Source organism: Schistocerca cancellata, chromosome 8 (assembly GCF_023864275.1).
Source record: "Schistocerca cancellata isolate TAMUIC-IGC-003103 chromosome 8, iqSchCanc2.1, whole genome shotgun sequence".
Taxonomy (NCBI): domain Eukaryota; kingdom Metazoa; phylum Arthropoda; class Insecta; order Orthoptera; family Acrididae; genus Schistocerca; species Schistocerca cancellata.
This window is the reverse complement of record NC_064633.1, coordinates 248367414-248511592: the sequence shown is the minus strand read 5'-3', so window position 1 is coordinate 248511592 and position 144179 is coordinate 248367414.

Genomic DNA, 144179 nt, shown 5'->3' with positions numbered 1-144179 from the left:
AAACTCGAGACAGGGGTAGATGACAGTGTTTTTATTGTTCAAGTAAAGTCAGGATCAGTTAACCTACGTAAGCTGAATTTGAAAAGGGAACCTGAAACATCTGAAACAGAGAACGGAGTACTACATCAGAACGCAGTAGAGGTGCAACATCTTTTCTATAGCGAAGTATAGCAAATGTTTCAGAATCTAACATTTAATACGAAAACGTTGAATAGAAATTTTGGTATCCTGCAAATCAGTTGAGAGAGACAAACAAGAAAATAGGAGAACTGAAAACTGACAATAAGAAGTTGCAGACTAAACTGAGTAAAAATGCAGTTTTAAACTGGTCTGTTTTGAGTAAGTAGAACAGTAGAATAACTGGCCTTCACAAATCTATGGATTCTGCGAAAACAGTAATCAATGCTGCATCATACTGGCAACAACACTAGATTCGATTGCGTAATACAGCGAATCGAATAGTGTTTTACCAATTGTACATGGATACAGACAGGCGTTATTTCCAGCAATAAAAACTGATATTCCAGCAGAAGAAAATGCAAAGACCATTAAGAATCAAAGTTTTCAATGTTCAGAATACAGAAGGTACTTGTGTACTGCAAGAAAAAATGTGTGTGAAATTTTATGGGACTTAACTGCTAAGGTCATCAGTCTCTAAGCTTACACACTACTTAACCTAAATTATCCTAAGGACAAACACACACATCCATGCCCAAGGGAGGACTCGAACCTCCGCCGGGAGCAAAAAATGGTTCAAATGGCTCTGAGCATTTTGGACTTAACTTCTGAGGTCACCAGTCCCCTAGAACTGAGAACGACCTAAACGTAACTAACCTACAGTCTAACTAAAGCGCCCGAGACCGCTTGGCTAATCCCGCGCGGCTGTACTGCAAGAAACGTTACCTAATACCGCTACCGGAATTCCCAATCAAGTAGAGTCGTTACATTGCCAGGTACAGAGTAGTACTAGCAGTGTTCCACTAGGTGTACAAAAATCTCAGCTGTTGAATGAAGAAGGGAAATATAATCCGTTAAAGAAACTTGGGGGATGGCAACCTTCCGATTTTCTAAAGAATTGTGATTGATGCCCTAGCAGGCAATGCCAATAAGTGCGGTCTGAATCTAGACATAACCAATCTAACAGTTGCAGAATCAAAGGGTAACATTTTTGGAAGAATTGTGATACATATAAAGACAGAACTATTTGTGAAGTGGCTTTACTGTAACGCAAGTGCCAGACAATCATGGAAGGAATTCCATGGAACATTACTATGCATCACGGCTGCGAAAAATCGAATACCTGAAAGACAGAAGATATGAATCTGAAATAGTATAGAAACTCTGAAAAATATTTTCAAATGATTCAAAACTGTATGTCAGGAGTAACAATAAAAATGTGACGAATATCTGGAAAAAAAAGGGAATGAAGATCGTTGGTGCAAAACTCTTAAACAAATTAATTTTAGACAAATGAATGTGTCTGAAAGGGACGGCTGAAACAAACAACAGATAAACATGATGAGGGGATAAAGTAGAGAGCATTTTACTGACGATGGGCGAAGTAACTTCCACACTAACATAACGCAGAATGATGAGAAGAATTAGTTTCCACACACAAGTCGAGGGCCTGGCAGGTGCGAACAAAAGCAGTACGCCCAGAAGCAACAGGAAATACGAGTATGTGTATACTCAAGATGAAGTTAGGGGCCGGAAATCAAAGCTTTGTCGCAATGGAAAATGGTCTCGAACATGGAATTATTACAGGAATACAATAAGAGTGAAAAAGGTGGATAAGAATATAGAACTGTTCGCATGAAAACCAGTTGAAAGTAAGAATTTGGAATTTGCGGCAAACTGAAACGTAGTGAACTGAAGAAAGGGCTCGGTGTGAGGGGAAATCGGAAGTGCCAATAGGAAGGGCTGCTTTATTACGCATGACAATTACTGGCGACAAACAAATGAGTTAGAAGAGGAGGAGGGTGATGAGGAGGAGGGGGAAGAGGAGGAGGTAGTTTTGAAGAAACTCGATGAAACCTTTGAAGCGTTTCGAGAGTGGGAAAATGAAGAAGGTAGTGAGCTGAAGGAGGCTGTACCAAGATTAAAAGGAAATACAGGTGAAAAGCGGCACAGCGCAAAGATACATGCACATGATAATGTAGCTCAAATCATCCGATTCTCAGATAAGTACAAAAACTCGATCCAACTAAGACGGTAACTTCCGAAGGAGACGAACACAATTCATATATTATGTTAGCGGAATGTCATGCTGATAACGATGTTTATGACGTGAAAGTAGAAAACAGAGTTAATGAGTGTGACTCAGTTATCAGCAGTAATGATGAATTTATATTCCCTTTGTAAGGTACGCATAAGAAAGCACGTAAGGACGACCCTGACTGAGTAAGCACTGGCGATGAGGATTTTGTGTATCCTGGGCGTTGGAAGACTCTAAAAGAGAAAGAAGAAACTTGTAATGGGAGTGTAGGGGGAGCATAGAGAAAGCGAAGAAAAAGGGATATTTGAAGACAGAGAAACCTCTGTAACCCACAATACATATGCAGAAGTTAATGTAATCAAAAAAAAAAAAAAATAGTAATGATGTGGATGAACGATGACGCCGATGTTTATGATTCAGATGGTTATGCGATAGAAGAGAATCAGTTTGAGAAAGAGGCATATAGATTTACAGAAAATCTTGTGTTACCATGTCTGAATACAAATGTTGAAGCCTACTAAGTGAGAGCGAAACATATTTTGGTGAGAGTGAAGGGAAAAGGCACTTGCAACAGGAATCGTGTACAGCGGTTACCATAGCTTTTGAAGGCCCAGTAGTGACATAAAGTGAAGTTGACGAAAGCGAGACGGAAGCGTTCAACAAAGAGAAAAAGCTGAGAGAAATGTTATTAATAGGAGGGGGAAGAAACACTCGGACAAGGAACAAACAGTAACTGTAAGTAGGCTGTTTAGATTTTTATATGGGTAATGCCGCGTAGCGCTCTGTATGAAAATCACTGGCTGTGCTGTGTGCAGTCTGTGGCTAGTTTGCATTGTTGCCTGCCATTGTTGTCATGAACTGCTATAGCTGGATGTGAACAGCGCGTAGCGTTGCGCAGTTGGAGGTGAGCCGCCAGCAGTGGTGGATGTGGGGAGAGAGATGGCGGAGTTTTGAAAAATGTCATGAACTGCTGTATATATTATGAATATTGAGGTAAATACAGTGTTTGTTCTCTATTAATATCTTTCATTTGCTAACTATCCCTATCAGTAGTTAGTGCCTTCAGTAGTTTGAATCTTTTATTTAGCTGGCAGTAGTGGCGCTCGCTGTATTGCAGTAGTTCCAGTAACGAAGGTTTTTGTGAGGTAAGTGATTTGTGAAAGGTATAGGTTAAAGTTAGTCAGGGCCATTGTTTTGTAGGGATTATTGAAAGTCAGATTGCGTTGCGCTAAAAAACATTGTGTGTCAGGTTAAGCACAGTCGTGTATAAATTGTTCTAAGGGGACGTTTCATATTAGCCCCCATGCTCCCCACAAAAAATTTTACAAATTTTTTTGGCCAGTGGCCAATAATGATTTGAGAAAATTTTTTATAATTACACTAACAAAGATATCCAATGCACACACTTATTGAAACAATGTTGGTCAAAAGCTAAAATTTTCTCACAGTCCATAAAGACAGTCCTGATCGTTCATCACAATAGTAATTACAGTTTTTTTTTTTTGCAGATTGTCTCATTAGTAAAAAAAAATTGCACACAGAAGTAGTGGATTTCCATGCAGTCTTGAAGAAGTAGTGTGGTCCTTCCAACGGAAAGACAGTGCTGACTCTTGACATGCAGACAGGTAATGGGCCACAACAGAGCAAACCCACAGCAGAGTCATTCGACGTTTTGGAGAAGATTGGTAGATAGGTCACCACAGAGTAGACCTACTGTAGTCCTGGTAGAGATTGTGGTATTGGTGGGCCACCAGAGGTGCAGACCCACTGCAGTCCTTGTAGGAAGTGTGGACAGGCCCACTGTAGTCCTGGTAGAGATTGTGGTATTGGTGGGCCACCAGAGATGCAGACCCACTGTAGTCCTTGTAGAGATGGCCAGCAGCCATCTGTTGCGACTGTGTGGGTGCACAATCACCAGTGAAGAGTCTTGCAGTTAATATAACAAGACCATAACCACCACTTGTGCACTCACAAAGTTTTTGGAATTGTCCTTAGAACCAGCAGTGCTGTTATCCAGTCCCTTGCTGAATTATTAACACACGTGCAAACACTATCAGTCCCTACTTCTCACATATTGTCCATATACTATGACCAACAGAAATGTATGCAGTGAGATGGAACTTACAAGTTACTTAATTTGATCAACTGCTGTCAATTACAATTTTATAACATAAGAATACAATGACAAAGGTACAAAATACATAATTAAAAACATAACAATACAGATAACATTTGTAGTACAGGCTTTACAAAAGAATAGAAATAAACATATACATCAGTGTTACAGGAATGATGACATGAGTACAAAAATAAAAGATCAGAATCACTTTTGAAACGTCAACTTCACACATGAGCATTAAAACAACACAGAATAAATAATGTCTAAGCATCTTTACAAAGAAAATAACAGAGTATTAGAAAAATTCTACAACATAGCTCTCATCAGCTCATAAACATATCGACAAATAAAGACAGGAAAAACACAAATACACAAGGGTACACAAACATATAGAGGGATGACACAAAAGGAAAGGACAGGGTTTGTTTTACTGCAGTATTTTGCAAACAAAACTTTCTTTACTTCTCGGAGATCGCCCTTCATTCATCATTATTCCCAAAAGTCCTATCTATACCTCCTTCCTGTATTCTATTCATATTTCTTTCAAAATAATTATTTCTGATTGTACAATACTCATTTGGGCCCAAATCTTTTTCATATAACTTCGCAATGCATTCTTTACCTATTCTCCATAGTCAGTTTTTTTATATAGTCTAACCCCTCTTAAGCTAACTTAAATCTACTGAGCTCAGATATATATACCAAGGGACGAGGCAATGCAGCATCACATAACACAGTTAATATAAACAGCAATGAAAAAAAAACGCAGATTTGCGAAGCAAGCAGCATTAAGAAATTAGCAAAAGTCAAATTCAATAACACTATGCCTGGCAAACAGCAGCAACTTATACCTAGACGTGACATAGCTCAAGCAGAAAAAATATTACAGTAAAAACAACAATGCAGACAAGGGAAATGTCTATTCACATCTTAATGTCTATGTAATTAAAGTGGTGCACCATAACAACTGATTGTAAAAAAAATATTACCATGTACTTGAAAAGAAACTTATGTGTTACTGTTACTAGTTCCTTCTTATTGTTCTTTCCTTTCCAAGTGCTCCTTTTTTAAAGAATGTGGATCATAAAATAATTATCTAATAGATCTGTTGACAGAAAGAGTTCACATTAGCAAATGCATCTAAGTTTATTTTATAAAACTAATGCTGCAACACAGCTGGAAACCAGATATTAAATGAAATAAGCAACTATGAAAAGCAAAGCATAAAAATATCATTCAATAGTCATGTGGCATTTCGTAAGTCAGTAGCACTCAACTCTCGGAGAAAGACACTTGTCATAATCAGCTGTACAGGTGTACGAATATTTCCCATCAATTCATAAGCATTTCAATAATTAGCACGAAGTGCGAGTAATCATATGTTTTTAAGTAACGAGGGTGTCGCATTAGTGATGAAAGGCACACCCTAATGGCTTGTTCTCCAGGTGTTTGACACAGCTGTGTGCCCACAACGCATTACAAAAATCATATGTTTTCAAGTAACGAGCGTGTCGCATTAGCGATGCCCTCTACAAAGGAATGTCATTAGCGGCGGTGTAGGCTTCCGGAAAGGCACACCCTAATGGCTTGTTCTCCAGGTGTCTGACACAGCTATGTGACGGCGACGCACGTGCAGGTGGTCACTTTCTTATGGAAATATTTACGACAGCAGTTTCCGCTACAGTGACAGTCTCATATGAAAATTTCACAGGTCGAAAATTTACGTCACAAGTCTGTAGAAACAAAATCCTATGAATATAACAGTGTCCAAAAAATTTTCGCCGGCATTGTGATACATTCACGCATTTACACACATTTCATAACTCTTAAAGTACGATTCTCGGTTTCCAACATCCTTTTTCACAAGTCAAGAGTCCCTAACTTCTATTCATTATTCATATACATATAAACACGTTATCACATTCCTCATATATGGTAGCATCATCTTATTGACATAAACATACCTCAACAGCATAATACACATCGTCATCGTAATAATAACATCATAACACCTCAGTCAAACCTCAAAATCGTCGTAGCTTCCTCCAATAATTTCAAAACCTAAAAAAATTCTCTGCTCATGTCAAAAGTGTCATCTGCCTCAAACGTACTTTAAAATCATACTCCCTTACCAAATACATCATTCAAAGCTCTCATAGTATCACAATGGTTCCGAAAAAATATGAACAGTTCACAAAGTACAGACAAAATACAATTTCTTAAGTGTGAAGTAATCCAACTCTGTAATTGCGTAAACATGTGTCACTGACGTAGTAAAAAAGATGTTTGTTTCTCTGTTAAATGATCAGATAGCTGTGTAATTTATGTGTTAGAGAAATATGGTACCGATGTGTTAAATTGTATAAGCAAATACCATATTAGCTAGGGCTCCTTGTGCTTACCAGACACATGGTACACAAAGTAAGCGTGTACCCCCTGAGGATTATTGTAATTATACCCTCAGGTGTTACAGATTACAGCAATGGAATGAAATGTATTACGAAAAACTTTCTTTGTAATTCAAAAATCTTTAAAAATAAATATTTTAAGTACAAAATTAATCACTCAAATACGTGTCCTGTAGCGCTAAATATGCGTCTTGCTGTAAGATAATCTCTGGGAAGTGTCGTAGTTATTGACCTCCGAAAGCTAAGTTCTGCAGAAGTCAATGTACTTACCTCATGATAAACGAAGTGAAATGCTTTGCGTATAGATATCATACTTATTACGCTTATTGCCGCGATGAGGAAAGTACTGTGCTGTAACGTATTGTTGTGCTACAGAAAAGGCTGTTTCCTTGTAGCTATACCACAAAAGTCACCACTAAAACATGTCTCACTTTATAGAAGAATTCAGAAAAAACTGTGCAGATATAAAACAGATACACCGCAAAAGCAACATTGTAAATTGTCACGCATTAGCAGCGTCGTGATAAAATCGTGTAGCTGTCACATAAACTAACCACTGTGTCATCTGGCATTTCACAGAAAGCACCTCAAATCCAGAATCCACTCTCAAGCAAACCAAAATGTTGCATGAAAATTTCATTAGCAGTGCTGGTATATGTTCTAAGTATGTAAGCCGTATATTCGTTACGTAATCGTGCAACTAACAAGGAGGAATGTATAAATAACCACACTGTGTCGTCTGTTCGCAATAACAATGCATTCGCAATTACTTGTCTAAGTTACCTATGTTCTTGACTGGATGGTTAGTTAGCTTTAAAACATAGTTGCATGTTAACAGTTTCTCAGTGTGACAAATTGTACAAGTAGCGTGAAGTGAAAATTGCAAAGACTAAGTTAAAAAGCAGATTATCTGTCAATAAATGGTTTTACATGAGAAATGTGGTGTAAACCTTTACTCTTCCTAGTGCGCAGAGTTTCAACTTCAACGCAATTATCATGTGGTATACGTCGGATTCTGTAAGGTCCATTGTAAACTAGAAAGAATTTGTGACTCAAGTGTTTCTTCTTATGTGACAATGAATGAGCTTTAATGAGAACTTTCTGACCAATATATAATTTCTTTGCATTTGCTTTACCGTGTAGTTTTCTCCTTTTGTCTGCTGCAGATTTTATATTTTTAAGAGCCAAATCAATTATGTCTTTGTGTCGAAGTTTACGTGTATTCGGGAAAGGTACAAGCTCTCTGATTCTGTTCGGAGGTTCTACATTCTTCAGTACAAGAGTAGGTGGTAAAGCAGTGGAACCATGAGGCATTTCATTCAGCAGATTTTGAAATAAGTGTAAATATCTGTCCCAATGCTGATGCTTTCTGTGACAATAAAGTCTGCAAAGCTTATTGATTTCTTTCATAATCCGTTCAGACGGGTTACAATGTGGTGAATACAATGAAATAAAAACAGGTTTGATTTTATGGTTCCGAAGCATGCGTGACCAAACAGCAGATTTGAATTGCGGTCCGTTATCTGAAATGACTTTACTAACGTGTCCAACTTCATGTAAGAAATTTTTAACAAAGGCGTCCAGTGGCTTTACGTAACGTAGTGAAAGAAACAAATTTTGAAGTAAGTTCAACAGCGACTAGAACGTACGAAAATCCATTCGATGTTCTGACAAGGGGTCCCAAAAGATCAACAGCAGCAAATTCTTTTAATTTAGAAGGAATAATTGGAAACAACGGAGCACAATGTGAGATAGTAGAGGGTTTCGCCTTTTGACAAAGTTTACAAATAGACAAGACTCTTCGAATTCGCTTTTCCATATTGTTAAAATAACAAGTGGTTCGAAGAATATGATAACATTTTCGTGGGCCAAAATGTGCGTAGCTGAAATGAATGTACCAAATGAGCTTATTAACAAAATCGTCTGGAATACAAAGTACCCATAGCTTGTCATCAACAGTGCAGCGTTTGAACAGTATGTTGTTTCTAACCAGGTAATAATGCCGAATCTGAGTGTGTGTCTTTTCATGCCATTTACTTTTGATGTCTTTCCAAATCGGATCTTTATCTTGTTCATGAGCAATGTCCTTTAAAGATGTGGTGATGAAGTTTTCAAAGGCGACTTTCTGAATGTAAAGAATACTGAAATTTTTCTCGAGGTTGCCTTCTGTGTTACTTTTCTCAAGCCCAGCCGGTGCGCATGACAGCGCGTCCGCAACAATGTTCTCCTTGCCGGGAATGTAGACCATTGTGAAGCGGAATTCTTGCAGAAACAATGCCCAACGTTTTAGCCTGTCATGATTTAATTTTGAAGACATAAGAAATTGTAATGCACGATGATCACTGTATACTTTTACGTGCTTACCAGAAAGAAAGAAACGGAATTTGTTAAATGCCCAAACGATAGCTAAAGCTTCTAATTCAGTAACGGAATAATTTTTTTCAGATTTTGTTAGCACTCGGCTAGCAAAAGCAATGGTTTTCTGAATGGTAGTGTCATTTTCTATGGCTTCTTGAAATAAATGGGCACCAAGACCGACTTTAGAAGAATCCGTGCTAAGGCAGAAATCTTGTGACAGATCTGGATGAGCTAGTATTGGCGCGTGAAGTAACGCTTCTTTCAAAGAATTGAATTCCAACTGTGCTTGTTCGTCCCAGTTCCAAATAGTATTTTTTCCAGTGAGAGAACAAAGTTTTGGTGTAACAAGAATTTGCATATTCAGAAAACGACGGTAAAAATTTACGAGACCTAGAAAACTGCGGACTTGTTTTTTTTGTGGATGGAACTGGAATGGCTCTGATTGCTTCTAACTTTTCAGGATCCGGCTGAATGCCTTCAGAAGAAATAATATGTCCCAAAAACTTCACCTTTGTCCTACCGAATTCAGACTTTTCCAAGTTAACTGTAATTCCAGATTCTGCAAAAATACGTAACAAACTGTCCAGGATGCGGTTATGTTGTTCCCATGAAGCTTCTGCTATTAGGATATCGTCCACATATAAGGTGATGTGACGTTTTAAGAACTCAGGTAATATGGAATTTAACCCGCGAATGAATGCTGCCAAAGAAATGTTCAAACCAAAAGGAAGTTTCCGAAACTGATAACAAACGCCGAAACAAAGGAAAGCTGTGTATTTTCTGCATTCTGGATGAAGTTCGATCTGATAAAAGCTGGATCTGAGATCAATGGAAGACAACACTTTTACACCATTAAAATTTTGAAGAAGTTCTTCCATCGTCTGCGGCCTGTCTGTTTCAGGAATGATGATAGTGTTGATTTGTCTCGAATCTAAGACAAGTCTGATCGATCCATTTTTCTTCTCAACAACATGTAACGGATTATTGTATGAGCTTACTGCAGGCTCAATAATGCCCTCGTCAAGCATAGATTGTATTTCTGTTCTAACACGGTCCCTATAATGCGCCGGAATTACGTATGGTCTAACACAAAATTTAGTATGCTCACGAACACGAAATTGGTATTGAAATCCCTTGATTCTTCCTGTTTTGTGAGTAAACACTGTGGAATGTGCTTGTAAAATCTCAAAAAGGTCCTGCCTATCAGTGTCATTACAATTCTCAATTGTTTGAATTTTATTCTGAATTAACTCAATTTCAAATATGCCGTCGATGTCATCCCTGTCAGTACTTGCAGAGTGATTGTTAGTGTCTAGTTCCGTAGAAAATTCCGAACTGTTATCTAACAGAAGGTAAAGCCGATTAATTTCCTCATCATGGTTTGAGAGCCAGTCTTCAAATTTCAAAGCTATTGACCTACCTCCTTTCTCTAAACTTATTTCAGCATCGTGAAAGCTTAAAATTGCTTTGTATTCATTCAAAAAGTCTACTCCCAGTATAATTTCCGTCGACAATAATGGAACAATAAGAAAGTTCATAGAGAAGCTGTGGCTTTGGCAAAAGAATTCTAAATTGGTTTGTTGGCGTACATCTACACTTCTTCCAAAGATTGCACCTTGTAATTTAATCTTACGTAACGGAAGTGTGGGGCAATCGTTCGATTTGTTGCATTTGCTAAAAGCTGTTTCACTAATTACTGAAATGGGACTGCCAGAGTCAAGTACTGCCGTAAATTTTACGTCATTTACAGTAATGTGAATCACAGGATATGCAATGTTGTTATGTTTTACATCGTGTTCCTGGAGTAAGATATCCCTAATGTCTTCCATTTTTACGTAATTACTAGCTACGGCAGCTGCGTCGTCAGTTTCATAAGTACGTATTGTGGCTGCCAGTGGAGTGAGTCATTGCCTATTTCCTCTTTGTTGGTGCGCGTCGTTATTAGGATTTGGAGACCTAACTTCTACAAATTCATCATGACGAGAGTGCTCTGCTCTGTTTAAATTTCGCCAGTTCTGATGCAATTCAGGTCTGTCGTTACGATCATATCGTCTGTCGTCATGTTGGTAGATTCGATAGTTTCTTTCTTGTCGGTCATGTGGTGGAGAATTTCTCCCTGAATTGTAACTGCGCGCTGGACCGTTGCATCTAAAGTTATTCTGTCTCCCTTGATAATAATTATTTTGGTTCCCATATTGTCTGTTTCTCTGATTGTCTCTGTGATAGTCATTATTGCGGAGAGGTGATCTTTCCCTGTAATTATTACTACTCTGCCAACGGTTGTCATACGGGTGGTGTCTATTTTGGTCACGATTTATGTGGTGAGAATAGCCTTGTCGCGTCCAGTTATCGTTTCTGTCGTCACGGAATTGTGACGGATGTGACCTGTAGTGATTGTTTTCCTGTTTTCGCATCCCGCGAATGTCTGTGTCAATTTCTAATTCTTGTAACAGTCCCTGAAAAGCTTCAATGTCGTCTTTGCAACGTCCTGCTAAAATAATATGTCTCAAATGTTCGGGCAGTTTGATTAAGCAAATGCGGATGAGTTCTGAGGGGCTGTATGGGTTTGACAGGTATTGATTCTTGTGCAACATGTCTTCAAAATATTTCACAAGACTGGAAAATTCAGATTGTTCGAAGTGTTTCATCATTATGAAGCTATGTTTTACGCGGTCTTGTGTGGCTTGAGACCAATATGCTGAGAGGAAGGCATGGTAAAATTCTCCTTCACTGTGGCAATCGTGAATGACCGATCGCATTCTCACAGCTGGTTCATTCTCCAAGTAGCCACACATAAATTCTAATCTGTGTTCTAATGACCAGTTGGGAGGAAAACAATGAGAGAATTGATGGAGCCACGCTTGTGGATGAATGTCATTGGCAGAATTCTTAAATGTTTTGAATTTACGTGTAGTAATGACCAGCTTATGGTCAAAGTCATCGTGTCGGCGAGTAGCATATCGGTCATTGTTACGTCGTGTCGGCGGTTCCATCTCAAAATTCGGTGTACCTTGCCAATTTCTTTCATAATTACCGAAATGCCCTGTGTTATTATTTTGTGGCTTTTCCGTATTTCTAAGTTCCTCTTCCCGTGTTGGAGCGCGAATGTCCTCTGAAATATGTAATTCTTGTATCACCTGCGTCAGCTGATCTTGTACTTCCAGCATTTCTCTTTTGTATTGCGTATTAATTTGATTCTGATTTTGTTGGAATTTTCTTATTTGTTCATACTCTTCTGTGTCAGTGAAGGCTACGGGTCTTGTGTCATTCAGATCATCATCTACCTTTGTAGATAAGTTAGTGACCTGATCCGAAAGTTCGGCTACTTTCTCTGATAATGAACTAATTTCCTCCATGTGTCTTTCTACTGTGTCCTTTAAGTTTTCCTGAGTTTTTGCAAGTTGCGTAACCGAATCGGTAGATGCAACTGAGTCCATTTTAGCTTGCAAGGTCTCATGATTTTCATGAACAATAGTTTGCAGTTCTTTTATGGCTGCTTCGTGATTCTGTAATGCATTTTCATGCCGCGAAAAAATAGGTTGAAAATGTTCACAAATTTGTGTTTTTACGTCATTACAGACTTTTTGACATTTCGATTCAATGTTATGTAACTCAGTAGTTAAATCTTCACGTGTTTGTTCAAGTGTGGGGTCTAACTTTTGAAGCTTTTGCTGTGTTTGTCTCTGATTTTTTCCATTGTGTCTAACTTTTGTAGCTTTTGCTGTGTTTGTCTCTGATTTTGTTCCATTGTGTCTAACTTTTGAAGATTTTGTCCCATTGTGTCTAACTGTTGCTGTGTTTGTCTCTGATTTTGTTCCATTTGTTGCATTAGTTGTAATAACAATGCATTAGTGTCTGGAATCTGTTCCTCTACTCTTTTCGGCAGTGCATTTGCACCGGCAACATTCACATTTTGACAAGCTGAAAATGTGTCTTGACTTATTTGAGAAAACGGTGAGGACGCAAAACCTGAATCTACAGTATTTGCAAAATTGTGTCCTATCATTTCGGATTCCTGAGGCGAGCTGTTGCCGACCGATCGATCGATAATGCTTCCCTGTTCACTACCTGTTTGACTGTCTACACCATTATTTGCCGCCCGCTCCATCTCCCTATGCACAGTTACGAAATTACTACTTCGAATGTCTGTTAATTCACTACCCAGTGGTGCTGATAAGCTACGCTCGTCGTCACTATTATTTCTCAGTTTACTTTGGAGCCGAGTGTTACGTTTTTCACACGCCATTATTGTCACAATATTTCACACGATAACACAGAAAAGCACAATTTGAATAGCAAAAATAAGAGAACACATTAACACAGCACTGAAAATAATATGTAGTTAATTGCAAGTGCAGCTGCGAAATACTTGGTGCAAATCTACATGCATGCCACAACTGTTTTACAGTACAACAATGAAAAACCACAACTACCAAGGAAATTCTCTCTACAATTATGCAATAGCAATAAACAAAATCTACACTAAATACACAAACTACAAGAAAAAATCAGAAGATTCCAGTGAGGTATCCTAGGCTAAGGGTCGCCATATGAAACGTCCCCTTAGAATAACTTATACACGACTGTGCTTAACCTGACACACAATGTTTTTTAGCGCAACGCAATCTGACTTTCAATAATCCCTACAAAACAATGGCCCTGACTAACTTTAACCTATACCTTTCACAAATCACTTACCTCACAAAAATCTTCGTTACTGGAACTACTGCAATACAGCGAGCGCCACTACTGCCAGCTAAATAAAAGATTCAAACTACTGAAGGCACTAACTACTGATAGGGATAGTTAGCAAATGAAAGATATTAATAGAGAACAAACACTGTATTTACCTCAATATTCATAATATATACAGCAGTTCATGACATTTTTCAAAACTCCGCCATCTCTCTCCCCACATCCACCACTGCTGGCGGCTCACCTCCAACTGCGCAACGCTACGCGCTGTTCACATCCAGCTATAGCAGTTCATGACAACAATGGCAGGCAACAATGCAAACTAGCCACAGACTGCACACAGCACAGCCAGTGATTTTCATACAGAGCGCTACGTGGCATTACCCATATAAAAATCTAAACAGCCTACTTACATAACAGTCGAGGAGATTTCATGGAAAGACTTTGCAATAATTCATGAGTTTCATCTAGGTTCAGGTTCAAGTTTTTGTGGATTTTTCTCCTAATGATTAACTCTGCGTTGAAAAACATCGCTGTGAAGTTTTTAGAAAAGGCATATATTCATAATGTTTTGCGAATTTCTTCCACTGTGGGTGTGAAAACAGAACTCCATTACTACATCTTTTGTTTTGTTGTTTAAGAGCGTTAGACTTGTGAGAGTGTTTTAGTAGAATGTTACCACATCCAATATTTTGTGTCAGATTCCTTCAAGGAGGTACGCAGCCGGAATTGTATCAGTTGAAGGGGAACTCACGGGAAACAAAGAACTTGCTCTACTGAATGCAGCCAGTGCGGTACGACTAGATACATGGCGCCGTGCAATCAATCGAGAAAAGAGGTCTGTACAATGTGCATGGAGTACACATATTCGGAACAAGAATGGAGAGCCATGCATGGTTATGCATATGATGAAAGGAGTAAGGAGAGCAGTGAGCGAGGCACACACGCTCATGGCTGGAGTAACAATAATATTTTACTAGGAAGACTCAAATAGTATTTATGTGGTCTTTGTAGGGCGAACGTTGTCGTCAGATTCACAGATGTGTATGGAAACAGGACCTCTATAAGAAGAGGTTGCTGCTGACTTATGAGTCTCAACATAAAACGGTTGGGTAATTACAGATCTGTGATCGGTCAGTGACGGAGGCGAAACAAGCCTGTTCGTCAGCATGACATTCCACTGTCGGAGGATAGAGGAATTCGATAGTGAAGCAGTGTTAAAATTAGAGAGGAGCATCGAGAATTTGGAGGAGTGACGAAAAGAGCTGGAGAGACTAGCACGTAAGTTTGAAGAGCATGTGGACCATTTCGAAGGATCTTTGAGGGCAAAATTAGAAGAGGACACGCACCAAATAGAAGACATTAATTGCGAGATGATAGTAGAAGAGATCAGAAAGGCACAGGTCGGACCAAAGGGCACGCACTCTGACACCATAATAATATCCATGGACCTACTGCTGCTCCTGAGAATCGAAGTACCGGGGGAGAATGTCGTTGGTGTCACATGCAAAGAAGGAAAGATTTGACAAAGGGGTACAGGAAATGTGGAATAGAAGAGATCTGCGAAAGGAGAACGGAATAAACAAAATCAGTTGAAGAGGTCGATAATACAACTGAGAATGAAAGCGAGTACTAAGTTGAGATTACAGATTCAATTTGAAGTAAAGAAAATGTCAATTTTAGATAATGTATGAACGAGATATGTACGGAAAGATACTATGAAGCACGTACCGCTTTTATGTCAAGTCAGGGAGAAATGCAAGTTTCTGGGTTACATTATTCGTTCAAGGAATTTAAAGATAATGTTTCGTCGATCCATCCAGTGGCTGGGTGCGAAAATTTTATAACTATTTCCGTCTGCTATGGTCAAGACTACGTCACCTCTATTACGTAACGACGCACCTAGACCCAGTGGCTCTGAACAGGCTGTGACTTATGATAAAGAAATCCTAGTCATTTGTGGGTTTCAGAGAAATATTTCTGAAGATTTACTGGCCACACATGGAACAAAATGATATTATAGAAGGAATGTTAAATATATTGGCGCTGAGAGAAAGGAGATGTGAGAACTCTGTACAATTAGTCAATAAAACTGGAAGGAAAAAAATTATATCTGGACCAACCCTTCCCCATTACTGAAATCCTTTGGCCGTCTGAGGACAAGCTACAAACGAAATTTCGATGGGTCTTGATTGGACATAGAAAGTAGAACATTTACGAATTTAGGTGATGGTTAGAAGATGTGTGGCAGGCAGATTACAATAAAATGTAGGGATAGGGTTGAGACAAGTAAACATTGTCTCTGTGGACAGTGATAAGGACCACCTGCATGGAGAAATAACCAACGCGGTTATGCTAATAATGACCATTGTGACTGGCAGTTTAGTAGATATTGTATTGGCGACATGGTATCGTCAGTAACAAATACAGAAGTTGCGTGAATGCGAGAGCTCAGATATGGATTGTATATGAGCCTGCGCAAGATGTGTCTGACGTAGCCAGTGGTAGGGCAGGGATAGATGAGAGTATTTATCGACGTGAGAGGATACTGAGATATAGATTGTGTGATAGAGTTAATTCTGATACATAGATATCTGATTTGGTGTTGATAGCACACAGGAAGAAGAAAGTGCAATGAATAATCGGAGAACTAAGGGGTCTCAAAGGTTGTTACGAAATACAAAGATTTGAAAATGAAAATTCTGAATGCAGGTAATCCCATGTAAGTTTTTTTCTGATGAAGACCGCCTTATAGCTGTCGAAACCAAGGTCAATTTGACAACAATTTTATGCAGCCGAGATGGCTATACGTATATTCCGTAATTAAAGAATAATAAATTATATTGAGGTCGCTGAGAGTATTATAAAGGAGAATAAGGTATAATACATTACTGACATTTTGGGACGTTACTCTGGTCGAACATGATGAGAATCTCAGCTTGCCTTTTTAAAAGGTAGTTTTAGTGTGAGGGAACATATGTTTGTACAAATACTGCAGTAGGATGTAGTTGTGTGTGTTTAAGATTCTCGTGTGCAAGAAACTACAACTGCACACAATAACAGCGAAGTAGCTAACTTGTAGAGAACCGGCCGGGGTGGCTGGGCGGTTCTAGGCGATACAGTCTGGAACCATGCGACCGATACGGTCGCAGGTTCGAATCCTGCCTCGGGCATGGATGTGTGTGATGTCCTTAGGTTAGTTAGGTTTAATTAGTTCTAGGTTCTAGGGGACTGATGACCTCAGAAGTTAAGCTCCATGGTGCTCAGACTCATTTGAACTTGTATAGAAATAAGATGTGTCATCCAGTGTTGGGAACCGCTGTTTGAAACAGACATCTTGGTTGTTTACTAATTATTCTGTCATAGTTATCTGCACACTTAGAAAGAGTTATCAGGCTTATGACTACTATGCACGCAAATACGAAGCTTCTGAGCTAAAGTTAGTAGGTTTGTTGATTCACGGTAGTGTCCCATTGATTTAGGCAAGGAAGGGGAAGGAAGTCGGCCGTACCCTTTCAAAGGAACCATCCCGGCATTTGGCTGAAGTGATTTAGGGAAATCAAGGGAAACCTAAATCAACATGGTGGGACGCAGGTTTGAACCGTCGCCCTCTCAAATGCGAGTCCAGTGTGCTAACCACTGCGCTGCACCACCTCGCTCGGTGTCAGCCTAGTGTCCGGTTGTAGACTCACATGAAGGAATGCGCATTAGCGACCGTCACAAGCTATTTCCTCCATTTTCTACAGTTTTGTCACAGTGTATATAGTTTGTGGTTTGAATTCTGATAGTGATAACATTTGGCCCTCATTTGACATTAGAGGATTCTGGTTTTATGGGCTTGTCTATATAGAATTATAAATTGATAAAAGGCCCTGTGTCATTTTATAACTGTTGGTGGCACCCAAACTGTTGTTACATTTGTGACTTAACTGGTCATAATCCATTTTCCCTTGCGTTTAATGTATATGCCGCTGATCGCAGAAATTGCTTCCCTTAGTATATAAAATACTTTTTAAACGCTAATAAAGTTTATCAAATGTTGAATAATGTGTAGTTACAACCTTGGCCCAGTCCTTTCAAGTGTTTGATTTTGGTGGCAATGCCGGAAATGTATAACTAAAAAAAAAAAAGGATGAAAAGTTAGGAGTAGGCGCTGCCTCTATATCTCCAGCAGCGAGAAGCAAAATCCAGCGCAGTAGCTAGCTTCATAATCAAGGAGTTGAAAAACGAATTTCGTATTTTGTGCTGCAGCCTTTCCTTTCCCTCTTTTACAACAACAACAACAACAACAACAAAAAAGGATTTAAATGTCAGAGAACTCTAACCCTCCAAAGACCGATCAGAGTTAACAATGTTGTTGTTGTTGTGGTCTTCAGTCCTGGGACTGGTTTGATGAAGCTCTCCATGCTACTCTATCCTGTGCAAGCTTCTTCATCTCCCAGTACCTACTGCAACCTACATCCTTCTCTATCTGTTTAGTGTATTCATCTCTTGGTCTCCCTCTGCGACTTTTACCCTCTGCGCTGCCCTCCCATACCAAATTGGTGATCCCTTGATGCCTCAGAACATGTGCTACCAACCGATCCCTTCTTCTAATCAAGTTGTTCCACAAACTTCTCTTCTCCCCAATCCTATTCAATACCTCCTGGTTCACTTCCTGTCAGTCTCATTTTTGAGACGTTTGTATTTCTTTTTGCCTGCTTCACTTACTGCATTTTTATAGTTTCTCCTTTCATCAAATAAATTCAATATATCTTCTATTACCCAAGGATTTCTACTATCTCTCGTCTTCTTGATCCTCTGCTGCCTTCACTACTTCATCTCTCAAAGCTACCCATTCTTCTTCTACTGTATTTCTTTCCCCCATTCATGTCAATTGTTCCCTTATGCTCTCCCTGAAAATCTGTACAACCACTGGTTTAATCAGTTTATCCAGTTCCCATCTCCTTAAATTCCCACCTTCTTGCAGTTTCTTCAGTTTTAATCTGCAGTTCATAACCAATAGATTGTGGTCAGAGTCCATATCTGCCCCTGGAAATGTCTTGCAATTTAAAACTTGGTTCCTAAATCTCTGTCTTACTATTATATAATCTATTTGAAATCTATCAGTACCTCCAGGCTTCTTCCATGTATACAACCTTCTTTTATGATTCTTGAACCAAGTGTTAGCTATGATTTAGTTTTGCTCTGTGCAAAATTCTACCAGACGACTTCCTCTTTCATTTCTTAGCCCCAATCCATATTCACCTACTATGTTTTCTTCTCTACCTTTGCCTACTACCGAATTCCACTCACCCATGACTATTAAATTTTCGTCTCCCTTCACTATCTGAATAATTGCTTTTATTTCATCATACATTGCTTCAATTTCTTCGTCTTCTGCAGAGCTAATTGGCATATAAACTTGTACTACTGTAGCAGGCGTGGGGTTTGTGTCTATCTTGGCCACAATAAGGCTTTCACTATGCTGTTTGTATTAGTTTACCCGCACTCCTATTTTTTTATTCATTATTAAACCGACTCCTGCATTACCCCTATTTGATTTTGTGTTTATATCCCTGTATTCGCCTGACCAAAATTCTTGTTCCTCCTGCTACCGAACTTCACTAATTCCTACTATATCTAACTTTAACCTATCCATTTCCTTTTTTAGATTTTCTAACCTACCTGCTCGATTAAGGGATCTGACATTCCATGCTCCGACCCGTCGAACGCCAGTTTTCTTTCTCCTGATAACGACGTCCTCCTGAGTAGTCCCCGCCCGGAGATCCGAATGGGGGACTATTTTACCTCCGGAATATTTTACCCAAGAGGACGACGTCATCATGATACAGTAGAGCTGCATGCCCTCGGGAAAAATTACGGCTGTAGTTTCCCCTTGCGTTCAGCCGTTCGCAGTACCAGAACAGCAAGGCCGTTTTGGTTAGTGTTACAAGGCCAGATCAGTCAATCATTCACACTGTTGCCCCTGCAGCTAATGAGAAGGCTGCTGCCCCTCTTCAAGAACCACACGTTTGTCTGGCCACTCAATAGACACCCCTCCGTTGGGGTTGCACCTACGGTACGGCTACCTGTATCGCTGAGGCACGCAAGCTACCCCACCAACGGCAAGGAGTTGGGGGGGGGAGGGGGGGAGTAGTTAATGGGCGGGGGAGTAGTTAACAATATACAGCCAGAATGTTCAGCAGAGATAAATCCCTCAAACACAAGGTTTAAGCCGCACAATGCGGATTATATGCTTTTCATCCCACCACATTTGACTGGAAACGCCAAACACAATAAAAACAACGTAACAGGGCGACGATTAGACAAAATCAAGGCTAACTACAAACAATCCTTTTCGGTGTCGTCTCTATACCTACCAACTGTGACCAAACCAAGCACAAGGCGCACCAAAGCCACTAACGTTACAGCCCCCGACATTAAAAGAAAGGAGAGACGGTCTGCCACAGTAAGAAAAATACTAAAACAAAAGAATTAGCAGTTCACAACAGCAGTAGCTTCCCAACTAGATTTAAAAAAAACTTAAACAAGTTTAACAAAATACACTCCTGGAAATGGAAAAAAGAACACCGTGAATTCATTGTCCCAGGAAGGGGACCATACTTGCTCCGGACACTGCGAGAGGGCTGTACAAGCAATGATCACACGCACGGCACAGCGGACACACCAGGAACCGCGGTGTTGGCCGTCGAATGGCGCTAGCTGCGCAGTATTTGTGCACCGCCGCCGTCAGTGTCAGTCAGTTTGCCGTGGCATACGGAGCTCCATCGCAGTCTTTAACACTGGTAGCATGCCGCTACAGCGTGGACGTGAACCGTATGTGCAGTTGACGGACTTTGAGCGAGGGCGTATAGTGGGCATGCGGGAGGCCGGGTGGACGTACCGCCGAATTGCTCAACACGTGGGGCGTGAGGTCTCCACAGTACATCGATGTTGTCGCCAGTGGTCGGCGGAAGGTGCACGTGCCCGTCGACCTGGGACCGGACCGCAGCGACGCACGGATGCACGCCAAGACCGTAGGATCCTACGCAGTGCCGTAGGGGACCGCACCGCCACTTCCCAGCAAATTAGGGACACTGTTGCTCCTGGGGTATCGGCGAGGACCATTCGCAACCGTCTCCATGAAGCTGGGCTACGGTCCCGCACACCGTTAGGCCGTCTTCCGCTCACGCCCCAACATCGTGCAGCCCGCCTCCAGTGGTGTCGCGACAGGCGTGAATGGAGGGACGAATGGAGACGTGTCGTCTTCAGCGATGAGAGTCGCTTCTGCCTTGGTGCCAATGATGGTCGTATGCGTGTTTGGCGCCGTGCAGGTGAGCGCCACAATCAGGACTGCATACGACCGAGGCACACAGGGCCAACACCCGGCATCATGGTGTGGGGAGCGATCTCCTACACTGGCCGTACACCACTGGTGATCGTCGAGGGGACACTGAATAGTGCACGGTACATCCAAACCGTCATAGAACCCATCGTCCTACCATTCCTAGACCGGCAAGGGAACTTGCTGTTCCAACAGGACAATGCACGTCCGCATGTATCCCGTGCCACCCAACGTGCTCTAGAAGGTGTAAGTCAACTACCCTGGCCAGCAAGATCTCCGGATCTGTCCCCCATTGAGCATGTTTGGGACTGGATGAAGCGTCGTCTCACGCGGTCTGCACGTCCAGCACGAACGCTGGTCCAACTGAGGCGCCAGGTGGAAATGGCATGGCAAGCCGTTCCACAGGACTACATCCAGCATCTCTACGATCGTCTCCATGGGAGAATAGCAGCCCGCATTGCTGCGAAAGGTGGATATACACTGTACTAGTGCCGACATTGTGCATGCTCTGTTGCCTGTGTCTATGTGCCTGTGGTTCTGTCAGTGTGATCATGTGATGTATCTGACCCCAGGAATGTGTCAATAAAGTTTCCCCTTCCTGGGACAATGAATTCACGGTGTTCTTATTTCAATTTCCAGAAGTGTATTACAGTGATAAAACCAGGGTTACCAAAGTGCCATAAAATAACTGTGTGCTTAGGTCCTTAGAATGAGAAAAACAGCATTTGAATGAAAGACTTAGTCGATTACAATTACGTACGTTAGTGAGCAGCGACCTCCACTGACCGCTTAGGTCCTTAGAACGAGGATAAAGGCAGTTTTATGGAACAGTTAATAGATTGCAATTATATAACTTGGCGAGCGTCGACCTCCTCGGCAAAGATGGTTCAGGCTCACGTAGGGTGTAGCAAAGCAGCTGCAAAGGCGCTACGGTCCAAGAGTCTCATGAGGCGGCAGACCACACCGTCTGTAACGCTGCAACTGACAAGTCCGGGCCACCATTCCATACATATCACTGCTGCTGTTACACCTCTCAGTGAGATGGCTAAAACTGAGTATTCATATCATATTACATATGCACTTGGGTGTCACAAAACAAGATGACAGAACAGAAAATTAATTCCAGAAGTACTGCCAAGCATGGACAAAGAAACCGAAACACCCAGAACTTTACCGTTGAACTTGGTTCCTCCTTGGTATAAAGGGATACCAGCAAGGAGAAGTGTGGGGAAGTGATACACTTAAATGGACGGAACAATCACGCTCACTTGCTAATGTTCTATCTATGCTTTCAGATAAGAAGTGGGTTTCTCAGAGCATAAACTCACACTAGGTGAACAAGCAACAACGGGATTAATTCTATGGCCATGAATCAGCTTCCATGCATTTTTTTAAAGTCATCACGCTTCTGACGTCTGAATCAGCCCGCCAAGAACTCCTCGCCTGTGGCAACTTAGTCATCTCAGAGTGGCACTTACAACCTACATCAATTATTATTTGCTGGATGTATTCCAATCTTAGTCTTCCTCTGCTCCATGGAAGTAATACCCTCATGTCTTAACAGCTCTTCTATCATCGTGCCCCTTCTCCTTGTCAGTGTTTTCCACATATTCTCTTCATGTCCACTTCTGCACAGAATCTCCTCATTCCTTACCTTATCAGTCGACTTAGTTTTCAACTTTCGACTGTAGCATCACATCTGAGATGCTCCGATTGTGTTCTCTTCCGGTTTTCCCACATTCCATGTCCCAGTACCATACAATGCTGTTCTCAAAACGTACATTCCCAGAAATTTCTTCCCCAAATTAAAGCCTATGTTTCAAACTAGTTGACTTCTCTTGGCCAGGAATTCCCTTTTCGCCAGTGCTAATCTTTTCATGTCCTCCTTGCTCTGTTAGTCATTGGTTACTTTACTGCCTAGGTAGCAGAACTCCCTAATTTATCTACTTCGCGACCATTAATCCTGATGCTAAGTTTCTTGCTGTACTCATTTCTGCTACTTCTCATTACTGTCGTCTTTCTTCGATTTACTCTCAGTCCCTTACTGTACTCATCAGACTGTTCGTTCCATGCAACAGATTTCATTATTCTACATCTGTTTCAGTCAGGATAGCAATCGGTGAATCGTCTCATTGGTATCCTTTCACCTTGAACTTCGATACCACTCCTAAATCTTTCTTTTATTTCCATCATTACTTCCTCAAAGTACAGATTGGACAGTAATGACGTAAGACTACACCTCTGTCTTATACCCTTTTTCATCTGAGCACTTCGATCTTGGTCGTCCACCGTAGTAGCAAGGGTTGGGGTTGTGAGGACAAATTTAATATCAAATTTATGTGCAAATTAATTAAATTGATCAATTAATCACCCCCGCGCTACCTCCACCACTGCCCATGACCATGCCCACACCCTCCTCTGACCTCCGACCACGCCAGCCCCCATCCCCGGATGATCTCACGTGTTTCTCTCAGCCTGCATGTGAATCCCTGCCCCCTCCCCTCCTCCCCACCCCCCTCCCATCGGTCCTAATTATGTAGTTAATCACAAAGATTGGGCCTAATTACGCAACCATATGCAAATCGCTACATCAGCATGGCCAAAAATCGCAATTCTGTTCAAAAACTGATGATACCATACCACTGGTGATGTCCTGCTGGGAAAAATTCCACAGTACCACTCGAAACTAGTGACAGACACCCTCAAACCTTACCTTACACCTACAAGCTGGCAGGAAAAAGGCAGGGGTGTAAGGTACTACCTTTATTCTCTTTGGTGGGAAATACGTTCCACTGATGAGATGCTATTGTTGGACAGAATCGTGAGAGCCTGTCTCGCCTGTTTAGGTGGAAGACTGAAATTTCGTTATAAGGTATCGATGCAACGGAAAAAGCGGAATGCCTCTCAAGAATCATTCTATGGAGCCTTAGCCATCTCCTTCGCCCACCACGTAGCCGGACATCGATATCAATTTGATAGGGTAAGTAATTAAATTGTTTATGAGAGTCAGTTTGCACGGCGAGTAATTTTTTTTTCAGTAGTCCGATTAGACTCAGCAGGTAGGAAAATATGGGATTCGTGGAGGGAGACGATGTTCTTTTTGAGGAACACTGTTGAAAACCTACATTAGAAGCTGACCGCAGAGGGATTCTACTGCCCACACCATACATTTTGTGTGAGAACTGCGCTATTAGAAACACGATCGTAGCTACTATGTTACTGTCACCCTGCATAAAAAGCGGTCCTGAGTGTACAGGCACACACATGAGTTGCTCATAGTGTTACGCTTTCGGGTTGAAATGCTGTCTGCGATTTGCATTCAAGTCTATCCATTCTACCACGTTCTTGCGTTGGATCCTGTAGATTTTTTTTTTTTTGTGGTTTTAGGGCGCATAACTTCTATGGTCATTAGCGCCCAGCCCGTGACTTAAGACAGTAAAAATCCGAAATTGAAAACCAGCAGCAATGGGAACAAAGTCATAAAATTGGAGAAACTAAAAGTAGAAATAATGCTTAAAAATCCACTACAGAAAGGGGGTGGTTGTCCCCAAAAAAAGCTTCATGTGACTGACGTCATTTCACTGTCACTAATAAACTGGAGAACGCGGTCGGCTGAGCGCGTGTCATCTGCTAAAATCGACGATAGATCAGGCGATAGCTGTAGACGGGAGCGTAACGGATTAAAATAGGGGCATTCAATTAAAAGGTGTCTTACCGTCCACAGCTGAGAGCAGTGGGGGCAGAGTGGGGGAGGATCACCGCTTAAAAGATGTTGATGGCTAAAAAGACAGTGCCCTATCCGGCGTCTAGCTAAAATTACCTCCTCCCGACGACGCGTTCGGGAGGAAGAGGTCCAAGCGCAAGGAAGGGCTTTCACTTCCCGCAATTTATTACGGGGAAGTGTTGACCAATGCGCATGCCATAAATGAGCAACTTTGCGACATAAACCGCTCCGTAGATCGGTGAAGGGAAGCAACTGAATAGCTGGCCGAGGAAGAGAGACTGCAGCCTTGGCCGCTATATCGGCCGCCTCATTCCCACAGATACCAGCGTGTCCCGGGAGCCAGAGGAACGCCACCGAGACGCCCCCCAGGTGGAGCAAGCGCAAACAGTCCTGAATCCGGTGGACCAGAGGGTGCACAGGGTAAAGAGCTTGGAGACTGAGGAGAGAGCTGAGAGAATCTGAGCAGATAACGTACTGTATCCGCTGATGGCGGCGGATGTAGTGGACAGCCTCGAGAACAGCGTAAAGCTCCGCAGTATAAACCGAACACTGGTCGGGAAGCCGAAAGCGGTTTGGGGTGTCGCCAACAATATAGGCACTCCCTACACCTAACGATGTTTTCGAGCCGTCGGTGTAAATAAATGTGGCGTCCGTCATTTGTGCACATAGAGCAACAAATGCCCGACGATAAACAAGTGTAGGGGTACCATCCTTGGGAAATTGACAAAGGTCACGGAGCAGGCAGATCCGGGGACGGAGCCAAGGCGGTGCTGTAGCCCAAGTTGTCAAGAAGGTTTTAGGAAAGCGTCAGGAAAGAGAATGGAGCAGTTGACGGAAGAGGACTCCCGGGGGTAGTAGGGAGGAGGAGCGGCCTGCATACCCTACATCAAAGGAGGCGTCGAAAAAAAGGTCATGGGCTGGATTAGCAGGCATGGAAGACAGATGGCTAGCATAACGACTCAGGAGGACTGCTCGCTGATTGGACAGCGGAGGTTCAGCAGTCTCAGCATAAAGGCTTTCCACAGGGCTAGTGTAAAAAGCTCCAGACACTAAACGTAATCCACGGTGGTGGATAGAGTCGAGACGCCGAAGAATAGACGGCCGAGCAGAGGAGTAGACTATGCTTCCATAATCCAATTTCGAGCGCACTAAGGCGCGATAGAGGCGGAGAAGGACCACTCGGTCCGCTCCCCAGGAGGTACCATTCAGGACACGGAGGGTGTTAAGCGACCGCAGACAGCGAGCCGAAAGATAGGAAACGTGGGAGGACCAGCACAGTTTTCTGTCAAACATAAGACCCAAGAAATTAGCGACGTCTGAAAACGGAAGGTTGACAGGACCTAGATGTAAGGAGGGCGGAAGAAACTCCTTACATCGCCAAAAATTGACACAAACGGTCTTACTGGGTGAGAAACGGAAGCCGGTTTCGATGCTCCGCGAGTGGAGGCGATCGAGACATCCTTGAAGACGTCGTTCAAGAAGGCTGGTCCGTTGAGAGCTGTAGTAGATCGCAAAATCGTCCACAAAGAGGGAGCCCGAGACATCAGGAAGGAGACAATCCATAATTGGATTTATGGCGATGGCAAACAGTACAACACTCAGCACGGATCCCTGGGGTACCCCGTTTTCTTGGGAGAAAGTACGGGAGAGAGTAGTGTTCACCCGCACCCTAAAAGTGCGCTCTGCCATAAATTCGCGAAGAAAAAGGGGCAGCCGGCCTCGAAAGCCCCAAGAGATCAGTCTGCGGAGGATGCCTGTCCTCCAACAGGTATTGTAAGCTCTCTCCAGATCAAAAAATATTGCTACCGTTTGGCGTTTCCGGAGAAAATTGTTCATGATATGAGTGGAGAGAGCAACAAGATGGTCAACTGCAGAACGATGCTTCCGAAATCCGCATTGGGCTGGAGTTGAAAGACTGCGGGATTCCAGCCACCAAGCTAAACGGTAATTCACCATACGCTCCTAAACCTTACAGATACTACTCGTGAGAGAAATGGGGCGATAGCTAGAGGGGAGATGTTTGTCCTTTCCAGGTTTCGGAACGGGAACGACAATAGCTTCCCGCCACCGTCTGGGAAAGGTATTGTCGGTCCAAATTCGATTATAAAGGCGAAGGAGGTAACGCAGACTATGGGTTGATAAATGCAGCAACATTTGGACATGGATACCATCCGGTCCTGGGGCGGAGGAGCGAGAAGAAGAGAGGGCATGTTGGAGTTCCCGCATGGAGAAAACAGTATTGTAGCTTTCGTGATTTTGAGAGGAGAAAGCAAGATGTCGCACTTCTGCTGCACGTTTCTTCGGGAGAAACGCTGGCGGGTAATTTGAAGAGCTCGAAATCTCAGCTAAGTGCTGACCCAACGAGTTAGAAATTGCGACGGGGTCCACTAAGGTATCATGCGCGACAGTGAGCCCAGAGACCGGGGAGAAACTAGGCGCGCCTCAGAACCGTCGAAGCCGACTCCAAACTTCCGAGGAGGGAGTGAAGGTGTTAAATGAGCTAATAAAGAATTTCCAGCTTGCCTTCTTGCTATCGCGGATGACGCGACGGCATCGCGCACGGAGCTGCTTATAGCGGATACAGTTGGCCAAAGTAGGATGGTGAAGGAAAATGCGAAGAGCACGTCGCCGCTCACGTATTGCGTCACGGCATGCCTCGTTCCACCAAGCAACTGGGGGGCGCCGGGGCAATTCGGAGGTGCGTGGTATTGAACGTTCCGCAGCTGTAAGAATAACGTCGGTAATATGTGTGACCTCATCGTCGACGCTGTGAAAGCGACGGGCCTCGAATGTCGCTAGAGACGAAAAAAGTGTCCAGTCGGCTTGGGCAAATTTCCAGCGTCGCGAGCGCATATATGGCAGTGGAGGCTGCAGTCTAAGGACACATGGAAAGTGGTCACTCGTGTGTGTATCATCAAGAGCGAACCATTCGAAGCGCCGAGCTAGCGGAACAGTACCGACCGCAAGGTCCAAATGAGATAAATTTGTCGTGGAGGTAGACAAAAATGTGGGGACCCCAGTGCTGAGGCAAACTAGATCCGCTTGGTGGAAGATGTCTAGCAATAGAGAGCCACGTGGACAAGGATGTGGTGATCCCCAAAGCGGGTGGTTGGGATTGAAGTCCCCAACCAGCAAATAGAGGGGTGGAAGCTGACCAAGAAGATGAAGGAGATCAGCTCGTGCCATTGGTGTGGATGTATACAGTACAAAGAGAGAACGTGTATCCAGAAAGGGAAAGACGGACGGCGACAGCTTGGAAGGAACTGTTTAAGGGGATTGGGTGATAATGGAGAGTATCATGGAGAAGAATCATGAGTCCTCCATGGGCCGGAGAGCCTTCAACAGAGGGGAGGTCATATCGGATGGACTGAAAATGAGGGAGAACAAAGCGGTCATGGGGACGCAGCTTTGTTTCCTGAAGACAGAAGATGACCGGCGAGTAGGATCGTAAGAGGACCGACATTTCATCCCGATTGGCTCGAATGCCGCGGATATTCCAGTGGATAATGGACATAGGGTGAACAGAAAATGGAGGAATGTGACCAAGAGTGCTGTCAACTCAACGACTGCTCAGAGCTTGCGACCGACAGCATGGAATGGCATTCAGCCGAAGGCAGAAGATCCTGATCCATAGGTTGGTCAGGAGCAGCCCCTGCCACCAGCGATCGGCCGGTTGACCGGCCACCAGCAGTGCGCCTCGGCGACACAGAAGACGGCCGAGGGCGATTTCCGCCAGGTGGTGCTGTAGATGGGACACGCCTTGGCGGAGAAGGAGAGGAACTGGGTTTCTTTGTAGCCTTCTTGGAAGTATGCTGTTTTGATGAAGGAGGAACCGATGGTTGTGAAGTTGCGGTACGTAAAATCTCTTCACGAGTATGCTCTTTTTTCGAAGACTTGGCGTCTGACTTTTGGGCTCGAGATTTAGCAGAACCCGACGAAGGGTGAGCCATAGAGTGGGCAGGCGAAAGTGGTGAGGTTGAACTAGCGATCTTTGCGCTGGCCGATCTGACGACCGTGGCACTAAAGGTGAGGTCGCAAGTCTGCGTGGCCGCCTCCTTTGTTGGCCGAGGAGAAGCAAGGACAGTGCTGTACTTTCCTGTCTGAGGCACAGTGGGCTTGCGACTGGCGAATAATTTTCGAGCAGCAAAGGTCGACACCTTTTCCTTCACTCTTATTTCCTGGATGAGCTTTTCGTCCTTAAAAACGGGGCAATCTCGAGAGGAAGCAGCGTGGTCACCCATACAGTAGATGCAGCGAGGGGATGGAGGTGGACAAGCACCCTCATGGGCATCCTTGCCACACGTAACACATTTGGCTGGATTGGAACAGGACTGGCTGGTGTGATTGAACCGCTGACACCGATAGCAACGCGTAGGGTTTGGGACATAAGGACGAACGGAAATTATCTCATAGCCTGCTTTGATTTTCGATGGGAGTTGAACTTTGTCAAATGTCAAGAAGACAGTGCGGGTTGGAATGATGTTCGTGTCAATCCTTTTCATAACTCTATGAACAGCCGTTACGCCCTGGTCAGACAGGCAGTGCTGAATTTCTTCGTCAGACAAACCATCGAGGGAGCGTGTATAAACGACTCCACGTGAGGAATTTAAGGTACGGTGCGGTTCCACCCGGACAGGGAAGGTGTGGAGCAGAGAAGTACGCAGAAATTTTTGTGCCTGGAGGGCACTGTGTGTTTCTAACAACAGGGTGCCATTCCGTAATCTGGAACAAGACTTTACAGGACCTGCAATTGCGTCGACACCTTTCTGAACACCGAGCGAGGTGGCGCAGTGGTTAGGCACTGGACTCGCATTCGGGAGGACGACGGTTCAATCCCGCGTCCGGCCATCCTGATTTAGGTTTTCCGTGATTTCCCTAAATCGCTCCAGGCAAATGCCGGGATGGTTCCTTTCAAAGGGCACGGCCGACTTCCTTCCCCGTCCTTCCCTAATCCGATGAGACCGATGACCTCGCTGTTTGGTCTCCTTCCCCGAAACAACCAACCAACCAACCAACCAACAATGAAAGGGTTGACCGTGGAGAAGTCGTGACTTTCGTCAGACCGAGAAACAACAAGGAACTGTGGCAACGATGGAAGAACTGTCTGTGGCTGAGACTCAGTATACTTACGTTTGTGAGCAGACATAGTGGAAGGTGAGGAAACCATTGCGGAAGAATCCCCCATGATTACCGGCGTCTCCGATGGCGCGCTCCTCACTTGTGGGGGCCCTCTCTGAGGGCACTCCCGTCTTAGGTGATTGTTCACACCTCAGGTCACACCTCCCGACAAACGGACGGAGGGACCAATCGGCACTTTCGGAAGGTATCAGCTCGGGTAATCACCCCTCCCTGGGCCTGGCCGTTACCAGGGGGTACGTACGTGTCCTACCTGTCTACCCGGGGGGATCCTGTAGAGTCGTCTTTTAATGATTACAGCGACTGGTAATTCGTATTCGTACCACTCTCATATCTCCAAACGAGTCACCTTCTTCGAACCTATCTGATAAGGATCCCATACAGCAAAGCTTCAGCGCTGTTTACTGTAGAGTCCCTCTGCATCTTGGTCGTGATCGAAGTCGCTTCCACAGGCTGGTATAAAGTTTCATCACCTGAACTGTAGGATGACCATATCCAACACTCTATCTTTCACATGAGAGGGTTCGTATATTGTTCCGTCATAAGCAGTTTAATACTTTGTTCTTTAGGTTGTAACACACCCATTCAATGAGCACAGCCCCATTAACACATTTCGATCCTTCATCTCTCACAGACAGCTGAACACCACATGGCATAAATTGTACGGCTACAACAACACAGGCTGGTAGAAATAAAACACAGAGGAGATGTTTCTCATTGACAAAAATGTGGAAGACATCGCAGTATACTGAAACTGGAAGAGTTTGTGGTATTGTATTGCGCTTCCAACAGTTATTGAAGGTGATGGCCTGTACAGTTAATCTCATCTTCCCCATCGACAGGGTATCGGATGTCTCGGTGGTCCATTTCGAAAAGAATTGCTCCTTCACTTTGCAGTCATGTACATGATTACTGTTCCGGAAAGTGCTGTTCACAACATGTGTAGGATAGTAAAAATAAAATGAGGTACTGTCACCTTATCGGTGAAAACAAAAGAACATGTGGAGGGCACCGCAGCTTATTGAAACAGGACCAGTCTGTAGCACTGAGGAACGCTACCAACAACTGTATGGAGGTGATGACCTCTCCATTTAATCCCATGCTCCACAGTGCGATTCAGATATCCAGTGTTCCAAAAAGGCTCCCTTCTTCTCAACCGAGTGGTGTCGGTGATTATGCACTAATCATCAGCATAGCCAGTGGACGGTCGTGATGGGAAAGACACTGTTGATATGGAACAACGTACCGTAATACACATCGCAGTTGACAGTGAGTCCAATTTTACACAGAAGTCGGTGGGAGCTTTATCTACCTCATTCAGCAACCTGTGTAGAATCAGAGTGAGCTGAGTTAATGTTATAGGGCCGTATTTTGACCGCTTTCTGGAAATGAGAACATGTTGTAATAGCTACGCCACCCATTTACAATGTGTAAGCGTGCTCCTGCAACACGACGTAGTATAAAAGACAGTACGAAGAGTAACGGTGATGTTTCTATCTGGAAAATTAGGAAGCGTCAGTATCATACAGGTACTGCAGTCCGAAGCAGAGCAGCATCCCTCAGGGTCCAATCAAGTCTGTCGCTCAAACATTATATCATCCTTATTCTCTACCATCCAACAGAAAAATTACGAACTATAAAAGTCTCCGCTAACTTCATCCTGTTGAACTTTACCGCATATCTCTGTTTTGATGTATCGAAACCATATCCTGTCTATGTGCCAGCATCCAGCACATGCGGTGGTCCTGTTAAATATGCAGGTATTGATCCAGTGAATCAGGCAGCCAGTGATCGAAGTCACATGCACAGACAGGTGTAAAATTTCATCACCTGCACTGTATGAGAACCATCTCCCACAGATTATCGGTCGTGGAGAGAGCCCTGTTTCGTTGTTTGCCGCTTTTTCTGATGTATCTCGCTGTGTACAGTACCATACATTTTGTTTTTGCTGCCACGAACTCAACGTATGTGTCAGGTTCTAAACTGACATTAACAGGTTTTGTCCATTGGCTCCCCCAGAAAACTAGACATCGGACAGTATAAATCGTGTTGTTCCTGCCGATCCAACAACAAACCGACACACTGAGTGATTCAAATAAAAGACAGTCACAACATAAGGAAACTGGAAGAGTTTTGAGGCATTTTGGGGCGTTTCCAAACTGCAGTCCTAATTCATCATTCACAGTGATGGGATATCTGACTGCACTGTGTTCCAATTGGTTGATTCCTCATATTGCTGCCATGCACGCGATCACTGTTTCGGGCTTAGCCATCTCCAGAAGGCGTTACCCCCTTCACTAAGACTCATTCCCCATTTCAAACAAGTGACGTTAGTCAATCATTATGTGGTATCAGCAGCATACCGGGGGACGGTTGGAGTGGAAAAGACATTATCGATTTGCTGTAATGATAAGCATCAATTTTGAATTTCATCGTAATTACAACACCTATCATTGATGCGGCAGCATGCTTACCAATTTCTGTATCATCGCTAAACAGCCCCTCCAGTACTTTGCGAGTACCATCGTGGATGTAAATAGATGATTGTGTAGTACGTTCATTCATTGTTAATTTCCGAACATATGCACCAAATTATACCAGACAGCAACATACATATCTCTACCATTTCGATCATAGTGTGTAATTTACAATGTTTCTTTATGTGGATGAGAGTCACCGGGCATTCTCGTAGGCATAGGATGAAGTTAGAGACCGAAAGATTTCCTCGCATTCCACATTTTGTGTAGGTACAGTACGAACCGAGGCTGTAACTGCTGTCCTGCACTCATCCAAGAGCGCAAGATTTTTCCAGATGCGCGAATGGCGAGGAGGTTAGCAACCCATATCGGTGTATAGTAGATATGAACCTGTTGATCAGATATAACAGATGGTTGAGAACAAGGAACGGGTAGTTTTTATGCATGATGGAGCTCCAGACAGACAGAGTTTGCTGCATCTTACGTAAATCAACCGCACTATCAAATCTAATGCATTGTTCTAGTGTCTGGGGTCGTTACCAAGAAGGTAGGAGCGAACATAAACACATGCATCCTAAGGCTACAAAGTTCTGCTCTTAAAACAAGCTGTAATGTTAGATCGTTGTGGTGTCTGACCTATTAGTCATATATAATGCAACGCTGTTGCTATCCCAATGTAATAAATTCATTTCCAGAGCGTGACATGCATTCTCCTTGCAGCTTTCTATACGATAAACTGTGGTGACAAACTGTAAAATGACAAATTACTTCCTTAAAACATCGATTCCTTGGGATACATGTACAATATAGCTTTCCAGAGGTGTGTAGCCCTCACTGTTCACATCCGCTCACTGTTCAGAAATTATACTATGATTGCATCAGTTCAAAAACGTGTGTGAAATCTTATGGGACTTAACTGCTAAGGTCATCAGTCCCTAAGCTTACACACTACTTAACCTAAATTATCCTAAGGACAAACACACACACCCATGCCCGAGGGAGGTCTCGAACCTCCGCCAGGAGCGGCCGCACAGTTCATGACGGCAGCACCTTAGACCGATTGCAGCAGTCCTATATAAAATGATCGTTAGTAACGGAGACTGCCTCTCACAAAGAAAGAGACAAATGCGTAGCAGCTCTGTTGACATGTGAAATTACATGTCATGCCGCCACTAACTCCGCAAACCGGACATCTGTGAAGCAGATGTGCATACGGGCGTTGTAGTGCCCCACAAACACCTGTCGCTAGGATTGTAGTGACCCACAAACACCTTTCGCTAACTTAGAATCACCGTAGTTATGAAACTGTAGACTCGAATTTATGCCAAAGATGCGGCAGGGGGAATGCAATACGTCGCATAAAACATCGTTTGTCTAGAGGAATGTGACGAAATAGAATGGAGGCCCTGCAATGACCAAGAGCTTTTCTGTTAACGATTGCAAGTAGACAGTGCTCTAAGTCAGACATAGAACATGAAGTTATATACGAGTCGAATGCAGGTTAGGTCACACAACTGATACATCCCAACAGAACAACGGAAATGACCTGCAGTAACATGCCCCTCTCTCTCTCTCTCTCTAGAAGGTATCATCAGTGTACCATTAAATCCTAACTTGCTAGAGCTCCACCTCAACCAACCACTCCATCTACCCTATGTCATCCTTTAATGCATATGTAAGTACGTTTAGAGGCAGATGGTTCTCTTTTTTCCAGGAAAGCATTAAAGACCCGGTCAACTAACGTGTATCGCTATTACCTCAATAGAGACACAATGTACCAATGAAACAAGATCGAGAACTGCTGAAGGGAGGTTATGGGGGACTGCTTTCCCGCTCCCCGCCTCATTTGTCCCCCAGCGCAGGGTGCTGTGCTACTAGCACAACACCAAGCGACCGGTCGCAGGCGCTAGGCGCGTCACAATCGTGTCTCGTCCCAATTTTCGCGGACGCCCTTGAGCCTCTTAAAGGGCGACCAGTTGGGTTTTAGGAAAATGTAAAGGCAGCAAACAGCCTGTTCTGTTGTTGCGCTTAATGGAAGTAAGACCGCAGAAAATGCAAGACACGTTCATAGGATCTGTCGACCTGGGAAAAGCTTTCGACTATGTAAAAAAATAGGGGTAAGCTACAGGGAAAGATAAGTAGTATACAATATGCTCATCGCCCCTTCTGTTCATTTTGTACGATGAAGAAGCAACGACAGAATTACAAGAAAGTTTCGAGAGTGACATTAAAATTCCAAGTGAAAAGATATCGATCTTAGGATTCGTAGACGACATTGCTATCCTCAACCAGAGGGAAATAAACTTCCAGGATCTGTTGAATGGAATGAACAGAGTAATGAGTACAGAATATAGATTCCGAGTAAATCGAAGAAAGATGAAAAGAGAACTCGCAGAACTGAGAACAGAGAGAAACTTAACTTCATAATGGGTGGTCACGAAGTAGATTAATTAAGGAATTCTGCTAACTGGACAGGAAAATAGCCCATGACCGATGGGGCAAGAAGGTCGTAAAACGGAGACTTTCACTTAATTTGAAGAAGAACTTTCTGAGAATGTACATTTGGAGAAGGGAACAGAAGCATTTGAAATACAGTGCTACAGAAGAATGTTGAAAGTCAGGTAAGGAATGAGGAGATTATCCTCAGAATCGGGAGGAAAGGAAATACAGAAAATACTCACAAAATACTGACATCATAATGGACGTAAATTAAGACATCTGGAAGTGATGTTTCTATAGGGAGTTGTAGAAGGTAAAACCTGTATAGGAAGATAGAGATTGGGATACCTACAGGAAATAATGAAGGAGACGGATTGCAAGTGGTACGCTGAGATGAGAAGGTAGGCACGGGAGTAATTAGTGGCGGGCCGCATCTAACAGTTCAGAAGACTGATGCTTCAAAGAGAAAAAAATTGTTACGAATATGCGCGCTGCCCTGCTTCACGCCACATGCGCTATACGCGTCGCAGTGTGCGAGTTAGTGTAAGAGTTCGATCGAACGTGCGAGCAATTGTTTTTTTTTTTGTTTTCCATTGAGTTTTGTATACTATTCTCGTTGCTTCTGGTGTCTTTTATATCGTGTATGTCTAGTTACTTGATTCGTAGTAGTGTTTCCAGCTGCGCATGAACTTCTGTGTTTGTTAAATTGTGTATCTAAGTGACTGGGGCCTTCGTACAAGTGAATGGCCGGTTTTCGAACGTGTAAATTCTTTTCTCGCTTGCCGCTCTTGGCTGAAGTTAGTGTTTCGCTTCACTTGTCGTTTGTCTATCTATGCCTACTAGTAAGTGTTCAAGGTGCTGCAAACGACAGCCATTTTATATTGAGAGGTCCGCTCCCGGTAACTGAGTGGTCAGCGCGACAGACTGTCAATCCTAAGCGCCCGAGTTCGATTCCCGGCTGGGTCAGATACTTTCTCTGCTCAGGTACTGGGTGATGTGTTGTCCTAATCATCATCATCATTTCATCCCCATCGACGCGCAAGTCGCCGAAGTGGCGTCAAATCGAAAGACTTGCACCAGGCGAGCGGTCTACCCGACGGGTGGCCCTCGTCACACGACATTTCATTTCTATTGAGAAATCAAATTGTGACACTTCCCGCCATTCCAATGCCATTAAAAATTTATCGCACTAGTAGCGCTGACGCTGTCTATAAGAAGATCCCGAGTATATGAAGGCTACTGATCTCATAGTTTCTCCTGGGGCATACAATACTAAAATAACCTACGGGAATGCAGCTTGGTGACGTCGTGAACAACCGACTGCATTTCGACAGGTAACACAAAACTGCAACATTCAAGCGCTGCACAGGTGAATATAAAAAATAGTTTTGCAGATCGTCTCGGAAAGGTAGTGCGCACACACACGCACACACACACACACACACACACACACACACACACATTTTATACCCTTGTGCCATCACATAAACAAAAGATGACCGACATCATTAGTTTTTGATAGTGAAAAGTACTAAACAATGGGTGAGGTGGCTTTAACTCTATCTGTTCGTTTTTGACAAGGGAGAGAGCAGGATTCCACGGAGTAAAATTGGAAGTATAGCAAGTGTAATGGATATCAGTAGAGTGACATAAAAAAGTGGAAGCCGATCGAGAGCGGTTGCCAGCCATCCCGCCCGGCGGAGCTAACCAGTTCCTGAAAACAATGGTAGCGACAACGTCGCTGGCCAGCTCTGCAAATAGAGCCACCGAGTTACAGCTTGCGATAACACCAGACGAGCGTTGTCGATGACCTTATTTCCGCGCTGGTGGGCTACGAGTTCTATCGCCCGCAGAGGGGAGTGAGGCTGGGCTGACGGAGAGGGGTGGGGGAGGAAGGAAAAAAAAAAGACTCCCACTCCACAGTGAAGCGAGTCCATCCAGGATTCAGCGGTCGTAAATTTTCTCGCCGGCCGACGAGAAGTAGCGAAGAGTCGGACAGGAGCGGCGCGTCGCTGTGTGCCCGCCCAGTAGCGAGAGCGGTTGCGGGGTTACGACGGTCACCCCCGGCAGCCCCCGCTGTTCAGCTGCACGCCGATGGGGCTGAACGGGTGATGGCAGTGCGGGGGTTGACCATTGCGTGCGAAGCTGCGACCGCGAACGGTTCTCCAGCTGTCGCAAAAACGCGGCCTACCATTGGGGAAGTGTGGTGGCGTTGCGTTTAGCTGAAGGGGCTACTTTCGCCACCACCCTCCCCTTCCCACGCTAACCTGCTCACCATCGAGCCTGAGCTATTTCCGGGGGAGAGAGGCCGCTCGGAACCGGGCGTTCCGCAGCCCATGTATAATTCAGGCGGCCTTAAGGGCGCATCCGTGCGCACACACGCCCATTCGCGCTAACTACCGCACATCCAGACCCGGTTCCTGGCGCCGTCCTGCGCTACCCACCCCCATCCCCCTACCGCCCAGCCCACAAACCCACCCACCCACCCACCCACACACACACACACACACACACACACACACACATGCAAGCAGAGGAAACGGCAGGGCCAAACGGCAGAGACAAAGAGAGGAAGCCGATTCGTCCGTTTAATTGAAAGCTTATTTGCCCGATGCGGTTTTCGGGAGAGAGGGAGGGAGGGTGTGTGCCATCTGAAATTAAAATCCAGGCCACTGCTCGTACGATCGGCTGTCAAACGCGCAACTAGACCGCCATCTGGGTGAACGATCCGTTATCAGGGACAAAAAAATTTCTACCGCCGCCTGAGAGGAAATTAAACAATGATTGATTGTAAAATGTTTGGATGTGTGACATATGTCCGCTTTCTACCGTCACGTACAGCGTCACTATTAACCTCATTCATTACTTAATTGATTTGGATTAAAATGAAATAAAACTGGAGACCGTTGGTGGAAAAAAGGACACATTTGTTCAGACTTAAAAAGTGTGGACACTCTCGGAGTGGAAAATACTGACAAGCTCGTGTGTTCTGTCGGGGTAATGAGGAAATTTTCAGAAGCGGCATACATCTGTGAGGTCTGATGTGTATAAAATCACGTGTAACGATTGCGACGTATGTTTAAAAAGGACAGATTAGACGCATGTTCGAAACTAAAGAGCACAGTTATAAACAGAACACTACGGCTTCAGTGAACTTGTTACAGAAGATCATTCACTTGCGGGAAAGGGGAATCAATACGAGCATGTTATGCACTGCATCTAAAGGAAGACTTACCAACGTGATAGATGAAATGGAGAAGATAGGAAGAGAGAACCCCATGACTTCGTTTTGACGAAAAAGGTGAATATAGTCAATATAATTATTTCGACATCTTCGAGTTGATTTCTTGACTAAGTGAGAGGGGGCAAAGTGCTTGGTCTGTAGAACGCGGAAGAGGCGTGCTGGCTGCTTCTTGCTGGCCTGCTGATATTGATCGTAGGACCGTGGAAAATAATAATTACTATGATATACAGCATGCCTAATGAATGTCTAATTTTTGCATGTGCATGGTTCTTTCAAACCTGCTTTACATCCATAAGCGCTCATTTCACAATTTCGTGGCGTATCTCACTTACCTGTTGTTAGAATTACTGTACATGGGAATGAAAAAGGAAAAGAAAAGAAAAGAAAAGAGATAGGAAATACACTAATGGCCATTAAAATTGCTACACCACGTAGATGACGTGCTACAGACGCGAAATTTAACCGACAGGAAGTAGATGCTGTGATATGCAAATGATTAGCTTTTCAGAGCATTCACACAAGGTTGGTGCCGGTGGCGACACCTACAATATGCTGACATGAGGAAAATTTCCAACCGATTTGTCACACACAAACTGCAGTTGACCAGCGTTGCCAGGTGAAACGTTGTCGTGATGCCTCTTGTAAGGAAGAGAAATACGTACCATCACGTTTCAGACTTTGATAAAGGTCGGATAGTAGCCTATCGAAATTGCGGTTTACCGTATCGCGACATTGTTGCTCGCGTTGGTCGAGATCCAATGACTGTTAGCAGAATATGGGATCGGTGGGTTCAGGAGGGTAAAACTGAACGCGGTGCTGATTCCCAAAGGCCTCGTATCACTAGTAGTCGAGATGACAGGCATCTTATCCGCATGGCTGTAGGCACGTGTCGATCCCTGAATCAACAGATGGGGACATTTGCAAGACAACAACCATCTGCACGAACAGTTCGACAGTTTTGCAGAAGCATGGACTATCAGTTCGGAGGCCATGGCTGCGGTTATCCTGCATCACAGACAGGAGCCCCTGCGATGGTGTACTCAACGACGAACCTGGGTGCACGAATGGCAAAACGTCCTTTTTTTCGAATGAATGCAGGTTCCGTTTACAGCATCATGATGGTCGCATCCGTGTTTGGCGACATCGCGGTGAACGCATATTGGAAACATATTCGTCATCGCCATACTGGTGTATCACCTGGCGTGATGATCGTGATGATATGGGGTGCCATTGGTTACACGTCTCGGTCACCTCTTGTTCGCATTGACGGCACTTTGATCGGTGGACGTTACATTTGAGATACGTTACGACCCGTGGCTCTACCCTTCATTCGATCCCTGCGAAGCCCTACATTTCAGCATGATAATACACGACCGCATGTTGCAGGTCTTGTACGGGCCTTTCTGGATACAGAAAATGTTCGACTGCTGCCCTGGCCAGCACATTCTCCAGATATCTCACCAACTGAAAACGTCTGGTCAATGGTGGCCGAGAAACTGGATCGTCACAATACGCCAGTCACTAATCTTGATGAACTGTGGTATCGTGTTGAAGCTGCATGGACAGCTGTATCTGTACATGCCATCCAAGGTGTGTTTGACTCAATGCCCCGGCGTATCAAAGCCGTTATTACGGCCAGAGGTGAGTGTTCTGGGTACTGATTTCTCAGGATATATTCACCCAGATTGAGTGAAAATGTAATCACATGTCAGTTCTAGAGTAATATATCTGTTCAATGAATACCCGTTTATCATATGCATTTCTTCTTGGTGTAGCAGTTTTAATGGCCAGTAGTGTAGTTACAGAGAGATTCGGTCCCCAGACCTTGCTCTTAGGAAACTAAGCCCTTACTCGCTCAACTGCGGACGTCTTGATTACTTAACGACAGTACGAAGTGTGCAGTCCTAAAGTACCGGCCGTACACCGACCATTGCAGCGCCGCGAAACGGCATCAAGAAGGCACTGACCTGCGCGTCCATGGGAAGAGCGGGAAGCGCTACACCTCCAGCGACGCAGAGTTCAGTGCCCCCTGTCAACGCTGACTTAACCAGCCGCCCATCGCTCGTTGGGCCCAGTTCGCTCAAAGACTTCGAGGGCATCATTCCTGAACATTTGGAAGACGATACTTAGCCTGCATTTAGTAATTAGAGAATGAAATACTTGTATGTGGGGTGAGACAGGAAGCACAGAAGCATTGGAATCAAGAGAATTTGTGTTCCATTTGTTTATAGAAATAAAGTTTTCCATTTATTAAAACGTATTTTGTACAAATGATTTTGGATTCCTGCTATTGGCCATCGCAACTTCTGTCATTCCTTGTTTGTGTCGGGGCTTTCTCCCACAGCAGACGGCACAATATAAGTATATAAGCACGCCTAAAATATTCAAACTTGATTTTCTCGAAAACGGTTGAGAGTTGCGTCTTACGCTTTGTAAGTGTTGAAGTTTCCTCCATACCCAGTCAGTATGGATCAAAAAGGTGAGTGGATGTTCGTACAGTCTCATTGTAAATACGGTGGGGGGGGAGGGGGAGGGGTTACCAGCAGGCAGTGGCGTAGATATTCTTGGAATGCTAGCAAATACACATGAAATTATTACGGATTCTCATGCATAAGTGTCTCAACACTACACGTACTACCTACGTGTCTGATGTGGGCGCTGCCATGAATGATCTGTGAAGATAGAACTTTCACTGGGACACCCGTTACGACACCTCTCATCCCTTTGACTATCTTTAAGAGATCTCTGAGATAGCCACGAAAACTTTTGCTCCTTATTTTCCCGCACATTAAGTCGGCTATTCCCATGACCATGACACTATTACTCCTGTTGGTTAATTCTGTATTTCAATTTCTGCTACGTGACAAATGTAAATACGGAATTAACAATCCTAAGTTGCTCGTCCTTCGCCACCAGAATCCTGGAACTGCATAAACTCCTGTTGATGTGTGTAGAAACTCTACTACTCATAACACCAACAGGTAAGGTGACTTCTTGTACGAAGTTTTTGACCGATATCATCTTTGCCTTGTTATGAAAATCTGAAAGTAATAGCGATACTCTCACTTCCTTTCCCAAAAGAAGTATATTGTGGACTACTGTCTCCTCATGCAACTAGTGTAACGTGTCGTCCAAAATGCGCAATGATCTGCTGCTCGGTTGCACGACGCTTTTCCACTCGTTCCTGTCAACTACCTTGATTGTCTTATAGAATGTATTAAAACGATGGGCAATACACAATAAATTAAAATCTAATTTGCAATGCTGCCACGTCAGATTCCTACAGGAACATCTTGCAAAGTAATGAGCAGTGATTTTGACTCTTATTGCGTTGCGCCACAGTTCAGCACAAAAGTTACATTTAGATCTTGTTGTGTATCTCAAAGTAGTTAATTTTCCATAGTGATGGGTAACAGGGAATGCTGGGAGTTAACAATGGAATACAACCATTTTCGTTTTAATGCAAGGCATCTGACATGACAGTAAGGAGAACTCGTGTAGCAATTCTCAAACATTCAAGGAAAATGCAATAGTTATGATCCAAATGCTCATCGCCCACGGGGGTTTTAACCAACGCCGCTAAAGGCGGGCAGCGCTGCTGACCTATCTGGTGCGTTCTGGCGGGCGTTTCCTCGGAGCTGTTCAGGGCCCTGCGTCATATGCATCAAGCAAAGTCGGCCACGTTGTTTTCTAATGTCACATGTAGTGTTAACATCTTGCTGTTTGTTGTCCTTCAAGGGTTCATCGTTAGTGAGTGCAAGCTGCCTGCCACACTTGTGGGCTCAAGTCACGATTAAGGTGCCTACTGTTTTCTTACTTTTACCAAGTGCTTCCGAGACTGCTTCGATGATGCAGGTCTTTTATTCCAACAATCGGGAATAGATTATTCCATTATCTCTCGATGTTATTTTGAATGAAGACGAAGCAAACTATTTTTGAGTCTGTACTGATAAAGTTTCCTAATGCTGTGTTCCCTTAGCAGATATGCTACGAACAGCTCACGCTGCGACTTCTTTTCAAATTTCTTTGTTTTCTTCAATTTTGATGGAGGCCATATCGCACTGCCTAAAAGGAAACGGTCGCTACCTTATTCGACTTCTCTATAAATAGACATATGTATCTTACATGAGATTCGTCATTTATTCAATAACTGTATATAATCAATCATAGACTTTGATCCTTACATTGATTAAGTTAACAGGGGGCGGTCAGTTCGAGATAGCAAAGATTACACATTGTTTGGCAATATGTTGCCAATGCAAAGCGAGAAAGGGAGGGTAAATAAACTGGGGAGCAACGTCCTGCGGAGTGTTCAAATGGTTCAAATGGCTCTGAGCACTATGGAACTTAACATCTGTGGTCATCAGTCCCCTAGAAATTAGAACTACTTAAACCTAACTAACCGAAGGACATCACAAACATCCATGCACAAGGCAGGATTCGAACCTGCGACCGTGGCAGTCACGTGGTTCCAGAATGAAGCGCCTTGAACCGCACGGCCACACCGGCCGGCTCTGCGGAGTGTCTCTGGTGACGTAGCATTACATCATCCACGTAAGGAGAAGGCCATTGCTTGACCACGGAAGGAAACACACATACGTGCAATAAATCGAAGGGGCTCTGTTTGACCCAGAACTCAAGGAAGCACTTTCCTACCTCATATCAAGGTAACAAAGCAGCAGTCGGGAAGGGAAGGCGGAGGTGGCTGGTTGCATGTCGGACGTAGATCTTCCTGATCACGGTATAATATACCTCATCAGTTAGGTTGTGGCACTTTTAGGGTTTGTTAGATTTAACTATCATCGTTCTGGCGCGATACGGGAGGGGAAGACCATTGCAATTTGCATACGGCGCTGATGGATGATAAGTTATTGTGCAAACGCGTTTTGTAAATCAGCAGAAAGGAAATTTCTAGACTTGAAAATGTTGTTTCTTCAAGAAACGTGCCTGCTGTTATTTGACCTCTAACTCCTAAGACTTCACATCATTTTACACCGTTACAGGCGTTCATCCAGATCCTGAGGCAGGCAGATCCACGACCAGCGCTTCAACTGTACACGGGGTATATCATTATCTGAAACACTCAGATCATTGTAATTCAGATGTTTACAGCGAGATACGACGGACGTGCGTGCCTCCACCAGCAACCTCGCCGAGTTCAGGCGATCCATCAACAACAGGTTTTGTGAATGGTCTTGATAACGCAATTGCCTTAGCAATTTTAAAAATCTTAAAAGCGCTAAATTAGCGTAACTCCTGTCCATTTCTGTTAATAGGCCTTTCTCAAAATAACACTTCTGCTCCTGGAATGGACAGGGTTCCAACTCGCGCACTAGAATCAACAGCTATGAAAATATTGTCTGTTCTGGTAATTTATTAATTTCTTTCTGAATTTCATCATAAATAGTGCGTAAGCTCCAAAAAATGGTTCAAATGGCTCTGAGCACTATGGGACTCAACATCTTAGGTCATAAGTCCCCTAGAACTACTTAAACCTAACTAACCTAAGGACATCAAACACACCCATGCCCGAGGCAGGATTCGAACCTGCGACCGTAGCAGTCCCGCGGTTCCGGACTGCAGCGCCAGAACCGCACGGCCACCGCGGCCGGCCGTAAGCTCCCCATGAAATATTGTTTCTGTATGGAATTGAGCCTAACTTAACCTCCCACTCTACAAAATCTACGTAACAAACTGTTATCCAACATAGACTCGTAGCTAAACTTTGACTAAATAGAGCTTAATATGAACTGAGCTGTAACTGATCTGAATGCTTGACTTTACGTTAAATGAAGTAAAACAATTATCTGGCCCTAATCAAAATTCCATTTACCTCGCGCCTTGATAACATTTTTGCAGATTTCTCGAAAGCACAACAACAAAACAGCTTGCTGAAACTGGCTAAGCTAAATTTCAGTTTCTAAATACATATTCACTCTATTGCAAGTGGTAATGCGTAATGACAGTCAATGAGGTTGGGAGAGTAGCCACTCCTATGAAATATTGCAAGACAACGATTTCAGAATGAGCTATTTATCCAAAAAAGATAAAAACTCCGAGTGATCTTCATACATAACATCAGTCTTAAGATTACTATGCTTAACAAAGTGAACAATGATTTGTTGTTGTTGTTTTAGTCTTCAGTCCAGAGACTGATTTGATGCAGCTCTCCATGCTACTCTATCTCGTGCAAGCTTCTTCATCTCCCAGTACCTACTGCAACCTACATCCTTCTGAATCTCCTTAGTGTATTCATCTCTTGCTCTCTCTCTACGATTTTTACCCTCCACGCTGCCTTCCAATACTAAATTGGTGATCCTTTGATGCCTCAAAACATGTCCTACCAACCGATCCCTTCTTCTAGTCAAGTTGTGCCACAAATTTCCCTTCTCTCCATTTCTATTCAATACCTCCTCATTAGTTATGTGATCTACCCACCTAATCTTCAGCATTCTTCTGTACCGCCATTTTTTCGAAAGCTACTATTCTCTTCTTGTCTAAACTATTTATCGTCCATGTTTCACTTCCATACATGGCTACACTCCATACAAATACTTTCAGAAACGACTTTCTGGCACTTAAATCTACACTAGATGTTAACAAATTTCTTCTCTTCAGAAATGCTTTCCTTGCCACTGCCAGTCTACATTTTATATCCTCTCTACTTCGGCCTTCATCAGTTATTTTGCTCCCCAAATAGCAAAACTCATTTATTACTTTAAGTGTCTCATTTCCTAATCTAATTCCCTCAGCATCACCCGACTTAATTCGACTACATTCCATTATCCTCGTTTTTGCTTTTGTAGATGTTCATCTTATATCATCCTTTCAAGACACTATCCATTTCGTTCAACTGCTCTTCTAAGTCCTTTGCTGTCTCTGACAGAATTAAAATGTCATCGGCGAACCTCAAAGGTTTCATTTCTTCTCCATGGATTTTAATACCTACTTCGAATTTTTCTTTTGTTTCCTTCACTGCGTGCTCAATATGCAGATTGAATAACATCGGGGAGAGGCTACAAGCTTGTCTCACTCCCTTCCCAACCACTACTTCCCTCCCGTGCCACTCGACTCTTATAACTGCCATCTGGTTTCTGTACAAATTGTAAATAGCCTTTCGCTCCTTGTATTTTTCCCCTGCCACCTTCAGAATTTGAAAGAGAGTATTCCAGTCAACATTGTCAAAAGCTTTCCCTAAGCCTACAAATGCTAGAAACGAAGTTTTGCCTTTCCTTAATCTATCTCCTAATATACACTCCTGGAAATTGAAATAAGAACACCGTGAATTCATTGTCCCAGGAAGGGGAAACTTTATTGACACATTCCTGGGGTCAGATACATCACATGATCACACTGACAGAACCACAGGCACATAGACACAGGCAACAGAGCATGCACAATGTCGGCACTAGTACAGTGTATATCCACCTTTCGCAGCAATGCAGGCTGCTATTCTCCCATGGAGACGATCGTAGAGATGCTGGATGTAGTCCTGTGGAACGGCTTGCCATGCCATTTCCACCTGGCGCCTCAGTTGGACCAGCGTTCGTGCTGGACGTGCAGACCGCGTGAGACGACGCTTCATCCAGTCCCAAACATGCTCAATGGGGGACAGATCCGGAGATCTTGCTGGCCAGGGTAGTTGACTTACACCTTCTAGAGCACGTTGGGTGGCACGGGATACATGCGGACGTGCATTGTCCTGTTGGAAATGCAAGTTCCCTTGCCGGTCTAGGAATGGTAGAACGATGGGTTCGATGACGGTTTGGATGTACCGTGCACTATTCAGTGTCACCTCGACGATCACCAGTGGTGTACGGCCAGTGTAGGAGATCGCTCCCCACACCATGATGCCGGGTGTTGGCCCTGTGTGCCTCGGTCGTATGCAGTCCTGATTGTGGCGCTCACCTGCACGGCGCCAAACACGCATACAACCATCATTGGCACCAAGGCAGAAGCGACTCTCATCGCTGAAGACGACACGTCTCCATTCGTCCCTCCATTCACGCCTGTCGCGACACCACTGGAGGCGGGCTGCACGATGTTGGGGCGTGAGCGGTAGACGGCCTAACGGTGTGCGGGACCGTAGCCCAGCTTCATGGAGACGGTTGCGAATGGTCCTCGCCGATACCCCAGGAGCAACAGTGTCCCTAATTTGCTGGGAAGTGGCGGTGCGGTCCCCTACGGCACTGCGTAGGATACTACGGTCTTGGCGTGCATCCGTGCGTCGCTGCGGTCCGGTCCCAGGTCGACGGGCACGTGCACCTTCCGCCGACCACTGGCGACAACATCGATGTACTGTGGAGACCTCACGCCCCACGTGTTGAGCAATTCGGCGGTACGTCCACCCGGCCTCCCGCATGCCCACTATACGCCCTCGCTCAAAGTCCGTCAACTGCACATACGGTTCACGTCCACGCTGTCGCGGCATGCTACCCGTGTTAAAGACTGCGATGGAGCTCCGTATGCCACGGCAAACTGGCTGACACTGACGGCGGCGGTGCACAAATGCTGCGCAGCTAGCGCCATTCGACGGCCAACACCGCGGTTCCTGGTGTGTCCGCTGTGCCGTGCGTGTGATCGTTGCTTGTACAGCCCTCTCGCAGTGTCCGGAGCAAGTATGGTGGGTCTGACACACCGGTGTCGATGTGTTCTTTTTTCCATTTCCAGGAGTGTAAGTCGTAGGGTCAGTGTTGTCTCACGTGTTCCAATATTTCTACGGAATCCAAACCGATCTTCCCCGAGGTCGGCTTCTACCAGTTTTTCTATTCGTCTGTAAAGAATGGGTATTTTGTTACAGGATACTCTGGTGAATACCACAAAGTGTCTACTGCCAACGCGAATTTGCAGTTCACTGCAACGAGTCCGCAAGCCATCTGGCTGTGTAGGGAACTACGTCTCCGCGAGCTATTCTCCTGCCGATCACAACAGTGTTAGACTGAAGATAAGGACCAGGCTGACCATCCGTGAATGAAGAACCAATCTGACCTTCTACGAGCTGTTCTGTGCGATTGTGGGTAGTGCGAGTATAGTCTTGCCGGCTGTATGTCGGGATAGCCTCTCGGGCTGTCCTCCATGTCGAGTGGCGCGTCGAACCATGTTCGAAAAACTGAAATGTGTTTTGGTATCGAGTCCTGCGTTGGTATTTTGTAACTTTGAACGAGAGTTCATTCTGTCCAGCGATGCTGGCGATACGTCAGTCAGTTGTGTTCTGAGCCAAACCGTGAATAATAAGATCTCCCAGCTGCTTATGAACCACGACAATAGAACAAGGCAAAACATAACTATTCAACAATAGAAAAAGTAATGCTAGCTCTTGATATTACCTACTTTCGCTTTAACTTGTACGGGGTATAATCAAAAGCAGTTGCTCCCCTTTAGTCGCTGTTAGGACTGAAAGACCTTCCAGTAGATTAACATGGTAGTCACTGAAGACAAGAGAGTTTCATTATGAAGTGCTGCATAATCCTGGGTAGACGCACGCTAAAGCAGACAAGCAAAGAAGGAAAACTGAAGCTCAGAAAACACTACGCAAAAACTTGTCAGCGTGGCAGAAGGCACAACTGTCTTGACTGTCTGGCTTTTACGTCGCATCTATAGTTTGTGACACACGACGGCTTGGTGTGCGGAAGTACGAACTGTGAACCATGCACGGTGGCTCCCACACTGTACAGAAACGAAGTACAGCAACAAGCACAAGATCACGTTTTGCAAGTCAGCGGGAGATGTGAACGACAGACTTAATTGGAGATGAAACGTTTTGGTGGAGAAGTGAAGAGCAAGCTGTTGAGCAGTACGTGAAAGACTGTGTGCCATATGTGCAAAGAGCAGATCTTAGTCACTGGTGTATGCCATTACGAAGACCAAACCCCGTATATTCTAGTACCATTTAATAGGACAACGGCTGGAAATAAGTATATTCCAATGATAACGGATTATTTTTCCCAGTTTGTAGCAATGATAACAATTCCAGACCAGCGACGGATAATAATGAGATGAACGTGGTGTTTATGATACTATGAGTACAGATCGCGGTACGAATATTACGTCGGACCTCTGAAAACAGTTTTGTCGCCTGCTTTGTAGCTGATTACGTTATACTAGTTCTTTACATCCAGCCGGCAGGAGTGGTCGTGCGGTTCTATGCGCTGCAGTCTGGAACCGAGCGACCGCTACGGTCGCAGGTTCGAATCCTGCATCGGGCATGGATGTGTGTGATGTCCTTAGGTTAGTTAGGTTTAATTAGTTCTAAGTTCTAGGCGACTGATGACCTCAGAAGTTAAGTCACATAGTGCTCAGAGCCATTTGAACCATCTTTCCATCCATAAGTAAATAATCGCGTCACATACTATCCAGCAAATCAACATGGAGAAGGCTGACTGAATAACAGAAGACTGGTACGGGAACTGGTGTTAGAAATGGTGTAATATATGCAAAACACCAAGCGGACTATAATTATGATCTAAAATGGGTAAATATTCAACTGGGTGAAGTTGATGGGCAGACAAGCGTAACTGTGTGACAGTACATCACATAAATGGACATTTGGAGAAATAGGAAAGAAGTTTTTGCTATGAGTCACGTGAAACTCAATTCATCAAAAGACTAAGTACGTCTGCGCGATGTATAACATAAAGAACGTAAGTTGTTATTATCAAAATATAAATATCGATGTAATTAACAAAACACAGTGTTTAGGTATAATCTTTGTGTACCATAGGCCATGAATATGAGAGACAATGCTTTGTTTGATCCAGCTCTTCTATTTTGTTTCGTCTATCGGTAGGCCGCCATTGTAGTGCTGTCTGATAATTAACGTAAGTTTTATGTGTATTTTTGGAAAATATAATAGAAATATTTATTAGAAAGTGTGTATTATTGACTTAGTTGTCACCTCTCATGATCGCTACCATTAATAACAGTTGACAAAATTTTTACATAATTTTGTAGTGCAGGGAGCTCATCTGCCCAAGCAGGATTTAGGGATTTAGTCTGCCATTACGCTGACTGTATTATTTAATTAAAATTTCATGTCATAATATATAATGTAAATGTGAGAGTTTTCTCTACCTTTATGATACAATAGTCTCAGAGTTAACAAAGTAATAATAGATTTCGTTTATTAATATTTAGAATATTGAAAGAGTGCAGTATGTTCAGAGTTTGGCCGCCTAACAGCAAATGAGATTATCTGCAGTTTTGCCTTGCAACTAATGAACAAGAAATATTGAAAATATTTTCATTCAATAAGCTTCACAATATCTCAGTTAATCTTTATGTAGTTTGGTACAGAAATAACCAGTAGCCCCTGAGACCCATATTAACAATTATTAAGAATTACAGTTTGCGTAAGAAGACGCGTATTTTCTTTTCTAAATGGCAGCGCTCACGTAAACTATTTATTAGAAGGCGATGAGTCGCGCATTGTGTTTAAAAAATGTTCTATCGTACATACTTCGTGGTAGCTGATGTCAGTACGAGTGTTATCGAGGTATAAATTAATTAAAGTCTCATGCTAGCCCACAATATTTAAAGCCACCCCAATCAAAATCATAAAATATAAATATAAAAATATATAATTATCCCGTGATAAGTGGCCACACACGCACACATACATATATACATTTATACTGTGATAACTGGACTGTTACTCTTTGACAGAATTAATGATTCAAGATTGGAAGCAGCAGCTTCACAGAATTCCATCTTCCCTTCCAAATATTGGTAACTACAATTGCCGTCGCAGCAGTTCGTAGCAACACCACTGGAAGCACAGAATGATTTTGTGACTGAGTTACGGCGTTCCGTGGAACCAACTGTGTCTTAACGTTGTTTCAGCACGTGTCACTAGTCGAAATGATTACAGATGGAGCGAGTCTACATGTATCAATACTTTTTCCGGTAATAAGCTTGAGAACCGGGTATCGATGTTTTTTTGTGCACCACTACCCATTGAAATAAGGGGCAGTCACGGAAATGGGTTCCAGTATGCATTAGCAATGTACTGACAATTTCAGAAATGAGGAGGAGGCCTACGCATTGATGTCCAAGGCATAGTTACTGTCCAACTTGAGTAGTCTTTGTTGACACACTGGAACAAGAGGTACAATTGTTCTTAGGGAAATCTGAAGCAACAGAGTGTAGGGGTGAAGTATTAAATCCGTCTACGCATTTTCAAAAAGTGCTCGCGCATTGGATATATTCGGTATACAGTACATAGATCATTATTCTGAATTGTTACAAAAAAGAAAGCCAGTACGCACGGCCAAGATGGTGCTAAAAAACACAACAGTTGCCCAAAAGCCACAACTACGCGCATGACAAGGCTCCGGTTAATACATGCCTTGCTGTTTCGGCCAGAGAATTAGTTAGGGATATTGCCATTCTGTCCGAAGCCTATCTCTCACTCATCAGATCAACTTACAGAGTCGCAAAAGCGGCGGATTTCTACTACTACTACTACGGGACTTAACATCTGAGGTCATCAGTCCCCTAGAACTTAGAACCACTTAGACCTAACTAACCTAAGGACATCACACACATCCATGCCCTAGGCAGGATTCGAACCTGTGACCGTAGCAGCAGCGCGGTTCCAGACTGAAGCGCCTAGAACCGCTCGGCCACTGCGGCAGGCGGCGGATTTGTGCCCAACAGGACTAGAGCGTGTTATGAACGTAAGCATTTCAGCTACCAGTACTGTAGCGAGTCTAGTCACCATTCACGTAATTCACGATTGTTGCAAGAGAAGAACGGTACAAAACCCATAAGTATCTGCGCAACTGTTACCTGTTGCCCTGTTTAACAATGACGAGAAATGCTACGAGGTCACTAAAATCGACTTATAGTCTAAGCATAAGAAGATAGAGTAAATAATTGATTGGGAACTTATCTAAAAATTTATTAACAGTTATTAAATTAGCTTCAATTTAAAAACAAAGCTATTCAACGAAGGATGATTAATGAAACGCTTATTCAGGCTGGTAAAGTGGAAATAATCAAGACGAATTTTGTAAATGTTGCATAGCGGAATAGTACTTAAGTGTAGGAATAAAATTTTGTAAACAATAGCTCTGACGATGCTAAGTAGAACCCGTCCGACGGGCATGCAACTGTGAGGTAACCAATGCCAACACTCAAAAGAACTGAAGTTTAAAGCGACTGTGAGATTATTGCCTCATAGCTTGCGCGTCAGAACGTCAGGAACACCTGATTCAGCAGTTAGACAACAATGCCGAGTGAACACAGATCTCTTCTGTGACTGGAATGTGTGAAGTAACTTCACCTAGGGATGACACAAGAACGCCTTCGAGGCTGCAAGCTTTCCGTAAAGGAAAGCTCTGAAGCCCGGAAGTTCAACATTAGGCCAACCGAGAGCGTCTTGTCATCGACTGCTGTACAAATCTGGCCTCCCCTTTACTCACTCCCAGAGTTAGGGCACTCCAACAGCATTACTGCTATCAATGTAACGTCAGCTCTGCTACTTTTAGGACGCCGCGGTGAGCACAGTGAAGTGTCTGAAGCGGCCGCCAGCTTGAAGTTCGCTGCTAGTATTCTGCAGACGTCTGGGTCTGGAAGGATTAACAAATCGAACAGCACTCCTGTCGTTCGCAATGGTGAGTGTCCAAGATGAGGGCCAGGTGGATCTTTTGTGAATGACGAACTGATGTACCCACCTATGAGCTGTTAAACTTGGAAGCGGATCAGCTGTGCCATCAGTCGTACGCTGTACAAGTACTGCCTTAATGGCTGTACGCTGGGACCGCCTCTCAGACTGTTCTTCAGTCGCTCCTGGGTCTTCGACCAGAACACCATCTCAATAGACTTCAACAGAATCATGCGGATTTCTGGGAGAGAGCCTAAGCGCAGCTTGACTCAACGAGAGTGCTATGGCTGCAACAACCGTCCACAGCCATTTTCTCATGACGGGGCCGTGGCACTGACCTCAGGCATCGTGAGAGCCTCTGCCTGCATATTCCTCGCTGGGTACCGGTGTGCTCCTCTGAGACTTCGTGCTATACAGATTAAGCATGGATGCTGCTGGGCGGACTGGGAAGAAAATAGAGTGATTGCCAGACTCTCGGAACTAATTTTCTATTAATTGAATGATGTCTCGTCAGCGCCCCAGCCCTCCCAACCACTGTACCTTTGCTCCTCTGTCTTATACTCACGTAGGAGGCTGCATCCTACAGTCGCTGGCACACACCTCAATTATATGAAAAAATGCAAACCATCCCTGTGGCCCTTAAGGTGTGTCCCCTGGGAAGGATACATTTTTGATAAATAATACAGACACGGAAAGACCATCATGACACTTGACGTAAATTTTGTTTGCTGCTGTTGACGCTTTTGTAACTTTGATCAACATTACAGATTTGTAAATACTGTAAATTATACCCTTTATGTTATTCTGTTGAATGTTTCAGGTCATTTGGAACTTTTGTATATGGCAATAATTTGCTAAAGTTCAGATCGTTATATTTTTGAAAATGGTGCCAGAGTAGTGCCAATATCTTTAAATATTTTTGGCGCTGTGTGAGCACATGTTAGATGAATTTTACAGACTCGGCTGAATATTTGCTGACTATTGATATGTTTTGCTGACAAGCCTGCATGCCATGTTTCTGCTAATCTAGAATCTCGACCTTTCATTTAGGCAACCAGGACTTGTGACATCATGCCTACGGTATCGAGACAAGCGTGTGCCAGAATGAAGTTTCAGGTTTGGTCGAAGAGCGCTAGGCACCCTACAGCTACACCACTCAATACTTTAAACCTGAATCGTAATTCATTAGAACAAGGAAAAAATACAAAGTTAGAAACCCTAAATAAACAAGCAGGAAGGCAAAGATAACTGACTGTGAAAGGAACTAGCAGAGGTTTACGCTTATATGAAGAATGTCTGGGAAAGGAGCTAATAGGAATATAGAACAAACTAATTAAGGATCTGTCCTGAAAATTGACAAAAGCGACGATCGTTTCCAAAATCTGAAAAAGAGAGAGGGTGAAAGGCTTCTGGTCCATTATCCTGCTTAACTGGAAAACAACTTGTAAACATTTGGATACGAAAACTGGTGACAAATGTAGTGAGAACACATCAGTATAGTGTGATAATAGGAAAATAAGGGTCAAACATTTCAAATTAACACAATTGTGTCGTCGAATTAGCGTTTATTGTAGACATCCATGTAGAATTTATCAGCATCATTCGTAAGCTTTTAACTGCAACAGTGAAGAACATGCACTTTAAATGACATTAAAATAATATATTAATGCATGCTTAAGAATTAGTGTTAATGGTCAGTTAACGAAACTAGTCCCCATGAAAAATCTGTGTGCGAAAATGCTAGAAACAATTATAGCAAAATCCTTTCTACAGTAAATGCAAAGAATTTTAGGTGGACACAAACTTTTTAACATAAAAACCGTATATTAGGGGTATGTCGATCAAGTATGTGCCACAGTACACTAAAATACGTAACTGGACGAATTCCGAAAGACAATTACTAAATCTGGAGTTCGAAATTAGCCTTCAGAACTCCAGAAGACCGGCGTAGGCCTTGGTCGGAGTGACAGTGTCACAAAAGGGAATGAGAAAGAACTGTAGAAAAATTGCAACTATGATGGTGCACAAGCGATATCATTAGCATCATATTGGAGAGAAATCACCAGACCATAGGCTAAACTTCGACAGAATACAACACAAAATTCCTGGGTTTTATAAAAGAAATTTTTAAGATAAATATTCTCCGCAAGAAATACCGCAATTCAGAGTTACTATGGACTCCACCAACAGTAGCCCGCAAAATATTCGCTTCTTCCTGTTGGTATGATTGTGGAGGAGGAGTAATTAAAGTCTTTCAGACAGCAGTACTACAAAGGAAAGAATGAGGACGCGACATCAAGGATGCTCAGACATAAGACAACGCTCTGTTGCTCAATTACGCTTCTAAGAAAATATGTCAAAACAACAAAGAAATAACTAAATGGTGTGTCTGACTCTGACCCAAAGACGGACTATCCCCAGTCTACATTGGTGATATTAATGAGGGCTAAATGCATTTAAATGTAGCTGTAAGAAAGACATAATTTAAAAATTGAACTGTAAGAAGTAGCATACGCAGACCATCATCTGTTGAGCATTTCTCCTCATTATCTACCTTTCTCATTTTATCACATTTTGTTTTCTTTCTTGTAATATTGGAGATTTATTTTCTAAAATTCCACAAAACCCTAGTTTATATCTATGGAAAAGATATTATTTCGACTTGTATTTCAGGAAGAACAAATATCATGGCGTTTTTACGTAGGAAACAGTATCTTGTTTATGAAGATTTCTTTAAACGCTTTATTTTATGATTGCACTTTTTGAAGAAAGAAGAGCGAAATTAAAATGCATAAGCGAAGGGGATAAAAACGATCTGCTGGGCCTACACCAGCTTGTGGTCACAAATAACTTTCTCTATCTTATCTAATCGAAAAGTTCGGGGCCGATTTGACCCACACGATCTAAGATATTACAATTAATAGCGTGAACAAGAAAATATTTTTATAATTAGTCTCTTAGTTCACACTAACGTTTCTGGACGCACAGACTATACTAAATTACGGCCCGGATGATACCAACTGCAACAGTGGTCTAATATTAGCTGCCCAGTATATTCGCAACAGTTTATTGTGTTGAAATTTTATTCCTTTGGTCCTATATGTTGGTCTGCGTTTTAGTTAATTATTTCCAGACAAAAACCTCCAAATTTCCGTCCCAGTGTTTTCATAAATACCAAACCGTAGATATTTTACTTTGTTGTGATTTTATTTCCCACATCAAATGACAATTAATATGAATCTTAGGTTCTGCAGTTAAATGCAATACTTCATCTGAAACATCTTCAGACAACGATTCATAACTAAAACAGCTACTATAGTGTATTTCTCAACTATTCTTCAAGAAATCGTTATTACACACAACGCATCCCAATTACTCTATCTATCCTTTAAGTATTCAAATAATCCAAATATTGCCGCGCGGGGTAGCCGCGCGGTCAGAGGCGTCTTGCACGGTCCGGGCGGCTCCCCTCGTCGGAGATTCGAGTCATCCCCCGGTCATGGATGTGCGCGAACACACGCGCGCGCGCGCCTGTGTGTGTGTGTTTGTGTGTGTGTGTGTGTGTGTGTGTGTGTGTGTGTGTGTGTGTTCGTCCTTAGCGTAAGTTAGTTTAAGTTAAATTAAGTAGTGCTTAAGCTTGGGGACAGATGACCTCAGCAGTTTTGTCCCATAAGACCTTACCACAAATTTCCAAATTTCCAGTCCGAATATTTACTACAATAAATGCCCGAAACTGGCACTACAGGAATGTCTTACATAGTTTGGTTATAGCAAAGCAATACTGACTATCATCATCATCATCTTGGACAGTTTACAGCCACTGGCTGGGTCTGTCGGGAACACAAGCCTCTCCATCGTGTTCTGTCTTTCCACCATTCCCCCTCTTCCACCTTCGTCCAGTTCTCTCCTCTTCTCGTCACACATTCCTTCACTCCCTTCACCCATCTATCTCTTGGTCTTCCTCTGGGCCTCTTCCCCTCCAGTTGCAGATCAAACATCCTCTTAGGAATTCTTCCCTCATCCATTCTCTTCATGTGTCCATACCACTGCAGTCTTGATTTTTCTATCCTGTCCTGTACTGGTTCCTCCTTTAGTCTTTCCCTCACATACTCATTTCACAATCTGTCTCGTCTTGTTACACCCAACCTGCTCCTCTGGAACTTCATTTCGCTAGCCTGTATTCTACTTTTGTCGCTTTTGTGCATTACCCATGTCTCACTTCCGTATGCCAATATGGGGACAAAGTAGGTTCGGTATATAATTCCCTTGGATTTCTGTGGCACCTCCTTGCTCCAAATAAGCCCCCTAATGCACTTGTAGAACTGCCCTGCTTTTCTGCACCTTTCATTTATTTCCATTGCGTTTCCCCCCTTACTTTCAATCACGCTTCCCAGGTACTTGAAGTTCTCTACCACTTGTAGTTTTTCCCCTCCACAAGTTATATCCACATTTGGCCTATTTGTCTTCCTTGTTGTGACAATTATTTCACTTTTCTTTGCAGAGAAATGCATTCCATATTGTGCTGCCGTTGCCTCCCATGCATCTAACTGCTCTTGCACCTCCTTCTCGCAATTTCCCCATAACATCAGGTCATCGGCAAAAAGCACTGCTTTCATTTTATGATCTCCAATTGCATCTGACACTTGCTGTAGGATTTCATCCATAACAATAATAAACAATAAAGGCGAAAGTGCACTTCCCTGTCGCAGCCCATTTTCCAGCTTGAACCATGCAGTACATTCCCTCCCCACTTTCACACAACTCTCACTTCCCTCATACATTTTTCTGACTTTTCGTGTTATCTCTTCATCTATCCCTTTTGCGTTCAGCACATCCCAGAGCTTGTCCCTACAGATACTGTCATACGCCTTCTCAATATCTAAAAAGGCCATGATTAAGTCCTTCCCGTACTCATAGTGCCTTTCCTGCAGTTGCCTTACCGCAAATATGAGGTCCGTTGTTGATCTTCCCGGTCTGAAACCATACTGCTCCTCTTGCAGTCTACTTTCAATACTGCTTCTTATTCTCTTCTCCAGGATCTTTTCATAGATTTTTCCACAGTGGCATAGCAGGGTGATTCCTCTGTAGTTCTCACATCTCCTTTTATCCCCTTTCTTGAAGATCGGGACTATAATTCCTTTCTTCCAATCCTCAGGAATTCTGTTCTCCTTCCACACCACCCTCAGCACTCTGTATAGCCACTGGGTTCCTACTTCTCCTGCTGCTCGTATCATATCCACTGTTACTTCGTCCCAACCTGGTGCCTTGCCGCCTTTCATCCTCTTTATGGCTTCTTCCACTTCATTCCAAGTTAGATCATCAATTTCCCCACTACTATCATCGTCTGCTGCCTTAGGCTCTCCATCGCTGTTAGTTACCCGCTTGGCGGCATTCAACAGATCTTCAAAGTACTCCTTCCAAATCTTTTTGAGCTCATGCATTTCCTCCACAACTCTTCCATTATTATCCATGATCCTCAGGCACTCACTTCTGTCCTTCCTCTTATTTCTTACCATGGTGTAAAGTACTTTTTTGTTCCCTTCACTGTCCTCTTCTAACATTCTTGTCCATTTTTCCATCCACTTCTTCTTCTCCGCCCTTACTATGGTCTGTGCCGCTTTCTTGCTTTCCTTATATTTTACCCTAGCTTCCTCTGTTCGTGTCTGGAACCATTCTCTGAAGGCTTTGTTCTTTCGAAGTACTGCCTCTTTACATATGTTGTTCCACCATGGGGTTTCCTTACTTCTCCTCTTTGTGCTAGTTCTTCCGCACACAATCTCAGCTGCCTCAACTAGGGCCCTCTTAAAATCTCCCCATTCTTCTTCCACTGTTCTCTGATCTTCCTTTGGCAGCTTCTTCCTGATCAGTGTCTGGTACTGGGTCCTCCGTTCATCCTCTTTCAGCATCCATGTCTTCAACCTTTTCTCCTGTATATCTGTTGCCCTCCTATCTTTTTTCTCTCTCAGGGTGGCTACCAACAGCCGATGGTCACTGTCTAAGGCCTCAGATGGAACGACCTTAACATCTGTGAGGCTGCTCATCATCTGCCTATCCACTAGTACATAGTCTACTACTGAAGTTTGGGACCAGTCCCCACTGTACCAAGTTATTTTGTGACTACTTCTCTTCTTGTACCAGGAATTTGCGATCGTCAGCCCATTCCTCTTGCAGAATTCCAGCAACAATTTTCCTTCTCTATTTCGGTTCCCCCAGCCCTCTGGTCCCATTATCTCCTCGAATCCTTTCCTGTCTGTGCCAACATGTGCATTGAGGTCCCCTATTATAATCTGATTACCTCCATTTAGCTGCTTTTGCATGTCATCTTCAAATTCCTCCTTCTCCTTTTTTGTACACCCCACCTGTGGGGCATATGCTTGGATGATTTCAATGCTTTTTCCTTTCACTCTTACTCTGGCTTTTATCATTCGATCATTGATACCTTCCACCTCCTCCTGCAGACCCTCTCTGACCACTATTGCCACTCCATTTCTTCCCCTCTCATTCCCTATCCAGTACAGTTTACATCCTTTACTTAGTGGTTTTTCACCAACTCCTCTCCACCTAGTCTCAGCAAGTCCCAAGATGTCCAATTTCCTCCTTTCCATCATTTCTACAATTTCTTCTAACTTCCCAGTTAGAGTCCTTACGTTTAAGGTGCCCAGTCGTAAACCATCTCGTAATTCTTTTCCATTGCTTGGTCGGTTTCCTTTAAATCCGTTCCGTGATCCGAGGCATGTTCCCTTTTTAAAAGCAGTTGATTTATCCACTACTGGCTTGCTAGGCCTATCGCAGCTTCACCAGAACCCCGTTAGCCGTCACGTTTCAGGGTTCCCATAGAGCCTTCTCAGCTACCGTAGCGGTCCTGGGGCACACGAAGTCCCCGCTGTACATCGCCCCTATAGGCAGTCCCCTACTTTGTGCCGTTGCCCATCTCCCACGACTTGGACGAGGGGTTGGACTTATGGGAGATAAAGCAATACTGACTATACCGAATTTAATTTTATACTGTCTTCATAGCTGAGTTTTTCGGTCAGCCGCGGGGCCGTCCTTTACTAGACTCCTCTGATGAATTAGTGCATGGGTCCGGCTATTAGCTCCTCCCTCACATTCTACATTAGTCTGTCATGGGCTGTGATAGATTTTTAGAATGGAATGAGATTCTAAGATTCTGCAGAAAGCTTAATAGGAATTATAGTCCAGTATTATGCTGTAACTGACTACAACTAACGACGGCCGGAGAATTTTTGCCTTGTCGTCGCTACTCACGCAGTCTTGGCTGGGTACGTTTATCTCTCTCAGCGTTTCCTGTTACTGGATGGCGTTGTTAGTAAATATCTTCCTAGAGCCGTTTTAGAACAAATACCGCGAAACAAAATCTCATACATTGGATTTCGTGTAGCCACTCAGTAATAGCTTAAATATACATTCTCGTATTATCGTCATTTGTAAGGAGACTAACATTAACATCCTAACGGTCGAAATGTAGCGAGGTATAGGTTGTGTGACGAATTATTCACTATAACACGCGGGAAAGTGAAAAAATTATCCACCGCTATTTGACCTTGCTATATGGTCTAAATACGTACGTCTCCTTGTAACACACAGGAAAAGTTCTGTCTCCTATGAAAATGGCAGGAACGACAATTTCGACGCATCAGTTTGCAACATTTCTCGGAATCCGGCAGCCACTACGTTACTTGTTGATACAGCTGATAGAAACAACAGATAACAATAATCGACTATTCTGTAACTGGTATTTTATTCCGCATTCGGAATTTCTAATTTCTTTCCTATTGATAACTACATGTCCTATGATAAACATAACTGTTCTACAGTGTCGTGTAGATTGAGGTAACAAGGGTCAGGGGATATTTCCTAATAGCGCTTATGACCTCCACTTTTACCCGGCATACTGCAGCAACTCGACATCGCATGGACACAAGAATTCGTTGGAAGTCCCCCGCTGAAATAATGAGCCAAGCTGCCTCTATAGCCGTACGTAACTGCGAATGTCTTTCCGGTGAAGGATTTATGCATGAACTGACGTTTCGATTATGTGGCATAAATATTCGATGAATGGCCAAATCATACGCTCTAATTGTTTAGAATGTTGTTCAGATTAATCGTGAATAATTGTGGTCTCGTGACATGGCTCATTGTCATCCTTAAACAGGACTAGAGGACCCACTCCATCCCATTTTAATACAGCCCACACTCTATCTGACCTAGCCATGGTTTTCCAGTAGACTAGGGTCACGTGACCAGCAACGGTGCCGCAGGTGATATCGTGCTTTTAGCAAAGGCAGGAGCGTCGTTCGTCTGATGCCATAGCCCATTAATGCGACATTCCCTAACGAATACATTCGTCGTACGTCCTACATTTATTTCTGCTGTTATCTCGCGCATTGTTGATTGTCTGTTAGCGCTGAAAACTGTACGCAAACGCTTCTGCTCTCCATTGTTTAGTGAAGGCCATCGGCCGCTGCGTTGCCGTGGTGAGAGGTAATATCTGTAACTTGGTATCCCCGGCACACTCTTGACACTTTGTGTCTCGTAATATTGAATTCCCTAACAATTTCCTAAATGGACTGTCCCATGCCTCTAGCTCGAACTGCCATTCTGCGTTCAAAGTCTGTTAATTCCCGTCGTGCTGGCATAATCACATGGGTACAAAAGACAGCTTCGCTATTGCACTGCCCTTTATATCTTATGTACGCAATGTTACTGCCACGTGTAGATATGCATTCGCTCTACCATGACATTTTTTCCCTAGAGTATTCTAGTGATTAACCACTACTGCTACACTAATGGTGCTTCCTGCATTTGTTGTAGCTATGAATTACTATAAGGAGAGCCCTTCTAACTATCACTTCAGTGAGTACCATTCACACTCATAGCACACAGACGGAGGAAGGAGATCCATTCTGGGATTGATGCTAGAAATAAGAAAATAGATTGGATTGAACGAGACACAAGGGTGCCCATTAATGTTACGTGGTACACATTCAAACTTTCTTGACTTCATCAATCGATTATACAGTTACAACTGTTATCTCAGAAATACAAAACAAGCCACTAAGAGAATCAAACACAAGTTTAAATTATTCTGAGGTAAATTCTTATATAAAAGTAGAAAATATGTGCTGTTTTCAGGCACAATTCTTAACATCTTCTGCAGTTACACTAGTATCAAACTTTATGGCATTGGCCAGTTAGCCCTGACGCTCTTGATTTGTCAGGCTGAAAACATAGCTCTCGTGCATCTGTATGGGAGCGAAAGTAAAGTACCCCATCAAATCACCTATTTAAGCGAATAGAAATGTGGCTGATAGTCATTTCAGTGGTGGTTTCCCAAGAAGAGAGGCATTAATTTAACTAACAATTTTTAGCACATGGGTCTGAGCGTCGAGGGATTATAGAATTATACGCAACTGAGATCTGCTTGTCTCTACTCTAATAAGTCGTTTCACTAGGAAATGATAACTTTGCCACAGATAGATTACGCACACAGTGTTGGGAAGTCTTGTAGATTATTGGTATTAGTCATTCATCTGTTTACTAGTAATATGCATTCTAAAAAGAATTAAACCAGCAACAGAGCTGTTGTCCGTCGATGAATAATGCTCTAGATAGGCTGCTGCTGTTTCTGTAGACACTGTAAATATTTGTGTCTATTGTGATAAACCTGACCTTGATTTTATGCTCTACTTTCAAGTAAAAATGTATTGTTGAATATCCACAGTCTGTAATTTTTCCTCAGCAAACTACGTATCATAAATTGAACAGTCTCTATAATGTTCACAATGTACACTGTTTTGTCGAAGTGATATGTCTACGAATAGAAATAAAACCTTTGTCTCCCTCTCCTATTCCTCCCCTCCCCCCTTCCTCTCTTCACCCCTCACACTTCCAATACCAAGCTGACTGTTTAAGAGAATAACTTCGCAAGTCCTTAGTGTCTTTTTCTTAATAGTCAATTATTTGAGCCGGCCGGAGGGGCCGTGGGGCTCTAGGCGCTACAGTCTGGAACCGAACGACCGCTACGGTCGCAGGTTCGAAGCCTGCCTCGGGCATGGATGTGTGTGATGTCCTTAGGTTAGTTAGGTTTACTTAGTTCTAAGTTCTAGGCGACTGATCACCTCAGAAGTTAAGTCGCATAGTGCTCAGAGCCATTTGAACCATTTTTTTTTTTCAATTATTTGAGTTGACTACAGGATGGTAACAACAATCGTTAAGTAAATGAAAACTCTTCCCTATTTATTTAAGGTGCAGTTTTCTAATGGATCGCTGTGTCTGAGAAAAGTCAAAATTCTGAAACGGAGAGTAAAGACTGTTTACTCCTGATGGAGGGTGTTCGCTCGTGATAAAATCATTGTTTTAATGGTTCAAATGGCTCTGAGCACTATGGGACTTAACATCTGTGGTCATCAGTCCCCTAGAACTTAGAACTACTTAAACCTAACTAACCTAAGGACATCACACACCTCCATGCCCGAGGCAGGATTCGAACCTGCGACCGTAGCGGTCACGCGGTTTCAGACTGAAGCGCCTTTAACCGCACGGCCACACCGGCCGGCCATTGTTTTAATCTCTGCATAATTACAGCACCCTACATCCATCTGAACTTGCAGAATTTAACGAAGTTAACGAAGCCTTGGTTTCCCGTTACTAATACCTCACCCCCCCCCCATTCCGCCCCATCCTCTCTCTCTTCCTTCAGTTACTAAACTCACTATTTCTTGATGCATGAGGACGTATCCTATCAAGATTCAAGCTATTCCACCTTGCAGTCAAGTTACGCCTTAAAATTCGGTTTTCCCCATTTCGATTAAGTGCCTCCTAGCTATTTATGCAGTCTACCCATCTAACCTTCGTCGTTATTCGGTAACACCACATTTCAGTTATTTCTGTTGTCTTCTTTTCTGCGCTATTTATGGTCCATGTTTCCTTTCCATGTAAGGCTACAAGTACTTCTACTTTAGTAGTGCATAAGCAAAAGAAGTATTCACAATACTACGGACTGGCTATCTGCGAGATACTCAAATGTAGCACACTATAGAATGCTATAATTAATTGTATTTTTAAGTCATCTGTCATGCTTTCAAACCGTGCTATTGATCTGCGAAGTCTAAGAGCATCGGTGATAAACGTGACGTCAGTCAGACGGGAATTGGTGTTCAAATGGTTCAAATGGCTCTGAGCACTATGGGACTTAACTTCTAAGGTCATCAGTCCCCTAGAACTTAGAACTACTTAAACCTAACTAACCTAAGGACATCACACACATCCATGCCCGAGGCAGGATTCGAACCTGCGACCGTAGCGGCCGCGCGGTTCCAGACTGTAGCGCCTTTAACCGCTTGGCCACCACGGCCGGCAGGAATTGGTGTAGCGGTTGAATATGTACAGCGGTGAAGCAGTGTTTATCGTAACGAGCTGAGTTCCGGTTTTGTTGCGACTTCTGTAACTATGATGTTGCGGATAGCAGAAGTCCCATGACAAAACCAGAACTCACTAATTGGCTGTTACGAACTTGTAGACGCCGGCTGAGACCGACTGTAGTCAACGTTTCAAGCCGATCTTTGGGATGTTACACCGCCGCTGTGCGCTATCAGACCGTAAGCAACACATTGCTGAGGACACATTCAAACAGCCCTGTTAGCACAGACATGTAGACGGACAAGCAAGAGGACTGAATCATTAGCATATGTGTTTTAAGCAACGATGGAAGAGAGCGCTGATGCCTTTACTGCCAAATAACACTCTTAACACGACATATATTACGCTGCCGATAACAGACATTGATACTGGAAGTTGACCATATTGTACATCTGATGGTAAACCGATATAATGTTCTGAAGCAACTGGGTAATTCAATTGTCTGTTGAGATGATACAGACAAGCCCCTGAAACGCCGTAACGCTGAACTGAGGGAACTGTTCCCGAACTGAAGACCGCTATTAGCTCGGACGAATATGAATACTGCCCTATGATTTTAAGGAGCAAACCGAAAAACAAAATCAAAATATATTTGCTTCATAATTCCTGCTGAATAACCAAGTCAGTCTTAAAAGGTAGTAGTTTCCTAGTTTTTTTTTTTAGACTTGCATCAAAAGACGGGGAATTATGAACAGCTATTCAAGAGCTCCGTGTTCATTTCTTACTTGTATGAGTGAAAATGAGTGAAGTTTTCGATTGAAGATAGTTGTATGAAACTTATAAAGTAGCAGATAGTGAGATTAGTTCACCAGTCACTAAGTTTTTCACTTTCGGTCACTGTTTAATATTTCCTGGACATACTCTGCGTCTGTCTTCCGTGATTATTTTTCAGTCTCATTTATTTCTTTATGGCATGATTTTATCTATTAACTTTTCACACTTTCTAGTATTTTTCATTTACCTACCTTGTCTTGAATCGTTGTGATTTCCAATGTAACTTGAACTAGCCTCTTCATTCTTATGCTTTTTTTAAGCAAAAGATTTACGAGACCCCACGAAGGTCTTTTGCAACTGTTAAATCACTGTGCATGCAAGGCTTTACAGATATTTGACACATTACGTTACGTGCAAACTCAGCGTTGATCCGAAAATAGCGGCTTCAGTATGGGAGTGCTGCAACAGTGCCAGTGAGTGGCCTAGCTATTTTCAGTAATATGGACGACTCGAGTTATTCACTCACCTAAAATTACTACAAAAATATGCTGGAGGGGGGAAATTGCACACGTAGGTACACACTGTAAACAGGAAACCACATAGTGGACCACAGTGTCTTCTTTACTTTTGTTTCATACCAGCCAGTTTTCTTAATTGTGAGAAAATAAAAGCCGACGGCCGTCCTTATGATTTTATTTATTTTGCTGCAACACGTTTTGACACTTCAGTGCCCCATCTACAGGCCTGTATGCATAAAACAGTATCGATGGCATTATTAAATTTATCAATCAAGCTACTTAAAAACAGATTACAAACAGAATGAGAAAAAAGGACTAGACCATGCAAGCGAATTTACAGCAAGCATTTGATAGAAAAAACAGATACATCTACTGACACATATCTAAAATATTCCATAGCAAATTTACACTCAATACATTGTACAATTATATTATTTACTAAAAGCTTCTTTCAATAACTACTTACAATTTTTATTGGCCAGTCGGAATTACATTATCTGCTCAACCCTGAAATAGCGTACTGAAAGACAAACTAACCGTAGAAGGTCATAAATGTATAAACGAGACACTGCCTCTTAAACAAGTAAACAGAAGGACATGACATGTGTGTCATGTCAAAGTATAAAATTCTAAGTTGTACACCACTGAAGGGCATACAAATGGTTCAAAAGGCTCTAAGTATTATGGGACTTAGCTTCTGAGGTCATCAGTCCCTTAAAACTTAGAACTACTTAAATCTAACTAACATAAGGACACCACACACATCCATGCCCGAGGCAGGATTAGAACCTGCGACCGTAGCGGTCGCACGGTTCCAGACTGTAGCGCCTAGAAACGCTTGGCCACCCTGGCCGGCAGAGGGGGGAGGGTTCATACATTATGTCATATATATAAAATAAATGTTCAAGACGTGTTAGGAGACCGAATATAAGACCCACCTCAAGTCATAACATAGGAACGTATGGAGAAAGTCCACAAGAACCTCTTCATTAAGAAAAACATTCATGTACCAATGCATCTACGTATCATGTGGTGCTATGAAACAATCATACGCAGGGACACTAAGTAGCCCGCAAGGATGCAGTGTATCGTAAAGGATGACCCAACAATATATGTACAAGAAAAATCAGAAAAGTTTTCTGACTAGTACACCGCTCAAAATGTACGAATACTCATATGGGTTAAACATAAGTTGTCACGAGGAAATAAATAGTATCTAAAACAATATATAGTTATGAATAAATGCACCGTAGCCAGTATACACGTAGAGCTTTCGATGACATTCAAACCAAAAGCCAATACATCCACGCATTTAAAAAAATTTTAAACGAAAGTACCAGTCATACAAATCGTGTAAAAGTCAAGCCACATTATTAATTGACCAGTGAGGAGGCCACACAATATGCCAGTAACTAAACCGTAAGTACTTGTAATATGTCTCTCAAATGTAAAACTGAACGTGTGACAGCAGTCTATAAGCTCGCAAAACATTCACTATTATAACAAAACACTGGCAATGCCACGAGTCGTATGTAGTGGAACTTACGGTAATGTAATGTAAATCCACATAAAATGTAAGACAGGTACATAATCACTAAATGTGTCACATATGACTAAAGTAATTCCATGTCAAGGATTAAGAGGCACTTATAGATACCTAGATAGAATTCTAGGGCTAACATGCACAGTTCTACCACCAAGCACCTAAGTAGAGGCCAATGGCAGCAACGTTCACGTCAGCTAGCTTCCTGATCAGTAACCCACTGGAAAAGTACTCGTATGTATGAAACAATAGTAAACGCGCAAAAATACAAATAAAATTTAAATTCCATGTACTTATGAGTGAATGTATTGTAACCAGTACACACCCTGCCCTTTGAACCACATCAAACCACTATATCCATACAGTCAAGTGTCAAAAGAGCCATATTGGCCATACATATTGTCTCACAGACAAACCAATTTATCAATTGACCAGTGATGAGTCCACACAACATGCCAATAATTGAATCTTAAGTAAGGCCTATACCTATGTTTCATGTAAGACTATGACCATGTCATAGCAAGCTACGAGTTGACCATACATCCACTATTATAACTACAACACCGACAATGCCACATTCCTGTCCAGCGAAATCTGAGTGATGGTAAATGCATACATATGCAAACTTGAAAACGGGTGCATAACCACTGAATGTGCCATGTACGACTAAAATAACTTCATGTGAAAGAAACAGATACATTCAAAGGTATCTAGTTGAAGTTCTAGGACCAACACACACAGTTCTACCACAACACATCTAAATTGATGTCAATGACAGCACTGTGCACGACAGCAAAGATTATTACTCGTAAAAACCTGTAATGTACGCTATAAACTACTTGTCACCTACGAACTCAAGCGTGAACAGATTACCCAGAGTACGTCCAGTGACAATTGTATCATGGAACAACAAATTACTAGTGAGAGTGGGAAAGAGCAAGTACTTAGTCAATACTAAAAACGTCATGAAAGAACAGGAACGTGACAAAATATGTAGTGGGTGAAAGGAGGAGTGAGAAATGGAGAAAAAAGAATTATCGCAACCGTATAGCACAAGACAGATTGTAATAGACACCCATCAACCTACAGTTACAAATGGTGTACCACTGATGTGAGAACAAACAGAGATCTGAACATTTGCGACACTTGTCAAGCAGCTATTCGTCAGTACCGAAAAGCCCGCACTACCCATATGCCAAATACACACAAAAACACCGAGAACATAAATACTCACTCTACGTGATTCAGGAGGGGTTGTTACGATCCTTATATATATCGGATCAGTGGCGAGCATAACTGGATATGCAGATAATCTGCAGAGCGACAAAAAAAATGAATACCAGAAGGTACAACACAAATAACCACCGTAAATGAATGTCAGAAGTACCTGAAAACTTAGGTGTCAGCACTCTAACCATCAATAGCCAACTGACTGGAGAAACATTCAGAATACAACAACCAAAGATATGTGTCAGGGAAAACTCAAAACTGACGATATAAGAGTATCTCACAATCGATAACAGCAATCAAAAACAAAGCCATGTATAAGTAATATCGTAAATGAAATATTTGGATAAAATGTTGAAACCCAATAACCGGTGCGTAGTCAAACAAATACTGTAAAGTAGTAGGTGGAAATTCGTAGTGGTTTACATGAAAACCATGTGGGTCAATACTCGAGATTATAGTGTCTATATAATATAAATAACGATCTTTACTGATTAAAATGTCAAGGTAAATCTAACATACATGGCACAAACTATGGTTTATGTACAAAAAAATGACGAAAACAGTCAAAGAATAGTTTGTTCTTTGCCTCAGTTTGTTCGTTCAACAAGAAATTAGGTTCTTTGTGGGAATGGTTATAAATCTCAAGATTTTCTATTATGTCCATTGTACCTCCTTTATGCACGAAGTACACAATTTTTAGATTCTCATCTGTACCTATGACAATAGGTTTCATTATCATTAAATGATCTTTGAACGTCGATAGTTTAAGAGGATGCCGGGAAGCATGTTCTCTATATCTTTCTCTAAAAGTTCTACCAGTTTGGCCTATTTACATGGATTCACAATCAGAACAATTTATTTTGTATACACCAGATTACTGTAACGGACAGAACTGTTTCACTGAATGTGTCAGCAAGTTTGACAACGTGTTGTTATTCTTGAACCCTAAATGAACATTAACTCTACGAAAAACGTGCGCCACATCATTTGACACTGGGCCAATGTAACTCACACTGGTAAAAATTTTTGGTTACTTCCTATATCGCTCTAAAGAAGTTTCGTATATAAAATCAGAACTCTTCTTGGCGATCTTTGAATATATTTGGTTGATTAATTCAGGCTGAAACTCATTACGGACCGCTATATCCTTTAAAAATGTTTTTTCCGTTCTCTTTCATCAACTTCTAACGGAATCTGTACCAGTCTACTGACTGAACTGTAGAAGAAATAAGTTTTACAGCTGTCATGATGAGCAGAATGACGTGGGAAACCGCATCTGTAGCTGTTGGCTTACTATAAATTGCAAATTTGTGGCTTCCATTATTATTCATCAACGTAATATGCAGGAAATTAATTTTCTTGTTTACTTCATTTTCATATGTAAACTGTATACTAGGAAGTAGAGTGTTTAACGCTTCAAAAATTCTCTTTAACCCCACATTCCCTTCATCAATAATAAACGTGGATCATCAACTTATTGATAATAGTTCATGATTAACTGCTTGCTGCTGTATAAAAAATTTATCTTAAGAATGATTGGCAAAAGTATTTGCTAGTGTTCCCGCCTGACAACACCCGATTGGTAATCCATCATACTGCTTGAAAAACTCTCCTCTAAATGAGAAGTAATTGTATGACAGAACTTGCTCTAACAGTTTTAAAAAATTATCAGTCTCACCTATGGATATCCATCTGTACGAGTACTTAATGAAATTCAGTCTTACAAGAGAAATGACTTAATTTACAATAACAGTCGTGTGTTATTAAGTACAGACGATGTGGCTTGACTTTTACACCATTTGTATGACTGATATTTTTGTTTTAAAAATATTTTAATTTCAGGGATTTAATGACTTTTGGTTTTAATGTCATCGAAAGACCTAGGTAGGTTCTGGTTATAGTACATTTATTCATAACTATATATTATTTTAGATCTCATTTATTTCTTTGTGACCACTTATGTCTAACGCATATGAGTACTTTTTGAGCGGTGTGCTAGTCAGAAAGCGTTTCTGGTTTTTCATCTATATATATATATATATATATATATATATATATATATATATATATATATATATATATATATTGTTGAGTCTTCCTTTGTGATGCACTTTATCCTTGTGGGCTACTTTGTGTCACTGTGTGTGTGTGATATTTCATGGCAGTACATGAATCTTTTTCATCTCGAACAGGTTCTTGTGGGCGTTTTTCACACGTTCCAAATATGTTACGATTTGAGGTGTGTTTATTTTCGGTCATCTAACACATCTTGAACATTCATTATATATATGACATAATGTATGCCCCTCAACTGGGCACCTTAGGATTTTATACTTGGACACGACATGTAGGTCATGTTCCTTATCTTTATTTGTTTATGAGGTACTGTCTCGTTTGGGATGTAGGTTGCATTAGTTGTTTGGAGATGGAGAAGCTTGCACAGGATAGAGTAGCATGGAAAGCTGCATGAAACTAGTCTCAGGGCTGAAGACTACAACAACAATAACAACAGTTCTATTGTCTTTCAGTAGGTTATTTCAGGGCTGTGCAGATCATGTATGTCCGACTAGCAAATAAAAATCATGAATAGTTATTTAAAGAAGTTTTTCATAAATAATCGCTGTAAATTTACTTGTAGAATCTTGTCCTTGCTTCTCAATCTTTAATCCGTTTCGATGTAACTTCATGGGTATGTTAATAACAGTATCGTTACTATTTTTTGCATAAAGACCTGAAGATGGCGCAGTGAAGCGCCGAAACTGATTGCGACAAAACAAATAAGATCGTAAGGACGACTAGAGGCGTTTTAGTTTCTAATAATAGTAAACGGCCGTCGTCCCAAAAACCTCCTACCAAAAGGATAGACATATAAAAAAGTTTTGTTAATCGTTTCAAACACAAAACTTTGTTTACATGGATCCCTGACATCTGAGTACCGTTGTTGACATGGCTGCCAATGTTCTTTATGACGGCATCCTTCGACGAAAAGTGTCTTGATGCTCTTACGGTTATTTACTTGTTTACTTATAAGTTTAAATAGGTCCTTGTGAGTCAGTGGAACGAGTCCACATGGCTTACAAAACGCTGGTTAGAAAATTTGTCAACAAAAGTAAAGAATCAATAAAAGGCAAAGAAAGTGTGAGCGAGTATAGAAAAAATAATACATTGCAGAGATAAATTCTCAACTACTAGAACTTCTGTTCAGGATACGAGTGTCCCTCAAAGATATCATTCTGCTTTGGTTTACAGACTTGATATTTGTCACCCGAGTTCTGCTGGAAGCCTATTGAAAATGAAACTTTCTCATTACTGCTACACACTTATATGTACCATACTTAAGTACATTATATCCACGTCAAAGCATTTTCCTTTCTAATATTCGCGTTGAAAATATGATAGTTTCTTCTGAATGAGACAGCGTTATCAACATTAGATATATGATGATGTGTATGGATGGCGTAGACAGAATTTCGAGACTTCCGAACATAGCTCTGCACAAAGTTTGCGAAATGAAATTGCAGATCTGCCTGACCTCGTTTTTCTTGGATAGGAACAAACTTGGTAAGTTCACCGAGCTGTCCCAAAATATAACGTGGGAGATACGAGAGTGATAATGAGCGAAATAATCAAGCCTTGACGTTTTCGTGTCATATATAGTGGAGATTTGATTATGGAGATGGCAGGATTCAGTTTCTGCATAAGATTTTGAACGCGAAACTTCGGAGTAAACTTTTCATCTGGCTTCAGTCGTAATAATTTCAAATGATCGACTGCGTTAATTGATCATCCTGGGACAACATAAATTTACTCTCATCTGTGTCTCATGTCAGAAATTGAATATTTTGCGTTTTGCTACAGTTGTATGACAACCTCTTCTCTTGAAGACACTTAAGAATGTTACCCATAGCCCAATTAGCAAGATGATTTACAGTTCATTCCGCGTTTTTTCACGCAATTGTGTCAAAAAGAAAAAGAATTTTATTGAAGCCTTTGGCATGTTTAGTAGCTATTGATATGTATCAAGGAAAGCAATGGGTACAGCACACTACCCTCCACCCAGCCTCACAAAAGTTTACATTACTCAGCCAAATTGACGTATCTTCCCGATTTATTGAAGCTGGAGGACAACTTCCATCTTGCTGCTTTCCAGACATGAAGTGTACCGTGGTTTCTGTTACCCTATAATACCCCACACAGTCAAACGAATGCGTCCACACTGTCAAAGGAATCTGTTGGCACAAACTAAAGACCTATCATCCTCGCCCTGTGGTTGGCCCTTAATGAAGAACACACGCCAAACACAAAGGTGCGTTTTCCGTGGATGATTCTTTCCTGAAGCCAAACTGCTAGCATGACAAAAAATTATGTGTACTGAACAAATTTCTTCCTCAAAAATTTTAAAGAAAATTGTAACAAAGAGCTTCGCCGATAATTATCTACATTATCACTTTCTCCCAAAATATAAAGCGGTTCCTCTAGTGATTATTTCAGTCTGACATTAAAGTGAAGCCACCTCAAAGATATTTCTAAGTGATCTGACCTTCATAATCATACGTTAATATCATCATACTCAAGGAAGTCATTCAGGTGAAATTAGGAAACAACAGTCCTGATATTTGGTAGTTCTGCGGAATCTATTTATCTATTAGCGTCAGCAGTTGCGTTTGTCATACGTAAGAAACGTGTCGCTTTCATTGTCGCCGAACGGAGGCTTTTATCGGTGCCAGAAACTGTATTACACGACCTTCGAAATTTCTATTCTGTTCTCAGTATCGATTGAGGGGTAACATGTCATGCATATTACTCGATCGCTTTGCTGAAGCGATCTGCAACCCTCTGCCGCTAGAGGGTTCCGCATTGTAGGCTGAATATGGCTGTGTGCAACGTAACTCTGTCGGTGCATAAGACACCCTCAGAAATATGAAAGCACTAGTTCGAAGAGTTCGTCCACACATGGTGCTCTCTCTTCTTCAGCATTGCAATATCAGGCAACACATGAGCGCTGCGACATCTGCAACACTCCGACACCTTGGGTTGACTATGATCGATCGCCTTCCTCGCTGTCCGACTTAGCCATTTCGCTTTTCATCTTTCTCCAGAATTTAAAGAACATCTCCCAGGACTTCAATTTTATAGTGATGAAGCGATGGAAACAGAGGTGGCTTCGTCAACAACGCAAACATCCTACGGTGACGATATCAACAAATTAATCTCTCGTTGGGAGAAATGTGTTCGTTAGACCGGTGACTGTGTTGAGAAATAAATATGTAAACTTGAAGAATAAGGATGTAGAATGTTATCAAAGCTTGTTTTATTTAAAAATCTTTAAGAATTTTCACATAAAAATTTGGAGACCCCCCCTCGTATATGGTAGGCCCTACGAATTTTTTATTAGCCTCCATCATTTTAACTTTACGAACCTGTACCTGATCTACCTTTAAAATTTCAAACTCCGTTTTCAAACATTCATTTTGAAATTATTACCATTGTTAACATTATCTTCAGTTTAGGTACTTAAAAGCTATGAAAGAACACTGATGACAGGCTGTCGGGCACTTTTGTATTTGTACAGTGTGAGACCAAAATTGTCCATTACCTTAATAGAGGTTATTTAAAATCAAGGATTTATGTACAGGGTGTTTCACAGGTCATGTTATACACTTCTAGAAATTGTACAAAGGGCTTAGTACATCGAATTTTACATGGGAATCCATGTCCGAGAACATCATCCAACGACGCGACAAAGCCTGTTAGTCAATGAATATACGGGGTGATTCCGTAATGATGTTACCAAAATTCTAGGATGATAAAAAAGTATCAAAGTATCAATTTGAGATAAGAGACCCTGTGCCGGAAACGAACGAGTCGAAACTTATCAGCGAAAACAGTTCTGATATCTTTGTCGCTGGAATACGTGTACTGGTACTGATGTTGCTAAGAATGTGGGTTACAGGATTTTCTGAGGTGATATTATGGACCAAAACAATACAAAATGTCTAGTGAAAATCGGCTCTAAAAGGTGTACCTTAAGAGCTATGATCAGTTGTCCAATGTATCTGACAGTAGCGAAGATAAACAAGTTCTCATAGATCCTTAGATGCGCATTTTAGAGCCTACGTTTTTTGTACTTTTTTCTTCTCTTCGTCCATATACAACCTCTGAAAGTTCCTTACCCTGTAATCTTATCTCAAATAGTACCGGTACGTGTTTTCCACTGTCAGATGTATCAGAACGGTTCTCGCTTACAACTTTCTACGCGTTTGTCTATGTTACAGAGACCGTTTTCTCAATATAATACATCTATCCTTCTCTATCACCCTAAAAATTGTCTCCAGAGAAATTGTGGAAGAATGGAAAAAGAAATAGGTGTCGGAAAGAGTGGTTCAGTAAAAGGCAAAGGGGTCAGAATTAATAGTGCAGTGGGAATTGAATTGCTAAGCGTTTAGGAGAGAGTAGATATTTGAAAAAAGTTAAGGGAAGGACTCTACGAGTGGGTAGAATCAGCTGGTGAAGTGACAGACGAAGAATGGGCGTGTTTATGGAAGACATACGAGATACATACTAGAGTCGCATTTTTACAGAACACTGGATGAACTGTCATCAAATAAGGCAGAACAAATAGATAACATTCGTTGGGAGCCTCTAAAATCGTTGGAGGACGAATATCTAAGTTGGTGTAAGGAGTCTGTTAGACTAGCGACATATCATCAGCCTTTGGGGAAAATATCACTTTCACAACTCCGAAGATAGGACCGAGAGAGGAGAAATAATGTTTAGAACGTTGAACTCGCATTCAGCAGGATGAACTTCAAATCTGCGAATGGCCATTCTCATTTACGTTTCCCGTGATTTTCCTAAAGCCCCCAGAGATTCTGGTCGTATGTGAAGTATGTTAGCGGCAAGAAACAATCAATGCCTTTTCTGCGCGATAACAATGGAGATACCATCGAAGACAGTGCTGTCAAAGCACAGTTACTAAACACAGCCTTCCAAAATGCCTTCACAAAAGAAGACGAGGTAAATATTCCAGAATTTGAATCGAGAACAGCTGCTAACATCAGTAACGTAGAAATAAATATCCTCGGGGTATTGAAGCAACTCAAATTACTTAATAAAAGCAAGTCTTCTGGTCCATAATGTATCCCAATTATATTTCTTTCGGCGTAAGCTGATGCATTAGCTCCATCCTTAACAATAATATACAACCGTTCGCTCGACGAAAGATCCGTACCCAAAGACTGGAAAGTTGTACAGGTCACACCAATATTCAAGAACGTTAGTAGGAGTAATCCACTAAATTACAGGCCCATATCGTTAACGTTAATATGCAGCGGGATTTTAGAACATATATTGTGTTCGAACATTATGAATTATCGCGAAGGAAATGGTTTATTGACACACAGTCAACATGGGTTTAGAAAACACCGTTCCTGTGAAACACAACTAGCCCTTTATTCAAATGAAGTGCTGAGTGCTATTTACAGGGGATTTCAGATCGATTCCGTATTCTTGGGTTCCCAGAAGACTTTTGACACTGAACCACAAAAGCGGCTCGTAGTGAAATTGCGAGCTTATGGAATATCGTCTCAGTCGTGTGACTGGATTTCCGATTTCCTGTCAGAGAGTAAGTAATTGACAGAAAGTCATCGAGTAAAACAGAAGTGATTTCTGGAATTCCCCAACGTAGTGTTATAGGCCCTTTGCTGTTCCTTATCTACAGAAACGATTTGGGAGACAATCTGAGCAGCTGTCTTCGGTTGTTGGCAGATGACGCTGTCATTTATCGACTAATAAAGTCATCAGAAGATCAAAACAAACTACAAAACGACTTAGAAAAAAATATCTGAATGGTGCGAAAAGTGGCAGTTGACCCTAAATAACGAAAAGTGTGAGGTCTTCCACATCAGTGCTAAAAGGAACTCGTTAAACTTCGGTTACACGATAAATCCGTCTAATCTAAAAGCCGTAAATTCACCTAAATACCTAGGTACTAAATTACGAACAGCTTAAATTGGAAAGAACACATAGAATATTTTGTGGGGAAGGCTAACCAAATGCTGCGTTTTATTGGCAGGACACTTAGAAAATGTAACAGACCTACTAAGGAGACTGCCTACACTACGCTTGTCCATCCTCTTTTAGAATACTGCAGCGTGGTGTGGGATCCTTACCAGAAAGGATTGACGGAGTACATCGAAAAAGTTCAAAGAAAGACAGCATGTTTTGTATTATCGATAAATATGGGAGAAAGTGTCACAGAAATGATACACGATTTGGGCTGGAAATCACTAAACGAAAGGCGTTTTTCGTTGCGACGGAATCTTCTCACGAAATTACAGTCACCAACTTTCTCCTCCGAATGCGAATGTATTTTGTTGACACCGACCGACATAGGGAGGAACGGTCACCACGATAAAATCAAGGAAATCAGAGCTAGTACGGAAAGATATAGGTGTTCATTCTTTCCGCGTGCTATACGAGATTGGAATAACAGAAAATTGTGAATGTGGTACGATGAACCCTCTACCAGGAACTTAAATGTGATTTGCAGAGTATCCACATCGATGTAGACGTTGAATGGCGAAATGTTTCGTTTGAAAGGTCTAGGTCGAATTTCTTCCCCATCCTTGAAACAAACCGAGCTTGCCCTCCGTCTCTATTGACATTTTTGTCGACGGAACGTTACACCATAACCTTCCTGCATTCCTTTTAGGAGACAGAGAGGGAAGATAAGTGCGAGAATCGTCGCACAGTCAGCGAAACGGCTGATGTGTCCAATCCGCTGATGAGAATAACATACAGAAGAACCGAAAATAAAAGTACTGATGTGCTAGATGACGATTGGTTAGGCTTTTAGAAGGTTAAATGCATCAGAGAAGCCGTTCTGGCTTTGTAATTGATAATGCAAGCAAGACTTTAGAAAATCAAGACTGTCCATAGGATTCATCTACCTAAAGAAACGTTCAACAATTCAAAATGATATTTTAGAAATTAAAAAAAAAGCAAGAAATGGGAATAAACTGTAGTGGAAGATGGGTGATACACAGTGTTGTTGTTGATGCTGTGCTCTTTACTCCAAAGACTGGTTACATATAGCACTCCAAGTTACTCTATTCTGTGTAAGCCTCTTCATCTCCTAAAAAATATTGCTAACTACTGCAATTTACATTCCACTATGGGACTTAACTTCTGAGGTCATCAGTCCTCTAGAACTTAGAACTACTTAAACCTAACTAACCTAAGGACATCAAATACATCCATGCCCGAGGCAGGATTCGAATCTACGACCGTAGCGGTCACGTGGTTCCAGACTGAAGCGCCTAGAACCGCGCGGCCACAACGACCGGCGAACAGCTTTCAGTTGTTTGGCTAACTACGAGGGCTAAGCGACGGGCCACAAAATGCAGAGGTAATATTTGGAAGTAATTGTTTCTTAAAAGAACTGCCAACCCAGATCAAACTTCTGTCATAACAAATGCACCGTCAGTAGCAATTGAGGAGCATTTTCTCTTATCAGTGCCATGCCTATCCTTAATTCCTACAAGAATATATACTTCTCTTAGTACATCCTATTAGTGGACACTATGTTAAGTAGTTCATGCACATTTCCACTTTCTACTCTAATTTTACATACATAATAAGAGTTTAAGTTTGAAAATGTCAGTAGAATCGTCTATCAGAGTTGAACATGACATATTTGACTTTGTTTTCGATAAAATATCATCATAGTACCCTTCATTTGATAAATACTATTATAACTTTCATAATTTGCGTTACCACCGAAAGTTAATTTGGTTAAAGAAAAACATCCTAAGTCCATACACAGTTCATTTAATACGGAAAACTTTCTTGTAGGAATATTTTCTTTCATTGCTACGGAGATGATTTTCATAGCGGCTACTACATTTTCCTCAGTGTTTTTAGAGGAGTCAGCTGAGGCTTTGACAAAACTTGTTGCCTCTAACGACTTTCGAGCTGAATTCTTATGGTCCTCCAATATTTTATGACTCCTTTGTGTATCACCAATGACAACATGATGTCGTGAATGTAAAAGAATAAATAAGAAGCTTCATTTGTATGTAGCTTAGAAATTATAACTATAAGTAAGATGTACTTATAATATATGAAATTCAAGTTAATTATTTACACGGGAATAATTTAGAATAGCATTAATAAATTAATTAGGTGTACATTTATAATCTGAACTCGGAGCATCATTTTCCAGGGGAATCTACTTCAAGTTAGATACAAAGAATAATTTAATATTCATCATTTTTCGGTGTTGTCTGTATTAAGAAACGTTTTTTATCTGTAAGTTCTCACCTTTTTTTAATGTTAATTAGTACTACAGCTTACCTGATGAACACGCCATACAGTTCATCTTCTACATCTTCTCGCACAAACCACACACAAATAACGGAATTTCTCCAGAATATTGTACTTTTCTTTGTATAAAACTTCCACTTTTCCACTAGTTACTAATTTGGTACTACTAATTCAGCACCAGATTTTGTTTCTTTTGTATGTTTCACTGACTCTTGAACTTCGTCCCATTTTGTTCTTTAAAAGAATTTACATACCTCTTCATAAAATGCACAAACTCACACAGGCTGCGTTTGACAAAAAATAAATGAATCACGCGGACCCTATCAATAATGATATCCATTGACTGGAAAAGAAAGCGTCATATCGCTTGCTTGAGCGACATATTCTTAAGGCCTGTTTAAACCTGACACGTTGTGTTTTTAGCCTCTGTGGTAGACTGTTGTCGCGTTTGGGGAGCGAAGGCGGCATTTCGTTCGCTTCTGTGACAGGTTGTTAGGGCTTGTTTGTGTTATAGCCTAATTGGGATCCCCCTGCCAAAGTGCCAGCTTTCGCAAGGTTCAAAAGAACAAAGCTCTACAAGTGGCCGCTCTTTCCTCTTGGGGAGAGAATGAAACGTGAGATAACAAAAGAATGTTTTGATAGTGTGGCAGAATGTTGTCTCATATTTGCGAAAGCTATTGTAAACTTCGTCGCGTCCTTTGACGTCTGTTAGCAAAAGGCGACTGTGACATAAACCTTAGTGGTAAAGCTATTGGAAATTCTCACCAAACGCTTCTTGTGGAATCGTTGGAAGCACCATGGTCACGCGTTGTTGCGTACCAGCAGCGTCTACGGGCTCAACTGTCTCGCTCAGGTAAAGTGACTTTTCGTCAGACCATCTTTATTCTCCAGTTTTGGCTCTGATGGACTTCATTTTTTTTCCCGCTATAAACTAGCTCTGAAAAGGCTTCCGCTACGCAAACGTCGTTCGTGTGCACGGTGCTTCGAGGATCTTACAAGAAGTGTTTACCCTCCGTTTCCAGCAGCTTTACAACGGATGTCAGAAGTGTGCTGTATCAAATGGTGATTATTTTGAAGCCTAGGGCCGGTATTATTTTTTCGCTCTTGTTTTAGTTTTATTTATTTGTTTATTTCCTGAGACCATACACCGAACCTTTGAGACGCAGCCGGCCGGGGTGGCCGAGCGGTTCTAGGCGCTACAGCCTGGAACCGCGCGACCGCTGCGGCGCAGGTTCGAATTCTGCCTCGGGCATAGGTGTGTGTGAGGTCTTTAGGTTTAAGTAGTTCTAATTCCTAGGGGAACTCATGACCTCAGAAGTTAAGTTCCATAATGCTCAGAGCCATTTCAGATGCACCTTGTAAATACGGCTGAGAAGAGCTGGGCGCAGTTTGACAACCACTGGTGGAGATCCTTCTCAGTTCGTTCTTCTTTCACCCTACTGGTACTTTATTACTGGCCAATTTTGCAAACGGGCCGAATAAATGTTCTTACACTAAATTTCCTAAAGCTTACACAATCTCACCTAGTATATTTTCGTATCTTCCCCTTTCTCACCTTCTAACATGGGAAACTCCCCAGCATATCCCTCAGATTTAGTGATAAGATCGCCAGGTGGATAGCCAGACGAAAACAGAACACAGATGAGGCATGAAAACAGGAAGAAGTTGTACTGAAATACAAAAGAACAGTGAACCGTCAAATTTCAAGATCTGCAACATTCAGCGGGTTTCAACAGCCACGGCGTAGGGGTTATGTGGGTCGCGGTGGTAGAATACTAACGGGGAAATTTGTTCAAATCTCCCTCATGCCCGATGGTTCTTTTTCTCCACAGAATTGTGAAATGTCCGTCCGGTCATTGGCGTATCTGTCCGTTTATTCAATTTTGTGTCTCTGTCGTAGAGTAAGGTTAATTTGCGACAGCGAAGTGTATGATAGGGACCTCCAGACGTACGTACCTCCTATCTGTTCTATACAAGTAGCACGTGATATGACTCTTGTGCTCGGTTTTGAAAGTTTTGACTATTGAATTCCTTTGTTGTAACATAGTTCGCACACTTTTTTTTTTCATTTCAGTGAGAGGTCTAAGCGGCGTCTCTCCTGCTCTCTCTGTTCATCACATGTACCTGACTCTCGTTCTATCACTAATATAGTACGACAATTACCAAGACTACAGAAGGCAGACAGACATGTCAATGACCGGAAGATAAGTTTAAAATTTTGTTAAAAATAAAATGTTGGGCACCACGGATATCTGAACACGGACCTCCAACACTCGGATGAGACAACCAGGACACCATGTCTCTTGCATTTCGCTCGATGTTGCACATCTTGAGCTTGGACCATTCACTGTTCCTCTTTTGCTTCTTTTTTCACAGTTCAGTACACCTTCTTCCTATTTTCATGTTTGATCTGATTTCAGTTTTTGACGCCTTATCCACTGGGCTATTTTACCACTAAACCTGAGGCGCGTGCGATGGGGACTTTCCCTTAGGTTTTTGTTTAAAACGTTTGCAACAGTCACTGTAAAACAATGCAGAAGATACTCTTTCTTGTTGAATCATTTCACTGGATCCTTCGCAAATTCTACTTCACTCCGTTATTTTGTAACTTGATTTACATAATTCATATATTCCTCAGTTTACTGATGCGTAAGTTTTCTAGATTTTATACAGCATTAAAAAAGAAACGTAGTGCTCTCTGATCTGAAAAATTTTTGCGGTACTCTTCGTTGTGTTGAAATACGCCTCCTTAGCACTTTTTCACAGGAAGCAGTAACACATGACTAATTGATCTTCGAAATTTTTTATATGGGACCAGTTGGGATAAGCTTCTATCCCGATAATACATTTCTTTGTTTCGTTTTATGTGTCATGGATATTATCACTGGTAGTTCTTCCACCTTGGAAAATCATCTTCAGCCTCAAGGTTAGTATAACTTCCTGGCCAAAAATGCCGCCTCGTTGATGTATGACGGTTCTGGCTTCATACATCTGAAGTTTTCGGATGTATATCACACTACTTTCAATTCGTATGTAACGGTATTTCGAAACTGAACTTAGAGATTTTGATGATAATTAAAAACCCTTGGTTCTCTTTTGAAATATTTTTACCACGAAATAACATCCTCCTGTGGACCTAAATTTTTCAGTTTAAAAAATGAAATCAATAATTTTGATAGTATTTGAAAGGGACAGAAAAAAAATCTCACGTGCAAATAACCTCCATTGTAGCATCAATTTGTTGTGTATTTTCTTTAAATATTGGCTTTATCATGAGAATTTTTAGGTATTTCAGTTCTGCCCTGATACCCGATACGTGTTGTCAGTGAAGAGCTTAACTATGCTTCACGTCATGTTGTTTCAGCAATGATAACAGTATTCGTATTTCACAGAGAGGTACTAAAAGCTTGCCGAAAGCACAGAACTAAATATAATTTCATGGGAATTAATTTCAGTGTCACATATAATGCGCTTAATTCAATCACCTGTCGCTTTGTAATCAATTCAATTGCTGCATTTCATAGTCTCGTCGACTCTTGGGAATAAATACCTGAAAAAAGTAATTCATCTGTTGAATGAGAATGATTTCCTGTGACTCCTTTATTCCTGTAACGTCAAACAATAACTCAATTTATTTCACTTCAAATTCTATACCAGCATTCAGACAAAGCATTTTTAATAAACCTCTGGAATGGTAGGAATTTAAAATCCGTTTATACTGACGACAAAGGGATTCTAAACTCCCTGTGACTGTATGCAGATTGGCAGTAATTAATGAATATTAATATAAAATTTTATTCAGGTGGGAGAACATCTGGCACATATCTTTCTTTCGGATTAGGAAAATAACAGATAGTAACGACAGTCGCATCGCACCATCTTGCAATGTAATTGGACTGAGAACACTTATTTCTGAAACTATTCTCTTCCATGAGAAGCGTTTGACTATTCTTTAAAAAGCAATAACCAGATGTTACAAAACAGGTACTGTTTGCTACTGGCTGATGTTTCTTTTGTCCTACTTCGTCCGACTGTCCACTTCTCACGTAGCCGTAACCTCAGTCTTTTGGGGTGGTGCTTGACAGAAAAGTTGCCGTTCTGGACTGCGAGGTGAAAGAATACTGGTCACTATTATGTTACTTAGATCTTTGTTTCCTGGCTGCATGAGTGTGTGGCAATGTTTTGTGTTAAATCCTTAGGTCATAGTGACTCCACGTGGAGTGAGGGGTTTTGAACTGAGTCCTTTTTACTTCGACGGAAAGTTTTACAACATAAGGCAAACTCTGTGGAGATGTTCATAACATCACGGGTATTAAATCATTGAACTCTTATTCCATTTTTAACGAATAGTCCTCACCAACGCTAAAAAAGAGGCGTGACCCCCGTCTGCATCAGATCATTCAAGCACTCCTTGTGGCGTGAAAAGAAAGGGACCGTGAAAGTTTTCCCGAGAACTTTAGTAAGTTAAAGGAAGAGAGATTTAGAGTTTAACGTTCTGTTGACAGAACGACCATTACAATCAGAGATTATCAAACGTGAATCTAGATTGGGTCAGTTAGGTGAAGATTGTTGGCCGTATGCTGGAGAGACATTGTACATCTTTCCACAGCATCAAAACATTCACTCTGGGCGAAAAACCATGTGACTGTGCAGGTCAGTTATGGATACACACATTCGTCTATACATGTCTGTTGTTAAGGGGTTGGATAGAAATATGGAAACAAGCGATAAGTGTGTGCTTGGCAGATGCTAGCCGAGTGTGTATACGAACGGCACCTGTGCAATGCCCTCAGTGATTAAGCCGGCCGAAGTGGCCGCGCGGTTCTGGCGCTGCAGTCTGGCTCCGCGAGACCGGTACGGTCGCAGGTTCGAATCCTGCCTCGGGCATGGATGTGTGTGATGTCCTTAGGTTAGTTAGGTTTAACTAGTTCTAAGTTCTAGGGGACTAATGACCTCAGCAGTTGAGTCCCATAGTGCTCAGAGCCATTTTCCTCAGTGATTAGAACCAGAGGTGTACACATTCCGCTTTTAACTGCCCATGCTTGCCTGTTACCTAGGCAAGCAAGCTGCCGCACGTTATCAGCAGAGTGGGTAGTCTGTGCCCAAGCCAGCCCAAGCAGGCTGCAGGACTCTTGTTTGCCTGCCCGTATTCCTGCAGTGCTACGCTACGAAGCAGCTGATTCTGTAAACTTGTTTATAAGCTAACGAGTAGGGTTCGAAAGCTGATGAAAAGTCTTTTGTTTAACCGAATATCACATGACGAGCCTCAATGAAATATTTATACATTTTGGGTCATTGTAGGCCACGAAATGCTCCTTTTTCTGTTTTGGCGTATTTCGGGCTTATTTATTTATTTCGATAAGAACGATTTTCTCTGCAGCTTCACCCTCTTTCGGCTAGTTCTCGCTGCTGTCAATTCGAACAGTCATCAGGTTGCCACTAATAAATGTTTTCCGTAACAAGATGATCATCTCTGAAAGTCGAGGTGCTTTGCACCGAAGAACTTGAAGATGTCTATTATAAAGCAACGGCAACTAAAGGAAGGTCTTGGAAATCTCTTTTATGTAACAGTTGTTTGTTTCAGCTGAATATGACCCCAGTTATACCAACTTTAATACACCATGTGGTCAAAAGTATCCGGATCCCCTAAATACATACGTTTTTTATATTAGGTGCATTGTGCTGCCACCTAATGCCAGTTACACCATATCAGCGACCTCAGTTGTCATTAGACATCGTAAGAGAGCAGAGTGGGGCGCTCCGTGGAGCTCACGGCCTTTGAACGTGTCCGGTGATTCGTTGTCACTTGTGTCATACGTCTGTACGCGAGATTTCCACGCTCCTAAACAACGCTAGGTCTACTGTTTCCGATGTGATAGTGGGGTGGGAATGTGAAGGGACACGTACAACACCGAAGCGTACAGGCCGACAGAATCTGTTGATTGACAGAGAGCGAATACAGTTGAAGAAAGAAAAAAAAATTTAGTGTAAGTATTAGCTTGTTTGTGACTAAAGCTTTATCGCTTGATTTTCAGTTTAATACGTGACGTGTAAGTACTTTATCTTTTTTGTACTACTTGCTAGCACTTACACTTAAAAAGATTTTATTTCCCTAAATTTTGTAATTATGTTATACGCCCATTTGAGAGTTTTATTTCTGATGAAGGCACTCACAGCAGTGCCGAAGCCTGGGTCAAAGGACTCCTTTTTTCCACCGAGGCCTGCTATTGCTGTTAATTTTACTATGTAAACGGTCGCTGACCACGAAGGAATGTTTAAAAAGTTTACTACAATGTTTTTCATGTGCTGCCCTAGTCAGTCTCCTTCCGACAATTACCAAATAACATTGTGTCACATCCAGCAACTCGGCACAGCGGTATTACAAGAGTTGTATGGGCTTCGATAATAGATGGTTTCTGTCACGTTTCACCAAGTTCGTAGAAAAAGAATGTCAACAGTCACAATTCTCCCTAAAAAGTTTACTGTTTAAGGAGTCCGTTTCGACACTTCATTGGCTTCAAGCCTCTTGCAAAAAGTCAATGAAGAAATTCAAACATTGGCGCATATAGCATAGGCTCAATTTATTGGCATACAGAGTGAACACTAATGATACAAAGGAACGGCAAGGAGCTTGTACTAGGGCTCGTTTCAATATCGTGTAGAACCCGGTCCTCCAAATTCGGTGTACGAACAGTGTGCCGCCTCTCTGCATGTTTGTCTACCTGAAAGGGGCCATGATGAAACAAACGCCCAAAACGGACTTGAAACATTGTGGTTGGTGTCTGTGAGGGTACTTGTTTTGGTATAGCCGTGCTGCCTCTCGACCGTTTTCATATGCTTGGCCGTGAACGGAAACCATCTCGACTTGTTACCGATTGAATACCGTACCTATCTGCTGCTTAAAGTAAGCTGTGTCAATCACACCGCCTGCAACACACAAGGAACACGCAGCACGTGGTCAGAGCAATTGTCATTCATTAGCGCCATATACCGTGGCAACGACGCATTTCCGGGCACATTTCCACAGGGCCCTCTTTCCTACATTGCAATCGGGAATCCGTCCATGCAGTTTGTATGTTTCATTAAAGTTCACACCTCACATGTTTCACATTGCGTCAGTTATCGGAAGCGATCCGAAAGTAATGATATTCTTGAAGTATCATTAGCAATTCCTTTCATTACTATGGCCGTTCCACAAATCTACGCTGTCATCTTCGGATATGAAAGTTACAAAACGATATCCTAAGTGAAGATGGCTCAAACATGTACGATTTTATATAACCACTGTATACACCACTTAAGCTTTAGAACATACTTTGTAACACTATTAGATGTACAAGCTAGTTACAACACTGAAAGTCACATGATGACTTTACGTCAGTTTGTAACAAAACCTGGCACGGAACATCAGCACATAACAAATAAAACAACACATAACTAAAACATACAATATGCTATGCTGATATCCCAACATACACTAATCACTTGACACTACAATGGTCAATTATCTAGTACAACATTTGTACAGATAATAAGTATTCATTTGTTTACGTAGTGGTGTGCGATAATTGTTAAATTTCGATACACGTGCCGCACCGCAATTTATGTCTTCTCTTGAATCGCATCAAAATTATTCTTAAGACAATTAATGTAACATTTGAAATCTGATGTTTTTCGTAACTTATTTTTTTTAAATTGCAGTTTATTATAAGTTTACGTGTAACTGATGACGAAGTATGTTTAGTTATAAATCTTTCTTTTTTCAATAATGACACTGCATGTTTTCGAAACATAATTTTATTTTTAATCTTTGATTTAAAATATAACATAAATTGTCTTAACAATAATTTTAATGAGACCGGGCGGGAGACTTAACTGTAGCGTGGTATATGTATCTAATTCTATCGATTACCGGACACCACTATGCAAACAAAAGTGTACTTTCCTACTGTAAAAGTTGCGATTGCGCTTTCAAGTATTTAGTCTATGTTGCGACATCAGCATAACATGTTTTATGTTTAAATTGTGAGGTATGTTATTTACGACATGCTGATGTTGCCTGCCACTTTTGTATTGGGATTTGACGCGATCTCACTATGTGACTTTCAGTGTTGTAACGAGCATGCACATCTAGTAATGTTACAAGTCACGTTCTGAAGCTGATGCAGTGGACACACTGGTTATATCACATCGTATATGTTTAAGTCATTCTGTTGGGATGTTTCTGTAAATTTAAGATCCGATGCTAGCGATCTTGGCAAATTTGATTCTTCAAGAATAACTTATTTATTGTAATGGATACCGTGAACTTCTATTTATTCGACGTCTGTACTCCAAATGCACGACAATAACAATCGTTGTTGTCCGCTTAGAATGTAAACGTTATAATTACATTGTGTAGGAATATGGAGATGGGGTATCTGTTTGGGAAATGGGGGCAAATGTCGGCCAGCAGTACTGCAGTCATGTTTACGACGACAGAGTTAGTGCCATTGTGTCGAACAGGCGCTTTTCTGCATCTTTATAAGGGCCCTGCAAGGATGTTTCGTCTCTGTTCTGCAGTTGTTTGAAATCAACTGTAGAACAGAGCCCAAACCGCCGCAGCCCTAAGAAAAGGCCAATACAACCCGCGCCCAACATAACAACAAAACAAATTCAAAAGTAATTGTTAAAACCACAGTATTGCCCAATATTCTCGGCTGTTCAGAATCTGCTTTTTAACAATGTACCAGTCACTGGTATTAATGAGTGAGAATTACGTAAAGAATAACGTCTGTACACCAGATTGTCCCTCTGCCCTCCTTGTGGGTGCCTATGGAAACATATATTGTCAAAAATGAGGAAAAAGAAGACTGTTTTTTACTGAAGCCAGATTTTTATAAAGCACATTTAATTCCCAAAGAAGGAAAACAGTCATCAATATGTGTTCACTTTCGCCAGTATTAATATGTTGATCAGCAAAGAGCCGTACAAAACCTTAGATAATGGATGATGATACACTATTGATTAAAAAAAAGTTTATATATTATAAGTACCAGAGGAAGTTTTGTATTAGATGAGAATTGCCACAATGACGCTTTAAACTGGTCATTAGCAGATTTTCCCGTTAGTAAGAAAGAAATCTGAGCCGTGACGGATTAGTTGCTTTCGATTCTGCAGAGATAATCTGTGATCCATGAGCGACCGGGTGTTGGCAACGCGGTCGAGATAGGCAGATAAATTCCCGCGTGGTCAAGCAATACGCGCACATGCTCTCAGCCAAGGAAGAGAAGGAAGACAGCTGCGGCCAGCAGTATGTGGCACGTGGTTCAGTGGCGGAGACAGAGCCGAGACCTCACAATGATAGAAAGATGTGTTGTCTGCTGCTCAATGAGGAGTGCGGGGGTTGATTGGCTGGTCGAAGGCTACTGATATTGGATCTGGGAAGAGGGAAGGAAGTCATCACGGAGGAGTGTTCGCTTCTGGAAGCAACCGAATGCAAGGACTCGGCTGTGGCGTCTTGGGAGGAGTGCTTCCTGTACATCGGATGAGAACGTACCGTGTCTGGAATCCCATTCTGATTTCACTGAAGGCTCGGAAGCCTTGAAAATCTGCCGTGGAAATGGTGGACGTACTGTAGATTTGTTTGATCTTGTGATCACTTATCTTTTACTGGTTGGACGGGAAGTAGTGAACTTAGTAAACCAGTTACTCTCCATCGTCCTGGTTTCCAGTGGCTAATTGATTTATGATAACAGTATGACTTTTGTTGGAACTATGTATGCTGCAGCGTATTTTAAAAATCACACTCGTGCCATTTAAGGCAGAGTATAGGCTGAAAAATGTTTGCTTAAAGTATACTTATTTTTTGAGGTGGGGTGGGAGACGGCTGGTGCCTGTTATTACTTGGGTGGGGTCTCGAGAATTGTGTGACCGCTACCAACTGCTGTTTGTAAGCTTAGACATTGCTAAACAAGTTGCCGTTAAGAGGTGGAAAACGATAATTATTCAAATCCAGGTTATTTGCTTTTGACAGCTGTTTTGGTATAATTGTATTACGGCCTCGTTTCCTATTAAACTCTTGCCGCTACGCCTGTACTAAGTAATAATATTCAAGGCCTAATCTTGGGGATTCTTCTCACTTCGTTAATAGGTGAGTCTATTGAGTGTTCTGAATTTAAATTTTATAATCAGGCAGGTGCATATTTAATTTTTCTGTCTCTTAATATAGTAGTACTCAAGTTTTATATATTGCAGAAGGCCTTAGTGTTTTTTTCCTTTTTTATTAGTATTGAGTTGATTATATGATGAGTCTATTGCCATGGAAGGTCCTGGCTAGTTGGCTGTTGTACCGAATAGCAATCTAAAAAGTCATCCTCGTGTAGAGTAGCAATTGCCTAGTTGCAATCACTGAGCCTATTTATTTGAATGGTTTCAGTGTATTTTTGCATGTATCTTCTGAAAGCTTGTAACAAAGTACAAGAATTCTTGAACTTGACTGACGTAGCATATCACTGTTTTGCCAGACTCGTGTTTGGAAAGCTTGTGAAAAATTCTGAGAACTTAAATCTAAATCATTATTAACCAATATTAAGAACTCCGTCTTATTTAATGACTGAAGAAATTCTTTCAGAATTTTAGTTGGTTAGCAATTTAAAATTGTTTTAAAATTCAAGTTTGTTGCACTAAAAATAGTGGAGTGAGTTGTTCAGAAAATAGTAATAAGATATTCTAGTTTTGGTCTTTAATGTTTAATAAAGTTTTAAGAGAATGTAATTACATTTTAATCATTTTTCCAGCACCTTTCCTACTCGACAAACGTAGCTCTGCTGTCGACGCGGTATAAAGACAGGTGTTGTCTTTCTAAAAACTTCTAACTTACGATCAGTATTGAATGTCTGAAAATCTCTGAAACTTCACTACGATTAATGAATTATTCATTACGACAGATCGTGTGCAGTTGTAACTGGACTGTCATCGCATCTGCAGATATATTGAAAAACGACTATCACGGAGTGCCGAACCCAGCAGCAACTACTGACTGTCTATGTAACGGCTTTCAGGGACAACAAAAATTGGATTTTCAACATTGAGCATAATTATTGACCCAATTTTTAATTCGAAATGCTGTCATAATCTACTGATCAAGAGGTTAAATCTTACGTTAAAACACAATAAGACAAGTACTTCAGTTATAGTCCGATCCACGAACGATGGAGGTTTGCGCTTGTCAAGGCACGGACGGGGATTGGCATTGTTGACGATTCCAAGCGACAGTTGCGGCACGTGCATGCGCGTGCTTTCCGCTTTAAGAAAGTGAATATCCTGCACATTATGTCTCTTGCTTCCTTATGCAGAATTTATAATTTACCACCAGGAATCAGGGATGACAATTCGCAAGAAATGGAATCAAAATTCACTAAACAACTCGCTACGGTCACGGATAATGCTCGCATTAGCTACGGCATTCGCAGAAGAGCACACAGAACATGTAGAGCACGCTCATTGGCTGTCGGTGCATACGTGACGTAGGTGCGCAGAAATAGCTTAAACTCGACCGCCATCGTTCGTGAATCCAACTACAAAAACTGTTTAATTGTCTTGAGGCGGCGTAACTGACTGTGTACAAGTACCCGAACTTAATTCATACACTATTTGTGAAAGAGACAACTTAGCGAACAGCTACAAACGTTAAACATAATTTCTTACCGTTAGGAAACTTTACCTCACTGACAGTCCCCCACAAAATGATTAAAAGAGAAAAACCGTTTATCGATTGCTAGATTTTCGATTTTCATGCAGTGAAACTGCTGCATGAAGCATGACGTTTTAATTTATTTTTTATTCACTACTATTTTTATTCGCAATACGTATTGCGGACAGAGTCCACACATAGCACTGAATCTACCTTTAAAATTGTATCAATGTACGGAAAATGTTTCAGGAGGAATCACGTCATAAACGTTGAGAGGCATGAGAAACTAGTTTTCCCTAAAAACGCAGCGCAAACACATCAGAATATGCTCGTCCAGTTTTTGATAATGAAAGCACTTAATGACTTCCAACAAACTTCGAAAATCATTTCAAACGTTCCCTGAATTTACGGTCGGTTGCATGCCTAACTTCAAATGTTTCACACATTAACGCATTTTAATGTAATCAGACGTTTCGGGCTGTTTTATACATGGGAGCTCGATTCGTTAAAGAATCGGGGTTTAGTGTTTACTCCATATCTCCATATTTAGTGTAGTACTTCACCGCCGGTAAGTGATGATGATCGTATGGCATTGTTGGCCGGCAGGCCCCATTCGGGGCAATTCGGCCGCCGTATTGCAAGCCCTGTTTAGGTGACGCCACATCGGTGACTTGCGAGTCAATGATGATGAAAATGATGATAGACACACAACACTCAGTCCCCTGCCCGGAAACGAACCCGGGGCCCCTGCGCGGTAGGTGGTAACGCTACCGCTACGCTACGGAGGGCACACCGCCGGTAAGTTTCACTGAGGCGTTACCGCAACAGTTGGTGTCCGTTGCGATAGCAAATGGGCACAATTCAACTGCAGTGTGGGTCTGAAACGTGAAAAACATTGTGCAGAACGTTACACCATTTCTCTTAGCGTTGGAGGTGTTGTACCTATGGGAATTAAATGCTACGAAGGATCATATTAAAGTAATTGATACAAGTATGTGGGTTTTGGTAATATTAGGGAAATAATTCGCATGAATTGATAATGCTTGGGCGATCATACATCGCTGTCGTGTCGTATAAATGTATTGTTGATAGACGTGGACAATATTTTTGCTTTTGATGTACAAACACGTTAGCTGACAGTAACCATCCTGTAACTATAAAACTTGCTTTGAGAAAGTTCAGCAACAAAGTAACAGTATCAAGCCCTGGGTAAATACGTAGCACGAGCTGTTAAATGGGACAATGATCACTTTTACACGTTCGGTACAATTGGTTAATCTCACTGGAGCATCATCAGAAACTGATCCGTTGTATTTCTGAACTTGTGTAACATTATTAATAGGCCGAATAGGTAGCACTTGCAATTATGATCTGCTGCAGTGCAGACGGCGTTTGCAGCATCCTCGAAAGGTTAGTGGATGATATTATGTTATTACGATTTTCAGTTGATCAAAAGTGGTTCAAATGGCTCTGAGCACTATGGGACTTAACTTCTGGGGTCATCAGTCCCCTAGAACTTAGAACTACTTAAACCTAACTAACCTAAGGACATCACACACATCCATGCCCGAGGCAGGATTCGGACCTGCGACAGTAGCGGTCGGTCGGTTCCAGACAGTAGCGCCTAGAATCAGTTCATCCTATGCTAGTATAGGCTAGATGATTGAATCTTTTAACATGACGACGGTTTCCCATTTACGTTCAGTTTAACAGAACAAATCGTTGGTCAGCACTGAAACTTACAAATGAGAGAATTCGTAAATTAAACAAAGCAGAATGCTTTACGTCCACGTAAACATCTCATCTTCGAAGTTTCACGCAACGTCAATACCATTTGGTGATAATTATACTCAGCGTTGCCCAACTGAGAGGGGTCCTAGGAGAAGTGATATGACGCTACTTTTCCTTCGACTTGCTATGAAGCGTCGAGAATATACGTACATAATTTCGATGGATTTTATGAAACTTTATATAACACAGAGGTGAAATTATGTTGTTATGTCTGAAAGGAATTTACAGCGTGAAACTTGTTACTGGTACATAGCCTATGCTGTCGAGAAAGCCAATAGATGTACTCAACGGATAATGTTACAACGAATTTCGCATGTTCTCATACCCTGAGGCACTGATAGGTAGCATTTAATCTAGCCTAGATCATTAACAGTGCAGTAATGGTAACACCATCATCTGCTATCCCATTGCCAAAAACTCAAAAGTGAAAGTTTTTCCCAGTATCGGGATTTGAACACATTTCACTCATGTCTACTGCTCCATCATAACGTTAACTTACCTAACTAGACTACGGACGTAAGAGACTCAGTAGTGTTCTGTGAGCTCTGTCTGTAACATAGCGAAACTATATGATATGTAAATTACATCTTAGCCAACCTGGTTTTAAAGATTGGATTGCTCTTCTACTTCATTAGTTTACTTTTCACCTATTTACTACCTTCCTAACTTTGCTCTTATTATAGCTACAATACGGTGTCAGTAGCAGTGAATGTGACTGTACAGCCTGGGTGGACTCTGCCACGAAGAAATTTGCATTGCTACATCTTCTCTATTATATTGTCTTAGAAGTCGGGCAACCGCAACCGAAATTCCACTTGGTGAACAAAATCTTCCGCACTTTTGTTAAAACGTCACTAAGGCTTTGGTTGGTTGGTTGATTTGGGAGAAGGGACTAAACAGTGAGGTCATCGGTCCTGTCGGATTAGGGAAGGATGGAAAAGGAAGTCGGTAGTACCCTTTCAAAGGAACCATCCCGGCATTCGACTGAAGCGATTTAGGGAAATCACTGAAAACGGTCAGCAATATCTGTTGTCTTTCGACAGGATTAGTATGTTGGTCAGCAAAGAGCCTTACAAAACCTTAGATAAAGGATGATGAAAGACTATTGATTAAAAAATGTTTATACATTAAAAGTACCAGATAAAGTCCTCCCGAGTTCGAGTCCAGTGTGTTAACCATTGCGCCACCTAGCTTGGTCACTACCGGCTTTCTAGCGGTAGAGTTACATCTTCAGTTTATAGGTTCCTTGAAACTAATTGTTAATGCTATGGGATTGCTCTAGTTTGGCACACTACAACGGGCATAAGAAAAATTACAAATCACGGCAAATCGTTAGTTGCGAGATGCTCTATGCGGCTCCGGCCAGGTGACACCATACTCAAAGCAAAAAAAGTGTTATTCCTCAACTTTGTTCACAGTTCAACTCAGTCCAGGAGTCTCACGCGCTGCTAACATCTTCCAGTATTCTTACTGAACCAGTTCCAGGTATCAGAGGTTGCTCTCCAAATAGGACAGTGAGCAATGGCCGTTACACTGCCAAAGAAATTCCAAAATCCCATATGAAGCCATTATAGAGTAAGGCTTGCTACTTTAAAAAAATTGTGCTGAAAATTCGTAAATTAACACCAGACGTATTGTAGTAAGGTGACACAAGTGAAGAGCAGACTCGGTAATGCCTCCTCTGTATCTTTGGGAGCCTCTGTATTTGCTTTGCTTTATGGATTCGAAGAACAGTTAATCTAGAATAACATAAATATTTTACCACAAGTCACCCGTGTAATTAATGAAAGTAAAAGAAGGTATTGTCATTGCTCACGATGGCAGTGCCAGCACGTAAGAAATTGATAATTTGAAGTAATAAAAGTTACAATTATCATTTCTCTTATCAACGTAATATATTACCCAGTTGTTTCTTTTTATTCGCCAGTGACAAGAATTGACGTAGATAATGATTTTCATCGCCTCAATAAATTGTTGAACCTGTCGAAAGCTATATTTATGAGGTAATACCATCGCATTTAAAAAATATATTTCCAGCATTTGTTGGCGTACACACTGAGGTGTATGGATTTTGAGAAACCCTAAACTGTTCTTTACGAACAGGGTAGGCAGCAGCCTGAGTTTGACTGCAGATGATGCTGTGGTCGTTGACAGAGACAAACTGTTGTGATGAACGGCTGCTCGCTCTAAAAGTAGAAACATATTAGTTTACAGGTAGAAACTTCGTGAATTTCGAACGTTAGTAGTTTGCTGCTTGACACAGATAAGGCGATTAAATAACTAGGACCAACGTCGCAAATCGACATGAAATGGTACAATAACGTCAGGGTTGTAGTAGGGAAGGTGAACGTCGACTTCCATTCTTGGGACAATTTTAGGAAAATGTGATTCTTGTGGTGAGGAGACCGCGTGTAAAATACTAATGTGATCCATTCTTGACATCAGATCAGATTAAAGGAAGACATCGAAGCAATTCAGAGGCAAGCCGCTACATTCGTTGGATGAACACGTGAGAATTACGGAGACACCTCGTCACCTCAAATGAGAATCCCTGAAGGATTCTTTTCGTGAAAGACTGATGAGAAAATTTAGACCATCGAATGTGAAGATCACTGCAGAAGGATTCTGCTGCCACGGACTTACATTTCGCGTAAATATCACGAATACAAGCGTAATTAGAACTCTTACGGAGGCATATAGACATTAGTTTCTTCCTCGGACTATTTGCGAATGGAAGAGGAAAGCAAATTACAGTCGTGGTACTAGGTACCCTCAACCATACACCACACGGTGGCTTGTGGAGTATGTAAGTATGTTTCTAGATGTAGACTGGACTGATCCTAGAGTACTGCAGTGAATGTGCTTGCTTCTGCTTGGCCGTTGCCTCGAGTGGGCCGGGCAAATTGATACAGCTCAAGCTGTAGCATTGATTCCTGCTGTCAGAAAGTGTAATTTCTCACACTGAAACATGACAAGTTGACTGGCAAAATGCCAGTCAACCTGCCGCATGGTGAAGGCAGCTTACGCGTTAGGCAGTAATGTGCGGAACACAATCTGACAGCGTACATAGCGCATCAAGTCCACGCTGTGTATCAAGGAGAACGCACTGAGGGAAATGGAAAGTGTTATTTGACGAACGCCTCAACCGAACGCTAATTAACTGATACTCTAGTATTTGCTCTCCTATGGGAACTGTTGATTGAAAGCTCTTACTATCAGTATTTCCTAAGTAGAGAAGAAAATCCAATTTCACAGATGAAGAGTGGTGTGAGTGAACGTACCTTTCTAAAATTTTCACTAACTTTTGTAAATAGGTTTAATAAAAGTGAAAGATTACTGAGACATATTACTAAAATTAACTATATTTACAAAAGGTACGGTACATAACGTATTAAATTTTTCATTGTAGCAAATGAGTTACAAATTATGCAAATTAGTTTCAGTCTGATAATAAAGAAACGATTTTGTTTGTTCCTCATAAATGACTAATACTTCGTACATTATTAATTAGAAATTTGGAAAAAGAGCTATACTTCACGGCTAAGAATATAGTCCTTCAGTGGACCTGTGTTTTTATTACCATCTGGTGTGTTGTTCCTTATTTAGAGCGAAGCAGGTTTATTGGTTATGCACTCAAATAAGATTTAGCAATTCTGTCGTGTTCTATCGATAAGAGAGCTAAATCTGTACAATGTCCTTAGCTGACCGTTTTTTATCACCTTCAATTTGCTGAAACTGCGTTCACAAGACGCTGCAGTCACTGTCACCGTAATAAACAGCTTCATAGTTATTTCGACGTTTGGATACGCGTCTCTTAACCAATATTTCGAGAAAAGCTTTCAGAGTATTCAAACGGTTAAGAGTATCAATGGTACTCATCCATTCTTTCAACTTGATCTTTAAAGCAGTTTTTTTTTTCAACTAGCTCTAACTCTGCTATATTTGGCACTAAAGTCCGCTGCACATTTTTAGAGATACACAACTGTCAGTTAGTGCGGTTTAGACAAGACAATTAAGTCAGATGAACTTTCCAAATAAAAGTGTGCGTCTTCCCTGAAGCAAACAATACATGCGCATACTCAATTCCCGTCATGCCACGCCACCAACCGTGCAGTTCGAACGTCCTAACGCAAACCGTTCAGAAATTATGACAGTTTTATTTCATATAGTTCAATAATTGTCATCCTATATATTTCATTATGACGGGGAGTGCTAATGATCTCTTCAGCCGGATGCATCCCAGGCTCGAACTCTCAAGGGAATCGCCGAAATACCTCGAGGAAAGAGGATAATGACCAAGGGGCGCTACATTATTAGTGTGTGGATAAGCTGAGAATCCGGGTCTGACGGGGAACGTTCTAGGGTAGTCAGTCCGTGCAATTGCGATGACCAATGTGTCCAGAAGGCCTACTGGTCGCTGGCGCGGTAGCTCATCCTGTTCGGTCAGAGGGCTGGCTGCCCTATGCAGTAAAAATAATAATAATAATAATAATGACATCTTGGGTTGTCGGGTGTTCTGCTGGATATCAGCGTCGTACTTGCACGATATTTCGGTCACGTAGCTCGAGACCTTCATCAGGTGCGACCTGAGACTGCTCCTCGAGTGGACCTGGTCCAGTATTTATGCCTATGGCCTTCCCCCTCCACCAACGGCTGCAGGCGCTGCCTCTGTGGTCCGCGCCCATTCCCTGCCGGTGGTGGAGGGGGAAGGCCATAGGCATAAATACTGGACCAGGTCCACTCGAGGAGCAGTCTCAGGTCGCACCTGATGAAGGTCTCGAGCTACGTGACCGAAACATCGTGCAAGTACGACGCTGATATCCGACAGAACACCCGACAACCCAAGATGTCGCTAGATCGCCAGGAAAGCCTGAAGAGTTACAATAATAATAATGTTCAACGAGCAACTACGCAGGGCAGTTGGAAAACAAGTTTACTCTGACGACTGTGGGCGCAAAGTGGAGGCCAGCCCCGCTCAGTTTTTTCCCGGAATTATGGAGAGAAGGTGCTTTTTGGACTCTTGCTCAAAGGCAGAAGTGACAGCTGTTATACGCTATGCATGGGCACGTGGAGTATCAGGCACAGAAATTCATAATCGTCTTGTTGAGCTGTATGGGTCAGGTGTGATGGCGAGGCAAATGGTGCGGAGATGGTGCCAGCAATTCAGTGATCGACGAAGTGGAGGACACACCGCGATCTGGACGGGCGCGTACGGCCTCTACAGACGCAAGTGTCAGGAAGGTGGATGACATGATTAAAGCAAACCGACGTATCACCATCGATGGAGTAGCGGCAGAACTTGGAATCGGACATGAGTGAGCTCACAAGTTCCTTCACGACATTCTTCGATACAGGAAGGTGTCAGCACGATGGGTGCCCCGCCAACTGACACCGACAGACATGGAACAACGCATGGCGTTCAGCCTGGAACAACTCGTGCGTTACCATGAATCTGGCAATGACCTTCTGTTTCGGATTGTGACGCGTGATAAAACGTGGATCCACCATTACACGCCCGAATTGAAGGCCGCATCCACGGAGTGGAAACATCCGTCATCACCTGTCCGAAAGAAGTTCAAAAGACTCCGTCAGCAGGTAAAATGCTACTCACCGTTTTCTGGGACGCCAAAGGAGTTTTGCTGCTGTCCTTTCTGGAGGACGCAACCATCAGTGCTGCGCGGTACTACGCCACTCTGTCGAAATTGGAAGAGGTGATTCGGGAAAAGCGGTCCGGCCTTCTCAGATCTGGCGTTCTGCTTCTGGATGACAGTGCGAGACCACACACGGCGACGTCAACGCAAAATCATATTGCAACAGTTGGGAACGCCTACACCATCCGCCTTACAGTCCGGATCTCGCACCAAATGATTTCCATCTGTGTCCTGCTTTGAAGAGGACTCTCGGCGGAAGGTGCTTTGGCAGTAATTCTGACGTCAAACAAGCCGTTCAACGCTTCTTCCGTATGCAACGCCCTGTTTTTTCCTGGAACGCTTCTTGAAGCTTATAAAGCGGTATGACAGATGTCTCAATGTATTTGGAAATTATGTAAAAAAAATAAAGATATATCTTATCTTTAATGCCTCAGTCTCTTTTTTTCCCATTCACACACAGCTCTGACCACAGTCGACAGGGGAAACGTATTTTCCAACTGACCCTCGTCGTGTAACAACCTCTATGACCAACTGCAGATATCAATAACGAAAGAAAAAGTTATTCAATTTACATCAACAATGATCAGTGAGCATCGCTCTCATTTGTATTTAATACAGTGTTGAGATCATAGAGAGTTTCAGTTTCTATAACTAGCAATTTATTTGTTTAGCGTTATGTAAGACGTAGCCTACACTAGCTTGCCAATTTTTTCTGTGCTGAGAATGCAAGTAACGTCAAACAAGGAAACCCACAACAAACAAAAAACATGTCAGTTGCTTTGAAGCCCGCGCCACCACGTTAGATGCCCCAAAACGTTAGCAGACTGCTATTTACGACTGCATCTTGTTCTTAATTTCTGTGATATCCACGCAAAAGTTGTATTAAACAGGAAATGTTACTGTGCTTTCGTGAATAACACAGCGTCTGGAAGGCTGGTTCGGACGTTTTTCTCGTCTTAACTGCATATTTCATCGAGTAATAGGACACATTTTACGTCGTTAATGTTACGTTTCCAATAAAGAAAAACAGAAGTATATGACATGAGAGTGTTCCTCTCGTAATCCAACGTTTTCCTCATTACGGACTAACGGAGCTGATGTTCCGTTCACGTCCTCATCCCAAAAATGCTGAAAATGTATTCTGCTATGTTTGGTTGGTTTTCACTCTTCCCTTCTCTCTTTTACAGTTGGACTGATTGGAATGTATAGTCGAATGACAGGAATAGAACCATTACAGCAAAAACCGACAGCGGAAACATAACAAACGCACGCGCATATTAATTAAAACAATCGCTTGAAAGGGCCAGCTTACGAATAAAATGTGATCTTCTACACATTATGCTGTAATCAGAATGACTAGTACAACTATTAATGACGCAAGCTGACATCTTTGATCAAACATGTTCCAACAGAAGCTAACGATTGGGGCAACTAACATGGCAGACGTGGGCTTCAAGTTTGTGACGTCAAGAAAATTATACTAATTATACAGCTTTGATGAAATGGGATTTACTGTCGAATGCATTTCTTTGGATGCAATTCGTCAGCAAATGCGTGGTCGAAACAACTGATTGCCGAGCGGTTCTAGGAGCTTCAGTCCGGAACCGCGCGACCGCTATGGTCGCAGGTTCGAATCCTTTCTCGAGCATGGATGTGTGATATGTTCTTAGGTTAGTTAGGTTTATGTAGTTCTAAGACTAGGGGACTGATGACCTCAGATGTTGACTCCCATAATGCTTAGAGCCATTTGAAGCATTTTTTAAACAACTGAGTCATAATATTGAGACGAGTCTAACAGCCACGCTTCAAAGTGTGCTTCTGAAATCGGTAGTCAGTGCTCCTCGGTGATAAAGCAAGTTTTTTCAACTACGAAAAGGACGTACTATTGCGAACATTATTTCTGATGCAGCGTTCATGGTTGTTCAAGGCGATGATGATGCTAATGACAATTACATTGAATATGTAAATTGAAGGCGGTGGGAGCAGCAAGGAAAGGAAACATAAGCAACTGATATCAGCTGCATCGGTACTTTATGCACCGACGAGTGAAACATGTGAGCTGGACCGAGACTGGGAACCGCGATTTCCCTCTTGCTAGACAGATGCGTTAACCACTGCGCCACCTAAACACATATGAGGGGACGACGTCAGCACGCTCCTCGGCTCACATTCCCACATAGCGCCGCCTCGTGGGCTCACTATTCGTCTCTGTCCTCCGTGCACGCTAATTTTAGACTCTTGCTGGAGGTAAATTGTAAATGTGCATCTGCATGATTGTGGATTCATAGCCCATCGAGCAGTTTCAGTTACATGAATGTGTGGCGTCTGTTCTTTCGCACATGTCCAAAATAACAGGCACTATGTGGAGTCTGCAGCTGTGATACATTTTACGTAAACTGAAGGAGTGAAAGGGGTGGGGGGGAGGGGGAAAAGAGGAAAGGAAAGGAAAGGAACTGATGATATCAGCTGTATCAGAACGTTTTGCGAAATCAATGAACTTATGTGAGGCACCGGGATAACTTGCTTACTAGATAGTTACTTCAACAACTACACCACCCAAAGCGTCAATCGCAAATGCGCGGACTACATGGGCACGCATCTCTGGCGTCTCCCCAATGGGGACGCGGGTAAGCGTTGGCGCTAGGTGAGACTGCGAGTCGGCAGAGCTGTGTGCCAAGGTAGTCGACGCTTTTCCAATTAACACTGTGTCCGGTTCAGCCGGTGGTTAACGCACCTATCCGGAGATCCCAGGTTCGAAACCCTGGCTGGCGAAGATTTTCACGCGACGCCGCTGATTCTGCATGAAGATCCGATGCAGCTGATATCACCAGTTCTTGCACTTTCTTTTCCTTTCCCTACCACCTTTAATTTACAGAATGAGTTAATAACTGTCTACATGAATGAAATCTGGTTTCGCAGGAAAGCGGATCAGGTTGTTACACAAGAACACACAACTTTATTCCTCGAAAACACAATGCAACACAATGCATAGTTTTCTCTATAAAATAACAAAGATCAATTCACGCCTGGAGGCCCAAGTAACTTCTCAATAATACAGTTTAAATAATTCCTTTTAAAACACAATGATTTTGTCGAACGGCTATAGGCCTTACTTAAGTAAAATTAAAATACCTTCTCGGCTAAAGGTCCAAATAATATTTCAAATCGGCAAAGGAAATTCTTTAAAAGGCAAGCATTTACACGGTACAACAGAAAGCCATCTTAAGAAACTTGAAAGATCTTGACGGATGAAGGCCCTAACAATTATTCAAAATAATTAATGACAAACCTTAAGATAAGCATTTACAGAGTACGATTGAAGGTCATATTAAGAATTCAAGATAATTAAAGCGAAACCTTACAGACATGAATTTACACATTACGGCTGAAAGCCACAAATTTTAAAGCAAGCGCGGCTGAAGGCCTAAACACAGAGGAAGCAAGAAATTGAAATAAAACAAGGCTGAAGACCTAATTTCATCAGTTAAAACAGCATTAATACACTAGAGGAGGCCAAGCACAGTACTTAGAAAATTAAAAAAAGGGTAAAACACAAATTAAAACAATGACAAGTGGTGTTCAGAAAATACTCCAGGATCGGCCTAAGAACGTCCCTTAAGGGTGTAGTGAATTTGGACAGGCAGTCATGGCTTAAGGTCAGATAAGAGAAGGTAGCACAACCTAGGGACGGTTCACGACCGACCGACAATCTGATCCATTTCCAACCGTCAGATCCCACTGCACAAATAATAGAAAATATCGGCCGATGACAAGTAAATCAAGATACCTATAACTTTGGACACGGCCTCGCCAAGACCAAGGCATCAAACACCACTCAAGACAAATTTTAAAAGAATACAGAATACACAAGTCACAACTGTCAAATCACTACGGAACAAGGCTGCGAGTTCTTGGCAACAACACACACCACTTGTTATCACACGCGTCAACGGCAGAGGAAAGAACAATCCACAAAAGCGAAGAAATCGTAACAGTCGAGTTTTAAGAAGAGGCAAGTAATTACTCAACTTGAGGATGCTGCTTCGGAGGAAAGCGAAAAGTCGCTCACATAACTAGCGCCTCCAAATGCAACAGCGCGCGCCCGCCGCCAAAAGGCCTGGCTTTCAGCGAATCAACAAGGTCCAACCACATCCCGACTCTGAAAATGTATTCGTCCTGAGGATCCGAGACGTCGTTGAGAGAGACGACGAGCCCAGTAAACGACCAACGGCAGCTGACTTTCCGCAATGGCGGTCCCGGCGAATACTAACACCATACGGACCCGACCGTTGCTCAGCAGACCACATGTGGTCTTCGGACGACCAGTGGACCGGCCGACCAACGGGCTTCCGTCTGCGTCGACCACGTTCCCGGCGCGTACTTGCACCGTGTGGACCTGCCTGCTACTGACTGCCAACTCGTCCAACAGCCGAGTAACGACGAACCCGACTCAGTCTACAACCCAAAGGGGACTGAGTCTCAGAGCCGACTGACTAACATGCGATTGTCTGCCTTCCGAGTGACGCTGCCGGCACACTGCACCGACTCACTCCACCGAGTCCGTCACACCGCCTCGTTCCAGGAAGAGCAGAAGCAGGAAATATTCGCGGTCGCTCCACAGATAGTAACACGAACCTCCTATCAAAAATGGCTCTGAGCACTATGGGACTTAGCTTCTGAGGTCGTCAGTCCCCTAGAACGTAGAACTAGAACCTAACTAACCTAAGGATATCACACACATCCATGCCCGAGGCACGATTCGAACCTGTGACTGTAGCGGCCGCACGGTTCGAGACTGTAGCGCCTAGAACCGCTCGGCCACGAGCCTCCTATCGATAACGCCGGTGCTGCCAGTCACGGACACCAAAGGTGAGCAAGGATAATGGCGCCAGAAGACATTAACAGAAAATGTAAAGAATTATTCTCGCCGTTTTAGAATTGCAGGAAGGACACGTCAGAATTGTGAGCCACGCACGACTCAATGAAATCAATACGTAAGAAGGGAAATAAGACACTATTACGGACTGGTGACCGGATAAAAAAATGCCAGGTGTGAGTAGGACTCGTGCTGTGAGGGCCTGTACAAAGTTAACTTATACAGGGTGTTACAAAAAGGTACGGCCAAACTTTCAGGAAACATTCCTCACACACAAAGAAAGAAAATATGTTGTGTGGAAATGTGTCCGGAAACGCTTACTTTCCATGCTAAAGCTCATTTTATTACTTCTCTTCAAATCACATTAATCATGGAATGGAAACACACAGCAACAGAACGTACCAGCGTGACTTCAAACACTTTGTTACAGGAAATGTTCAAAATGTCCTCCGTTAGCGAGGATACAGGCATCCACCCTCCGTCGCATGGAATCCCTGATGCGCTGATGCAGCCCTGGAGAATGGCGTATTGTATCACAGCCGTCCACAATACGAGCACGAAGAGTCTCTACATTTGGTACCGGGGTTGCGAAGACAAGGGCTTTCAAATGCCCCCATAAATGAAAGTCAAGAGGGTTGAGGTCAGGAGAGCGTGGAGGCCATGGAATTGGTCCCCCTCTACCAATCCATCGGTCACCGAATCTGTTGTTGAGAAGCGTACGAACACTTCGACTGAAATGTGCAGGAGCTCCATCGTGCATGAAGCACATGTTGTACTTGTAAAAGCACATGTTGTAGCAGCACATTTAGTATCCCGTATGAAATCATGGCGGTGAATCGAGGAAGTACAGTACATAGTGACGAAACTAAAATGAGCTCTAACATGGAAATTAAGCGTTTCCGGACTCGTGTCCACGTAACAACTTTTCTTTATTTGTGTGTGAGAAATGTTTCCTGAAAGTTTGGCCGTACCTTTTTGTAACACCCTGTATATAATTTAAATGAAGTGTACCACTGCTACATATTCCTTGTGGTGTCAGCTCTCTCGGGCATGTCCGGAAGAAAAGGCACCACGCATTCGTATAAATGATATTGACAACGAAGAGGAGAAGGACGATGCCGATATAGCCTTTGAAGTTTGCACTTGGTATTACGAGTCACCCGGTATCTGGCAAAGTATCTCCGTCGGCTTACGCTGTGCCCAGTTGAAAGCGAACCGGCAGTAGGTATGTAGATGAGGCAAGCACGGATAACACGGGGCTGACCGCAGGGGCGCCGCCGCAGCAGGTGGCGTGGCGCCGCTCGCTCATAAATAACCATTAAGCGCGGGGCACGCGTGCGCGCGCGGTCCGGCACGTGGCAGGCGGCGAGCGGCAGCCGCTGCGTGCTGCATGCGCACCGCTACGCGAGCGCTCGAGTGGGTCGCCGCCTGCGGGCTGAGTGAGATTTAGCGCACCGCGGCGGCCAGCAGCCGCGCGCCGGCCGCCCCGCTACATAAAAACCTACTCCACCCGCCGATAAATACCAGCGGGGCGCCCGCTAATCTTCTCAACACCTCTCTGTCACCTGCAGCGCCGGTACAAACGCGCCACCTACTGCCAGGCTGTGTCACAATTACGATTCTCGGTCCAAAGCCTTTCACTCACGACTCCTAAAGGACAAATCCTGGGGTAAGTCATTGCTGAGCAGAAAATTAGGGTGACTATCTCACATGATACGCCACCGATGACAAATAGTGGCCCCGCAACGAATTTGTGACATCAGACTAGTCAGTTTCGCGTAAGCTTGACTCCGTGCAGGGCCCACGAGAGACCAATGCGTCAATGAAAATGTAGCCGCTAAGGGTCTTATCTTTGTCGTGAGATTTCGAGAGATTGCGTCCATTTAAACATGCAGTTAAGAACCCAATCAAGTCTTCTTAAAAGGGCTGAAATTAAACTGACTCTAATTTTGAGAAAATTAAAAACACCGTTTGTTATCTGGTTCAGTTCTGAGACTACAGTTCACACAACTATAACTACTGCTACTTTTGTTCTTGTACATGGTTATTACTATACTTTCGATTTCAGACGCAATTTAGAGGTATTCACGGTGTTTATAGTACAAGGACGTAAATACATTTAACAATTCATTTGTAAACATATTCCACAAGTTATTCCACAAGTAATATTCCATATTGTTTTTGATATTATAATTCTCAACTAAAAATTTTTTTATCTGAAAGCATTATGAGCTGTGCGTCACTCATGTGCCCACCATCATGTATTTTACACCCTGTTTTTAACGTACTTCCACCTCACTACTTCAATTTAAAGTCCTACTGTCACTGAGTAGCTGCTTGCGCGCCGGAGATCATCGCCATCAGTGTCTCGTGTGTGCCTTCGTTTTGTGTTTAGTGTTCTTTCGCCGTCACGCCACCACTGTTCACCTATGCCGTCGCAGTCGTCTGTGTTTTGTGCGCCGCGTCAACGGGTTTTAGTGTTTTTTCTCGTCCAGCGTGAACGGCTTCATGTTTATAGTTTTTCGTGTCTACAGTTTTTGCCCACCATTTTTATTGTATTATCTGTACCACCTCTATGTTATTTTTCTTGTCCCACTAGCGGCTGAAGAGCAGCGTAATATGCTGCTGACAGCCCACCGTTGTATAAGGTGATTAACATAACAATAAAGGAAAATAAAATAATCAGTAGCTGCTTTGCTTGATCGTGAGCGGCGCTAGTAGCGCGTATATACCATGGAGGTAAGAATAGAGGGAGACGCCGTGACGTCACAGCTGTGAATCTATGTGATGCCGAGGGTAGCCATCTCAATCCGACCAAAACATTGCTGCTGTAAGCTAGTGTGCATAGGCTTGTCGCTCGCTTTTGGAAGGATTTTGCGCTATTATGGTGACTTGTGTGGTGTTCGGATGTATTAATCGTTCTGATTGTGATGCGAAATCGAAGGGAATAACATTTCATGTGTAAGTTGTCTCGTTAAGTGTGATTTTACAACTTCATTGTGAATGAACGTGTGCTACATCGTTACGTATACTATAGCGTATTTTTCTCCTGTGTGATTTTAGATTTCCTAAAAATGAAAGTCGGAAAGCTCTGTGGGAGAATGCCGTGAGGAGGAAGAATTGGCGTCCGTCTAAATGGAGCACTATATGTTCTCAGCATTTCCGAGAAGAGGACATAGACCGAACTTCCCTTTCAACACTAAGGCTCCGAGAAAATGCTGTACCATCAGCTTTCCCTACACACCCAAAACTTTTGCAAAAGCTATGTTAATTCAAAGAATTAAATTCTTAGTTTTCAAGTTCACGTTTCAGTATAATACGTACGTATCGTCGATAATCGAAGTGTTGAGTAACTCACTTTGTCTTCATCATGTACCAAATTAAAAGCTAACACTACATTAACTGACGTAAAGTATAGGCCTAAACAGGACAGTGTGTAGATTTGCCATTCTATGTACCGTATTTCAGTAAATATTGGTGGTAATGAACAGTGTTTCCCAGTAGTGTAACGTAACTGAAATGTCCCAGTACGTATTACAAACAAGATGTATTTATGGGGATTTGGAAGGAGGGTATAGCTAACTTAGTTTTCAGTTTCTATTATTTTGTTTGTGATACACGTTTATTACTGAATTAACAAAATTGTATCGTTTACAATGAAGGCTAACTATTCGTAATATTACTTTAAAAACTATTTTTAATCAGAAGAAATGCGGAATTTCGCCCTTACGAGATTTTATTTTAAACAAAAACTTTGAAACAACCAATCTGATGTCGTTACATGCGTATATGGTGCAAATAGCGACTGTAATACACGCAGCGCTATAGCACACTGGCAATGTTTTGGTCAGAGTGTCATGGCAGCGAGCCACGCCCCCATGGCTTCAAAACGTAGTACGGCTGGGATACGTAGCGCCATCTCCCCTTATTCTTACCTCCATGGTATATCCCCTCTCGTAGTATCTTTGCTCGACTGCTATTACTTCCCGGTCGTTGTCTGTCGGAAGCGAGTTTGCGGCAGTTCGGGATAGGGAATTCCAATTGGCAGTTCGTGTCAGGAGACTGGATTGCGAGTTCGGGTCTACCAGTTGGTTGGAACGCGTCTGGAGCTCAGTCCGGACCTGCCAGTCGGGGAGTGGCAATGTGGCACTAGGGCAGTCGGGTTGGAGTAGCAGTGAGGTCTGCACTGACATGGCTCTCCCGACCATTGCCGCCATGCATTACTTGAGCCGGGCGGCGGTCTTGGTGGATCGTCGGTCGACCGTCCTACTGGACGACGTGTTTTGGCTCGCCGATCGTTCATGAGTCGGCTGCATGTATATGCATCGACTCCCGATTTGTCTTCGTGTGTGCTTAATTACTGTTGGGTATCGTTCTGGTCTTCGTGCAAGTGTTTGTCAAGTTGTGTGTGTAGTTGGTGTGTTTTCCTTTGACAACTTATTTAAATGTTGTCGGCATACTGGCTCTGACAGGTCAGTCGTCTGATCGGGCGACGTGTAATTTGTTCTCTGAGTGCTTCTGGCCCCCTTCAGTTATCATCTTCTGGAACTTGGGTAGGTCCTTTCCTCGTGCAGGGATGTCGTTTAGCCAGTGGGCGTGTGTCCTCCGCATGGCTGGGTCCGAGCCAGTATTTCCGCCGTCGTGTGTGTCTGCAAGTGAGTCGGAGGCGCACCAGCAGTGCAGTTGCGACGGGGCTCCAGTCGCGGACGGACCAGCAGCAGTCGGTCGGTCGGTACGGACCAGGGAAGACATCTCCGGGCGGTGCAGTTGCCTGGGTCCGCTGCCGGGCCCTGCGCAGTGTCGCAGCGTGTGTGCAGCTGTCCGATCGCTACGAGGTTCGTGGTTCACTGACCCAGGACATCAAGGTTGAGTAGTAGTTTCAACTACCCAAGCCACGTCCATTCACGTTGTGGTGGTTAGTTTCGGTGGTTCGCTATTGGGGGGTTTGTTGTTCGAATACTCACGTACCAATTGGCGGCAATCAAGTCGTTGTGTCGGTCGGTCTGTGGTTGTCCCTTAGTTGGGTTCTGACGGATCAAGTATAGTTTGGCTAACTACTCCCGAGGAGATCACGAATGTAAAATTAGAGAGATTAGAGCGCGCACAGAGGCTTTCAGACAGTCGTTCTTCCCGCGAACCATACGCGACTGGAACAGGAAAGGGAGATAATGACAGTGGCACGTAAAGTGCCCTCCGCCACACACCGTTGGGTGGCTTGCGGAGTATAAATGTAGATGTAGATGTAGATGTACATGTCTCGCATAAGTGAACGAGGGCAGACCGACCTCCCTGGAGGCTTTCTGAGTGCCACCGGTGTTTAATTATCTGTTATCAGCTATATTAAATTTTAGGCTTGTGGTTATTGGTTGTTACTTAAAATTTTGCAAAATTAATTTTTAAATTTATCTTTCAAGCTCAAATACTGCGTCTTTCTGCCTTTAATGATTATGGTAATATATTTGGAAATTTTGAAGTTTGATTGTGGCCCTCAGCCATTGGTGTTGCACCTTGCATTTGTAGTTTCTTTAAATTACTTTATTGCCATCTTAATTGGATTTCATCTTGTTAAGATTTCTTGTTGGAGGTCTTCAGCCGTGAAATAGTTGATAAATTACAAGAAATGATAATTAGAAGCAGAAACTGACCTCAGCCCTTGGACCTTTCCACAATCCTATTACCTGTTCTGCCCAGCGGGTCGAGTGGCCGTCTCACTTCTTTTTTTTTTTTAGTTGCTCCATGTAATTTTCTGAATGATCGCTAAATGCAAAGCAGTTCACCTCTTAAATTTTTGCATCTATCTAACGAAGTTCTAGAAGTAATGTTATTTACCACTTTTAGAATATCCGGATACATAAGAAACATGCCTGGCATGAAGTCAACGATTATACAAATACTGATTTAAGAATGACCTTTCAGTCTTCTTCACTAACAACGTCTACTCCAGCCATGTTTTTCCAGATAACAACAACTGGATGGAAAAACCTTGCTTCTCCTACATGCAGAATATACGAGTATACTGCCTGAATGCCCACTACTTTCTTTGTTTTGTCGGAACACTTCCGTCTGGATATGCTAAGGTGTGAGGGAAAACTTCACCATTCGTATTATTAGGCAGCGACAGCTTAAATGTGTTGCATGCAGAGTTGCGAACATAAGGTGAAGTTAATACACACGGATCTGAAGAGTTTTTCAAGTCCATTTTGTCATAAAGCTTACATGTAAGTTATTCAGATTGGGGCACAAAATGTTTCCTTGTTTCAGTCAGCAATATTGTTTCCTTGTAGCTTTGTGTCCACTAGGTATTAAAATCAATACATCACATGAGTTGATCATTTTTACCATTTACTACGACTGTTTATGTATTATTATTCTTTTACATGGGCGTGTTTCATTATGTTCCTTGAAAATTAGGTGTAATTCCTCAGACACTTCATTTTAACTTGGTTTTTGTTTCATTAACAGTTTCACTTAGGTCAACCATCTTAAAGTTCTAAGACAATCGGGATTAATAAAAGAAAAGAAGAAAAGAAAACTAATAAAGTCACAGCTTCTTCTCTATTATCTTTATAGTCAAAGACCAGGTATAATCGCTATATTCTGTACAGAGTTCAGCGTTAAAAGAACTTATTTCCTGGACTCAAGTTCTATTGACACTCCATCAAAGGATTGACGCTGTGATGTTTGGGCAAGGGTTGGAAGGAGAAAAGTCCTTTTAAATCTGATATACGTATTTGTGTGTCAAGGTCCCAACAACATACTTCATTAAAAAAAGGTAAAACTGGACTTAATCCCTTTCAAGAGTTCAAGGTTCATTTATAAACTTATCTCCAATAATTACTAGCTCCATGCCAGAGACGACTGATGCCACACATAAGACTTGCAGGGTCACATACACCCCCCAGCCTGTCTTTCTTGTGGACCTCGATATAATGCCACAACAAATATAAACAAGCTGATCTTTGGAGTGGTAAATGCTGCTCAAACTCATCACAATCAGAAATAACCAACGACATGCAAATGGTAAAGGCCTTGAAAAACATTGCTTTAAGGTAGGGCCGGCCACGGCGTGTGAAACGTCACGCGTGCAGCATGTGCGGGCCAAGGGAGGGCCAAGCCCCGGCCTGTCACCCGGCTTTACTCGCTCCTTCTCGGAAGTACTCGGAGCAGAGCGACATTTCATTTAGCATTGCGGTGCGGCATTTTTCTTCGCCAGAATCCTCCTGTCAGCGCTGTTTAACATTCTCTGGTTGTTCACGGTATGAAGGACATTCACAGGTCCAGTGACTATTCCGCAAAAAAAGGAAATCTATCGATCTATCATCGCTATCCTTTGAAATGAATTCGATTGACAGAAGAGAGGGACGAGACTTCTGCATATTTGTTATGAAACAACAGAACAGTACCATGTAGGTCAGAGGGAGGGCGGAGTTGGATAGGATACGATCAGATGTTCAAATATGTGTGAATTTCTAAGGGACCAAACTGCTTAGTTCATCGGTCCCTAGACTTACACACTTCTTAAACTAACTTAAACTAACCTATGCTAATAACAACACACACACACCCATGCCCGATGGAGGACTCGAACCTCCAGCGGGAGGGGCTGCTTAGTCCGTGACATGACGCCTCAAACCGCGCAGCCACTCTGCGCGGCAGACATGGTCAAATGGATGTGAGGAAATGAAGATAAAGAGAGGAAAGGAGGTGGGAAGAGAGAGGGGGAGAAGAAGATGGAGAGGTAGGGGGAGAAGAAGGTGAAAATAGAAAGGGAGGAGCTGGTGATGGACAGAGAGAGACAGGGAGAGAGAGGTTCCAGAGGAGATGGAGGGAGGAGAAGATCGACAGAGAAAGGGGAGGGGAAATGGGCAAAGAGATATGGGAGGAGGTGTTAAACTGAGAGAAGGGGAAGGACGAGGTGATGGACAAAGAGAGGGGGTAGAGGATACGAACAAAGGTAGGGGATGGAGAGGTATATCCAATTCCCATACATATTTGTAACACAGCACCTGTCACTTATCTGCTTTTGGTGTGTGTTCACCCCAGGTAATTGACTAACAGATAAACAGAGAGTGCAAAACTGCTGCAATGTTGGATAACGCAAAGAAAGTAATAAGGCCCTGTGACTCCTGATTGAACTGCAGTGGCAGTGTCGACATTAATTGGTTCAGAATTGATCCCTTTTAATTAAAAAGGGGTGCACATTGATATTATATTCAGCTATTGAACACCAGATGCAAATATTGAACATAAAATTAATTAAGAAAGTGAATTGGGATTTCAACTACTTTATTGAAAACAGATGCAGTCGATTTATTTTAACTCACGACCTTCAATCACCACATTACATGACTCTCCTAACAGGCAGCGGTAATAAATTGCATTTGCGTAGAGTAAAGCGCGACAAATCAAAAGTAATTCCTATCGACTGACCGAGACGTAATGCGAAGTTCAAAAAGAGTTCTACAATACATGGCCCATGAAACCCTCGTGGAAATTTTGCCGACGTGATCCAAGAAATTAATCAGTGGCCGGAGTGGGCGCAAATCACCGAATTCAGTGTGGCGGAGCAGTGTCGTTGTGCGGACGTCGGCCGACCTCGTGCTGCTGCAAGGCCGTGCTCGTCTATTCACTCCTAGCTATCTTCCTCAGTACATAGCTGAACCAAAACTTCCTATCTCCAAGCTCAATCGTTCCATTTGCTAAGTCCTAAACTGCAGACATGCACACTCTTTCTCAGGCAAGCTGAGTAAAGAACGCCATGTCCGCACTCTAGGCAAGCTGGGAACGGAAGACTCCCATGGAGACTTCTCCAAGTCCACTCTTCGCCTCAGTTTCCCCTCCAGCAAAATCACTTACGCCAATTGCAGCGCAAGTTGCGTTAATTATGCGTCACTTCCCAGCGCCGACCAATGCCTGCTCTGGGAAGTGATCAAATTCCCACAAAATTTCCCTTCCTCTCAATTTCTGCTATTTAGCTCCTCCCAGGCCACCCATCAAGGATAGCGTCTGCACAAAACACCAATTTTTCCGGAATTCTGACTCCCAGGAGAGTACTTCAAATTCCTTGTTCCTACGTTCCCATCGGAGGCCAGCGTATTTAATTGTGGCGCTCTTCATCTGACATACTTCAGACTTTGCGGCCTGTGAATTCAGCGTGAAGCTGCTATAGTCATGAACACGCATATTTTGGCCTCTGTTGACCGCTTCACTGTAGCTTTGCGTGGCTTTCTCGCATGTTTCACTGAAAACGAGATGATGGACATTTATCAACATGCGTACAAGTTCTCCAACTGCTTCTCGGTACACCAGCATGGGGTCAACCACCCACTCACTGTCACTCAACTTAAGGCAGCTGGAGGCCGTGCCCCGTTACTGCTTTCTCAGAGCTTGAGCCACCCTAAGCTGCCTATTGTTGCTTCCCTTCACCGCTCCCCACCCACGCGCTGTGGTCAGTTCTGAATACTTTCCTCGGATAAACTAGCCTCCAGTCAATCGACGCGTTTCCACAAAGTTTTCATGTTGTGTGAATTACTTTAAAACTATCACCCGACATTAATTACTCCAATACGTCCATACTATACCCTCTACAATTTGCATTGTGCCTGGTCAGTCATTTTTGTTCAGCCCCACAGTTCGCTCAACGTGAGTTAGGTGATCTTTAATTACTTCATGTAGTGGGCATAGTTCTTGCCATTTTACATATTAGAAACTTGAGCTTCCTCTTTCCTTCCTTATCCTTTTAATCAAACTGAGCCACAGCAATGTGTGGCCATGCACAGCTAGTCATTGTTAAAATTTCACATTGAACTATAATTCCACTCTTTAAGGTTCTTTTATTTCTGACACTGGGTCTTCAATGTATAGAGTTAAGTCTACATCTGTACCTCTACCTTCTTTTAATCTGAGCATTTCGTTATTTCCTTTCCATTTTTCTTATTTCCATTTACTTCTTGTACACAATATATATATATTTCTTTCTCTATTACGTCTTTCTCTATTACATACTCGTGTATCACTGAGCATTATGGACGTCTGGCAAGATTTTATACTGCTGGACGCGTTTTCTAGTTCGACTGAGCCTGTGAATGTGCCTTAATTTCCCTTCAGTCTACTTGCGTTATCAAGTGTAACGTCATAATCGTTTCTCTGGTGCATTTTACCTATCCTGCAGTCAAACTGATAATCATTCAAGAAGTAGTCAGTTTTATTTTCCATTTTGATGTGTATTACTCTTATCTGCAACTCAGAAACCTAAGCTTTTAAGCGGACTGTAAATTTTTTCACATGTCTGCCTGTGTTACACGGCATTTAAATTCTTCGGGAATTGTTGTTTCTTTGTAATTCTCTAATTTTAATTTCTCCCTTTTTTTGTAGATCTCTAATTATAATTTCTCCCACAATTAAAAGCCGAGAGCCGTTAAGTCTGACGGATACACTTTCCAAATTTTGTTTCCTAGATGTCCAATCCGAATGTTGAGTTAAGACGGTCTGTAAATACGTTGTACATGCGTCATGTTGCTATCTCATCGATTGCTTTATGATCATCAGTATGTCTTCCAGTAAATACGGCGGCACCTTCGCTAGGAGCTGTAGATATTTGTGGGTGTCTGCTGTGCCACCACTGGAAGAAGGAATGGCGTTGTGATTATTGAAAAGCCCGCACTACACGTCCACAGACCTAGGTAATTGTTTACGTCATTTTTACTTCTCTAAACCAACGTGGGCTTTCAACTTGGCATCCTGTATTGTGAAGATGGATTACATCATGGTTTATAAATGATGCTTCATCCATACACAACAATCCTATCTCTTTCCAGTCTTAGTAGATACCATTCGGAAAACTCTAATCTACATTAAGTAACAAGATTAAAGGACCACATTTTTGAAACTCTGTAATTATTTCACACTGCGACTCAGGAGTCCGAATTTGACTCGAAGGTTACAATCTTTCTCTGTAATTGTGATCATGCGTAGCTTCCTGCGACATGATCCTCTGACTCAGCGACGCTTCAAACAGCAAAGTATCATCACATGGAAAACCAAAGGCAAGAACTCAGAAGTTAGTGTCAGAGGTTAAGGTGGATTAACGATGTCATGCTGGTGCCAGTGTCACTACAATCCATCCCAACGCCACCGTCGACGGATCACACCAACGTCTGTTGGGCGCATGGAGAATCTGAGAAGTGTGTCAACGGTTGCCTCTCTCGCAACCGGGTGGGGATCGGTGGATGGGTGTCTAGGCACAGACTCGTTTCTAAAGTGGTGAACAAAAGTGGGCAGGTGGCAACGAGGGCGTTACCGAGCTGGTGAGTCTTAGAGGCATCCTCTGCCATTTTGTTCCTGCGCGTGTATCGCACTCTCCAGTACGCACGCCAGGGAAGGATGTGAAACACGAGTGATGAAATTGCGTAACACCCTTTTTTGCTTCGGATTATGTTCTGTTTTCTTCCAATGGTTCGGAATGATGTCTCGTGGTTCCGTCCTATATAGCAGATCAAAACTGCAGTCATGCGACAACCAAATGGGTGATATCACGTTTAGTGTGTTACAGCCCCGTGGTGTTTTTAGATAACGGTTGAATCGTCTGGGGGCTCTGTCAAAGGCTGTAAAGAACGTCGTTCTGCCTTATATCGCATGGCAAACTGTCGTTTTCGACTGCGATGTATGTGAAAATGAACGCCCCAAGGAGAGCGGAGGGGCGGCTTCATTCCTCAACTTTTTGACACCTCCTGAGGTCTTTCCGTTTCGATTCTGAGCAGCGATGTGTCAGAAATGTTTCTTCTGCCACCGTGAGGAAACAAAATGGTGTGAACGTTGGGATTCGTGGTTCTGACCTCTATGGCAGATGGTGCGACACAGCAATGGCGTGTGTGAAGAGAACCCTAAGGTGAGACACGTCCACGATGACGTTGGGCCGAACCGTGGTGAAATTCGGTGCCAATGTGACGTCATTAAACCGCATCACATCTCATATGAATTTCCTAGCTCTGTCTCTTTATTTTAGAGGTGACGATGCCACGCTGTCTGTAGTCTCGCCAACTTCGCTGGTGCCGTCGGAAGGTGCCACGGTTTTGCAACATTGCGGAGGAAATTTTTAGGCATCTTCAACTGAAATTTCGAACTTCTCCATCGGCATGGGAGAAAAACTGTGTGTTTCAAACAAGTGACCCTTTCATTACATTACGCAAAGTATTTGGAAAGTCACGGCCATTCGGGCTGAGGGTGGTGCAACGGAGTCGGAGCAAGCTTCACAAACTGTGGAACCGTCCATGTGTTTTCCATATATTTCGAGCCGTAAAAGAAAAGAAAGACATTCCTGGCAGTCGATTTTCTTCGGACGTATAGATGCAGGGCTGCGTATAATCATGACTCCGCAGGCAAATGCAAATATATTTCCATGGCGGTATAGACCGTCTCGCCTCCCAGTGGGGAAAATTTACCAGTACTGCTGTTGAAATAAGTAACAGTTTACTTCCTTTTCTTCTGTCTCGCTTTCATTTCACTGACGCATTTCAGCAGTCTCTTAGTGACATATGGATTATGTGCTAACTATGCTAAGATGATAGTACACTTCAATTGACAGTTGCTCTTGCCTAGCGTTTTCGTAATTTGTTCTACATCAGTTCCAAAAGTTTTTAATAGCCTTGGCTAGGACAAATCGCTAGATCTCAAGATCAAGTATATAACCTCAAAGCTGCTGTAATTGCTTTGAGACATTCATTCTATATAAACGAAAGCCATGTAGACTCATGTGTCAAATGTCATGGGATATAGACGTGTCCATACGCAGATGGCGGTAGTTTTGGAACCAAAAGGGAGCGCCCATACGGAGCCGTCATTTGTACTCAGCTGATGGGTGTGAAAGGATTTCCGACGTGATTATGGCCCACACGGCGGTAACTAACAGACTTCGAACGCGGAATGGTAGCTGGAGCTAGACGCATGGCACACCACATTTCGTAAATCATTAGGGTATTTGATGTTCTGAGATTCACATTGTCGAGAGTTTGCCCACTAACTACCTCCCTCTACGGACAACGCAGTGGCCAACATCCAACACTTAACGACCGAGAGAAGTGACATTGCGTAGAGTTGTCAGTTCTAACAGACAAGCAACACTACGCGAAATAACTGCAGATCCAATATTGTACGTACGACCAATATATCCGTTTGGACAGTGAGGCAAAATTTAGCGTTATTTGTCTGTGGCAGCAGACTGGCATGGACTCCAGGAGGCCATGGAACCGAGTTGTCAACAAAGCGATCTGCATTCAGATCGTGGCTCCATAATGGTGTGTGTTGGGTTTACCTGAAATAGACTGGGTCCTCTGGTCAAACTGAGCCCATTGTTGACTGGGAAACATTATGTTCAGCCACTACGAGGACATTTTTTTCGGAACAACGATTGATTTTTTATGGATGACACTGTATCATGTCGCTGGCCACAATTATTCCCGATTTCTTTGAAGAACGTTCTGGACAGTTTGAACGAATGATGTGGTCACCCACACCGCCAGATATGACTTCCATCGAACATTTAGAGGGGAAGGCCAGTTCGCGCGTAAACTCCTACACTGGAAACACTTGTTATTGACCAGTTCAATTTCACTGGAAACACTTTCAAAGCTATGGACGGCTATAGACGCAACATGGTTCAATATTTCTGATGGGGACTTCTGACGACTTGTTAAGTCCATGTCATGATGAGTTACTGCACGACATTACGAGGTATCCCATTACTCTAGTCACCACAGTGTACTATTTTACCATCGTCTCATATTTGTGATAATCTGAATAGCTTTATTAAGAGGTCTGATCGCTACGGCAGCTGAGTAGGGTAAATATGGGATGAATAGCCATGATTTTTTTCAAAAGTAAGTTTCACAGTGTAATACACATGAATAATCTGAAACTTTCCATAAACTGCCTGTTCGATTCATTAAAAAAAGACTACTTGCTTTACGAAGATATACCAAATTACATACTAGCTAAAATTTCTTTAAAATATGTAACACTAGGCTATAGTTTCCCAGAACCATGGTTATATGTAAGAGAGAGATGCCCATTGGACAAAACACTTTAAAATCAAAGAGCAAAGCATTTAAAAACTTTTAACACTTTCATCACTTTTTTTTAATCTCTTGGTGTAAAAAGTATTTTATAAAGATATTAATTGCAGGTACATTATAATTGAAACAGAGCCACAAATTTAGAAAGCATTTTACAGTTCCTGAAATTTTTAAGCAACTTTATTACCTTGTAGTAGCATATTAGTTTTATATAGAAAAAACAGAAGATGGCCTCGCTTATGCAGTTAGTTGAACCTAGAAACCCGCCTAACCTGTGAGAAGGAATGTTTACTTAATACGTTTAGATTCAGCATGATGGAACATATCAACATGTGATGTGGATGACTCATGTAATCGACTCCTACACCTGTCGAAGTAGTCACAATAAAGCTGCAGTAGCCCATTACAAACAGTATTGTAAGCTGCTTAAAATGTTATTAGGAAGGCAAAGAGTATGTGGTATGCGAATAAAATAGCTAACTCATAGGACAAAATTGAAACCATATGGTCAGTTGTGAGGGATCTGTCTGGTCAGCAGCACAAGGTCGCCGATATAAAGTCAGTCCGTACTAAAAATATCTCTGTTACTGATAAATCAGATATATGTATAGTACTTAATCATTTTCTGAGCATTGCTGGTGAATTAAATAAAAATTTACTTTCTACAGGGAATCACATAACTTTCTTGACAAATGCCTTTCCGAGGCTGATGTCCGAAATACTCCTCAGGAATGGTGTCACAAAGTGTTCAGAACTGTGGTGTCACTGCCAGACACCACACTTGCTAGGTGGTAGCCTTTAAATCGGCCGCGGTCCGCTAGTATACGTCGGACCCGCGTGTCGCCACTGTCAGTGATTGCAGACCGAGCGCCGCCACACGGCAGGTTTAGAGACTTCCTAGCACTCGCCCCAGTTGTACAGCCGACTTTGCTAGCGATGCTACACTGACAAATACGCTCTCATTTGCCGAGACGATAGTTAGCATAGCCTTCAGCTACGTCATTTGCTTCGACCTAGCAAGGCACCATTACCAGTTAATATTGAGATGGTAAAACCTGTACAGTCAAGAGCGATGTACACCAATTATGGATTAAAGTTAAGTATTCCAAGAGCTTCGTACTTTATTGGCTATATTAATTACATTGTCATTTTCCAGACCGCACGCCAGCCTGCGTGAGCTTAAAGGCGTGCATTTCGGCCTCCTCTAGCAACATGGTGTTAGCTCTTCTGCCAACACAAAAAGAACACTTCTTGCTTCAGGTAGCCCCAAAGGAAAACGTCTGCACTTGAAATGTCAGGTGAAAGAGGCGGCCAGAAAATGTCACCAAAACGGGAAACTACTCTACCGGTAATTGTCTGTTGCAAGAAATCTATACAAATTCTGGCTGTATGTGAGGTCGCTCCGTCATGTTGAAACCATAATTGTTCGACATCCACATCGACCATACCTAATTGGGGAAGAACGAAGTCTTGCAGCACTTTAAGATAGCGTTCACTGGTGACAGTTACAGCCGCGCCGCTATCATACTCAAAGAAGTAAGGGCCAATAATCCCATAGGATGCAACTCCACACTAGACTGTGACACGAGAACTGAGCAAGGGCTTGATGTGCAGTCCATGCGGGTTTACATCACTCCAATAACGCATATTATGTTTATTCACTGAACCACGTAACTCGAAATGAGCTTCTTCTGACATCAGGATGGTGTGCAACATTTGTGGATTTTGGCGAAGGAGATCACTCGTGGTTAAGCAGAATGTTTCGCGTGAAACCCAATAGCGAGGCCTAATTTCCTGAACAATCTGCAGCTTATGTGGGTGGAAATAGAGAACTTCGTGCAATATTCACTTGAATGAGCGATCGGACAGTTTGCGCATGACGACGAGCATGTCTTTTTGGGCTACGCAATAGTGCAGCACGAATATTTTCCACGGCTTCTGGTGGCCTCACAGTTCTTTCACTTCTTCCCGGTTTGCCATTGCTAACAGAACCTGTTGTTCTAAATGCACGTACCCACCTCACAATGGTCCGTCCTTCTGGAACTTTCCCATTACGTCCCGAGGTGAAATGCGTCGGAAATAGACGCTGGGTACCAATAACAGAGTCGTTATTCTTGAAATAACTTTCAACATCAAAGGCACAATGCTATGTACTCCACCGCTCCACATCACTGTCACACTCGAAATGGCAGCTCATTAGTACACGAATGCGGCATGAGCTGGCGCGCATTCCTGCAGTACGTCATTGTACTTCGCAAGTCAAATTACGCTATGAACGCTGCCGCACCCTGTATAAATGATATGCCCTCTAGTATTAGGAGTAACTCTAAAATATTTCTGTTTGCTGATGACACTAGCTTCATAGTAAATGATGTTATGAGCAACACTGACTCGGTTTCAAATAGTGCAGTTGTAGAAAATAAACTGACGTTGAATCACAGTATGAGTCAGCTTTTAGTTTCTAACACACAGATCAACAAAAACCACATTTTAATTTCACAGAATACGTATATCATTAGTGAAACTGAACGGCTCAAATTTCTAGTTGTTCAGGTAGATAGTAAACTGTCGTGAAAAGCTCAAGATCAGGATCTTGTTCAAAGACTTAATGCTGCCATTTTTACTATTAGAATGGTATCTGAAGTGAGTGATCGTTCAATATGAAAATTTACTTTGCTTATTTTCATTCGCTTATGTCGTTTGGTATTATATTTTGAGGTAACTCTTCCCATTCTAAAAGGATATTTTTGGCTCAGATACGTGCGGTTCGGACAATAAGTGGTTTTAAGTTCACGAACCTCTTGTCGACCCGTGTTCACGAGCCTGGGTATTTTGACATTGGCCTCTCTATTGTCATTTCTTGTTAACAGTATTAGCTTATTCCCAAGAATAAGCAGCTTTCACTCAATGACTCCCTTACATCTTGTGCAGAAAGGTGTGCAGTACACTGCTGCATCCATTTCCAATAGTCTACCAGTCGAATTCACAGTCACACGTCTTACTGTCTTTGAATAGTCTTCCCTGCGTCCAACGCACTAATCCTCTGCTTCAAGAAGTTCGGCATTTGGCTCTTTCTTGTAGTGAACATCATCTGACGAGTCTGAGGCCGGCCGAAGTGGCCGAGAGGTTCTAGGCGCTGCAGTCTGAAACCGCGCGACCGCTACGTAGCAGGTTGGAATCCTGCCTCGGGCATGGATGTGTGCGGTGTCCTTAGGTTAGTTAGGTTTAAGTAGTTCTAAGTTCTAGGGGACTGGTGACCTCAGAAGTTAACTCCCATTGTGCTCAGAGCCATTTGAACCATTTTTGACGAGTCTGAAGTACACATAACTTCCCTGGAGCGAGAACTTTTCACTAGGATTTTTTTTTCAATAGGCCGAGTGTTTTCCCCTTTGCATCACGTTACAATTTTGACTTCTTAATATTTTCTTTGCAGTCAAGTTTGTAGCATTAATTTTTCTAGGCTAACGTCCTTTGTTAGGGGTTCGGGTATAGATGGCAAAGGTGAAATAATGTTCAGAATTTTTATACGACTGACTTTTTCGTTTGATTTCAAGTCACAGCACAAATAGGCTTGTCATCTGGTCTTGTCGAAGGTCCTCGCAATGGAGATGTTGCTCTCCTTTCAGGAGATTTTTGAGCAAATTGCCTGCTGTAGCAGAGTCATTGGATCCACTAGTGGACTGTGGCTTGGGTAAAAGAGCTCTTTCAGTGGATTTCTGGCTAGATGACTCGATGATATCTACTCTAGTAGGAAAACTTGGCAAGAGTTATGAAGTTCTTTAGTGGAGTGTTTGGCCAGGTGGGCCGATGCCTTCAGTTTCTGCAAGTGTTCCTGAAAGCTTAATGTGGAACTGCATAGAGATTAAACGATTAGGTTCCCGTTGCTTTGAATCCAGAGATAGTGTTTGCCAAATTGTAATTTTCCTAGCATCCAAAGTGGGTGATACCTTAACTATTTTTCAACGGCACTGAAAAAATGAACCTTGAAGATGTGAAGACAGATTGTTTAAGCGGCTGTACATAGTGTGTAGCATCGCTGGGAAAGTAAATTAAAATGATACTATTCCCCTCGGCAAACTCCGCCCCCCACCCGCACCCCAACCCGGGAGTTGATAGGAAACTGAATTTGGCAGTGCACTTTCAGGGACTCGAACCTTGGTCCTCCTGGGTGAAAAGCCCAAGTGTACCCCATGACTCAAGTAAACCACCAGAGGCACTTGAAAATGACGGGAAATTAAAAATTGCTGTGCCCTATCCAGGATAGAATCCTGATTCTACTCGATGGAAAGTCCAAGCGCAACCCATAAGACATGAAAAATGTCCAGATGTGGGAGAGGAAGTTTGGGTTACTCTAGTTTACTAATTTTTCTGGGAAACTGACGCAAAGATAGATCCGAATTACGTAATTAACCACAATGATCGGGCCTAATTCCACAACTACATGCATAGTTCTACACTAGGACGTCATAAAAGCGCAATACGGTTCAAAAACCGATGATACCGTCCAACTAGTGTTGTCATGCTGGGAAAAAATTTCGCAGTACCACTCGAAAGTACCGACAGACACATTCAGACGTTACCCTACACCTACAAGCTGGCGTGAAAAAGGTAGGGATGTAAGGTTCTATCTTAATTCATTTTGGTGGGAACTACTCTCAACTGATGAGATGCCGGCGCTCGACAGAGATGAGATTAAAAAGTGTATTACCCGTAAGCATACGGTATCTATCGCTGTTTGACGTCACAGTTCGCTACAGATGCCTGCTCAAAAACCATCCTACAGCCAATAAACGCTACCACAACTGATGGAAAAGAAAATGCGTTACGATTCTAACTATGCTCCGAAATTGTCGTGAAAAAAAAACAGCACTTGAAAGGGACAGGTCACAATGCAGCACACGTACTGGGGGAAAATCATTGTCCTAGACTGTAGAGTGCAGAGGGCGAAAACCAAGGCCTTCTCACTTCCCGTCACGCTTCCCCCTCCCCACCACCTCTATGATGCATCTCATTCTCCCACTACCACCCTCTAATGCCGCTGCCCGCCCTCGGCTTCCCACGATATGGCTGCCGCCTTAGGGCGGCGCGCCTACGCCTGCACAATAGCGTGTATAGTCAACCAAAGAACAGATGATAAAAGGGCGGCAGCCTCAAGTGCAACTTGTTCACCTCAAATATGGCAACACAGCCACCCACACGCCGACCCCCCCTCGGCAGATAGCGGCTGTGTTCGGCAACCACCACAGCAGACGTGCCACCCTCTCCCCATCTCCGCAGCCCACCATTCGGCGGTGGAGAACAATTGTATTTGACATCAACGCATCTATAATCAAGCATCTATTAGAAAAAAAAGAAACACATTTGCGACTATAATAAATGTCCTCTTTCCACGAAAATAGGTAAAATCCACTTTGATTAAGTTTTATCAACGAAATAGGTACAGCTTTTACGTTCGACAGCAGTCGCACCTCATTATTGTGTGACGCCCAGCGAAGTGCACCGCCACCGATCACAAGTGATCAGCAGAGACATGCCCACCCTGCGTAAAATCAGGAAAAAAAACATTGACAATTTTGATGCCAGAACTACCACTCACTGCAGAATGTCCTCGCTATTTCGAAACCGTCATCAGAGTAGAGAAAAAGCGAGAGTTTAGACTTTACAGAAAAAAAATTTATATTAAGCAATTTCTTCCAACTTCTTGAACAAATTACACGACCTGAAAGTGTCTCTCGCTTTCAGTGTCTGCAAATAAATTCTCATGCATATGTGTATTACAAACATTCAAGACAATCTTTCACGCCATTCTAACACATGTCGGGAAAAAAAAATTCATTTAACGTTTGACAACAAGAAGCTATGATTAAAGAGAATGTAGCTGTTTGATACACTATGACAAGTACCCATTTACCAATGTGATGCTATATCATCCATTATGAAACAAATCGTGAGAGTCTATCTCGCCCTGTAAGGTGGGATATTGAAATTTCGTTAAAAGATATCGCCACAATGGAAAAAAAAAAGAAACCATTCTCAAGAATAATTCCGAGGCGCCCTAGGCATCTCTTCCGCTCACCAGGCGCCATGTCATTAATATCAATTTGTTAGGCTAATTAATTAAATTATTCATGAGAATCACTTTGTAGGGCGCGTAATTTTTTTTCAGCAGTCGTATTACACTCGCCAAGTAGGACAACTGGGAATCCATGGAGGCAGCATGATGTTATTTTCGAGGAACACTATTGAGAAATGACATCTGAAACTTACCACAGAGGGATTCTACAACCCACAACATACATTTCGCGTAATGACCGCACTATTAAAAAAACACTATCATAACGCCTATGTTACCGTCACCCTATTTTTAAAGTGGTCTTCAGCGTACAGGCACACACAGTCGCTGATGGTGTTACGCTTTCAGGCAGAGATGCTGTCCGAAATTTTGTCCGCAATTTGGAATCATGTCTATCCATTCAACCACATATTTCCGCTGGATCCTGTATAGACGTCTTTTAATGTTTTAATGATTAGAGCCACTGTTTAATCATATTCGTGCCACTCTCGTATCTGGAAACGATTTAAAAATTTTTTTCGAGCCTATCTGCTAAGGAACCCACACACCAAGAATTCCAGTGCTGTTTCTAGTCATTCTCTCTGCATCTTGTAACTGCTACTAAGTCTCTGCCCCGCCCTCCCTACAGCTTAGTCCATGTGATCGTCCCAATTTAAGTCTGACCTTTACGTAAGTTGGGGAGTACTATGGAACGTAGCGGTCTACTTCTGGTCAGCTGCAGGAAGCGTTGGTCAAAGACGAGAAGATTTTTCGTTGTCTAAATTTATCATAAGAATGCGAGAATGACCCGTGACTCCCATTCACATAGAGAAAAAGCAGTAGTTACACACTATGAAAGAGGTGCTGGTGATATGTAGGTCGCTATCTGTTATACATTAGCGTATATGTTTGAGAATTAATAATGAAAGAACATACTGCACAGTCCTCTACTTACATTCTCGATGGTACTCGCAAAGTAGTGGACTGGTTGTTTAGCGATAAGGCAGAAAGTGGTAAGCATGTCGCGTCATTTGTTGGTGTTAATTACGATAAAATTGATCACACCATCAACTATGGAGCTTATTATTACAGTATATCGACGGTGTCTTTTCCATCTCAACAGTACAGGTACGGTGTTGATTACCATATAGTGTGATTTACACTGTACGATGTGTAGTGTCCTGGGGTAGCCAATGACCCAAAAGTTAGTTTAGAATGTCAATTTAGAATCTGACACAGACGTCGAAGTCGTGGTCGAAAAACAATGTATGGCAGTGTACAAAGCGTATTACAGCACAAATAGTGGTGTATTATACGAGTACAACAAAACAGGGCCCCTCTCCTGCGACTGATATCATGTGGGAGAAGGTTCTCGTACAGTTGTGGGCTTTCAAAAAAATAAATGTGGATGGGTGGCCTTCAACTACGTACCCTCTGACTCAGAGTTGAAATATTTAAAGTTTTGGCTGGTTTCGTTGTCTAGGGGCAGGGATACGTAGTTGCCGCATTACAAGCCAAATAGCTCTGAGCACTATGCGACTTAACTTCTGAGGTCATCAGTCGCCTAGAACTTAGAACTAATTAAACCTAACTAACCTAAGGACATCACACACATCCATGCCCGAGGCAGGATTCGAACCTGCGACCGTAGAGGTCGCTCGGCTCCAGACTGCAGCGCCTAGAACCGCACGACCACTCCGGGCGGCAACAAGCCAAATACTGCTGAGTCTACAATACACAATATGAACATACACATGAATCTAATGGTCATAGGTTCGTATCACTTGGCAGTTGCGAGTTTTAAATGTGGCACAGCTATTTATAAATGAAAGGTTGCAGTTAAATAGAACCAGCAGGTTCTATTTTTAATTACTTTAAATGACGATTACGATAGCAGAAGTACCTTTAAGAAAACCGTTTATTACTGCAAAACACTTATTGGTGTCGATGATCCAGCAATTGAATAACAGCAAACAATAGATTTCTATTTCACGTAATTAGTTGTGAACAACAACATAGCTCGCGAGTTATTCACTTCTAAAGGCATACGACGTCTTCACTGCAGAAGCCACGGAAATCTTACTAGTGCACAAGTCAGCCTACGAAATATTTCTATCTCCCGCGACCACGCGGAAACTGCCCCACTCTCCAACACAGTTCCTGCGACAGCCCGTCGCTGCCTCCCGTGCAGCACTCCCTTTCCCGTGCCACCCAATGTTCCCCCCCCCCCCCCCCACTTCCATACCGTCTCTCCATTCTTTGGTAGTCACCTGCTGTAGTAATGAGCGCTCTGACTGGCTAGAGCGCTCCCGCTATGTCTTCAAAACAACGCGCACTCACAAACATATTGAAACAGATATGAAATACTGAATTTACATTTAAATAACTTGAAATTAATTAAATACACCAATGGCTGGACCATAAACACGCTCTAAAGCACATTATTAAATACATAAACAAAACAAATAAATATAAATCAAAGGAACAGAGACAAAAGGTAGGCCAGTAGCCTAATGTCTTCCTGCTTTCTAAAACACAGTAAATATGTAACCAATTTCTTCATGAATAGTATATATTGGACATAAAGAAAGACAGAGACGAATAAATATATTTATAAGCATGCTGCTACCGTCTTTCCGTGTCACTGTGGAGTACTTATGGCCTGACGCGATTAATAGTAATTGGCCACTTTGACCTCCAATAACTCATGTGCTATTCAAGTTACATGCCTGCAATTCATACCAATTTAGGTTTACAATAACAGCTATCTAAAGACATGGCGATCGCCAAAATTGGATGAACCGTTTAGATTTTGGACATCCGTTGAAGGGAGTTACTTGTATAAATTACAGTCAGATACAAGAAAATGGTTCAAATGGCTCTGAGCACTATGGGACTTACGCCGGCCGGGTTGGCCGAGCGGTTCTAGGCGTTACAGTCAGGAACCGCGTGACCGCTACGGTCGCAGGTTTGAATCCTGCCTTCGGCATTGATGTGTGTGATGTCCTTAGGTTAGTTAGGTTTAAGTAGTTCTAAGTTCTAGGGGACTGGTGACCTCAGAAGTTAAGTCCCATAGTGCTCAGAGCCATTTGAACTATTTGATTCACTATGGAACTTAACATCTGAGGTCATCAGTCCCTTAGAACTTAAAACTACTTAAACCTAACTAACCTAGGGATATCACACACATCCATGCCCGAGGCAGGATTCGAACCTGCGACCGTAGCAGTTGCGCGGTTCCACAACCGTTCGGCCACACTTGCCGGCCCAGATACAAATTTTAAACCAGTAAAGATATTGAAAATATGATTACACCATCAGAATCATGGTGCAAATAATGGTAATGTATATGTTTCTTTTTAAGGTATCATAATTCCAATGGCTATTAGTAATTTCTACATGAGCTGTTAAATGTCTACTGTTATGGTTTCACGAAGTCTGCCATCTTTGGCACTCCCTGAATACAAGTCTCCTTCATCGACACAAAGCACAGTCCTTGGCACAGCGTCGACATGGAAGTGCCAGCCATGCAGTCAGCCTGGGGCTACCCATCTTGCTCCGGCCGATGCTCAGCACCACGCGGCCACCGGACGAGTTGCGGCCCGCCGAGAGGCCCCTGCACAGCCACGCCATTCCATTTCCCACCACAACTCCCCTATTACCTCACACAGTACAGGCTACGAATCTTTACACTGGTCTGTGCAAGCGACGTCGATCACTGGCCACCTGCTAAAATGTATAAATACGTGAATATTTGACAGGATCTCGGCATATGCTCAATGCCGGCCCATAGACGGTATTCGTTTTCATGTGTCAGAAGAGAGAGATGCGGTAAAAATCCAGTCGATGAAATTAATGGAGCTTTTCTAGTTCGCAATTTTTCTCTGTTGTTTGGTACAGAATAACAATGTCAGAATGTTTGGGTGATAGACGTGAATGGATCCTAAGGGACGCGAATCTGCTTTGATATTGAGTCTTCGTAATTTTTCCCATTAAGGAACACCACCGTAACTGTTCGTACTGTCGTCGTGTTGCAGGAGCAGGCTTCTTTTGACGCTGACCTTACACATCGTACACTCCTGGAAATGGAAAAAAGAACACATTGACACCGGTGTGTCAGACCCACCATACTTGCTCCGGACACTGCGAGAGGGCTGTACAAGCAATGATCACACGCACGGCACAGCGGACACACCAGGAACCGCGGTGTTGGCCGTCGAATGGCGCTAGCTGCGCAGCATTTGTGCACCGCCGCCGTCAGTGTCAGCCAGTTCGCCGTGGCATACGGAGCTCCATCGCAGTCTTTAACACTGGTAGCATGCCGCGACAGCGTGGACGTGAACCGTATGTGCAGTTGACGGACTTTGAGCGAGGGCGTATAGAGGGCATGCGGGAGGCCGGGTGGACGTACCGCCGAATTGCTCAACACGTGGGGCGTGAGGTCTCCACAGTACATCGATGTTGTCGCCAGTGGTCGGCGGAAGGTGCACGTGCCCGTCGACCTGGGACCGGACCGCAGCGACGCACGGATGCACGCCAAGACCGTAGGATCCTACGCAGTGCCGTAGGGGACCGCACCGCCACTTCCCAGCAAATTAGGGACACTGTTGCTCCTGGGGTATCGGCGAGGACCATTCGCAACCGTCTCCATGAAGCTGGGCTACGGTCCCGCACACCGTTAGGCCGTCTTCCGCTCACGCCCCAACATCGTGCAGCCCGCCTCCAGTGGTGTCGCGACAGGCGTGAATGGAGGGACGAATGGAGACGTGTCGTCTTCAGCGATGAGAGTCGCTTCTGCCTTGGTGCCAATGATGGTCGTATGCGTGTTTGGCGCCGTGCAGGTGAGCGCCACAATCAGGACTGCATACGACCGAGGCACACAGGGCCAACACCCGGCATCATGGTGTGGGGAGCGATCTCATACACTGGCCGTACACCACTGGTGATCGTCGACGGGACACTGAATAGTGCACGGTACATCCAAACCGTCATCGAACCCATCGTTCTACCATTCCTAGACCGCCAAGGGAACTTGCTGTTCCAACAGGACAATGCACGTCCGCATGTATCCCGTGCCACCCAACGTGCTCTAGAAGGTGTAAGTCAACTACCCTGGCCAGCAAGATCTCCGGATCTGTCCCCCATTGAGCATGTTTGGGACTGGATGAAGCGTCGTCTCACGCGGTCTGCACGTCCAGCACGAACGCTGGTCCAACTGAGGAGCCAGGTGGAAATGGCATGGCAAGCCGTTCCACAGGACTACATCCAGCATCTCTACGATCATCTCCATGGGAGAATAGCAGCCTGCATTGCTGCGAAAGGTGGATATACACTGTACTAGTGGCGACATTGTGCATGCTCTGTTGCCTGTGTCTATGTGCCTGTGGTTCTGTCAGTGTGATCATGTGATGTATCTGACCCCAGGAATGTGTCAATAAAGTTTCCCCTTCCTGGGACAATGAATTCACGGTGTTCTTATTTCAATTTCCAGGAGTGTACATTGGTGGAGGTGCTACAACAACATGTTCCCACTTCCACCGAGTGGTCTACACACATTCCCACAGCATTAACTCAGCTCACTCTGTTTCTAAGCAGGTTGTAGAATGTGGTGCATATTGCTCTCTCTGACTTCTGTGTAACATTGGTAGAAATGATCTCGCTATCTACTGCTTTGTTTATTACAGTACATCGCTCCATATTAATGGCATCTTTCCAATCCCGACCGTCCACTTGGTATGCTGTTGATTAATTCATATTGATTGACTGACACCACTCTGTTGAGATGGAGGGAACCTTGGCGGAACACTGGATACCTGCTAATTGTCGCTGTGGATCGTGGTATTAAATGTAGAGGTCATCGCCCTAACACAGTTGTTTGAAAGTTTTCCTAATTGCTACAGACTTTTCCTATTTCCGTATGCTGCAATACCCTACACATGTGTTTGTTTTTATTTTTTTTCAACAGTAAGATAACAATACCTCTTTCTATTTGTGCTATCTCACGCATGCTGTGAACAGCATTTTTTGGCAATGGTCAACAACGGAGCAGTAATCATGTACAAGACTGCAAAATGAACCAACAATGCTTATCTAAATGGATCACCGAGACATACGCTACCGTTTCGATGGGAAGATGAGATTAACTGTACCTTCGAATAGTTGTTGGAAAAACTCTACAATACTGCAAACTCTTCCACTTCCCATATGTTGTGATGTCTTCCACATTTGTGTCAATGAGAAACATAGCATTTGTGTTTTATTTCTACCAGCCTGTGCTATTGAAACGTCCCCTTAGAAAAATTTATGAATGACTGTGCTGATAAACCTCCTACATTATTTGATTTTCAAACAGCTGAGCAGAACTGAACGTACTCAGACATTTCGTTCTTTACCTATTCTGATCTACACTAAACTGACACACAATATTTTTAGCGCAACGCAATCTGACTTTCTAAAATCCCTACAAAAGAATGGCCCTGACTAACAATAACCTATAACTTTCATGAATCACTTACGTCACAAAAATCTTCATTACTCGAACTACTGCAATACAGCGAGCGCCACTACTGCCAGGTAAATAAAAGATTCTAACTACTGAAGGCACTAACTACTGATAGGCATGGTCAGCAAATGAAAGATTTTGATACAGAACAAACAATGTATTTACCTTAATAATGTTCCAAAGTCATGATATATATATATATCCAGTATTACAAATTTACTTTTTCTGATGGACACACGTCCAGATCGTCCGCTCTCAAAATTCTACCGTTTCTCTTCCCACATCGACCCCTACCCCTGCTGGCGGCTCACCTCCAACTACGCAGCGCTACACGCTGTTGACATCCAACTGCCCAACACTACAATGGCGAATATTCCAACAATGCTAACCAGCCACAGACTGCAGACAGCACAGCCAGTGATTTTCATACAGAGCGCTACGTAGCGTTACCAATATAAAAACCTAAACAGCAAGCTTATAGTATGGTAGCTGTATAGTTTATGCCATGTGGTGCTCAGTTTCCTGTGCGAGTCAGAGGATCGAAGCGTGTTAATGTCGGTGTAGCAGCTGACACGGCTCATGGTGGAGAAAACATAGTGTATGGCGGTGTACACTGGTTGGGTATGTTAAAACCGAAAGAAAAACTATTTATCAAACTGCTTCCGAAGGAGCAATACAAGAACCCTGTCATTTGATTGATAATCTGTCGGATCTGGTCATCCTACAGTACAGGTGATGAAACCTTACACCGGTCTGTGGAAACGACTTCGAGTACGAACCACCTGCTCCATTGAACCAATTCCTGTATATTTGTTAGATAGCTACTCATGTTTGTGTGAAAGACACAGATCTTCTTCAGACTACCTGTATGTAGTTTGGAGATGTACACAAAATCTTCGTCCTTCCTCCATACCATGTATGTAGTCTTACTAATTTTTCTAACAAGAAACACCACCGTAGCTGCCCATACTATCTCTCTCGTGTTTCAGAGGAAAGCTTCGTTTGGCACTGGCCTTGCACACAGTACACGGTTGGCGGAGCTATGACATAATGTTCCCATTTCCACCGAGTGGTCAAAATGCGCTCCTGTCACATTAACTTAGCTCGTCCTGTTTCCCCGCAGGATGCAGAAGGTCTTAAATATAGCTCTCTCCAACTTCCGTAGGGTCAGACTTAAATTGCGACTATCACATGGACTAAGCTGCGGGAGGGAGGGGCAGAGACTTAGGAGCAGTTACAAGATGCAGAGGGACTGTTTAAGAAACAGCGCTGGATTTCTTTGTGTATGGGTTACTTAGCAGATAGGTTCGAAAAAAAAAAAACAAAGGTGACTCGTTTCCAGATACGAGAGTGGCACAAATATGATTTACCAGTGGCTTTAATCATTAGAAGACGTCTCTACAGGAGCCAACGGAAATATGTGGTTGAATGGATAGACTTGATTGCAAATTGCGGACAGCATTTCGGACAGAATTCCTGCCTGGAAGTGTAACACTATCAGCAACCGTGTGTTTCCGAAAACTCAAGACTGCTTTTTAAACAGGGTGATGGCAACATGATGTTATGATTGTGGTGTCACCGCCAGACACCACACTTGCTAGGTGGTAGCTTTAAATCGGCCGCGGTCCATTAGTACATGTCCGATCCGCGTGTCGCCACTGTCAGTAATCGCAGACCGAGAGCCACCACACGGCAGGTCTAGAGAGGCGGACTAGCACTCGCCCCAGTTGTACGACGACTTTGATAGCGACTACACTGACGAAGCCTTTCTCTCATTTGCCGAGAGACAGTTAGAATAGCCTTCAGCTAAGTCCATGACTACGACCTAGCAAGGCGCCATTAGCCATATCTGGAGAGAGTCTCACTTGTATAACCAAGAGCGATGTACCACAATGATGGAATAAAGTTAAGTATTAAAGAAGCTACGTACTTTTCTTTAGTGCATTCATAACGTATCCTGTTCCAGAATTCACGCCAGTCGGCGTGAGTTGACGCGTGCCCTTTCGGTAACCTCACCTTGTGTCTAGACTGTCTTGTCTAGACACAACAAAAGTTGTCTACAAAGGATCTTGTTCTTTATACTTGCTTTGCTCTGATTTGCTTGAGTCATGGCTTCGCCACATTCTCCAGATGTACTGTCCGAATTTTATCGCTTGCAGAATCAGCAGACGCAGGCGTTATTAGATGCCCTTGGACAGCTCGTCCAGGGTCAACGTGCGCTGCAAAACGATGTGGCCGCCGCCGCTTCCTCGCTACCACAGCCACAACACGCCGTTGCACCGTCCTTCCGTAATTTTGATTCAACCCAGGAAAGCTGGACGGAGTGGTCACGCCAATTTGGGTTCCATCTCGCCGCCTACAGAATTCAAGGTAATGAGCGGCAGCCGTTTTTGCTTTCGTGTGTAGGTGTGTCCACCTACCGTGTGATAGTGAAATTGTTTCCCCGACGCGACGTAGCAACTCTGTCATACGAAGAAAATTTATCTGCATTGGACGCCTATTTCAAAGAAACAGTAAATGTAGTTGCAAAAAGGTATGCGTTCTTTCGTACAAAACGTACGGCCGGTCAAACTAATCGGGAGTGGGTTGCAACATTGCAAGGCCTAACGAGGGATTGTGCTTTTGAATGTGACTGTGGACTCCCTTATTCAGATACTATGGTGCGTGATGCAATTGCACAGAACGTTTCTGATGTTCGTATATGGGAACAGATTTTGAAACTAGTCAATCCCTCCCTTCAACAAGTGATAGACATATTGGATAGGCAAGACACACTTGACTTTGCTCAGGAATCATTTGCAACTTCGCCAGCTGTGTGTCGCATTAACCGGCCCGCCGGGCGCGCTGCAAGGAACTGTAAACAGCCTTTGCGCACGTCCGCAACGCCACGTGTCCCGCGAAAGCAAGCAAATGCAGTGCTGAAATCATGCCCGCGGTGTGCAACTAGACATTCGCGTGAGAATTGCCCGTCACGCCAAGCTATTTGCTTTTTCTGTAATAAGAAAGGACATGTTCAAAGTATTTGCCAGAAAAAGCTTAGATCGGACACTACCAACCATTCCAGGACCTTTGCTTCACGCCGGACTCGAACCAAGGACACTCAGGCTCGGGAACCTTCGCCCATGGACATTCATGTAGTTAATGCCACTCCGCCCAGTGTTCCTCTCTCTAACAGTGACTGTGTTCGTCCCACAAAAAGTGTGCATCGACGTCGACGGCAATCCCGTCACGTCGCAAGTGATTCTGTACCAGTGTCTGTTCAAGTTGCACGAAACAGTCGCTCTTGTCGTCAGCAGGACAATAAACTTTTTGTCGATTTGGACATTGTCGGACAAGTAATACCGTTCCAGCTCGATACCAGAGCTGCAGTTTCATTGCTCAATCGCGCCACGTACAAACAACTGGGCGCACCTACGTAGCGTGCCGCAAAAGTTCAGCTCACTAGTTATTCAGGACAGCTTATCCCTGTGTTAGGACAGTGCAGCCTTCTTGCAACATACAAGGGACAAACAAAACTTGTCATTTTAAGTTCTTCGTTCTTCTGCTGCAGTGAACTTGTTTGGTTTAGATTTATTTCAATTGTTTAACTTGTCAATAGTAAATCAGGTCCTATCAGTGAACCAGACTGTGCCTTCCGCCAGTGTTTCTCGTCTATGTGAGGAATTTGCAGACTTTTTGCACCGGGCCTTGGTTGCGCTAAGAACTATGAAGCACATTTGGAACTGAAAGTAAACGCGCAACCGAAATTTTTCAGAGCGCGCAATGTTCCCCACGCATTGCGTGACGAGGTCGCAAGAACATTGCACGATTTAGAATCACAAGGTGTCATTGAACGTGTGCAGGCTTCTTTCTGGGCCTCACCCTTAGTAATTTTGCAAAAACCTTCCGGAAAATTGAGCCTTTGTGTGGACTTCAAGGCAACAGTGAATCCACAACTAGTGACTGCTACTTTTCCTTTGCCCTGACCGGAAGATCTTTTTGACAAACTGTGCTCGGGACAATATTTTTCAATGTTGGATCTAGCAGATGCGTACTTGCAAATACTGGTGGACGAAGAATCCCAGCGCGTATTGGTGGTTAACACGCATCTTGGATTGTACCAATTCAAAAGACTGCCATTCGGGTGTGCATCCGCCCCTGCATTGTTTCAGCAATATTTACAAACTATTTGTGCGTCGGTCCCTACTGCAGCAAACTATCTGGACGATATAGTGATCTCCGGTATGACAGAAGAAGAACATCTTGCAAACCTACGAACATTATTTCAGGTCTTGCGACAAAATGGTCTTCGCTTGAGGAAGGACAAATGTGTGTTTTTTGCTCGTGACTTGCCATATCTGGGACATGTCCTTAATGCCCAAGGCATACATCCGAGTCCGGAGAACCTCCGTGCCAAACAGAACTGGCCTTCGCCGCAGACTTTGAAGCAGCTACAGAGTGTGTTGGGAAAAATTAACTATTATAATAAATATATTCCGCATGCCTCTTCCATTTCAGCTCCGCTTCATCGCTTACGCCGTAAAGGTGTTCCGTACGTCTGGACGACGGACTGCGAACGCGCCTTTCGCCATTTGACATCGGCGTTGCTTTCAAATACTTGCCTTACGCCATTCGATCCCCAGAAACCCCTTTTGTTGATGGTCGATGCATCGGATTTCGGGATCGGTGCTGTGCTTGCGCACAAAGATGGTTCGCATGATCGCCCTATTGTCTTTGCGTCCAAATTGCTGTCGTCTGCGCAAAGAAATTATTCCCAGATAGAGAAAGAAGCTTTGGCTCTCGTATTTGGTGTTACTAAGTTCCATGATTTTTTGTATGGTCGTCACTTTACCATCATTACAGACCACAAGCCTTTGCCATCGCTTTTTTATCCGAACAAGCCTGTACCTCCGCGTACGGCGCAGAAATTCATTCGCTGGTCTATTTTCCTCTCGCAGTACCGCTACGATATCTGGTATCGGTCCACTGCTAAGCACGGAAACGCCGATGCGTTGTCCCATTTGCCTGTTGCTGAGGATAAAGCATTCGATTCTTCCGAACTTGCTTGCATGTTCATTGATGCGGAAACTGATGACGTGGTCGAATCGTTTCCGATTGATTTTCGTCATGTAGCTACAGCCACAGCTGCCGAACCTGTCCTTGCTACCGTTTTGCGTTTTGTTGCTACGCAATGGCCCTTGTCAAAGTCCCGGATCGAGGATCCGTTGGTTCGCAGATTTTTTGCTCACAAGGAGACTCTTTGTACGACGTGGTGTTTTGTTGTTGCGTTCTGATAATGATCAGTCTAGGGTCGTGGTCCCACGTTCGTTACAGTCCTCAGTCTTACTGCTTCTCCACCAAGGACATTGGGGTATAGTGCGAACGAAACAACTTGCTCGTCGGCACTGTACTTGGTTCGGAATCGATGCTGCGATTACGAATATGTGCTCTTCTTGCATGGCGTGTGCCGAACAACAATCCGCACCGCCGCGGAAATTCTTTGCTTGGCCAAAAGCCCCTTCCCCTTGGCAACGCTTACATATCGATTTTACTGGTCCATTCTGGAATGCTCGATGGTTGGTTGTGGTAGATTCCTTCAGTAATTTTCCTTTTGTTGTCCGGATGTCTTCCACGACGTCATCTGCCACAATCCAAGCGTTGTCCGCTATCTTTTGCATTGAAGGTCTTCCACAGACTATTGTTTCCGACAATTGCCCACAATTCCTGTCCGCAGAATTTCAGTCATTCGGCAAGGCCAATGGTATTCAACATCTGACATCCGCGCCGTTTTCACCTCAGTCAAACGGTGCCGCTGAACGTTTGGTCCGGACTTTCAAGTCACAGCTGTTGAAGTTGAAAGAGTCGCATTCTCGGGAGGACGCGTTGTTGCTCTTTTTGTCTTCGTATCGCTCTCAGCCCCGAGATGGTCGCTCGCCGGCTGGGTTGCTCCATGGTCGTCCTCATCGAACCTTGATGTCATTGCTGCATCCACCGCATCAGGTTCCTGTGCAGCGGCAGACTCCTGCTTTTGCTCCCGGCGACGTTGTATTCTATCGAAACTATCGCGGTTCACGGCGTTGGCTCGCAGGGCGCATTCTTCGCTGCCTCGGCCGCGCGATGTATTTGGTTTTGGGGGCCTTTGGTGAGGTGCGTCGGCATCTCAATCAGCTGCGCCTCTGTCGTCGCACGGGTTCTGCCGCTCCCCGTCTGCTTTCAGCGACGGTGCCGTCAGGTCAGCGCCCTGGGGACCCATCTACTGGCTCGCCTCATCCCCAGGTGTTACCGACGATGCCTTCCGTTTTGTCCCATGGCGACGCGCCGCAGCCGCCGCCGCCGCCGCCGCCTGTTCTCCCGCCGGCGCCGCCCGCAGTGGACGCTTCGCTGCAGCCGCCAAGCGCCTCTCTGGGTCCCGCGCCGCCGTCCGCTTCCCGTGACCAGCTGTCCTCCGCCATGGAACTCTTGCCCGCTCCGGACCGCATGGCGTCATCGCGCGTCTGATACCCCGACGCAATGGAGGTCAACTCTTCGGCCCCTCCTGTCTCTTTACGGGCGCATACACCGCATGTTGACGTGCACCCTGGACTAGGTTTCCAGGCGTTTCCTAGCTCCCCTCGGACCGAATGGCCGGGTGCGGGTGGCACAGCCTCGCCTGTTGTTAGGCTCCTCACCTCATCGCCTACGTCAACATGGGGCCCTCCCCACGGCAGGCAGAAGCCTTATAACACGACCGTTCGCCGATTTGCAGGGGAGGAATGTGGTGTCACCACCAGACACCACACTTCCTAGGTGGTAGCTTTAAATCGGCCGCGGTCCATTAGTACATGTCGGACCCGCGTGTCGCCACTGTGAGTAATCGCAGACCGAGAGCCACCACATGGCAGGTCTAGAGAGGCGGACTAGCACTCGCCCCAGTTGTACGACGACTTTGATAGCGACTACACTGACGAAGCCTTTCTCTCATTTGCCGAGAGGCAGTTAGGATAGCCTTCAGCTAAGTCCATGACTACTACCTAGCAAGGCGCCATTAACCATATCTGGTGAGAGTCTCACTTGTATAACCAAGAGCGATGTACCACAATGATGGAATAAAGTTAAGTATTAAAGAAGCTACGTACTTTTCTTTAGTGCATTCATAACGTATCCTGTTCCAGAATTCACGCCAGTTGGCGTTAGTTGACGCGTGCCCTTTCGGTAACCTCACCTTGTGTCTAGACTTTCTTGTCTAGACACAACAATGATCGTGTTTTTAATAGTGCGGTCTTTATGCGAAATGTATGTTGTGGGTTGTAGAACCCTATTACTCAATTGTGTTCCTCAAAATGAACATCGTGTTCCCTCCATGGTTTCCCAGTTGTCGACCTGGAGAAAGCGTTACACAATGTCAAATGGTGCAAATTGTTCGAAATTTTGAGGTAAATAGGGATAACCTATAGGTAGTGACGGGTAATATACAATATTTTCAACAGCGAAGAGGGAATAATAAGAGTGGATAACCAAGAACAAAGTACTCGGATTAAAAAGGATGTAAAGTAGGGATGGAGTCTTTCGTCCCTAATGTTCAGTCTGTACATCGAAGAAAAATGAATGATATAAACGAAAGCTTCAGGAGTGAAATTAAAATTCAAGGTGAAAGGATATGAATGATAAGATTCGCTGATTACATTGCTACCCTGTGTGAAATTGATGCAGAATTAAATGATATGCTGAGTGGTATGAACAGTCTAAGGAGTACAGAATATAAATTGAGAGTAAACCGAAGAAAGACGAAAGTAATGAGAAATATCAGAAATGAGAATAGCGAGAAACTTAACATCCGGACCGATGGTCACGAAGTAGACGAAATTGAGGAATTCTGTATCTAGGCAGCAAAGTAACCAGTGATGGATGGAGCAAGGAACTGTGGGGAAACCGGAACACAAAAGAATCGAAGCATTTAAGATGTGGTGTTACAGACGAATGTTGAAAATAAGGTGGACTGATAAGTCAAGGAATGAGGAGTTTCTGCCCAGAATTGGGGAGGAAAGGAATATGTGGAAAACACTGCCGAGGAGAGGGGTGAATGATAGGACATCTGTTAAGACATCAGAGAATAACTTCCATGGTACTAGAGGCAGCTGTAGCGGGGAAAACTGTTGAGGAAGACAGGGATTGGAATACATCCAGCAAATATTTGAGGACGTAGGTTGCAACCGCTAACCTTAGAGGAAGAGGTTGGCGCCGTAGAGAAATTCGTTGTGGGTCGCATCAAACCAGTCTGAAGGCTGATGAGTCAAAAAAAAAAATTTTCTTGCTCACATGATGTAGGATCGTCCGAATAACTTACCAAAAATCGGACTTAACATCCGGACTGATGGTCACTCAATCTTGATATCATAGGGTGGTCTTTCTGACTTATCCTAAGTAGTCTTTAAGAGTTCTGCGTGGTTTTCTACGTTTGTGTACTTGGATATAGCAGGGTGTTCTGTCCTGCGTTGTTTTCTACGTTTGTGTACTTGGATATAGCAGGGTGTTCTGTCCTACCTAGTTCACACTGGATAGTCTGTTACTGTTTTGTGTTGTTAGATACTATATTGGGTTTGGATATGTAAGGGTAATGTATCCTAGCTGATTCACGCTGGATAGTTTGTAACAGTTTTGTGCTGTTTCCTAAGTTGATGAGCTTGGGCATGTTACAGTCGTCTCTCCTAGCTGCTTCACATTGGATGGTTTGTAACAGTTCCAGGTTTTCTACGTTTTTGGCTCGCTTGCACCTGACCATTTCTTCTTTTCTGTGCCTTCAATCTCCGAAAACACAAATTGATTGGCGCAGACGATCACGATACCTCTATGTATACTGTTGCTCTCCTTATAACTAATTCTAGCTAGTAATGGTTGAAAAATGCGATTGCTGATCGAATACGGATAATGTATTAATGTGGCCTCCCATTTTGTTTTTGATTTCAAGGTACTTTATTTTGGAAAAGCAAGGTTTCTTTTTTACTTTTAGTACCAAGTATAGGAAAAATAGCAAAACCATATGAAGTGCAACTATTATTAATATCAACTATTTTTATTTCAAAACGAATATTTGGAAAAATCCTGTAAACCAGCAATACAAAATCGGTAGCTAAATGGACCATACCAAAAAGTCACGAAAATATTTTAAAATGCTTTAGTAAACCTGGATTAAATATTACGAAACAGCAGAGCAATCTACAAAGAGCAGCTTGTTTATTTAAGCATTTTAAACGAAGGTCAAATCAGGAGGTATCCACGATTGACACGTGACACATGTAACCCACATTACTCCGGAACTGTCTTGAAAGAACGGTGCATCGCGAAGTTTGATGTATCCTTATCGCTGATATCCAGGTCAATATCGCAGTCTATAACGAGAAGTTCGCAGGAACCTGACAAGGAGTCAGATCGTTTCGTGGGTGGAATTTTGTTGTTTTTGAGGCCTTTGGTTTTCTGATCCCCTCCCAGTCCCAGCAAAGCTCAATGACCGCTTCCTGACATCACTTTTGTTAAGCAATTTGTTGAACTGAACCTTGTATGGCGTCCAGTATTGAGTCTGCTGATTGCAGCCTTGCGTCCCAGTGTGATGATGCTCCTCTTAATACTCGGGATAGGAGGATGTCGAAAAGAGAAACAACATCTGAAGTTGGCATGGAATACTGCAGTGTTTAAATGAAGACCAGTATTTACACCAGACCCACCTAGCAATACGACCCTTATCACATGTAATCTAAAGACGGAGTTGACTTAAGACGTATTTCTTACACTCACTTAGGAGTCTGCTTCTCGAATCACTGTGAAATTACCTTGAACTAATCACAAGAACATGAAAGAAAACGATTCCTCTTAGCTGTCAAAGGTATGAAGTCTAGAACAATCACCATTTCACACAATAAATGACACAGCATTCACATTACTTGAAAGAAAGGTTCAAACTGCAACTGCACACTGTTATCTTCCATCAGCAAGTAGCACCGTTCACAGCCCAGGCCGCAAGTCTGCAGCATCCCTAATAAACATTTGGGGAGGGATGCCTACATTTGTACCTGTGCCCGCTTTTACACCATTTAATATAATAAAAAAATCTAACAAGCCACACAGAAAACTTTGACAGTACATCACACAACTGCTTCCAGTGAGACGCGATTGATATCACTAACAGTAAGTAAACTCAAGTTACGGTGTCATGCATCAACATTCCAGCTTCGGATGAGTGACATGGATCGTTCCCAGAAAACAACTCTTTTGTGATTTTAAAGGAATGGGGTAGGAAATAGAACTTTTTTTGACGAAATAAGTTCCGATAGCTGTACTTAGATAGTCACTTACTCTGTCCACGTTCCAATTACAAACCCGACGGAATACAACCGACGTGTTAGCGAAAAACTGTATGAATCAGTTTTCAATTTCTTATACAACACTTTGAATGACAAATGCGTCTGCTTCCTGGGTTCAGTGGCTGCTTCCACGTATTCTAAAAGCCGACCGATTCTACATCTACATCTACATCTACATTTATACTCCGCAAGGCAAACGGTGTGTGGCGGAGGGCAGTTTACGTGCCACTGTCATTACCTCCCCTTCCTGTTCCAGTCGCGTATGGTTCGCGGGAAGAACGACTGCCGGAAAGCTTCCGTTCGCGATCGAATCTCTCTAATTTTACATTCGTTCAGGTGGCTCTGAGCACTATGGGACTTAACATCTCAGGTCATCAGTCCCCTAGAACTTAGAACTACTTAAACCTAACTAACCTAAGGACATCACACACATCCATGCCCGAGGCAGGATTCTAACCTGCGACCGTAGCGGTCACGCGGTTCCAGACTGAAGCGCCTAGAACCGCTCGGCCACCATCAGCCGGCAATTTTACATTCGTGAGCTCCTCGGGAGGTATAGGTATGGGGAAGCAATATATTCGATACCTCATCCAGAAACGCACCCTCTCGAAACCTGGACAGCAAGCTACACCGAGATGCAGAGCGCCTCTCATGCAGAGTCTGCCACTTGAGTTTGCTAAACATCTCCGTAACTCTATCACTCTTACTAAATAACCCTGTGACGAAACAGGCCGCTCTTCTTTGGATCTTCGCTATCCCCTCTGTCAACCCGACCTGGTATGGATCCCACATTAATGAGCAGTACTCAAATATAGCATGGAACTTCCGACATTATCTACTAGGTTTGAGGGAAACAGGGTATATACAATATTGCAGCCAGTTCAGATATACTTAGTCACCAGTCCATGACTGAGACCTGACACTGTCATTATCAGCCTAGGACAGAGTAGCAAAGCAGGCTGTGGAAACGTGTATTAGTAGCCGCCGAAAAAAGGTGAAGATACAACCATGATAGGAAAGCTGGTAATGATAGCTTTACGGACTGCTATGGTGTCATGAGATATTATGCTCGTAAGTGCAGCTGAACGCATTCCACTTACAAGAGGAGGGCACCAAATTGGGATCATTGATGTCCTTCCAACTTTGTACATCTTTAACAGGCCATTAAAACAACGTAATGTCCGCAGCTCGTGGTCGTGCGGTAGCGTTCTCGCTTCCCACGCCCGGGTTCCCGGGTTCGATTCCCGGCGGGGTAAGGGATTTTCTCTGCCTCGTGATGACTGGGTGTTGTGTGCTGTCCTTATGTTAGTTAGGTTTAAGTAGTTCTAAGTTCTAGGGGACTAATGAGCATAGATGTTAAGTCCCATAGTGCTCAGAGCCCAAAACAACGTAATGGGCAAATAGTAAGGTGCACTAGTCTGGAAATTCCGATAAAATTGCAAGAGAAATTTTATGCGCCCAGTATGTGGCCTACCTGTGCGTAGGAGCCAGACATTAAGAGTTCATGACGGTCAAATGCGATCAAATTATTAGAGTTCGATATTCGTAAGACGAAAATTTATGAGGCTCGAACTTGATTATTAATCTAATTTCTTCATCACTGGTCATTTTATACGACATTTGAGAGGTTATATCATGAAAAAAATACGTCTATTTGCATGATGTTTCAATTTATGTTTTCCATGTCTGGATGACAAAGGCCATCCTGTAACGTGTGATGTCCAGAGTACATCCGACAAGTTGGTTGGTTGGTTGTTTTGGGGAAGGAGACTAGACAGCGAGGTAATCGGTCTCATCGGATTAGGGAAGGACGGGGAAGGAAGTCGGCCGTGCCCTTTGAAAGGATCCATCCCGGCATTTGCCTGAAGCGACTTAGGGAAATCACGGAAAACCTAAATCAGGATGGCCGAACGCGGGATTGAACCGTCGTCCTCCCGAATACCATCCGATAAGTAATTGTACATTACTCCTGTTGTATGGCACATAATGACATACCATATTACTGATTGTGAATAACGTCATTCGCATAATTATTTATCGAAGTTCAAATTGTGCTTTTCTAGCCTGTACCTCGTCCTTCAAAATTTAATTACAAAAAATAAATAATCAAATTGTATATGAAATTCGCTAAGACGTCCTGACAAAGCACCTGCCATTTTTTCATTACATTACACCTGAAATGTTATATAGATTAAATAATGCGACCAGTAACGAGAAATATATACATTAAAATGTAAGTGCTCGTGGGATTCGAGCCGTCCCTTCGCCCACAATCCTATGGAAAAAGCACAAACGCTATTCATTTAACAACAACTTCGTACGACTGGCGGTTTCTCACAGATACATGAGTTACATGATAGACCCCTAAAATTTCTGTTCCGATTTTCTCGGAATTGCCAGAGTAGTACACCTTACTACTGGTGTATAATTTTGTTTTCATGGCCTACTTTTTCTTCTGTCATCAGTCTTCTGACTGGTTTGATGCGGTCCGTCACGAATTCCTCTCCTGTGCCAACCACTTCATCTCCGAGTAGCACTTGCAACCTACATTCTAAACTATTTGCCGGATGTATTCGAGTCTCTGTCTTCCTCTACAGTTCCCTCTAGTCCTATGGAAGTCATTCCGTGATATCTTTAGAGATGTCCTATCATCCTGTCCCGTCTCCTTATCAGTGATTCCCATATATTCCTTTCCTCTCCGATTCTGCACAGAACGTCCTCATTCCTTACCTTATCAGTCGACCTCACTTTCAACAATTATCTGTAGCACCACATCTGGAATGCTTCGATGCTCCTCTGCTCCGGTTTTCCCACAGTCCATGTTTCACTACCATACAATGCTGTACTCCCGACGTACATTCTCAAGAAGTTATTCCTCAAATTTGGGCATATGTTTGATACTAGTAGCACTTTCTGCCAGTGCTAGTCCGCCATTGATGTCCTCCTTGCACCGTCCGTCGTTGGCTATTTTACTGTCTAGGTAGCAGAATTTATTAACTTCGTCTACTTCGTGACCATCAACCCTGATGTTAAGTTTATCGCGTTTCTCATTTCTGTTACTTCTCATTACTTTCGTCTTTCTTCGGTTTGCTCTCAATCCAAATTCTGTACTCAATTGATTGTTCATTCCATCCTGCAGATTATGTAATTCTTCTTCACTTTCACCCAGGATAGCAATGTCATCAGCGAATCGTATCATTGGGATCCTTTCACCTTGAGTATTCCTGAACCTTTCTTTTATTCCCATCATTGCTTCTTCGTTGAACAGTAGAGGTGAAACACTGCATCTCTGTCTTACATCCTTTTTAATCCGAGCACTTCGTTCTTGGTCGTCCACTTTTATCATTTCCTCTTGGCTCTAGTACATATTATATACTACCGGTCACTCCCTAAAGTTTACCCTATTTTTCTGAGAATTTCTACGTCTTGCACATTGTCGAACGCTTTTTCCTGGCCGACAGATCCTATGAACGTGTCTTTGGTTTTTTTTCTTTTTTTTTTTTTAATGGTTGCTTTCATTATCAACCGCCACGTCAGAATTGTCTCTCTCCTGTTCCATTACCTTTTCTAAAGCGAAACGATCCTCATCTAGCACATTCTCAATTTTTTCTCCATTCTTCTGTATATTATTCTTGTCAGAAACTTGGATGCATGGACTGTTGAGCTGATTCTGCCGTAATTCTCACGCTCGTAATGAATTGCGGTGTTCGGAATTGTGCGTATGTCAGACGGTATGTCGCCAGACTCATATATTCTACATATGGATCTGAATGGTCGTTTTGTTGCCACTTCCCCCAATGACTTTAGAAACAGTGATGGAATGTTATCGATCCCTTCTGTCTTATTTGATGTTTAGTCTTCCAAAACTCTTTTAAATTCTGATTTCAATATTGGATCCCCTGTCTCATCTAAACCGACTCCTCTTCTTTTTTTCTTCTATCACATCACACAAATCTTGTCCCTCATTCAGGGTACGAACGTATTCCTTCCGTTCATCCGCTCTCTCTTCTGCATTTAACACTGATATTCCAGCTCCACTCTTCATGTTACCACCTTTGCTTTTAATGTCACGAAAATTTCTTTTGACTTTTCTGTATGCTGAGTCTGTACTTACTATTATTTCTTTTTCGATTCCCTCAGACTCCTCATGTAGCCATTTCGTCTTAGCTTCTCTGCACTTCGTATTTACTTCACTCTTCATCGACCTTCATCTCGTAGTCGTGCGGTAGCGTTCTCGCTTCCCACGCCCGGGTTCCCGGGTTCGATTCCCGGCGGGGTCAGAGATTTTCTCTGCCTCGTGATGGCTGGGTGTTGTGTGCTGTCCTTAGGTTAGTTAGGTTTAAGTAGTTCTAAGTTCTAGGGGACTGATGACCATAGATGTTAAGTCCCATAGTGCTCAGAGCCATTTGAACCATTTTAATCGACCTGTATTTCCTTATTCCTGAGTTTTTCGGAACTTTTTTGTACTTCCTCCTTTTATCGATCAACTGAAGTATTTCTTCTGTTACTCGTGGTTTCTTCGCAGTTACCTTCTTTGTACATATTTTTCCTTCCAACTTCTGTGATTGCCCTTTTTTCTAGTATACCATTCCTCTTCAACTGTATTGTCTGCTGAGCTATTCCTTATTGCTGCATCTATAGCCTTAGAGAATTTCAAACGTATCTCGTCATTCCTTTGTATTTCCTTGTCCCACTTCTTTGCATAATGATTTTTCCTGACTAGTGTTTTAAACTTCAGCCTACTCTTCATCACTAGTATATTGTGATCTGAGTCTACATCTGCTCCTGGGTACGCCTTACAATCCAGTATCTGATTTCGAAATCACTGTGTGACCATGATGTAATCTAAATCTTCCCGTATCACCCGGCCTGTTCCAAGTATACCTCCTCCTCTTGTGTATTCGCCGTTACTAACTGACATTTATTACAGAACTCTATTAGTCCTTCTCCCCTCTCACTTCTTGTCTCAAGCCAATATTCTCCGGTAAACTTTTCTTCCATTCCTTCCCCTACAACTGCATTGCATTCGCGCTCCCCCTCAACCCCCCGTGTCTATTAGATTTTCGTCTCCCTTTACGTACTGTATTACCCTTTCAATATCCGCGTATACTTTTCTATCTCTTTATCTTCAGCATGCGACGTCGGCATGTACACCTGAACTATCTTTGTCGGTGTTGGTTTGCTATCGATTCTGATAAGAACAACCCCATCAATGAACTGTTCACAGTAACACACTCCCTGCCCTAGCTTCCTATTCATAACGAATTCCCTTCCCATTATACAATTTTCTGCTGCTGTTGATGTTACCCAATACTTATCTGACCACAAATCCTTGTCTTCTTACTATTTCACTTCAGTGACGCCTACTGTATCTAGACTGAGCCTTTGCATTTCGCTTTTCAGATTTTCTAGGCTCCCTACCACGTTCAAGCTTCTGACACTCCACGCCCCTACACATTGGCCATTATTCTTTCTTTGGTTATTCAATCTTTTCCTCGTATTCACCTTCCCCATGGCAGTCCCCTCCCGGAGATCCAAATGTGGGATATTCCGGAATCTTTTGCCAATGGAGATATCCTCATGACACTTTTTCAGTTACAGGTCACATGTCCTGTGGATACACATGAAGCTTCTTTAATACGGTATATGAGTATATTGCTATCCCATGACTTTCGTAACCTCAGTTGCAGAACACACGGCAAAAAAAACACGAATTTGTGTACCATAATGGCAATT